Here is a 144179-nt window from a genome sequence, read left to right as displayed (position 1 = left end):
ATGCTGTGTCACTCAGACGACAGTACGCACGATTTCGGGGGATACTCCATGCATAAACCAGTTACGGAAGTTCCCCGAGATCTCAAAACAATTGCACACCCTGGCGCCACTGAAACACACCACAAAACATCACATTCATACCACACCAGGACCACCAGTCTATGCACATCCTCGGCGTCTAAGGCCGGAAAAAATAAAGGTCGTGTAGCAGGAATTCTGCAGCACGCTGACACAAGGCTTCCGTCGAGTTTGGAGTAGCAGTTGGGCAGCCCCGTTACAGGTGGTGCCAAAGAAGAATAATGGATGTTCTTTTGTGGCGGTATCCGGTGCCACACATAGAACATTTCGCTTTCAACATACACGGTAATACAGTATTATCTACTATTGAGTCAGTCCGAGCGTACTATCAGTTTCCTGTTGCACCACAGGACACACAAGATGACTGTTTGTAACAGCGCCCTTCAGTCTTTTGAGTTTTTGAGAATGCCTTTCGGATTGTGTAATGCGGCGCAGACATTTCAACGCTTTATGTATGAAGTCACAAGAGATCTGGATTTCTATCATGTCACCATAGATGCCATTTTAGTGATGTCTGCGTCAGAAGTGGAACATCTACAACATTTAAACACAATACTTGATCGTTTACGTTTGCGAGGCTTGGTTATTAACCTTCGAGGCAACAGAGGTTTAGTTTGCAGTATACAGGGTGATTATAATTAAAGTTAAACTTTCAAAACGCTGTAGAAATACACCACTGGTCTGAATGACGTCAAATTGCAACGGAATATTACCAGAGAAGGGGGGGGGGGGGGGGGCGACGCATGGCAGAAAAAAATAGTGTGAAAATTGATCAATAGATGGCGCTGTATGTGTCAGAATACGTAAATGAAAACACTTGTCATGTGCATGACCCATTGAAGTTGGTATCAACACGCCGGGTACACGGATTTTCCCCCTTTCGTGCCTGCGACCTTCGCCAGTGCAATGGCTCTGCTTGTAAAGCTGTATTACAAGACTGATGACTGTGCACACGTCGCTCTACACAAGGTCTGGACACTGAAGGGTTTGAAAAAAGGCGTTGCTCCGATGACTGCCTTGTCTTGAGTTTTGAGAAAATGATTCGGAAATTCAAAAAGACAGGTTCTTTTGGTGTGCAATCTGATAGAGGGAGGAAACGAATTGATTCGACGTCAGTGGAAGCAGTGGGGTGCAAATGTGTAGTGCACGAAGAATTACCCGAACATTGGAAATACCCGTGAGCACGGTGCGTAAATCCTACGAAACATCCTTCTTTGCTGTCCATTCAAAATTACCCATGTGCACGAGTTGCTTCCTGTTGACCTGCCAGCAAGAGAGACCTTTCCTTTAGAATTTCTTGCACACATGGAAGGGACAATGATTGGCCGTGGAAGATTTTGTGGACAGACGAAGTCCACTTCCATCTGACAGGATATGTCAATACAGAGAATTGTCGAATATGGGCAACTTAAAATCCGCACGCAAATCAACCTCTACCACTTCATCCTGAAAATGTCACTGTGTTGTGCGGGTATACGGCATCATTTATATAGGGCCATATTTTTTCGAAGAGACAGGTGCTTCCGGTCCTGTTACCTGTAACGCCACTTGTAAGTGCTATGAGTGGATGTGTAGATGGGATCATTTTGATGCAAGATGGTGCACCTCCGAACATTTCAAATCCAGGTAAGCAGCTGCTCAAGCGCCATTTCGGAAACGCTAGAATTATCAGCCGCCACTTCCCTGCAGCCTGGGCGTCCCTATCACCTGTGCAAACTTAGCTGCATTGAAGGCACGCATTGCGCTACACATTCTGAACGTGACCTTGGAAACACTTCGATCAGTTGTGGAACATGCTGTTTCTCGATTTCAAATTGTTGCAGAAAACGACGGACAGGATACTGAACGTGTTTTGCGCCAGTCACACGGAAATTAATAATCCGATTTGATTGTGATTGACGCTTTTTATGCGGTTTTTGACCTCAGGACAATTAAAAACTGATTTTTCCCGTCCGATGTGACGTGACCTTGCTGTGGTGGATGGGCTTACGTAACTAACAGTATCACACCTGTACACCCATGCTCACTGAGTAGTACAGTTTGTTTAACGTCAAACGTACACCTTAGGCGTATGATTCAGTTGTCGTTTGTAGTCGACCTATATTAAACTATGATGCATACAGCGCCATCTATTGCCACATTTTGTAACTATTTATTTTTCTTACGACTTTTTCGATAATATTGACGTCATTCTGACCAGTGGTGTTATTTCTAAATAGGTTTGAAAGATTAACTTTAATTATAATCTCCCTGTACAATTGATCTTATGCGCATTACAATAGATCAAGGACGCCAATTTGGGGCTTACCTATTCAGAGCGTTGACCAGCTTGTTGGGCTCTAAGCGCATTCGAATTACTGCTTACCATCCAGCAGCGAATGGAATAGCAGAACTCCTGCACCACCAACTCAAGTCAGCCCTTCGGTGTCGTGTCACTCCATATAAAATTGGATAGAGACATTACCGATAGTGCTCCTTGGTCTCCGTACATCATTTAAGAGCGACCTGAAAGCTACAGCAGCTGAATTAGTGTAAGGACAAACAGAGCGTCTACCATGGGAGGTCATGCATAATTTGACGAATGATGCAGTTGATGTGACAGATTTTGTAACCAAATTACGATTGCGCATCCGACAACTCCGGCCAGTGATACTTAGAGAGCCAAGTGGATGACATCTGTTCATATTCCAAGACCTCTCCAGCTGCAACCATGAATTCATACGGAAGGGCACGGTGCGCAGGTCACTGCAGGTGCCGTACGAAGGGCCACATGAAGTTCTCGGGAGAAGCAATAACACTTTTAAGACAGACATCACCGTATCTACCGAAAGACTCAAACTGCCTTTTACGATATACAAGATGCGACGAAGACGGCCGGCTCCGCGACCACCAAAGGTAAGGACGCAGTACCTGAAATTACACATGTTCAACAGGATGCCGACTAGATACGCCAGCCAACGGACGCTGTAACGAAGAAAGTGGCGCCGAGTGCAGTTCCCCCACGAAAAGCTGGTATCACCGAGTACAGTAATAAAACACCTGCTTTCTGTCATGTCCGATTCAAACTCAGTTACCGTTGCCGTTGACACTTGTGGAGAAATGGGGGGGAGTCATGTTGAGCATCACACCACGACGACAAGCACAGCGGCAGTGTATGTAAATATTCCATGACATGTGCAATTCTATGTATTGTGTTTTTCTTTGCTTTTCAATTTAGTTTAGTATTACATGCTTCATGTATTACGGAACCTGACGCAACTATACATGAGAGTGTTAATGTAATGTAATATGTGGGAATATCATTAACTCACGAAGCTAACCAAAGCATTTTCCGTCGTTTTATTGGCTTTATCAAGTTCATGCATGGCAATTCTAACTGTGGAGGTGCTATTCTCAATATCTATTTATTTTTCCCTTATGTTTTATTTAAATCATCCACATTTTTCAGTTAAGCAAGAGCTTAATTTTACAGTGGCCTCCAACCGTTTTGACTGGTTTAAGGGATGCCAAACACTATATGAGTGCAAACTGAAACGATTTCGCTATTTACCGTCATGCATCTCAGCTACGTCTCTATGTCAGAGGGTTTACCTGAAACAGAGAACGATATTTACATAACACAACATTAGATTACGTCCAGGAACATAATTTATGTCCAACCTACATATAGGGCGATGACCGTCTGAAACTATTGTTTGTCGTTACCATGGTGAGGTCTTCGTCTGCTACACACGAAATTAAATTGTCTACCTACGTAACAAATTGTTCAGTGCCACTCAGTATTTAATCAAATTATGTATTCACGCAGCGACCTTAGAATCCACAGCTAGTACAGCCATTGCTTCAGAAAAGTGCTCATATTACCACTACGCTCGCGAGTCAGTGCTGCGTTCCATCCTCTGTCATTGGCATATGACAGCTAAAAAACATAAATTGCAATGTAAAAGACGAGGATAGTTTGTTTTCTCCGTCTAACTACCTTTCTGGGCTCAAAACTATAAATCTAATATCCCTATGAAACACCTTACATGAAAATCATTCAGATTATCTAATGTAACTGACAAGAAAATATAAAGTGAATTTAGCAGAATAACGTTGTGACACTCCAGTAAGTAACTTGACAATCACAAAGTTGTCAAACATAAGAGGCGATGTTGTCAATTTTACTAGCCACAGGAATAATACGTTTACACAACCGATGGTTTCCCTGACTGGGCCTGGAAGTGCAGAATTCAGCCTCTGTCTCAAAGATGCACTGCCAAGTTTATAATGTTGTTGCTTTAATTTGTGGTGTAAGCGGAACTGATAGACAATAAAAGCGGGTTAAAAGCTGTGAGCTGTCTGGGGAAGTTAACCTTGCATTACTGCGCAACTGTTTTACCAGGTATCCAGTCTAGCTTACCAAATTCCCAATCAGACTAACATTAATTATAATCTTTTAATAGTCATACGACAACCGGTGATATATATATATATATATATATATATATATATAAGAGAATTTAAATAAAAAGAAATAAATCAGTTTATATTTGGAAATTTATTTCAACATTGATCATTTAAATTTCAGCATATTAAATTTGATTCATAACTAAACTGGTGCCTTATTTAGGATTGTGGAAAATGTTAGTTTGTTACCTTACGGAACACATCAAATATGGAGCCAAGATTGGGAGACTGCATACAACACTGCATTCATAAAATAATACACAAAGAACGTTGAAACATATGCAAGAGGAAATTGACCCCAACCAACCGCTTCAATTTTCACCCAAAGAAGTTACTTTCGTAGCGCAATCCTGTCCGTCATGAAATTACCACACACTGGTATAGTAAATTCATACTAACTCTCTGTGAAATCTTCCCGAAAAGAATAGCTGAGGGCTACTTTGATGCTTACACCACATGCTTCACGTGGTCAACTTGGTTTACACAAAGAGTGTAACTCCACAATAATTTTGATGATTAAAATAAATTAGATCGAAAAGCAATTTACAAAAGAAGAACCTCTAACTGGTTACTATCGTCTTACTATTAACCTGATGGGTCAAACAATTGTATAAGCACGTCGTACTGGTCTCCAAAGTACACTCAACGTGGGTTAAACATAAAGAAAAGTTACTATATTGAAAAATATTGTCAAGACGAGACGTTACAATCTCACGCACATTCGCATTTAACATTGATGAACTTAGTTAGAGTTACTGATCAACACGTGGTTCCACTTTACTCAAAAGTACTGACAAAGCAACTACCGGAAGACATTCTGAACTTCACACGCGAATTACACTGTGTTGCAATTTAAGATAACATGAGATATTTTAGAGCTAAACCTGAAATAAAGGTGATTAAATTTTCAGTTAGGCTGAACTTAAGAAATCCATTGTCCTACGGACTTAACAGACACGCGCTTAGCCGGAGATCTTACCACTTCAGACGCTCGCCACGGACAGACTGACTGGTCCCTTCCTGAGGGTGGCTCACAAATACAAACGGAAGTGGCCAGAGGGGCAGCTTCCTATACCAACATGACAAGGGACGGATAGGACCATACTACTGGATAGAAACCTCTTTGCTTTTAGAAAGCGTAGCTACCTGTTCCGACGTTGGTCCTATTGTTCTCTAGCAGACAGGCTTGTCTGCTACCCTCAAGCTTGCAACTAGAAATACATTTGCTCATTCATCCTCTCACACAGAAGGGAAGGGGGATGACAGTATCTTATCATATACAGTATATAAAAGAAAGCGGATGTAGGTTCCGCATGAGACTGTGTGACATGAATTACATATAAACCATGTTTTAAAGTGTAGTAGTGTGATAGATCGTTCTTGTTTATGTGTAAAATTAACACGTTCCACTACTCAGTCTCCTCCCAGATAGTCAGAAACGCCACAGTAAATTTAGAAGAGGAATTTATGCCGTAAATGACAACAGATTTAAGAAATCAAACATGAAAGGAATCCAACAGAGACCTTTCATAACCCCAACGCTCCGGGTAAAGACTGTGCAGGGAATTTTCTGGCCATGCTAGGACATTCGCAAGCAGGCTTCTCACACCCAACTTAAACCAAAAATGTAAAGAAAAGGCAAAAGGCCACCAGCTACTTGCTAAAACACAATAATTTCAACAAATCTTTAAATTCTACCAATTTCAAACAGAAAAAGAACACAATCTGTGACACCTATTTAAAAGATCGTGTAGACCTAATTCGGTCAGCAAGTAAAAACAATGGTCCCTGTGTCATTAATATGAAAACAATTTCTGGTTGTTACCCTTATGAAATTCACCAGTATTTGCTCATTGCAAGAGCCAACTGATCACAGGAAAATTTATGACTGTTTATTAACAAGTAAAATTTATGAAAATAGCAAATGTGGCACAGCAATTAAAAAAGAACATGAAAATAACATCAGTATTATAAAGCAGAACATTACAATGCACAATCCGCAAAAGAAAAAAAAAAGTGATAGAAGAAAAAAACATGTTTTACAAAGTGGTTATCACAAAAAAATTCTATATCTTATAAAACTAATAATTTGTAGAATTAAAATAACTTTGTGGCACTAATTTAATCACTCTACTATATTTCAGTTAGTTAGCAAACAATGATCACTGTGTCATTATACTGAAACTACAATTAATTATGTGATTGTTACCCTTAAGGGGTTCCTCACAATAAATATGCCCCATGCAAAAGCTAATCGATCACAGTCCAATGAGAATGAATAGCTATCTGACTGATAAACGAAGCAATGCCACTTGAATGAATTTATGAAACAAAATATCACAAATCTAATACATCACACAAGAACAAACATTGATCATTAAAACAGCTCTGAAAGTACAATAGTCAACATCTAAAAAAAAACACCAATAAATAAAACACCTGCAAAATACAAGAGTCAAAGTCTAAAAAAAACAATAAATAGAACACCTGCAAAATACAAGAGTCAGTCTAATACACACCAATAAATCGAACTCCTGCAAAACACATGAGTCAAAGTTTCTCTGAAAGAGCACATGTATATGCATTGGACTGATAACCGTATATTCGCTGCTCACTGGCACACTCAATAGTTCCACTGTTCCGAGGCAAAATATAGGAGGAGGGGAGGGGGGTGTTCGTCGCCGCAGCTGTCAGTAGGGATTTTCGTCCATCTGTTGCGTGCAATCCCGCCGTCTCTGCCCTCATGAAGTTTCTCTTGGTGGCCCGTGTCACGTACATCTCGATTTGGTTCCATGTTTGTGTTGTCAAATTCGTGCGGTATCATCGTTTGACACGCCATGTTGATATTCCTGGGCAAGGATGACACTTAATGGCTCTTCTTTGTGCCACCCTTAGCTACCAGAGAACATCGAACTATGATTTACTGTCGATTGATAGTGGGCATCCGCCAGGAAATGTTGATAGGCGTCGTTGAAATCTGCCAGTTTCTCTGGACAGATGTGTCAAGAGGCTCCAAGCCCCTTGTATTGTTATATTCTTGAGTTATCCTCAATTGGCTCGCCGGTTTGATATTCCTGGGCAAGGATGACACTTAGTGGCTCTTCTTTGTGCCACCCTTAGCACCCAGAGAACATCGAACTATGATTTACTGTCGCTTGACAGTGGGCATCCGTCAGGAAATGTTGATAGGCGTCGTTGAAGTCTGCCATTATCTCTGGACAGTACCTGTCAAAAGGCTCCACGCTCCTTTATCCCCTGTCTTTTGTCGTTTCACTGCGGCCGTCTCGTCATGGTCGCATGCTTGTGGTGCGTTGCCAGCAGATGGATTTCCGCGCGGTGGACCGCTCGCCCATCTCAGGTCATCGCCTCCAGGAAGGGTCGCATGGGGCAGCCACCCATTAGCTCCAGGTGCAAGGGAAAATGTTTGTCACGTGCCCTTCTTTTGTTGTCGACCGCGCTCCCGGAGTGGCCCGGTTGACAGCGTGTCCTGCTGGGAAACCCGCCAGTTTACAACTAGCCCTCCTCCTCGCTGCTCCCGCTGTCTCGTAAGAGTTTAGCCGGTTCGCTTTCACGTTCTCAACTGCATTCACAGAAATTGTTCCTCATAGTTATGTGATTACAAAATGTCATACATAATACCACTTAGTATTGTCTTTCACAATTTTTAAGAACGAAAGTGAGACTTAATTTTTTTTAAATAAAAAAGTTAGATGAATCGACAATATAAAAATAAAAGTTAAATGACTTGACAATATAAAAAATAAAATTGAAATGACTTGACAGTATAAAAATAAAAATTAAATGAACTGACAATATAATATCTAAATCCACATCACTACTGTGGTTCACTTGCGTTTTAATAAATCAAATGCTACTTATTAATTCACTAAAATGAATAGGATTATGCCTTGTGCAAGTATAGGTCAGGGCAGCATAGGGTTCACATGTTATTTACACACACACACACACACATGCACACCTGTTGTCTATACTACAAACTAACTACCCTTAAACATGTATTACTCAAAATTCTACTTCTATCCACTACTAGTTAATCCAACAAGCTACTTCAATGCTACTTCAACAAAGTGTTTACACCACTACAACACTGTTCTAATTCGTCCTCTTCCTGACGCTCGCCGCATATGTCTTGTCACATGATAAATATGGAGAAACTTTCCTTAAACATACACAGTAAAAAGAACAATGGTTATTTGCAAATCAAAACATTTATACCAGTTCACACACCTGATAAGAGACTCGCAATTATACATTAATCATACTCATATGTTTATACATAAAACAGTAAGACAATTTCATCTAAAATTACGTTATCACAAGAATTAATCACGCAGATGACTCTGAGAAGGGTAAAAATTTTTTATCCTAGAGGTTAGATTACATTTTCTTACCCATTTCGTTCCTTCTTTAAGTTACCTTTCGCTTCCAAATCAGTTATTTCGCCTGTGGTGGTTATTCTGGATTCATTTCTCATGAATGGAAAAATTGTGGTCTCCTCTATTCTGTAAAACAGTTTCATCTTAACATATTGAACTTACAACAGACACAAAAGATCCGAATCCTCCTGTAGTTTAAATGACAAATGTTTTGCTTCATCCTTATTACCTTAAACCAAGCTTTCCTTCAGTCCCATAATCAAAATTATTTAATCTACCTCTACCTTCAAGAGGGAAATTTCCTCAGTACAAGTCATATAGGCTGCAGTGCATCCCGCACCAGCGAAAACAGTAAGCTATAATGCTCACAGCATCAGCAAAACACATAAACGTCGCTCTTCTAGGACAAGTATTAACGCAGCATAATTTTTCAGGCTTTGGCTCAACATCAATCAAGACTACAAAAAGGATCCATATTTCCGTTCCATTCTCCATTTGCTGGAAAACTGCTCGTCATTTGACTGCCATAATACTATTTCAAGCCACGTAAATTACACAAACCACAACTCTTCTTTCACCTTGAAGGGAATCAATCTACTTAGGAAATCCACAGACAACACTTTACGTACTCAGCTATAATGAACAAAAAAAAAACGTATATCATCAATATTAACATATCATCGCATCTTGGGAAGCCAATGGTTAAACTATCGTATTACTCATTCCTTTCTCAGAGTTCTCCTATCTTAAAATATTCATACAGCACGCATACTATAGTAAGAGATCCTCATTTATACTGACAGATATAGAATAGCAATAGATAGATAGTAGCACTGAAAGCAGAAAATCGGAAACAAGGCTACTAACAGCTGGGGACCTGGGTTTGCCAGTCCCATAATACCCAAGGATCGGATATTCCCCTGAGTTTTGCATTAATTCAACACAGATCTTGCTTCCCTCAGGAGCGACTCGTTTCAATTTACACACACAAAGAAAAAAACATAAACAGCATTTCACTCGTTCGCAAAGAAACCTTATATGTTCACATTTGAACCAACCTAAATCCTAATTGCACAAGGAAAGAAAAAAAATTTAAAAACATCACTTCAATCAATTACATAGAAACATCTTTATCATTATTTTTACCAACATATTATTCAAAATGCATACGTCACAAATTTAAACTAATCAATTCTTTTTCCTCACGTTCCTCTCTACTTCTCACTGTCCTTTCTACTCATTTGCCATGTCGCTCATTTGTTCCGATTGGGCGCCTTCTGCGCTGATCGTTTGTCATTGCCAGTTTTGTTCATTTCCATTTGCTGGATTATGTCTAGGGTTAGCTGGCCGAATTTCAACATCATGAGGTGCTCCGCCTATAGTCCTATTCCCACCGTGTTCACCGTAGTATCGATTCTCGTTGCCGTAACTGTTGCGTTCACGATTCTGTCCACGTCCTCGATCATTTCCGTTGTTCCACCTGTGTTCGCGACTGTTACCCCAGTTTCTATACGGCCGGTCCCGATTATTGTTCCGTTCGCGTCGCGACGACCATTCACGCCGTTGATTAGTACTACGGCCACGTTGCGATCGCGCTGCTGTGCCCCGTAATAACTTTGTGCCTGATTAGGCGGGCATTCTCCTGTATTGTATTCCAACTCTTGGAGAAGTGTCTTAAACGTTTCCACGTCCTCTTTGCATCGTCCCGCAAGAATGACGTGGCGCAAGTGCATCGGCAATTTGGTGATGCATATCCTAATTAGTTCCGCAGGCCCGTATGGGTCGTATAAAAATTGATTTGCCTGCAGCATGTGGTCGAATAGGCGTGCTGGGCTGCCGAAACCAGACTGGTTCAAATTTGGCAGCATAATTATGCCATCTTTGACCCTATCTTGTGCCGCTTCCGACCAATAGGCGGACAGAAAGGCTTGTCGAAACTCCCGAGTGGAGTTGCAGTGACGCGCTGCCGACCTCATGCGAATCGCCGGTTCGCCTTCCAAATAGCCACACATATATTCTATCTTATGTGAACTTGCCCAGTCGGGGAGGGGGGGGGGAAGAGAAAACTCAAATTCAAATTGCTCGAGCCATGCTCGTGGATGTATTTCTTTTTGCGAATTTCGAAATATCTCAAACTTTCTCACCATAAGGAAATGTTTGAAATCAAATCCCCGCATTTCCTCCCAGCGAGGCCCTTGAATGTTTCTATTTTTCTCATGTCTGCCCCTCAAAATACATTCTTCCCTGTCGTCAAAATCTCCCTCGTGGCCGGAGTCCCTCTCTGCACTGTCCGTACGGCTATTTTTAGTGCTATTGGCGAGTTCGTAATCACACGCCATGCGGTTTTCCAGATGCGCCACGCGTTCTTGTAATTCACCTGTTACAGCTTTGTGCCGCCTGTTCACTTCGAACTGTCCCTTCTGAAATCTAAGAAGCGAACGCACTTCTTCGATCTCTGTGGCCGATACCGGTGTAGTATTGTTCTCGCTTTCCGTCACCTTCATCGTGCCTACCATGTCCGCTAATGCCGCAATCTTATCATGTGTTTGTCTGTTGTCCTCCGCCCCAGTCTGCTTCAATTGTTCTACTTGCTGTTCGAGTGCGTGAATCGCTTGACTGTTGTCCGCTACTGTGTTGTTAATGGACGCTGGACAATGCGTTTGCGCCTCCTGGACCCTCGAGAGTACCTGCTGGTGTTCTCTTTGGCATTCTTCTCTCAGCGCTTGGAAATTCCTAAGTAGCTGTTCTTCGCTCTCTTTCGTTTCCGCATCGTGACTCCGTTTGCCCTGTTCTAAGGCTTGCAGACGATCATCGATTTGTTCAAATGTACGGCCAAATTCTTTCATAATATCACTTTTTATTTCACTTGCCAGATTGTTTATTCTTTGTGAGATATCATCGGACACTCTCTGCATCGACTTGTCAACTTTATTTGTCTGCTGGATTAGTTTTTCGTCTAATTGTTCGCCTAGCTCTCGGATCGATTTTTCTGATTTCTGCGTCATTTGTTCGCCTAGCTCGCGGATCGATTTTTCAGATTTCTCTGCGTTTTCTTTATTTTGTTGCAATAAGGCTTACACGAGTTCTGCCAAATCAATTTGGTTAGTTGGAGGCCAACTAATTTCTGGCTCTGATGTGAGCCCATTCGTCCTGTTTTGCATTTCCTCTGAAGTATTCCCCATTGCGTTTTCGGAACCGTCCGGCGTGTTAATATTCGAAATCAAATTATCCCCATGGTCCATGTTGCTTAAGTTGTAGGACCACCTACTTTTAGCTTGGTTACGAGTCTGCATTAGCTCAATTTATGCCCGGTACGCAACACACTAATCAGAATAAATGTATCCCGCAAAAATTACGACAGTCACACGAAAGGTACCCAACTTAGTACGCACTTTTTCACACGCACATCAAATTTATATCTTTGATCGAAGTCAGTGCAATTTACAAGCGAGAAAAAAACCACATACATATAAAACACACAAATATAGAAAACAAAACAAGACAAACAACACAACGCCGCTCAACAACGCCGTGAATCTTTTGAAAGTCTGCTCAGAAACAACGCAGAAGCTGTTTGAGCGCTGCAGGGAAAAAAATTAAGATTATACAACTCTAGCAATCTAACGTTTCAGAGATTCCAGAGTCTAGTGGAATCACAGAACAGTGTCGCCATGTATAACGTTGTTGCTTTAATTTGTGGTATAAGCGGCACTGACAGACAATAAAAGCGGGTTAAAAGCTGTGAGCTGTCTGGGGAAGTTAACCTTGCATTACTGCGCAACTGTTTCACCAGGTATCCAGTCTAGCTTATCAAACTCCCAACCAGACTAACATTAATTATAATCTTTTAATAGTCATACGACAACCGGTGATATATATATATATATATATATATATATATATATATATATAAAAAAGAGAATTTAAATAAAAAGAAATAAATCAGTTTATATTTGGAAATTTATTTTAACATTGATCATTTAAATTACAGCATATTAAATTTGATTCATAACTAAACTGGTGCCTTATTTAGGATTGTGGAAAATGTGAGTTTGTAATCTTACGGAACACATCAAATATGGAGCCAAGATTGGGAGACTGCATACAACACTGCATTCATAAAATAATACACAAAGAACGTTGAAACATATGCAAGAGGAAATTGACCCCAACCAACCGCTTCAATTTTCACCCAAAGAAGTTACTTTCGTAGCGCAATCCTGTCTGTCATGAAATTACCACACACTGGTATAGTAAATTCATACTAACTCTCTGTGAAATCTTCCCGAAAAGAATAGCTGAGGGCTACTTTGATGCTTACACCACATGATTCACGTGGTCAACTTGGTTTACACAAAGAGAGTAACTCCACAATAATTTTTATAATTAAAATAAATTAGATCGAAAAGCAATTTACAAAAGAAGAACCTCTAACTGGTTACTATCGTCTTACTATTAACCTGATGGGTCAAACAATTGTATAAGCATGTCGTACTGGTCTCACAAAGTACACCCCACGTGGGTTGAACATAAAGAAAAGTTGCTATATTGAAAAATATTGTCAAGACGAGACGTTATAATCTCACGCACATTCGCATTTAGCAGCCTTTTCAGTAGTTGCAGGGGCAACAGTCTGGATGATTGACTGATCTGGCCTTGTAACATTAACCAAAACGGCCTTGCTGTGCTGGTACTGCGAACGGCTGAAAGCAAGGGGAAACTACAGCCGTAATTTTTCCCGAGGACATGCAGCTCTACTGTATGATTAATTGATGATGGCGTCCTCTTGGGTAAAATATTCCGGAGGTAAAATAGTCCCCCATTCGGATCTCCGGGCGGGGACTACTCAAGAGGACGTCGTTATCAGGAGAAAGAAAACTGGCGTTCTACGGATCGGAGCGTGGAATGTCAGATCACTTAATTGGGCAGGTAGGTTAGAAAATTTAAAAAGGGAGATGGATAGGTTAAAGTTAGATATAGTCGGAATTAGTGAAGTTCGGTGGCAGGAGGAACAAGACTTTTGGTCAGGTGATTACAGGGTTATAAATACAAAATCAAATAGGGGTAATGCAGGAGTAGGTTTAATAATGAATAAAAAATAGGAGTGCGAGTTAGCTACTACAAACAGCATAGTGAACGCATTATTGTGGCCAAGATAGACACAAAGCCCATGCCTACTACAGTAGTACAAGTTTATATGCCAACTAGCTCTGCAGATGATGAAGAAATTGATGAAATGTATGACGAGATAAAAGAAATTATTCAGGTAGTGAAGGGAGACGAAAATTTAATAGTCATGGGTGACTGGAATTCGTCAGTAGGAAAAGGGAGAGAAGGAAACATAGTAGGTGAATATGGATTGGGGGGAAGGAATGAAAGAGGAAGCCGCCTTGTAGAATTTTGCACAGAGCATAACTTAATCATAGCTAACACTTGGTTCAAGAATCATGAAAGGAGGCTGTATACATGGAAGAAGCCTGGAGATACTGACAGGTTTCAGATAGATTATATAATGGTAAGACAGAGATTTAGGAACCAGGTTTTAAACTGTAAGACATTTCCTGCAGCAGATGTAGATTCTGACCACAATCTATTGGTTATGAACTGCAGATTGAAACTGAAGAAACTGCAAAAAGGTGGGAATTTAAGGAGATGGGACCTGGATAAACTGAAAGAACCAGAGGTTGTAGAGAGTTTCAGGGAGAGCATTAGGGAACAATTGACAGGAATGGGGGAAAGAAATACAGTAGAAGAAGAATGGGTAGCTCTGAGGGATGAAGTGGTGAAGGCAGCAGAGGATCAAGTAGGTAAAAAGACGAGGGCTAGTAGAAATCCATGGGTAACAGAAGAAATATTGAATTTAATTGATGAAAGGAGAAAATATAAAAATGCAGTAAATGAAGCAGGCAAAAATGAATACAAACGTCTCAAAAATGAAATCGACAGGAAGTGCAAAATGGCTAAGCAGGGATGGCTAGAGGACAAATGTAAGGATGTAGAGGCTTGTCTCACTAGGGGTAAGATAGATACTGCCTACAGGAAAATTAAAGAGACCTTTGGAGAGAATAGAACCACTTGTATGAATATCAAGAGCTCAGATGGCAACCCAGTTCTAAGCAAAGAAGGGAAAGCAGAAAGGTGGAAGAAGTATATAGAGGGATTATACAAGGGCAATGTACTTGAGGACAATATTATGGAAATGGAAGAGGATGTAGATGAAGATGAAATGGGAGATAAGATACTGCGTGAAGAGTTTGACAGAGCACTGAAAGACATGAGTCAAAACAAGGCCCCGGGAGTAGACAACATTCCATTAGAACTACTGATGGCCTCGGGAGAGCCAGTCATGACAAAACTCTACCATCTGGTGAGCACGATGTATGAGACAGGCGAAATACCCTCAGACTTTAAGAAGAATATAATAATTCCAATCCCAAAGAAAGCAGGTGTTGACAGATGTGAAAGTTACCGAACTATCAGTTTAATAAGTCACAGCTGCAAAATACTAACGCGAATTCTTTACAGACGAATGGAAAAACTGGTAGAAGCCGACCTTGGGGAAGATCAGTTTGGATTCCGTAGAAATGTTGGAACACGTGAGGCAATACTGACCTTGCGACTTATCTTGGAAGAAAGATTAAGAAAAGGCAAACCTACGTTTCTAGCATTTGTAGACTTAGAGAAAGCTTTTGACAATGTTGACTGGAATACTCTCTTTCAAATTCTGAAGGTGGCAGGGGTAAAATACAGGGAGCGAAAGGCTATTTACAATTTGTACAGAAACCAGATGGCAGTTATAAGAGTCGAGGGGCATGAAAGGGAAGCAGTGGTTGGGAAAGGAGTGAGACAGGGTTGTAGCCTCTCCCCGATGTTATTCAATCTGTATATTGAGCAAGCAGTAAAGGAAACAAAAGAAAAATTCGGAGTAGGTATTAAAATTCATGGAGAAGAAGTAAAAACTTTGAGGTTCGCCGATGACATTGTAATTCTGTCAGAGACAGCAAAGGACTTGGAAGAGCAGTTGAACGGAATGGACAGTGTCTTGATAGGAGGATATAAGATGAACATCAACAAAAGCAAAACGAGGATAATGGAATGTAGTCAAATTAAGTCGGGTGATGCTGAGGGAATTAGATTAGGAAATGAGACACTTAAAGTAGTAAAGGAGTTTTGCTATTTAGGGAGTAAAATAACCGATGATGGTCGAAGTAGAGAGGATATAAAATGTAGACTGGCAATGGCAAGGAAAGCGTTTCTCAAGAAGAGAAATTTGTTAACATCGAATATAGATTTAGGTGTCAGGAAGTCGTTTCTGAAAGTATTTGTATGGAGTGTAGCCATGTATGGAAGTGAGACATGGACGATAACTAGTTTGGACAAGAAGAGAATAGAAGCTTTCGAAATGTGGTGCTACAGAAGAATGCTGAAGATAAGGTGGGTAGATCACGTAACTAATGAGGAGGTATTGAATAGGATTGGGGAGAAGAGAAGTTTGTGGCACAACTTGACTAGAAGAAGGGATCGGTTGGTAGGACATGTTCTGAGGCATCGAGGGATCACAAATTTAGCATTGGAGGGCAGCGTGGAGGGTAAAAATCGTAGAGGGAGACCAAGAGATCAATACACTAAGCAGATTCAGAAGGATGTAGGTTGCAGTAGGTACTGGGAGATGAAGAAGCTTGCACAGGATAGAGTAGCATGGAGAGCTGCATCAAACCAGTCTCAGGACTGAAGACCACAACAACAACAAGTTAGAGTTACTGATCAACACGTGGTTCCACTTTACTCACAAAGTACTGACAAAGCAACTACTGGAAGATATTCTGAACTTCACACGCGAATTACACTGCGTTGCAATTTAAGATAACATGAGATATTTTAGAGCTAAACCTGAAATAAAGGTGATTAAATTTTCAGTTAGGCTGAACTTAAGAAATCCATTGTCCTACGGACTTAGCAGACACGCGCTTAGCCGGAGATCTTACCACTTCAGACACTCGCCACGGACATACTGACTGGTCCCTTCCTGAGGGTGGCTCACAAATACAAACGGAAGTGGCCAGAGGGGCAGCTTCCTATACCAACATGACAAGGGACGGATAGGACCATACTACTGGATAGAAACCTCTTTGCTTTTAGAAAGCGTAGTTACCTGTTCCGACATTGGTCCTATTGTTCTCTAGCAGACAGGCTTGTCTGCTATCCTCAAGCACGCAACTAGAAATACATTTGCTCATTCATCCTCTCACACAGAAGGGAAGGGGGATGACAGTATCTTATCATATACAGTATATAAAAGAAAGCGGATGTAGGTTCCGTATGGGACTGTGTGACATGAATTACATATAAACTGTGTTTTAAAGTGTAGTAGTGTGACAGATCGTTCTTGTTTATGTGTAAAAGTAACACGTTCCACTACTCAGTCTCCTCCCAGATAGTCAGAAACACCACAGTAAATTTAGAAGAGGAATGTATGCCGTAAATGACAACAGATTTAAGAAATCAAACATGAAAGGAATCCAACAGAGACCTTTCAAGTTGACCAAGGGCCGAAATACCAACAGCATTAACCAATAGCTCTTGTTCTCATTGTAACTAAGCGTAGGGGCCACAGCGTTGATACTAATAACTCTCACACGCGCTGACTGCAAGCTGAAAATCATAAATCAATAACGGTCAGAGTTAGTATTGTTTTACATTCTTAGCAGACTGCGAACTGGAATGATCATTCCAAAGACGTGATTCACTGTTTTAGGGCGTCTACGGTGGTTGTACTGCAACCGTTATGCCTACTTACACAACTTCTGATCTTGACAGACTTAAAAAAATATTTCTTCAGGATTTTCTTTAGTACTACCCCGAAAACAGAGGAACGCAAATGAGAATACAAGGATATGGCATTGATTGCAAAACGCGAATATACAAAAAGAAACTAAACTATAAGTAATTTAAAGCCTCACATCATTCAAGTGAACTGTCCAAAAAGAATACGCAATTTTCACAATTACCGAAAAGGCGCGCTGCAAAGGCATACAGAAATAAAAGTAGGAATTGTAAAAAGGAACACAATACGCTGTCAGCACAGTTTTTAATATCTCAGTCTAATGTAAAACTGTCATTCAGTCTATAATGATGAGAAGAATGGAAAGTAACTTCTGCCCATGATGATTACAAAACAGTCATTGCTGGTGCTGTGTTCATAAAAGTGAAAATGTTCATGTGAATAAACTGTTCCGTTTGTAGTGGCCTTACAACGGAAAGAAACGGAAACAGCAATAAGAGGTTTATCTAGTTGAGTATGGGGCACATTTGCAAAGTAATCCTCACAGCCAGTGCATTTTTTTCAGTTATTGCCTCATGGTTTGATACTAAGTTCTCTAGGCCATCACAATATTTGCATGAGAATCAGCGAAGAGCAATTGCTTGAATAGACTACTATATTATGTGGCAGTTTGCGAAATAAGGCAGCACTCATTGTTCGATCTCAATCCTTGAAGCTATCAGCATGTCCCAAAACAGTCATAAGGCCTGTAGACTATTGTATGGGTTTAATAACACCTTTAGCGTATTTAGTTGCTGGAGAAGCAGCTAACCAGCTAATATTTTAACTGAAAATTTCGGGTAGGCAACTAGTACAAATCAAGATCGACCAACAGGTATCAAAAATAGAGATTTCCCAAGTGATCTCAGGAAGGAAAAACATGAAAACGTCACTGGAAACTCGTAAAATTAAATTTAAATATACATCACTTAACCTCCAACATTCTGCAATGTCACCAGAAACTTCAGCAAAATAAAAAAGCAAGCCAAACCAGATAATATGGTTTGTTCCCAGTTTAACGTGCCTAATAACGGCCATAAACTCCAATGGCTAGTTACTTGCTCTACAAGGCTGCCTTCGCTTAGTTACACCATCTTCTTCTTTATCCATATTATAAAGAACAAAACTGTTGATCTCCTATCAACCATGGAAGCTCCTTCAATCGAGTCAAGCGCTAAATGACAATACCCGCCTTCAGATATCGGATACTGGTGATGAAACTCGATGCACATACACAGAAACACAACTTACTCTTGTAGTCTTTCCAAATCCAAAATGAACTTGACCAATCCTTGTGGATCGGAAATGCCACGATCGACAAACTGATAAACCACCGAGTAAATCTGCGTCCGTTTTGCTGCTGAGGTCTCTCTTCTGTTCCCGACGTTCTGCCCCAGGTTCCCAGCCGTCCCTGAAATTTTTAAGATCCATGCATTTTCGGTAATCAGTTTATTTGGCATCTTGTCACACATACGGACCTATAGACTTGACTAGCCTCCTCTGTTCCTAAAAGAACATCGCGCTGCATTCTGACCGAAACTCAAGTAACTCTCTCACCGTAAACATCAGAAAATTTCTCAAGACGTCACGAGAAACTTTCACATCAAGACCAGGACTGCCGATAAAAGTGGATTCCCACCATTAATGACTACGTACAAACGGAGGCATCCAGCTTGCCTATCAATCTCAGCCCGTAATACGTTAGAGAATAGAGTTGGGAGGGTAAATTAAAGATGAAGAAAGACTAGAAGAAATCTTTCACATATTTTTGGAAGGTCACAATAGAGGGCAAGAGACAGATGAACTTGAAAGAACAAAAAATTGCCTTAAGAAGTCCGTCGTAATTTATTCCTTTTTAAGTTTGAAGGCGGAGAGCAAATGAAAGAGAAATTTAACAATTAAAAATCATACATAAAAGAAACTTCTTTCAATTAAAAAAGTAACTTTAAGGAAAGCTAAGTTGTATTTTATTATCAAGGGTTCTATTCTTTTCTGTCACCAGGTGATATTCCACCCGGTACCACTGACAGAAATTTGAGCAAAAGAACAAGTAAAGGGAACAAAATTTTTTCTGTAATCTCGTATCTTGTCCAGAATTCCACATTATTTCTGACCTCAATCGTGCGTCTAGGCATGGAGTATATAGGAGTCGGACGTACTTGCCAGAAGAGACAGCTACCTCCCAGGCTTCAAGAGCATAGTCTGAAAGAGCGTCAGATGTAGCTAGTTGGTTTCGCGACCAGTTATCTGACAGTCTTCGTGGTATCTCAGCTCATATATTCTCCACTGGGTTCATATCAGCAGCCCGTGGCCGTCAGTCTTTGAGGTTGATGCCCATATTGGACGGTTGCTGCTGAACGAAAGCGGAATAATGCAAAGGGGAATGATTGTCCTGTAACGTTAATTCTCCATCATTGTGTCTGCAGCTCGTCTCGATCACGGGGACCCGGGTTCGATTCCTGGCCGCGTCGAGGATTTTCTCCGCTCGGGACTGTGTGTTGTGTATGTATGTGTGCGTGTGTGTGTGTGTGTGTGTGTGTGTGTGTGTGAGTGTGTGTGTGTTGCCCCCATAATCGTCACCCAATTCGCTAAAGTGGCGTCAAATAAAACCACTTGTACCAGGCGGGCGAGCACCCCAGGTGGAACCTCTCTATCAATCATTCCATACACATATTTAGATTTTTTTTCAATGTATAGCATTCGGGCTGAAGGAAGCTTCACATTTTTCACCATGTGGTTATAATGCCTGCTTCAGGAGTTCCTCCACTTCTGTGAAGTACTGCGGGCCGAAGTGGCCGTGCGGTTAAAGGCGCTGCAGTCTGGAACCGCAAGACCGCTACGGTCGCAGGTTCGAATCCTGCCTCGGGCATGGATGTTTGTGATGTCCTTAGGTTAGTTAGGTTTAACTAGTTCTAAGTTCTAGGGGACTAATGACCTCAGCAGTTGAGTCACATAGTGCTCAGAGCCATTTGTGAAGTACTCGTGTTTCTCTCGCAGAAATTCAACTGCAGCAGGAAACCGATAGCCACCAACTACATTTTATTCGTCACGGTATGTTGTACCTCGCGTTCTTTAAATCATTCTTGGAACACCATTGTTCGTGAAAAACATCTTCTCGTCAGTGAAAATTACCTTTTTTTCCACACCGCGTTCAGATGGAGCTCCACAAATGCCAGCTGGTATAAAATATTTTCCTCTTTGAGTTCCTGCTTCACAGCGGATCTTCGTGCACGCAGTCCAGTTTCCCACAGCGTCCGGCGAACTGTGTCACTGCAGCCGAGGAAGTCGGTCTCTCACCGCAACTGCTTCGCTTCTAGGAAGAGAAGCTGTCAGGCTCTCTGTCCTCGTGCTTTCTCAGTCTCTCTGGTGGTAGAGCCTCTTTAATGTAATTCCTCCAACGTCTCTTTGCAGTGGTACGTGCCACATGATGCCTCCTGCTAGAATCTCTTGCTGAAAACCTGCCTTTTTCAGTCAGTTCTTCTCGAACTGAATGCTCTGAGTGAGCAGTTGCTAGTGACTGCCCTATATGTGATTTCTGCATGCTGTTATTATATTGTTGCCTGGGGAGGAAGTAAACATATTTCTGTCAAAAGGAGGGGTAGTTGTGTCAGACTGAGGAAGACCTTGGCAAATATTCTCGCTGATTTAGGTTTGAACTTAAACAAATGTGGCTGCGTCTACTGGAGGACGAACGGGCCAAGATGCTAAGACGCTTTTTCCGAGATCAGGGATTCAAATCCCGCCCGCGAGACTGATGATTTTGTCTTGAGTTTGTGATCGTCCATGTGCAACTGAGTGAGTCCTGTATTTTTGAACTAACTCATAAGAAACTTGTTAGAACTTTTATCAAATAATTGATGGCTGCAGTAAATTGCTAAATGCCGGCAGTTAGGGATGGGTCCGAGGCCATCTTTTTTTATATACATGTCTAAGTAAAGAGAAAAAGTCAGCCTGACTGACCTCCTGTTAGAGATGGAACTAAGGCGGTAATACAGAGACCGCTGGTTAATGTATTCCAAGGCCTGTTGATTTTCGCACGGTGTTTGTGTTGTGCTTTTGCGTACTCAGTAAGTAATAGCTATGACGATGAATCACAGTGAACGGTTCTTTGTCCTGATTGTCGAAGGCCAATTCCGAGAATATGAACCACTAGAAGGCATATGTGCCCAACGTCGAAATCCTAAACAAAAGGAAAAATTTGCAGCTTACATATGGAATATATGTCGCACATGTTTGTTCTGAAAACATTCATTTATGCGTCGCGAGTTCGAGACTAGGAACACACCACTGACATGCAGAGGTTCCAGCCATCGCGCAGGTGGACATATAACCCACAGTTCCCAATACGCAGGTAACTTCCACTCCCATGGTCATCCTTGAGGTGAACTAGTTAGGCCTTCGACAATAAATGCTATTGAAAGTTAATGGCTGTCGTGTTGTTTGCTAAATTTCGTGCGGTTACAGCCAGGCTCACATTGAAGGACAGGCCGTTTGGGCGAAGAAAACTGCTTTAAATACCTCCACAATCGTCAACATGACGACAAAAATAAATATCGGTTGAATATTCTACCTCTTCCGTAAGTCATAAATCCCTTTGATAACACATCCGTTATTCATCCATCCACAACCAGCACCATGGACGTAATACAGTTAACTGGATGATGATGTTTGGTTGCTGGGGCGCCCAACTGAGCGGTCATCAGCGCCCGTACACTTTCCCAATCTGAACACAGTCCAATCTCGCCACTGATCATGAATGGTGATTGAATGATAAGGACAACACAAACACCCAGTCCCTGGGTGGAGGAAATCCCCAGCCCGGCCGGAAATCGAACCCGGGACCACGTGATGCAGAGGTAGCAATGCTAGCCGCTAGACCACTAGCTGCGGACAGTTAACTGCAGGTAAAAGGTTGGAGTTCAACCCAGGACATGAGTAACACATCCAGTGGTGCGTTAAGTTGCTCTGTGTTTATTTGTTGTGTTTCTTATTAGCAGTTAGTGTCCTGCGAATGTTCAAAGACCCCTCCCAACTTTGTCCACCGCTCTGTGTCCCGTGCTGTTGTTGGCATAGTGGTTCATCACATGATTGGCACTCATCTCGCCATCTTCTTCCTTGTCTTGCCCTTCTAGTTTTTTCCCTTTAGGGGCGGTTAGCATATTGTCACTTTTTCTGTAAATAATCGCAGGGGCATCCGCACGATATACAGTGTTCCAGAATTCGCGACCGAGGCATCAACTGTACATGACGAAAAACTGAATAATATTACAAACCCCATGAAGAAATTTCAGACTCTTTTGACACGGAATTGTTTGTGGAACTGAAGTTCACAGCGTCGACACTGCATTGGGTCCTAGTCATGGGAATGGAAATTCAAATACTTGTTCGGACGAATAAAATTTGTAGATACGCTATGTGATCAAAAGCATCCAGACATCTGGCTGAAAATGATTTACAAGTTCGTGGCATCCTCCATTGGTAATGCTGGAATTCACTATGCTGTTGGCTCACCCTTAGCCTGGACGACAGCTTCCACTCTCGCAGGCATGCGTTCAGTCAGGTGCTGGAAGGTTTCTTGGGGAATGGCAGTCAATTCTTCAAGGAGTGCTGCAAAAAAATGATTCAAATGGCTCTAAGCACTATGGGACTTAACATATGAGGTCATCAGTCCCCTAGACTTCGAACTACTTAAACGTAACCAACCTAAGGACATCACAGACATCCATCCCCGAGGCAGGATTCGAACCAGCGAACGTAGCTGCCGCGTGGTTCCGGACTGAAGCGCCTAGAACCGCTCGACCACAGTGGCTGGCTGCAGTACTGCACTGACGAGAGGAATCGATGTCAGTCGGTGAGGTTTGGCACGAAGTCGGCGTTCCAAAACATTCCAAAAGTGTTCTATAGGGTTCAGGTCAGGACTCTGTGCAGACCAGTCCGTTACAGGGATGTTAGTGTCGTGAAACTACTCCGCCATGACCGTGCATTATGAACAGATGCTCGGTCGTGTTGAAAGATGCAATCGCTATTCCCGAACTGCTCTTCAACAGCGGGAAGCAAGAAGGTGCTTAAAACATCAGTGTAGGCCTATGCTGTGATAGTGGCACGCAAAACAACAAGGGGTGCAAGCCCCTACCTTGAAAAACACGACCACACCATAACACCACCGCCTCCGAATTTTACTATTGGCACTATACACGCTGGCAGACGACGTTCACCGGGCATGCCCCATACGCACACCCCGCCATCGGATCGCCACATTGTGCACCATGATTCGTCACTCCCCACAACGTTTTTCCACAGTTCGATCGTCCAATGCTTACGCTCCTTACAACAAGCAACGCGTCGTTTGGCATTTACCGGCGTGATGTGTGGCTTATGAGCAGTCGCTCGACCATAAAATCCAAGTTTTCTCACCTCTCGGCCAACTGTTGCAGTGGATCCTGATGCAGTTTGGAATTCCTGTGTGATGATCTGGATAGATGTCTGCTTATTACACATTATGACCCTTTTCAACTGTCGGCTGTCTCTGTCAGTCAAAAGACGAGATCGACCTATACACTTTTGTGCTGTACGTGTCCAATCATGTTTCCACTTCACTATCACATCGGAAACAGCGGACCTAGGGATGTTTAGGAGTGTGGAAATTTCGCGTACAGACGTATGACACAAGTGACACCCAATCGCCTGACCACGTTCGAAGTCCGTGAGTTCCGCAGAGCGCCCCATTCTGCTTTCACGATGTCTGATGACTACTGAGGTCGCTGATGTGAAGTATCTGGCAGTAGATGGCAGCACAACGCACCTAATATGAAAAAGTATGTTTTTGGGAGTCCGGATACTTTTTATCACATGGTGCATTGAGATGCAACGTTTTGCTTAACTAGACGAGCTACAGGTAGGTACATAGATTTACGACTTTTACCGTTTTCATTCTTTTACCAAGTTGTTTGGTTTGTATTTATCTAAGTATACCGAACTGAAAGCCCATTAACTGCACTTACCTCATTACTCGATATGCGAACAATTGAGTTCAAACTCTTCTGTAAAACTTCCAATTGTGGGCATAATTTATTTCTAGAAGTCGGTAACAAACATCGTATATTACAGTTAATATTTTCTGACAAGTAGATGATCCAATAATTTTACGTAACTAATTTGATAAAACTGCTCCATAATGGGAGTGTTAATGGCCGTTTATAGGCGCACTTGTTCGCTGTTGTCCGATGTATTCTATCGTTAATGTATTGGGAAAACGTAACCACTGCTTCTAAACACTTAGGGATTACAACTATTAGGTGTAGCTGTACGAATTTGCAACATTTCTTGCGCTGAACTTGTAATGATTGCACGTTTGGTTCTATCTTTTGAGAATAGCTCTCCAAAAATTGCTTCTGTGTTTGGATATTTTCTCTGACATAGGCATCACAGCGAAGCCAATATGCAGTTACGCCAGCTATTTATTTCACTCGATTCATAGTTTGGGTAAATATTGCCCGAATGCAGTAAATTCGTACGAACAATAAAAAAATTGGAAAACTGTAGCTTTGAAATCTGCGCCTTCAGATTACCACTGCACTGTTGTGACCACGACACCATGAGAGACAGACGCCGGAACACTCTCCATAGAGTCCATATGCTCGTCGAAGGTAACTTTGTGGCTGTTATCTTTATTCCAGAACGTGCAAAGGCATCATTTCAACTTGCAAAAGACAAATACAGGCGATTCCAGAAAAAAATTCCTTGATGATGAAACAGGGCTTTCATTCTTAGGTAACCCTGACCGGAATATAGTGAGCCATTATAAGCACATTCTTAAAACTTTTATAGTCTCTGTGCCTCATATCTGCTGCTATCGCTGTCATTTGAACATTCAGTCTGGTCCATAAACTCTGTCGTAAAGTAAGCAATCCTAAGCACAAGGAGCATCGATGAATAAGTGAACGTCGGACACCTCGCATTTCCTTAATCAATGACCCACGCAACTGTCTGACGTCACGCCGTGGCCTGGTTTTTGAGCTGTTCTCTCCAAATTCTCTGATTATTCCACTGTTTTGTCTACACTGCCGTAGGATTTTTGCTGTTGCGAGTAGGCCCTACTTATGTATGTACGATCCACATCTCCTTCTTAGCCACTGGACCGATTTCAACGAAACGTGGTGCACATTATCACTTACTATGTGGTCAGAAGTGATGTAGGGGTAAGAGGTGGGGTCTCCCGTACGGATAGGAGTGGAGGTTAAACTTTCTGGAACAGTTCCAACCAAATTTTGCGTATCTACATTTACACACATACTGCGACAACACCATATGGTGCATGTCGGAGGGAATCTTGTACCACTACTTGTCATTCCCTTACCTGTTTCACTCGCAAACGAGCCATAATTTCTCTATCTTACTCTCGTGGTTCTTACGTAAAATGACGTTAGCGGCAGTAGAATAATGCTGCAGTCAACTTCAAATGCCGGTTCTCTAAATTTGCTCAATAGTGTTTTGCGAGAAGAACGTCTCCTTCCCTCCAGGAACTCCGATTTGAGTTTACGATTTACGAAGCACTCCGTAACACTCGCTTGTTAACCGGACCTAACGATATCAAATCTGGCAGCCTGCCCCTGAACTGCTTCGATGTCTTCCTTCAAACCGACGTGATGTGGATCTCAAACAGCCGAGCAGTACTCAAGAATGGGTCGCATTAGAGTTTTACGCTCGGTACCCTTTAAGGATAAACCATACTTTCCTAAAATTATCCCAATAAACCGAAGTTGACCATTGGGCCTCCCTATTATCGTTCTTATGTGCTCGTTCCATTTCACTCCGCTTTACATTATGCTCAGATATCTGATCGACATGACGTTGTTAAGCAGTACACTACTAATGCTATATTCGAACATTACGGTATTGTTTTTCCCACTCATGTGTATTAACTTACATTTAGAGCAACTTGCCATTAGTTACACCAACTAAACTTGGAACCTGATCCGTATGCGCCTACCTTCGTTAACAGTATGGAGTGGGATACCGTGTCAAACGCCTTCAGGAAATCTGACATTTGCCTGTTGCTCGACATCCATGATTTGCAGGATATAGTCGAGAGAAGGGCAAGCTCAGTTTCGCACGTGCGATGCTTCTTAAATGCGTGATGATTTGGGTACAGATACTCTGCCGTCTCAAGGAAATTTATTATATTCGAATTGAGAATACGTCCAAGAATTCTGCAGCAAACCGATGTTAAGAACATTGGTCTGCAATTTTACGGATCAGTCTTTTACCCTTCTAATACAGGAGTCGCCAGCGATTTCTTCCAGTCACTTGGGACGTTGCGCTGGGCAAGAGATTCCCGATAAATGCAAGTTAAGGAGCCAGTGCCGTAGAGTGAAAACCGAATTGGGATTCCATTGGGATCTGGCGACTTACTGATTTCAACTCTTTCAGTTCCGCCTATTACGAGTACTATGCCCTCCATAAGGGATTCGGTGAGACGCTGAAACGACGGTATGTTTGTAGTTTCCTCCTGCACGAATGAGTCCCTAAAAGTGAAATTTAAGACTTTTTTACAGAATTCTATTGTCACAACAGATTGGTCAACGAGTGGCTGGCAGAAGCCTTCGACCCCCTTAACGACTTTAAGTGGGACCAGAATTTTCTCGCGTTCTCGGCAAGATCTTTTCCTACATGACTCATTATTTGTATTATTTGCATAAAAAATTCTGTGGAATAATGTACCCCTACCAACTTTAAGGGGTGAGGCTAAGACGCTGTGACGTATAAAAATATTAGACGACGGCCCATATTGGTATCAAATCCACAGCTTTCAGGGTCGTTAAGCTCAGTAATGACAGTCTCGGTGATGTTTCAATCCTAGGGAGTGGAAAGGGAGAAGCAAAGACATAGACGTATCTCTGAGATGCCTGAAGCAATTTCTATCAAACTCGGAGCAGTGATCATTGTTATCTGGAAAAATATCTATGAAAGTAAGCACTCAGAAATGCCTGGAGCAGTTTCAGCACAGTTTGGTAAACACATGATGCCTCATTATTTGCTTTAATTTGTAATGTGTTGCGACACAAAAAAGGAGCCTGTGTCCACTGGAGAGAGTGCGACAAGTTATCGCAAAATCACAACACACACGTATGTCATACTAACATGTAAATCCGTCTGATGATGGCCTTCGCCGGCCAGAGTGGCCGAGCGGTTCTAGGCGCTACAGTCTGGAACCGCGCGACCGCTGATGTTTTATTCATGCCATCGCATTTGTTCTACACTTAGGCTGTCCGCATCCGTAACGCAGCGGTAGTGTTACCGCCTACCACGCAAGGGGCCTGGGTTTAATTCCGGGCAGGGGACTGGGTGTTGTGGTGTTGCGTTTTCGTCATCATTGACACGCAAGTCGCCGAAGTGGTGGCAACTGAAAAGACTTGCAATACGGCGGCCGAACCCCCAAGGGGATATACCATACCAAACATTTTATTTTATTTTATTTTATTTTTTACACTTTGGGTAAGAATCGTCACAGTCTACACAAAGTCTTGACTGTTATAAATTTTAGTGGTGTAGGATGACCAGCGGTTTAGCTATCTCTGACGTACTGTAATGAAAATGGCCGATAGGAGTAATTTTGGAAGTATAGGAAAACGATTTTTATGGTTCAAATTAATTTTATACACTCTAGACGTTTATTTATTGAAACAAGTACTCGGTACTTTATTGTCTTCTACAAAACGTATAGATCACAGTCAGTGGAAACACTTTTGCTAATGTAGTGTTTGTTGAAATAAATTAAGACGAGTCTGTAAGTATTTTATTTGTTCTCAGTGCAGTTCAGTAAATATACATTAAATACAAAAATCTCAGGACAATATATGACAAATAACATTTCTGCATAACTGAAACGAAATAAATGCTTAACAGGCAATCAACTTATTCTGCGGTGAAAATATGGAACTTCTTCAAGAAAGAATGAATCGTCCCTCTTGTGTTGTATAGTAATTTATTGAAAACTTTCTCGAGTGTCCATGGCACTTAGAAAAGAGAATAAAAGAAAAGAAAGAATGTGTGACACACGGTCATAAATTGTTGTCATTAACGAATCTGAATATGAGAGGAGGATAAAAGTGAACACTAAGAAAGTACAGTGAACGTAATGTTAACCTAAATAGTCCCGTTTCGTGTGGAGAGATTCGTAACGAAACGCTGTGAGCTAAAGGAAAAATGTTAAGGCCTCGTACTAGCTACGCCCTGCAGGCAGGGATGCAGAGGCCAGTGGGAGGTGGTGTGTTCAGTGCTTGGCGTGTCGGCGGGACCTGAGGAAGGAGAAGGCGCCGATGCCGGCGGCGAGCCCGAGCAGGGCGGCGGCCGTGGGCAGCGCGAACGCGGGCCTCAGCGCGCCGTGTCCGCCCGCCTGCCTGGCCGAGCGCCTCTCGCGCCGCCCGGCGGGTCCGCGCGCGGGCGGCGTCAGCTCGCAGCCCGCCTCGCGCACGAAGCGCGCCCACGTGCGCTCGTTGCTCAGCTCGCGGTGGCGGATGCGGCTGGCGGCGCGCGGCCGCTGCTTGCCCGGCTCGTAGTGGCACAGCAGACCCTTGCGCCGCGGCTTCGTCTCCGGCGGCACCGTGAACCCTTCCAGGATCGCCAGGTTGCCCTTGCCCACGTTCGCCCAGTTCCACATGTCGGCGATGTAGCAGTCGCACTTCCACGGGTTGCCCGTGAGGCGCAGGGTCGAGAGGTTGGGGCTGTGGGCAAAAGTGCGCGGAGATATTTTGGACAAGTTGCAGTAACTCACATCCAAAACTTCGAGGCTCGGTAGGGTTTCCAGGAAGTCGGCCTTCAGTTCGCCGCCGCTGCGGGAGCCTAGCAAGTTACCTCGGAGGATGAGCGTCGTCAGGTTCGGTGTCGACACGAAGAGATCGCGCGGCAACTGAGTTATATTGCAGCGGCTGATGTCTAGGACTCGTAGGCCGGAGAACTGTCGGGGTAACAGAGGCTCTCCCTCCTCCACAATTAGTGGATTGCCAGCCAATCGCAGTTCTTGCAGATTCGTGTAAGACTGGTCATTCGAAAACACTTGTGCGTCGGGTGGATGCTGCAAGCCGCAGTCGTTGAGCTCAAGTACCTCGAGTTTGGTCAAATTCTGGAAGAGGCCGTATTCCAGATCAGTAAGTGGGTTGTTAGACAGGACTAGGCGCTTCAGATGCGTCATTTTGGAGAAAGTATTGGCCGAAATATGGGACAGATTACTGTTCGCCATGTTGAGCACCTCCAACGACTCGAGTGGTGAGAGAATCCCCGTAAAGGCGTCATTCAGAGGGTTGGAAGATATGTCCAGTTCGTGAAGCGAAGTTAGGTTGTCGAAAGTATTTTGTGGGAGCTGTGTGAGGCTACAATTACTGAGATAGAGACGTTGAAGTCTGGTTAGCGGCTCGAGCGCCTGTCCGAGTACTTCTGATGACAGGTGGTTCCCTGACAGCATTAGAGTACGCAGCTTCGTCGCGTTAGTAAACGGATTTTCGGCGAGCGGCCCGTGCAGATGGCAATTCGTCAGATCTAGAGTGTCGAGATAGAGTAAACTGTGCCCGAGGGTGGTCCCAACGTCCAGGTCGCGCAACTCGTTTTCCCCCAGTATAAGATTTCGTAAGTATGTGTTGTTGGCAAAGGCGTCTGCAGGCAAGTAAGTGATGGCGGAGCGCCGGAGGATTAGCGTTTCCAGCAGCCGCATCGGCCCCAGCACCAGCGTCCAGTCGACAAGAGTCAGACGGTTGTAGGACATGTCCAGCGTCTTGAGGTGCGCGAGCTGGGCGAAGGCCGTGTCGGACAGGTGAGACAGGTTGCAGTTGCTGAGGTAGAGCGTCTCCAGCACAGTGAGAGGGTCCAGGATGCCAGGAAGCAGCGTGCCCAGCGGGTTCCCGGACAGGTCGAGGCGGCTCAGCGACGTCAGGTTTGTGAAGAACTGCGGCGACAGTCGAGTCAGGCCGCACTCGCTCAGGTCGAGCGTCATCAGTGTGCGTGACACCAGGAACGGAGAGTCCACCGGCTGCAGCCTGTTTCTACGCAGGTCCAATGTGATGAAGCCGGGACTGTCCCTGTTGGCAGAAGCATTGCAGTGTAATTAACTCTCGCAACTATCTACGGCACTACGTATGTTAACTGCAGTTAGTTGCGCTTAATATGCTTTATACAACTTTATTACACAATCTTTACGTTTTCAACATTTAGGTCTAGATATCCCTCACGGTGAATTACAGTTAACAACAGCTCTCACAGGTGGATACATATACATGGCAGAGATTACTTTTCCTTGGACCTTCAGATAAGGTTTCTGTCAGTTTCTTTAATGTACAGACCCCGCCGTCGGAGGTTCGAGTCCTTCGTCCTCCCTCGGGCATGGGTGTGTGTGTCGTCCTTAGCGTAACTTAGATTAAGTTAGATTAACTAATGTGTAAGCTTAGGGACCGATGACCTCAGCAGTTTGGTCCCATAAGACCTTACCACAAATTTCTAATTTTTAATGTACAGAGCATATGATGAATGAATAATTATATATTACAAATTTTAATGGTCTTGATGGAAATAAAATGCAATTACAAATAGAAAGTTACCAGCTGGGGTAGCTAACAACCTTGCTCATTGTAAGGAAACAAACAGAAAAACTGCCTTACAGTTAACGTGAACACTTAGCAATATTTTAAAAAATACACATTTCTTTATAAAAATGTTAGAGCATTAAACTGAATCTTCTCTTTACTTGCTAAAAACATTCAAAAACCTAGATCGCATAAATACTTCTTTATTTAAGACAACCAGTTTCGACAGACATTTCTGTTAAAGTCAGGTCCTAAAAAATATTTTTGTTATGAAACGTTTTCATTTTAGGCTGTACTTCAAGCCAAGTTGTCATTTGTATAAAAATCAGCACATTATAAAAGGCCTGTAATAAGTGAAACATTTGAAAACATAAAGGACCTTGTGAAAAAAAGTCCATGTCCACATATTTGTTACATCGCAAAAACACAGTACACAGTAGCACTTCTCTTTACAAAAGCTGGATATGACCTAAACAGTGAAAATCCACTTTAAACACCATATACGGTACAACTGACTCAGTTGACTGGGTCGGTTGTATCTTATGCGCCGATTGAAGTTGACTGAGTCAGTTGTATCTTACACGCCGCATAAAGTGGATTTTCGCTGTTTAGATCATGTCCAGCTTATGTAAACACATCTGCGACTGTGTCCTGTGTTTTTCTGACGTAAAAAAACATCTATGAGCGGCTGCACAAGGTGATTTATGTTTTCAAATATTTTAGTTAAGACAGACTTTATAATGTGCTGATTTTTATCCAAATGACGACAAGGCGTCAGGTCCAACGTTAAATGAAAACGTTTTATAGCAAAAAGATTTTTTAAAACGTGAATATGTCATCAAGACTGTCAAAAACAGTTGTCTTAATGAAAGAAGTATGTAGAAGAACTAGGCTTTTGATTGTTTTGCAAACATTAATAATCGGAAGAAACCTACCATTCTCGTACTGTAAGCGGTATGTAAGTACAGCGTTAACGACAACAACATCTTTTTTAAGTGTATGTTGTCAACATTAAAAGGCTGGACAAAGCATAACCATGATGGCCATTTACAACTGACAGGTGGCGCACAAGGACACACAGAAACTAGAAGGACTAACGATATCATGACACTTTTAACTTATTGAGACAAATACAAATACGTACAGGTAACTAGTAACTACAACCTAGAAATGAAATTCACTGAAACTGTTTCAGAATTAAATAATATCACAATTTATCAGAGAGTAGCAATCAAAACAAAAGGTAAACCAAGAATTATAATTTCTATAATTGGACTAAATGTAAGGACAGTGCTGTAATACCAACATTGTTGTTAGTACACGATAAATCAGTCTAATCTAAAAGCCGTAAATTCTACTAAATACCTAGGTACTACAATTACGAACAACTTAAATTGGAAGGAACACATAGAAAATGTTGTGGGGAAGGCTAAACAAAGACTGCGTTTTGTTGGCAGGACACCTGGAAAATGTAACAAATCTACTAAGGAGACTGCCTACACTACGCTTGTCCGTCCTCTCTTAGAATACTGCTGCGCTGTCCGTCCTCTTTTAGAATACTGCTGCGCTGTGTGGGATCCTTACCAGATAGGACTGACGGAGTACATCGAAAAAGTTCAAAGAAAGGCAGTAGGTTTTGTATTATCGCGAAATATGGGAGAGAGTGTCGCAGAAATGATACAGGATTTGGGCTGGAAATCGTTAAAAGAAAGGCGTTTCTCGTTGCAACGGAATCTTCTCATGAAATTCCGATCACCAGCCTTCTCCTCCGAATGCGAAAATATTTTGTTGACACCGACCTACATAGGGAGAAACGATCACCGCGATAAAATAAGGGAAATCAAAGCTCGTACGGAAAGATATAGGTGTCCGTTCTTTCCGTGCGCTATACGAGATTGGAATAATAGAGAATTGTGAAGGTGGTTCGATGAACCCTCTGCCAGGCACTTAAATGTGATTTGCAGAGTATCCATGTAGATGTAAATGTAGTCTACAATGATCCGTGATTGAGGCACCACCCTCATGTATGCTACCGTAGTACAGCCGATCTCGAAGCACGAGTACAGTGAGCCACAGGGAAGACAGTGAGTCTGTGTTGGCAGTCTTCCTTGCATAAGACATTCAAGAATTCAAGATTTAAAGTTTCCTACCTACAGACAAATGAATGATATTAAAATATTAAATTTGCACTATCTGAAGTAGGTCATCGAAAATACTAAATAAATAGTTATGAACGGGCGTTGCATATTGAGTATTTGTTCAGAAGAATTTTTGTTGTAACTATACAGGGTGAGTCACCTAACATTACCGCTGGATATATTTAGTAAACCACATCAAATACTGACGAATCGATTCCACAGACCGAACGTGAGGAGAGGGGCTAGTGTAACTGGTTAATACAAACCATAAAAAAATGCACGGAATTATGTTTTTTAACACAAACCTACGTTTTTTTAAATGGAACCACGTTAGTTTTGTTAGCACATCTGAACATATAAACAAATACGTAATCAATGCCGTTTGTTGCATTGTAAAATGTTAATTACATTCGGAGATATTGTAACCTAAAGTTGACGCTTGAGTACCACTCCTCCGCTGTTCGATCGTGTGTATCGGAGAGCACCGAATTACGTAGGGATCCAAAGGGAACGGTGATGGACCTTAGGTACAGAAGAGACTGGAATAGCACATTACGTTCACATGCTAACACCTTTGTATTGGTCTTTTTCACTGGCGCAAATGTACATTACCATGAGGGGAGAGGTACACGTATACACGTGGTTTCCGTTTTCAATTACGGAGTGGAATAGAGTGTGTCCCGACATGTCAGGACAATAAATGTTCAATGTGCACACAATTGCACACAATTGCAATCTCTGGCGTAATGAATGTCGTACACGCCGCTGTACATCTGGTGTAATGTCGCCGCAGGCTGCCACAATACGTTGTTTCATATCCTCTGGGGTTATAGGCACATCACGGTACACATTCTCCTTTAACGTACCCCACAGAAAGAAGTCCAGAGGTGTAAGATCAGGAGAACGGGCTGGCCAATTTATGCGTCCTCCACGTCCTATGAAGCGCCCGTCGAACATCCTGTCAAGGGTCAGCCTAGTGTTAATTGCGGAATGTGCAGGTGCACCATCATGCTGATACCACATACGTCGACGCGTTTCCAGTGGCACATTTTCGAGCAACGTTGGCAGATCATTCTGTAGAAACGCGATGTATGTTGCGGCTGTTTGGGCACCTGCAATGAAGCGAGGACCAATGAGGTGGTCGCCAATGATTCCGCACCATACATTTACAGTCCACGGTCGCTGTCGCTCTACCTGTCTGAGCCAGCGAGGATTGTCCACGGACCAGTAATGCATGTTCCGTAGATTCACTGCCCCGTGGTTTGTGAAACCCGCTTCCTCGGTAAACAGGTAAAACTGCAACGCATTCTCTGTTAATGCCCATTGACAGAAATGCACTCGATGATTAAAGTCATCACCATGTAATTGCTAATGTAGCGACACATGAAACGGGTGAAAGCGGTGACGATGCAGTATGCGCATGACACTACTATGACTCAGTCCACCGGCTCTCGCAATGTCCCGTGTACTCATGTGTGGGTTCATGGCAACAGCAGCTAACACACCAACTGCACCCGCTTCTCCCGTGACGGGCCTGTTACGGACCCGTTTGCGTGCTACGACCATACCTGTTGCATACAGTTGGCGGTAGATGTTTTGCAATGTGCGGCACGTTGTATGCTCTCTGTCCGGGTACCGTTCTGCATACACCCTGCAGGCTTCATCTGCATTTCGTCGACACTCGCCATAGATGAGTATCATCTCCGCCTTTTCAGAGTTCGAATACACCATGGTCACAGTTCCTACAACACTACACTATCACAGACGTCTGGTAACACGGTGTACTGCAGTTGGTCTGCGTGCGGAGACGAATGCAGAAAAACAATAGCAGCAAGCGCTACATGCGGACACTGCGACAGCTAGACCAAACCACAACAGTGCACTACAGCCACACTCGTAAACACGGTCGTCATCGTAAACATGTCCCTGCAGATGCTGCTCGCCGACCGTGGCCCGTGTTTGTTACAACACGCAACTGAACGTCGGAGGTTTCAAGCGTCAACTTTAGGTTACAATATCTCCGGATGTAATTAACATTTTACAATGCAACAAACGGCACTGTTTACGTATTTGTTTATATGTTCAGATATGCTAACAAAACTAACGTGGTTCCATTTAAAAAACGTAGGTTTGTGTTAAAAAACATACTTCCGTGCATTTTTGTATGGTTTGTATTAAACAATTACACTAGCCCCTCTCCTCACGTTCGGTCTGTGGAATCGGTTCGTCAGTATTTGATGTGGTTTACGAAATATATCCAGCGGAAACGTTAGGTGACTCACCCTGTAATTTCAATTTCTTCCAGTAGATCGAACATCCTTCCCTTTGGTGTTGGGTGCGGCACTTTCGTATTATGGTTAATACCATGCAGCAACGAGAGTTCAATCAGAAATATTATTTTAATTTTTTCGATCACATAGTGCAAATTTGGTGTTTTAAAATCATTAACGTGCCAACAGACAGGAAAGTCTAAATCTTGATTGGGAGACTGCCAACACAGACTCGCTGTCTTCCCCATGACCAACTGTACTCGTGTTTCAACATTGGCTCTGCTACGTAAGCTTGCACGAAAGTGGCGCTTCAATCGCGATTGGCCATTAACAACAATTTTAATTTTATTATTAGATTAAATCACTGACTTTATCAATTTTCGTTTACTACAAATATAGAAATTACACTTCTTCGTTTACCATTTATTTTAGTAGCTTCCGTTTGACAAATTATGTTCATCATCTTGATATAACCTTTCTTAATTTCATATTTATGTTGGGATTACCAGTTTCATGTACGTCTTTGTGCTTGTATCAGTAATTTTATGTTATCGTGATATCGGTACTTTTGCCTCTCGAAACTGTGACTGTGTGTCCTTGCGCGCCATCGGTCAGTTGCAACTGGCACACCAATGTGGTCGTGGCCAAGCACCCACACCGATTAATCGTCTACTGGTTTTATACGCTAACGGTTACGCCTTAAGCAGCGTTTTAGTATTGACAAGTATTGGTGCTTGGCTTGCCTGTGTGACGCTATTACTGCGCCTAAATTGTATTGACCGAGCGCTAATAGGAATTTAGTAGTATAGTATTAGGTTACCGATTATATATCGAACCGTCAAAATTTTAGAAAACACAATAGAGATAACAGGGAAACATTCTACAGCTATAACGATGACGCCTTAAAAATGGGAAAAGAATGGCTATAATGACCCATTTGATGAATTGCAGAAATTGAAGCTCCAATAAACTGCAAAACAGGTAATTCACAGACTAAACTACGAGAAGCCCATAATGACGTAAAATGAATTAAAGGAATAAAAGATTTCTCTGTTATACAGAGAAATTCCAAGCACACTGGCATTTGTTTCCAGAGCAGTAAATCACATTTCCATTGTAAATGAATACATCATCCGTTACCTAGAAAAGAATGAGATGGTGTTGCCTTATCACGCAGAGATGAAAGTTTCCGGGTTAGGAAATGAGTTCAAGTTACTGCGACGATCACAAGTAATGAATATCATTTGCGATCAGCATTGAAGATAGATAATTCAACAGTTTCATTGTAACAATTTAGATGTTGGAGCATTACTGACTTAATAAGTGGATAGTTTAACATGTTACCGCGCCCACAAAATAACTAGTGTCGCAGGGAATCTCGAAATATACTCCACAGGACAATGTACAGTGCATAGTGGAGATTACTTTGCATTTATTTCAGTCATTCTTTGCCATGTTACACTCGTATGTGGACTAGAGGAGAAACTGTTGTATATGTGCCACTTATGGGTCCTAATCTCTCATATACAATTCTCACCATCACTAGGAAAGGTATATACTATGGAGGAAGTAGAATTTTAAATCTACATCGCGTATGGGTTCCTCGAAATTACGCATGACTGGTCCATGAGACGATTTCTTTCTTGCAACGATTACCATTAAAGTCCCTCGAATATCTCTTCTACATTTGCGCGTATGGGCTATGCGACCTGCTGCGATTCTAACAGTGGTTGTGAATTCATTCGATGTCTGCTGTAATATCTGCTTTGGAGACTCCAAACGTAGGAGTTATACTCGAGAATAGATAACACTTGCGTCTAATGTGGTTTGACCTACAGAGAACTGCACTTCCACAGAATCCTCTCAATAAATCTAAATTTTCCGTTCGCTCTCCCTATTACGATTGTTATCCAAATTACTTACTGTAATCTCACACTAATTACAAATATATGTTTATAGCGAGTTTTAAACGCATATACCTTCCTATGATCAAAGCAAGTATGTGGCAGGAAAAACAATGTAGCTGTCTGCCTGATAAAGCGTATTCAGAAAAGAGAAATAAGTTACATTTTAATAATACGAGGAACTACAATTCCTTGAAATATTTGTTGGAAAACAGTTCTTTCAGAAAAGTAGGTTACATAAGATGAGATACTTTGCACCTAGAGAATACAGAGCTGAAATTAATTGTTTTGAAACATTATGCTATGTAACTGCAATCTTGCACTGTAATAAAAACCTACTTAAGTTATCGCCTATACTTGTACATATTTGCGTCTTCATTTGACATATCGCTCACTTTCGAATATGACGTACGTTATGCAATATTGACATGTAATTCACCATAACAGAACGATAGGATTTTAGGGTTTACTTGCCATTTTCTTCCTAAGGCGTTCAGAAAAGGAGGGCACTACAAAATACTACTTACCGGTTATCTCTGTGGAAAAGCTAGTACACTACTGGCCATTAAAACTGCAACACCAAGAAGAAATGCAGATGATAAACGGGTATTCATTGGACAAATATATTATACTAGAACTGACATGTGATTACATTTTCACTCAATTTGGGTGCATAGATCCTGAGAAATCAGTACCCAGAACAACCACCTTTGGCTGTAATAACGGCCTTGATACGCCTGGGCATTGAGTCAAACAGAGCTTGGATGGCGTGTACACGTACAGCTGCCTATGCAGCTTCAACACGATACCACAGTTCAATCAAGAGTAGTGAGTGGCGTATTGTGACGAGCCAGTTGCTCGGCCACCATTGACCAGACGTTTTCAATTGGTGAGAGATCTGGAGAATGTGCTGGCCAGGGCAGCGCTCGAACATTTTCTGTATCCAAAAAGCCCGTACAGGACCTGCAACATGCGGTTGTGCATTATCCTGCTGGGTTTCGCAGGGATCGAATGGAGGGTAGAGCCACGGGTCGTAAAACATCTTAAATGTAACGTCCACTGTTCACAGTGCCGACAATGCGAACAAGAGGTGAATCAAGACGTGTAACCAATGGCACCCCATACCATCACGCCTGGTGATACGCCAGTATGGCGATGACGAATACACGCTTCCAATGTGCGTTCACCGCGATGTCGCCAAACACGGATGCGACCATCATGATACTGTAAACAGAACCTGGATTCATCCGAAAAAAAATGACGTTTTTCCATTCGTGCGCCCAGGTTCGTCGTTGAGTACACCATCGCAGGAGCTCCTGTCTGTGATACAGCGTCAAGGGTAACCGCAGCCATGGTCTCCGAGCTGGTAGTCCATAATGCTGCAAACGTCGTCGAACTGTTCGTGCAGATGGTTGTTGTCTTGCAAACGTCCCCATCTGTTGACTCAGGGATCCAGACGTGGGTGCACGATCCGTTACAGCCATGCGGATAAGATGCATGTCATCTCGACTGCTAGTGATACGAGGCCGTTGGGATCCAGCACGGCGTTCCGTATTACCCTACTGAACCCACCGATTCCATATTCTGCTAACAGTCATTGAATCTCGACCAACGCGAGCAGCAATGTCGCGATACGATAAACCGCAATCGCGATAGGCTACAATCCGGCCTTTATCAAAGTCGAAAACGTGATGGTACGCATTTCTCCTCCTTACACGAGGCATCACAACAACGTTTCACCAGGCAACGCCGGTCTACTGCTGTTTGTGTATGAGAAATCGGCTGGCAACTTTCCTCATGTCAGCACGTTGTAGGTGTCGCCACTGGCGCCAACCTTGTGTGAATGCTCTGAAAAGCTAACCATTTGCATATCACAGCATCTTCTTCCAGTCGGTTAAATTTCACGTCGGGTCTGTAGTACGTCATCTTCGTGGTGTAGCAATTTTAATGGCCAGTAGTGTATTCAGCAGATGAAAAGAATTTTCAGTGTAACGTAAGACGCACTTGTAAATCTGGCGCATAAAAAAGACAGATCTCAACAAAGTGCATGTACCACCCGATAACTGTGACATACAAATCGAACGACTTGTGCGGCTCAGCTTAAATCATATTAGAATATCCAGCTGAGCCTATCAACAGCCCTCCTAGTACACATGAACAGGGCATGAAACACATATATATTTTCCAGTTCAGTCACCAGAACTGGTAATCGCCTCCAACAAAAATCACTAGAAGACCATTCGACTGGATGTGTACTACCCACTCATGTTGGAAAGCGACGGGTGGGAGACCTACACGTTTCAATCACATTCAAGCGATCACCGCCTGTTTTCTACGTCAACGTGCATTAACGACTCACAGACGGCATGTGGCAGCACTAGCAGTGGAGGGTATATAAAAAGTGTAGGGGTGAAGCGGTCAACTGAGCAGTCGTCGTAATGCGGAAACGGAGCGATTTATCTGAAGTCCAAAAGGGCATGATAATTGGCTTTCGGGCCAGAGGTCGAAGCATTTACGAAGTTTGTAATCTGTTCGCTTGTAGCATGGTTCAAGTGTACCGTGCATGGCGAAATGGCGCTATCCACAACCAGTACCGAGACAACTGCGGTGTGGAGTGGAAGACAGCTGCGGAGATGTGCACGGGAGAACAGAAATGCAGCTATGGAGCAACTGACTGCCCAGTTGAACTAAGGGGCTACCAGCAGCGTGACCTCAACGATCGTTCAGCGATCGCTGCAGCGTACGGACCTTCGCAGCAAGCGCCTGACTTCTGTTCATCGGCGACAAAGGCTGGAATTTGCGCGCCAATACCGCAACTGGACGTCCAATAGTGGCAACAAGTGGCCTTTTCAGATGAATCGCGTTTTATGCTCCAACGGCGTGAAATGTCTGAAAGGAAACACCCTGCAACGATACTCGGAAGGGTCCAACACAGAGGAGGGAGCGTTATGGTCTGAGGAATTTTATCGTGACGTTGCATCTACATCTACATCTACATTTATACTCCGCAAGCCACCCAACGGCGTGTGGCGGAGGGCACTTAACATGCCACTGTCATTACCTCCCTTTCCTGCTCCAGTCGCCTACGGTTCGCGGGAAGAACGACTGCCGGAAAGCCTCCGTGCGCGCTCGAATCTCTCTAATTTTACATTCGTGATCTCCTCGGGAGGTATAAGTAGGGGGAACCAACATATTCGATACTTCAACCAGAAACGCACCCTCTCGAAACCTGGACAGCAAGCTACACCGCGATGCAGAGCGCCTCTCTTGCAGAGTCTGCCACTTGAGTTTTCTAAACATCTCCGTAACGCTATCACGCTTACCAAATAAACCTGTGACGAAACGCGCCTCTCTCCTTTGGATCTTCTCTATCTCCTCTGTCAACCTGACCTGGTACGGATCCCACACTGATGAGCAATACTCAAGTATAGGTCGAACGAGTGTTTTGTAAGCCACCTCCTTTGTTGATGGACTGCATTTTCTAAGGACTCTCCCAATGAATCTCAACCTTGCACCGCCTTACCAACAATTAATTTTATATGATCATTCCACTTCAAATCGTTCCGTACGCATACTCCCATATATTTTACAGAAGTAACTGCTACCAGTGTTTGTTCCGCTATCATATAATCATACGATGAAGGATCGGCGATCTCGTCATATCGGAGGCTGCAATGGATCAACACAAGTATACATCTATCCTTGGGGATCATATCCACCTCTATAGGCAATATGTTTTTCGTCCGCACGGTGGAATCTACTAGCACGACAATGTAACGTGCGACACCGTTTGCCGTGTACGTGAGTGATTCGAAGAGCATCAGACTCCGCAGCTGGCCACAGCACTGGAATCGGCATGGTTTCACATCCTTCTCGGTACCTTCCAGAACCTCACTAACTCTCTTCCAGCACGTCCGCGCTGCAAAAGATGGTTATTCAGGCTTTTGACAGATGGTCACATTACTGTGACTGGAAAATGTATAACTAAAAATCCATTTGTTTCTGTTAACTATCGAGGTCACCTTTTTACAGAAATCGTTATGAACGTAACACATATATATTATCTGGGTTAGAATATGGAGAAATTATCCAATTGAGGATGAATAACAATTTACGTACCGGAAAGCATCGGGATCGACTCTGGCGATCTTGTTGCTCGAAAAGTCTGCATCCAGCAGGTAGCCAAGCCCCTGGACGTATTCTCTCTTGAGCTCAGTGAGGTTGTTGCCAGCCATCTCGAGCGTGCGTAGCTTGATGCCGGGAGGGAAAGTCTGGACTTCGGACAAGTCGTTGTCGTTCATGTTGAGGATGTAGACATTGATGCTGAGGCCCTCTTCGAGCGTGGGCACGGCGGTGAGGTTGGAGCCGGAGCAGTCGGTAACCCAGTTGATGCGGAAGTAGTGGCAGTCGCACTCCTCGGGGCACTCCAGCTCTGGCAGCTCGCAGTGGCAGGGCACCGCCAACACCGCCAGCAGCGCCACCAACACGGCAGCCAGCGACCGCGAACTCCCACTCTGCGTCTTCATCGTCGCGTCAGGTCAAGAGTCCTACGGCAGACACGATGTGCTCATTCACGAGGGAAGCACTTTGGGTACTCTGAAGATAAATTTTGCAAAATCTCAGCATGCATAAAATACAGGGAGCGAAAGGTTATTTGCAACACATAGAGAAACCAGGCTGCACTTACACGAGTCGAAGAACATGAAAGGGAAATAGTTGAGACTGTGTGAAACAAAGTTGTAAGGTACCCACGATGTTATTCAGTCTATACAAAGGGCAAGCAGTAAACGACTACGAGGAGAAATTTGGAAAGAGAATTGCAGTTCAGTGAGAAGAAATGAAACATTAGCCATTTGCATATGACACTGCAACTTGTAATGGTACTTGAATTACGTAACCATTACGGCAGCTCACCTGGACCTCTCGATACCAGCAATATTCTACTGTGTTTTTGTAAAGTAGTTAACATGTTTCTGAGACAACATTCAGATTTGATTTCATTAATGTAGAGGTACTTTGATGCATCAATATGTTTATGTTGCAATGATATTATTCTTATGTGTATTCTTTCTTTTGTCACTATGATCTTTGACGTACTTGTAACTCTGATTTTTGGGCGCGTAAGCGATTATTAGTTAGTTAGAGAGTTATAGAATCGGATCTTGAGAAATTCAAGTCTTGGACGTCATGGTGGAAAGACGCATATTGTAGTCAGCTTATAAAATGTGAACTTTAACAGTGAGGAAGATGTTTTCAAGTATGTTTTATATTGTGAAGTGATGTTTTGTGTGTTACGTGATATTGTAACAAAAGCAATAAAAAGAAAGTATAACTTAAATTCGGAGTGCTGATTATATTTTTACATCACCATTGTGCTAACTTTCAAAGGTTTAATCTTCAAGATTGGTTAGTGAAACACATCTATAAAATTTTTGAATATAGCAGAATAAAACCTAGGCCTCTTTGCATCCGAGCTTGGAATCATCACCACCTAGATTCTCGACGACTGAGCCATGATTTTACAACGAGACCAGCGTGGGAAACACGAAAACATGAGTGCCTAGTTTATTCATTATTACATGAAATGACTTCATTAACTGTGCTCTAATGACACCTGCCACACAATAACTTTGTTGTTGCCCGAAAATGCAGTATTTAGCAGCGTGAGCAATACCACAATCATTATTAAATTTTGACTTCTGTTGTGGTAGGGTTGTTAGAAACTCTATCAGAGAAACAAATGACTTAAAAGAGCAGCTGAACGGAATGTATAGTGTCTTGAGACGAAGCTATGAGATGAACATCAACAGAAGTAAAATAAGGGTAATGGAATGTAGTCGAATTAAATCAGGAGATGCTGAGGGGATTAGCCTAGCAAATGCGTAAGCTATTTTAGCAGCAAAATAACTTATATTGGCTGAAGGAGAGAGGATATTAAATGCAGATGGAAACAGCAAGGAAAGCATTTCTGTAAAACGATATATTTGTTAAAACTGAAGGTAAATTTAAGTGCTAGAAAGTGTTTTCTGGAGATATTCGTTTGTAGTGTAGCCTTGCGCGGAAGTGAAATGTGGCCGAAACAGTTCAGACGAGATAGAATAGAAGCTTTTAAAATGTGGTGCTAGAGAAGAATATTGAACATTAGATGGGTAGATGATATAAGTGTTGAGAATGTAATTTATGATAAAATTTTCTAAAACAAAGGATTTGCTTGACAAGACATTTCAAGTAATCTAGTAATAGAAGTAAGTGTATGGCTAAAAACTGTGTAAGTCCAAGGCTGGAATACGCTAAGAACGTTCAAAAGCATTTAGATTGCAGTAGTTATACTGACATGGAGAAGCTTGCGTAGGATACACCAGAGTGGAGAGAGATATAAAACCGTTTCCGGACTTAAGCTCAAGACAGCAACAACTTATCGGCAAAGAAAACCAACGTCTACCGAACACTCTCTGAGTATAGAACGCGGGATGGACAGCAAATGTATCTAACAAGGGAGTGACTCCAGCGGTGGGATTGACTTTTTGAAACCATCTATACGGTGAGATCCCAGGTATCACATCTTGCAGCAATTTATCCTAGTCGGCCCTCGTTTGCGAGTAATCGACAAAAGTAATTTGGAATTTCGCGTGACCCTCAAGAATGTTTAAAAGGTATAGGTTTATGGAATGACTGCTTGTTGTAATGGACAGTGTAAAGCCTTCATTTACAGAAAGGTGTGGGTTCGAATCTCAATGAGTGCTTTCAAGTTTTTTATTTTTAATTCTTTATCAGTATTTTTATTCAATTAATTGGTGGACAGAAATAGAATAAAAATTACTTTTAAACAAATTAATTGGATAAAAATGATGATCAAACTCATTTCGATAAAAATTTAAATAATTAAAGTACTTGATTACAATTGACCCCACAACCTTCTGCACGTGGAGATCTTATCCTATCCATTACCACACAAAATCGGTAGTTACGATACTACATTTTAATGTTATTAAGCTTTACCCAACACTCCGAAATTGTTTTCGTCAATTACTCGCAAGCAAGGGCACAACAGGACGAAGAGCTGCAGGGTGTGATACCTGGAATCGTAGCCTACATCTGTCTCCAGTTTCTGTTACCGCCTCATCGATGAGACTGACAACGTCCACACGAGTGATACTTTAATAGAGACGCAGATTACAACTTCAGAATTCTCGGGGTCCCTTGTTGATCATGTCAAACTAACTACGATGGACTTAAAGTACAGCATGAAAAATAAAAATCGACCGCTAAGCTTCTTCGGTTGACCGGCCGACGGGCTATTTTCACTGTCTCTCAGTAGAGTACGCAATTATTATGGTTCCGGAGAAAAGATGGCTTCTAATTGCCTGTGCACTTATTTTCGCCACTTCAGTTACCACATTACTGGGGTCTGTCACCAACAGTCAACATGCCTGCCTAAAACTGACGAGCAAGGGCTCCATTGGAATATTGGGAAGTTTTGGCAATAATATCTGATACATCTGACGTAACACCATGGTCTCAAATGCCTATTTTATTGGTTCAAATGGCTCTGAGCACTATGGGATTTAACATCTGTGGTCATCAGTCCCCTAGAACTTAGAACTACTTAAACCTAACTAACCTAAGGACATCACACACATCCATGCCCGAGGCAGGATTCGAACCTGCGACCGTAGCAGTCGCGCGGTTCCGGACTGAGCGCCTAGAACCGCTAGACCACCGCAGCCTATTTTATTGTCAAAATAGCATCGCTAGGTAGTGCGCAGCAGGCATCTAGCGCACATTTCTGCACAATCGCAAATACTTAGACACCCCAGCAGTTCCCTCGGGCCGGCCGGGGTGGCCGAGCGGTTCTAGGCGCTACAGTCTGGAACCGCGCGACCGCAACGGTCGCTGGTTCGAATCCTTCCTCAGGCTTGGATGTGTGTGATGTCCTTAGGTTAGTTAGGTTTAAGTAGTTCTAAGTTCTAGGGGGCTGATAACCTCAGAAGTTAAGTCCCATAGTGCTCCGAGCCAATTCCCTCGGACGCTCGCAAGCCACATGTCTCCTGGAAACTTATGGTATTCGGCGATGTTAGAACAGGATTGGTACTCTTTGGACAGAGCATTGACACATTAGACAAGCTCCCAAAGAGAATTCAAGCAAAAAGGTTGTTGACATGATTAGATATGTCCTACTGGTTTCAGCACAACTCTTTCTTGAAAACTACTGAAATAATATATTCTGAGAAATAATATACGAGGTGTGTTCAGAAAGTATCGGGAACTTTCCATTTTTTTAAATAATTTTATTTATTCGGCTACATTAATGTTATCTCTTTCAAATTAGTCCCCGTTAGACATTATACACTTATGAAAACGCGTTTTCAAATCCCTGAAACAATTCTGGAACTATGTCTTAGAGATAGCATTTTCCTCTTTCAGCGATGCGATTTAATTCGCATCTGAACGTGTCACACGATGTCCCTTTACGATTCTCTTCATTTTTGTAAACAGAAAAAAGCCACAGGGGTCTCTATCTGGCGCGTATGGAGACATTAACATCATTACAGTGTTGTTTTTCTCCAAAAATTCACGAACAAGCACTGAAGTGTGAGCAGATACAATATCGTGAAGCACTGAAGTGTGAGCAGATACATTATCGTGGCGCAAAAGCCATGAATTGTTTCGCCATAAATCCCGACGTTTTTTTGGATTGCTCCTTACTGATCGTCTGACCTATTGGCAAGAAATCATGATGCACTATTCCGTTAAAATCGATGAAAACAGTGAGTAGAGCCTTGACATTCGACCACACCTGCGAGATTTTTTCGGTCTTTGCGATCCAGAACACCAGCACTGAAACGTTGGAGCCTTAGTTTTTACATCGTACCCGTACGTTCATTTTCCGTCACTTGTTATGGCACGTTTCAGAAGTTCTGCATCTCTGTTGACATCATTTAGTGAACCGCGGGACTGCTACGGTCGCAGGTTCGAATCCTGCCTCGGACATGGGTGTGTGTGATGTCCTTAGGTTAGTTAGGTTTAAGTAGTTCTAGGGGACTTATGACCTAAGATGTTGAGTCCCATAGTGCTCAGAGTCGACATCATTTAGTGACCCCTGACCAATTTCCATTCACCGCCGTTTTATCTCGAAATTCAATACCTTTGGCACAAATTTTGCTATGACGATTTCATGGAACGAGCCAATTGATACGCCAACATCATCAGCGACTTACCTGATTGTGATTCGGCGATGGTTCATAATCATTTTTTTCACATTTTTTCATCGATTGTTGATGTGCTGGTGTTCGTTGTCTTCAACTTCTTACACCAATCATAAACCCTTGTTTTACTCATAGCGGATTTCTAAAACTTTGTTGCATTTTATTCCATTTCATAGCAAAATTTAACGCAAATTCTCTGACCAGTTTTTAAAACGAATCAATAAGCGCCACACATAAGCAAAAATAAATGTAGCCTACATGACATCTGACGACAGACTGAACATTAATATGGCTACCAGGTTTCAATATGTTTGCCAACATAACGAGAAATCGCGTGAATCGGACTTATTCAACCCGCGAAATTGTCAAACTCCTTAAAGGCTTTTTTTTTAACACAGCGCTTATGTTCTTGAATGAAAAGAATAAAAAATTTTCTAAATGCTTTTAACAGAAATGAAATTCTAACTCTGCGTTATGAACTGAAGTTCCATCTGAACTAAAATTCCACATGGCGCTAACAATTATACAAAAATTATACGAGTTTTACAACGAGACTACTGCACATACGACATTCTTAAGACGAGTCAACAGAGTACAAATTTTAAGGATTCTGACCCTCTTCTGAAGAGACAAATAGTTACTCTGAAGCCGGCGCTAAAACGATCTTTTGAAGTTTATTCAGTCCACAATGTCAAAATTCTACAAAAGTGTCATTAATGCGACAGTATCCCGTGGAAGCGACAGCATAAAATTGTGTTTTCACGTATATTTAATTTTCCGATCCTCCGAACTACTTTCGTTTGGAGTTTCACTAGCGAATGTGAAAGCTATGTTCACAATCTAGTACGCAAAAATTGACATTGGGGATGAACGTACCACGCAATCGGGAAGGTGTACCTGGATAAAATTCCTACCGCAATGGTGGCAATGTATGCAGAACTCGCCAATCGTTTATCGCTGCTCTGACGGTCAGGTCTGCCCATTCGATTAGCACGCGCTGGCTGCTTCGCCTTCAAGGCTATCGAAGGTCGCGCTAAACAGCTGGTACCCTGCTGCACAGCTTGTCCGCGAGCTCAAATTCAAAATGGTGCAAATGTTTCTAAGGACTTTGGGACTTAACATCTGAGGTCATCAGTCCCCTAGACTTAGAACTATGTAAACCTAACTAACCTAAGGACATCAAATACATCCATGCCCGAGGCAGGATTCTAACCTGCGACCGTAGCAGCCGCGTGGTTCCGGACTGAAGCGCCTAGAACCGCTCGGCCACAGCGGCCGGCTTGTCCGCGAGCCAACTCGAGAAACATCTAACTCGATAGGACTAAATTATTTGTACATGCCACAATCACTGTCAGGCTTTGGTGGAGACCGCTGTGAAACTGATCTGTTATGGATAGTGCATGATTAGTGGTAATTGTTCATACCACTGCCCTAATGGATGCTTTGATGGCAAAAGATGTTCTGACTCTTGATCCTGTTCCATGTAGTATCTGTTGTATTAGGAATAGTAGAAAAAGCTGCACTACTGCCATGGTTCGCCAGTGTGTCCTCCGCAAGTGGAACTATAAGCGGGAGTTACGGTAAAAGTCAGAGTGTGACGTCTCGTCAATGTCAGCGTCATTATGGACGAAGCGTTAGCTGCTAGCTAACTATGCTAGATAAAATAGGTCGTGGTACTGAAGAAGCCATACTGGCATTCTTCTTAACGAAGTTACGGAAGATACTATTACAAATTTATCAGAAATTACGCTTTGGGTGATCATATTAAAAATCAGCTTGTTAAGTTAATAGAGAAGTTCCTGCTTTTAGACAGGTTTGTGAACTGGCGCTTAGCTAATGTTCCGTCGACAGCGAGGTCATTAGAGACGGGGTAGAAGCTAACACTGGGGAAGAAAACCGGCCGTGCCTTTCAAAGGCATCAGTTACTTGCGCAGTTTAGGGAAATCAGTGAAACTAAGTCTGGATGATTAGACGTGTATTTGAAACGACCTCCACCCGAACACAGGTCAAGGCAACTTTCGTGCACGGCGTACATCGAGAGTAACTTTCGTACACAAACTCCAACAAAGATGTTTTTGGGATGTAATCGACAGAGATAATGCTAAAGGTCTTCCACAGATGATATGCTTTTGTACGGAAAGTATTTATCGTCAATGAGTACTGCAGCTATCTGTAGCGTATGTTGTATTTTTGCTCTAATTTGCTTATATATATTTTCCAATGGTGCTTATTTCTATGCGCTACTATTTTATTTAAGTATACTGTCGAAACATTTGAAAAAAAAATCACTGGTTTATTTTCAAGTTTTTCGTTTAATATTAAAAATATAAAAATCATTATAAAGACTTTTAAGATAAATATCCCTTAAACAAAAGCATATCATACTCTGTAGAAGACCTAATACATTATCTCTGTCAAGTACATCTAAAAACATCTTTGTAACTGTTTATGTAAGTTACTCTCTACGTATATTGTACACGGAAAACTATGTGCGATGTTTAGGATGGTTGAAACTCTGCACAAATGGGCCACAAGAAAACTGTAAGTACGAGTCCTTCCAAATTTCGCCACTAGCTGTATGTAAAGATCGATAACGAACTAAAAATATCGAATTTTTATATACATTGCAGTTAAGTCAATAGGCCAAAGCAGAACATTGCACAACAAAAACATTAGGTAAAAATAGCATAGTAAACAGACAAAAACGCACTTGAAAATGGGAATCATTTCCCGAAACGTGTCATGTAAGATATAAATAAAATAAAATCGTGACTCGTAGTAGAAAAGTTATTTATAAACAAATCCATTGCTTTCACAGTCGCAGTCTTTCACAAACCATTTATAATGAATCGAATCAAATTGCTGCGCTCTGCTCGATGGTGTAGCTAAAAGTTCATTTAGTTGTACAGTTGCAATCTAAGTAACTGTAAGTCATGCAAATTTCTATGGAAAAATGGTCATCTTCATTGAACCGCATCGCTGTTGGTAAGCAATAGCTGTGGCAATATTTCTACGGGTAGCGGTGAGTGACTGTGGCGCAAGCTTTTTTGGCACCCACCTGAAGTGGTTCGTGTGGCGAAAATGTCTCTTCATGAAATTTTGTTTTGCAGGAAAGCGCAAGAGTGCAGATCTAAATCGAATCAGAAGATGAAGTACAATGGATTCCGTATTCCCATTTATAGCTTTCTTTATTAGTTAGTTTAAAACACAATCTTGCGCGGCCCCTCCCGCCGGAGGTTCGAGTCCTCCCTCGGGCGTGCGTGCGTGCGTGCGTGCGCGTGTGTGTGTATGTGTGTGTGTGTGTGTGTGTGTGTGTGTGTGTGTGTGTTGTTCTTGGAATAAGTTAGTTTAAGTAGCGTGTAAGTCTAGAGACCGATGAACTTAGCAGTTTGGTCCCTTAGGAACTCACACACATTTGAACATTTTTTTAAAACACAATCGCAAAAGTAAGATAATCGACGTCAACGGCTGAAATGAACGAATAAGCCACATCAAGCACGACGACCTACGGATGAAATTTGAATTATGTTGGCACTTTAGTCCTAACAACAATGAAAACAAAGGTACTGAACAATGGTATCGAAGAAAGTTTCTCGTTGGTGACGGCTAATGTTCTTTAACGTGTTTTTGTTTAATTTTTTTCGCAGTAAAATCTTGGCAGACTACTTAATAAAAAGAAGTAATTGGACTGGTTTAAGATTCTTTGTTAGAACTCCTGATGAAGTACTCGCTGAGAAACGACAAAGAACGGCTAATAAAAAAATGCTCTTTCGCCTGACATCGCATTGTTCATAGAGCGGCAACCATTGTCTTCCAAGTGCTTTCGTTGAGATTTGAATTGGTTCTTCGTTCACCTTATATCTCTGAGATACCTCTATGCGAGTTCTATTATTCCCCAACTCGAAAACAATGGCGAAAGAAATTTTGATCCAATGAGGAAATAATCACTTGTATACATTTAAGTATTTAACATACGTACCACAGCTCTAAGAATACAAGATCAACCAAGGAACGACGGAATCATATAACATGACGATATTTTACGGAGTATGACAGAACGTGTTATCCGAGGTAACAGATAAAGTGGATCCCCTTTACAGTTATGGAAGTAGAAATGAAGTGTCTTTTTAAGAAAATGGTTGTCTTGCTCTTTCCCCAGTCTTATCAAACTATTCTCACTATTAGAACAAAAAGTAGTCAAATTTTTTAAAATTCAGTTTTTTAATAGATAATTTTGTATTTACTAACACGTTCTAAAACTGTGTGTCTTCTTTATGCTTAACAGTATGAGGATATAAACGAACGCCATCGTAATATACAGGAACAACATCAAAGCGAAGCATCAAAACGTAACTAAGTGTATAGAGATACGCAATCCACTATTAGTGTTTCTTGTTAACTGATATGATGATTACTGAAAGTAATGAAGGAAAAAATTCATTTGCTTATGAATAATTTGTACTTATCGCCAAAGTGACGCATTTTGCAGTTACGGGTGTGTAGCGGAAAGCAAAACAAGAAACACGTAAATAATTTCTTTTTTTGTTCTTTCGTGGAATTGGCCACCGATTTCAAAATTCGATTTGGAACTGAAATAGATTTTTAATTCGCTGAGTTAAATTCGTTACGATTGATTCTAGATTGTTTATGAGGGAGTTGTCCAGTGTAATTTTATCCCTATCGTATCACTGGCGTCGTTCCCAATGTTCCTATTAACGCCGCTACATTGCCAATTCATGTGAGAGCAATGCCACGCAATGCATATTTAAATCTTTTCTAATGCACATTTCGATTGATTCTGTAATTCTATTAATCGACAATGATCGTAATGTTATTTCAAAACGGGATTTCATTAAACAGAGTGATTTGCTCGTCTGTATTGCACGAGAGTTGTGATTTTACTCACCTCTACGGAACAAAAAAACATTTTTTGTGTTATGGAGGCAATGGGTGAGTAAAGTAAATGAAGTATTATCAACAGTTTTATGAAATTCCTCCAGCTTACGTATATTGTGTTCGAGCGTCACTTCCGATACTTGCAACAGATCATAAGCTAACTAACCTAAGGACATCACACACATCCATGCCCGAGGCAGGATTCGAACCTGCGACCGTAGCGGTCGCGCGGTTCCAGACTGTAGCGCCTAGAACCGCTCTGACACCCCGGTCGGCCGCTGTGCAAGCCTCTTCACCTCCCAATATCTACTGCAACCTACATCCTTCTGAATCTGCTTAGTTTAATCATCTCTTGGTCTCCCTCTGCGATTTTTACCCTCCACGCTGCCCTCCAGAACTAAATTGGTGATCTCTTGATGCCTCAGAACTTGTCCTACCAACCGATCCCTTCTTCTAGTCAAGGTATGCTACAAATTTCTCTTCTCCCTAATTCTATTCAATACCTCCTCATTAGTTATGTGATCTACACATATAATCTTCAGCATTCTTCTGTAGCACCACACTTCGAAAGCTTTTATTCTCTTCTTGTCCAAACTATTTATCGTCCACGTTTCACTTCCATACATGGCAACACTCCATACAAATACTTCCAGAAACGACTTCCTGACACTTAAATCTATACTCGATGTTAACAAATTTTTCTTCTTCATAAACGCTTTCCTTGTCATTGCCAGTCTAAATTTTATATCCTCTCTACTTCGAGAACAATGTTAGGCAAGTGAATATCAATTCCAAACTGTAGTATAAATGAAACGATTTAAGCAGTGCACGCCAGATAAGTTCTCAAAAGACACGACTTAATCGACGAACATCATCAGAGGTTATCCAATTTGCACGAAATATTTATGAATTATACACACTAACACCGTATCAAAGTCCGTACTGTAGTTCCTGAGATTAGACAGAAGACGGCTACAGGGAACTTTAATGCGGATAGATTCAAGCGCGCATTATAGAGTTATCCGCAATGACGTCATTACACTTATAATTGTGCACTGAGAACCGCAAGGGCGAAATGTTTTCGGAAAAATAGGTGTCTGTTAAAATTAGATTTGTAGATAAAACACCAGTGTTACGGGTCTGAACTGTTTTTTAATCAAGTCTCACCTTCCCACAGTTCCTATCAAAGAGTAATGTACGACTTTATATTATGAAATATTAATTACTGTTTAGGATTATATTTATTATTAAGGCTAAGTCACTTAATTTCCATCTGTAGGCTAGCGACTATGGAGCCCTTTGTCAGTTGTAAAATTTGTAATTCAAATGGTTCAAATGGCTCTGAGCACTATGCGACTTAACTTCTGAGGTCATCAGTCGCCTAGAACTTAGAACTAATTAAACGTAACTAACCTAAGGACATCACACACATCCATGCCCGAGGCAGGATTCGAACCTGCGACCGTAGCGGTCGCTCGGCTCCAGACTGTAGCGCCTAGAACCGCACGGCCACTCCGGCCGGCGAAAATTTGTAATTAATGTGAAATTAGAATCAGAACATAAAGAACAGATACTAAATGCATCATATGCGCTGGCTGCTGTGGCAGAGCGGTTCTAGGCGCTTCAGTCCAGAACCACGCGTCTGCTACGTCCGCAGGTTCGAATCCTGCCTCGGGCATGGATGTGTATGATGTCCTTAGATTAGTTAGGTTTAAGTAGTTCCAAGTCTAGGGGACTGATGACCTCAGATGTTCCATAGTGCTTAGAGCCATTTGAACCATTTTTAGCCATCATATGCACAATTACGACATATTCCAACATTTCCTCGTCCTCGTCATCATTTTCATTAATCACGTTCTGTGGTTGAATGCTCAGATAAAACTACCGATATAACTACGATTACGAAGTACTATTACTACGTACGTGATATAGATACTAAATTATGTTGGCAATGCTAGGTAACAATTGAGCAGCAAGGAGCAACATAACTACGCTTTGTGCTTTGGGCCCATATGGAAATGAACGTCCAAGAAATCGGTGACGAAGCTTTTCGTGAATGTTTATATACACAATGTGGGCCTATAGATATAGACAAAGTTGGTTCACCAGAAGATCATTACATGTCAGGACCACGCATACATGCTGTAGTCTTAAGATTCCTGACGCTGTGGTTGAGGCCCTTGTGGTTCTTAGCGCCTCAATTATTCGTTGTCTTAGGTAGGCTGAAAGCATTTGGAGTGGTTTTCATCATCAGGGTATGAGAAACATAGCGTGGATTGTACCAAGCACATCTTATAAACTCCACTTTTTGACTCACACAATTGAATTTTAGTTAAGTTAAAGGGCAGTTCACCTCATTAACAGTCGTAAAGAATGGCAGCTCAGACAAATTATTTTACGTAAACCATGCGCATTTTAACACATGTAGCACCAGGGAGTTAATAGTACTGCAGTCTTTTACAGAAGACATTTCCCTCTTGCCCTGCGGTAATGTAGAATCATTCTGGAAACGTTTCTGGAAATTTTTGACCAGTTGCGCTATCACCTTTGCTTGATGACTGGAGCTGTCGTACAGTATTCGGCATGCTCCCAAAACTCTGACAGATGGGTTTCTCAAAAAAGCTTGACAAGCACAACTTACAAGAACATCATCTGTTATAAGTACGTCTGTACTTCAGTTGTGCTAAAGATGAACGTAATCGGTGATCTATTGAAGGTAGGCTTCCTCTGTTAGATACCTGTGACGTGTTAACAGTTGACTCACGACAGAAGTTCATTTCGGTATTTTCCAATGACTGCAGGTGACAGGATATGAGCCACCATCAAAAGCCGAAGGCCAACGAACGAGAAATCGTCGTCGATGCCCATCGCTGCCTGTCAGCAGATTCGATGAAGAACTGTCTCCTCAAACTCGGAAATTCAGAGACCTCGAGTGTGCGTGAGAGGAGAGAACAACAACAATCAGTCCGATTTCCTATGCTGATACTCCGTCCTGGACAAAGCGTCGTCATTTGAAGGCGGCGAACTAGTCGGCGTATCATTTATTCTAGTTTATCTTAGCAACTGAAAAAACTTTATTTAAAAACAAACTATGGTATATACCCAATTGCGAGTTTCTCTATTAAAAGAAAATACTTTGAAATTTCTAGTGTGTCCTACAAATTATGCACGTCCATATTCTGACTTACCGTTTTTCACCGAAATGAGACGGCAGTAGAAGTCAAAGTGCGTTCTTCGCAGCACTTTGGCTTCACATCCAGAACATCTTTGGGGAAAAGAAACAGGGAAGATTAGAATTTTACGTCCCAACGACATCGAAGTTATTAAAGACAGAGCACAAGCTCAGATTGACCAAGTATGGGAAAAGAAATCGGCTGTGCACTTTCAAAGAACCATCCCGGCATTTGCCTGGAAAAGTATAGGGGAATCACGGAAAAGTTCACTCTTGGATGGTCGGACGCGGATTGGAATCGTCGTCCTCCCGAATGTGAGTCCAGAGTGCTAACCACTGCACTATCTCGCTCTGTTTTGTATCGGACATCTGTTTGAAAAGGTTCACTGTGAACATTCATATGTGCTGTGTTACTGTACTCGGCTATTCACCAGCTGTCTTAGTTATGAATGCTAACTGTGCTGGACAATACGCAGCCTTATGCGTACTGTCACTTGCCGGAATCCTTGTCGTGAACCACATGTGAAACATTATGTGGGATACTTCGTGCATGAAGTTACTAAATTAATTTACTTTTTCTTTACTTATTGTGCCAAAAGTACTCTCTTGGTGTGTTCATTTCTGTACTTACATGAGAGCTACAGGTGTCACGGCAGTTACCTGAACGCTGGAAGACTGAACAACGAGGCGCAAAATGTTCAGTCGCCATATGTACGAAAACTAGCGACTTTCAATGTATACGGCAATAAAGCTGAAAGCAAGTCCAGTAATTCAGAATATTATTTCACCTTTGGGTAGTATAACAATGTGCGACACTTAGCAGCAGTTGTAATATGTTTTATGGTCAGTTGCAAGCAGCGTATTGCCAAGAATATGTCAGTAGTTAGGTACAGAAACTATATGTTGTAGTTCTCTCTGAGAAACAGTGTTTTGTGTAGGGCCCCCGCGAGCACGCATAACTACCGCAACACGACGTGGCATGAACTCGACTAATGTCTGAAAGAGTGCTGGAGGGTGTTAACACCATGAATCCTGCAGCGCTGTCCACAAGCCTGTAAGAGTACGAGGGAGTGGAGATCTATTAAGAACAGCAAGTTGCAAGACATCCCAGGTATGCTCAATAATGTTCATGTCTGGGGAGTTTGGTGGCGAAAGGAAGTGTTTAAACTGGAGCCACTCTATAGCAATTCTGGACGTGTGAGGTGTCGCATTGTCCTGCTGGAATTGTCCGTCTGAATGCACAAATTACATGAATGGATGCATGTGATCAGACAGGATGCTTACGTACGTGTCACCTGTCAGAGTCGTACCTAGACGTATCAGGGGTCCCATATCGCTCCAACTGCACAAGCCCCACACCATTGCAGACCCTCCTTGAATAGTCTATGCTGACATGCAGGATCCATGGATTCATGAGGTTGTCTCCATACCCGTCCATTCACTCGATACAACTTGAAACGAGATTCGACCGACCAGGCAACATGTTTCCAATCATCAACAGTCCAGTGTCGGTGTTGACGGGCCCAGGCTAGGCGTAAAGCTTTGTGTCGTGCAGTCATCAAGGGTACACGAGTGGGCCTTCGGCTCCGAAAGCCCATATCGGTTGGCACACTCACACTTGTTGATGGCCCAGCACCGAAATCTGCAGCAATTTGCGGGAGGGTTGCACTTCTGTCACGTTGAACGATTTCTTCAATCGTCGTTCCTCCCGTTCTTGCAGGATCTTTTCCCGGCCGCAGCGAAGTCGGGGAGTTGATGTTTTATCGGATTCCTGATATTCACGGTATACTCGTGAATTGGTCCTATGGGAAAATCCCCACTTCATCCCTACCTCGGAGATGCTGTGTCCCATAGCTCTTGAGCGGACTATAACAACACGTTCAAACTCAATTAAATCTTCATAACGTTCCAGCAGCAACGTGTAGCACCAGACACTTGTTGTCTTATATAGGCATTGCCGACCGCAGCGCCTTGTTCTGCCTGTTTACATATCTATGTATTTGGATACGCATACCTATACCAGTTTCTTTGGCGCTTCAGTGTACATTTCTCGCATAGAGACACCCATTTCCAAGGTTTCTCGATCAGTTTACAGGCGCAGATAATATGCAGATTTAGGACACCTGGTTTCCCATGACGTGACGTGACGTGACGTGACGTGACGTGATGTTTGTGTTTGTGTTTGTGTTTGTGTGTGTGTGTGCGTGTGTGTCTCAAATAAGAATCTATGCTGTCCGACATAAGCTAACGAACAAAAATATATTACGTTATACGAAAAAGCAAATTATGGATTACGTTCTGGAATTAAAACTAAATAATCATAATTAATAGCCACCAAGATAGTAACAACATCGTGAGAAACAACACTTCTTCAACATCATCTCCAGGAGGTTAACGCACCCTCGTCCACTCCTCCAATAGCGAAGAAGGCCCCTCTATTTCGGTATGAAGTAGCTATACATGCAGCCACTAGAATGCTTTGAAACCCTTGCAAAGTTCATGGAACGGTCTGTTACACACCATCTGACCATCCAGAAACACAGCATCTGACCATCCAGAAACATCCAAATGCGGTATCTTAAGAGTAATTTCTTATTCCCAATCTCATTCTATCGTCAGCACTGTCCGCTTGAATTTACTGTGTTCCAGAGGCATCGGTTCGGAGCGATCTGCTTTCACGAGGCACATTCATACAGCAATCACTTGTAAGGAAGGTGTTGAGTTTTAGGACGAATGAAGGCTCTAACCTGCGTGAGAGTATCCTCTTGGCAGTGCTAACGGAGCAGTCAGTATGAAACTGCAGTGACTGACTTACAGATTCCTTATGATTGACGCGTGTACTTTAATAGCTAGGATAAATAAAGTATGTTGTAAACTGACAACGGGACTGACGACACTCGAAACGCTAGCTCATGAGCTACTGCAATAACATTGATGCTCACTACATCTTCAGCCAAGGCGCAGAGGAATGTTTCCGACTAACATCGGAGAATTCCGAAAGGCGCCTAATAATGTATTGGAGATTTCTGATTTCTGAACATGGCTTGAGTGAGAAGGAAACACACCCAAGTGTGCGAACAAGAAGTAAAATCGGGGACGGCATGTTTACGCGGATGAATAGGCACAACGTGACATTCTGGGATAGAAGCAATCAAAGCAGTGAAAAGAAAGGTGAAGCGGTAGGGTCATCGCAATTGCAAGATTCTCATATAATTCAGGCGAATTCACAACGGTATTTTAAAAGGTACTGGTAGTCTTCTTGGACAGTAGACACTATTGCGAGCTCTGCTTCAGAAGATTACACTCACTGGCTACCGTGAGTGAATAATATATCTCTCCAAAAGAAAGCCGTCATCCATGTACCTCACCAGCCATCTTAAATTGAAGTCGCCTAATTTGTTAACTTGGACAGAAACTGCCAAGTGATAATCATTGCCCAGTGTGACAACGTGACTAATTAGTATTTTTATTTTTTTATCGACTTGCTGTCGATCTATTTCTTCGTTGTTTTTTCGCCAATTGTTCTTCGTGACTGCCGCATGACAACTTTCAAATTTCATCACTGAGAAATCACTGAGGTTTTTTTTATTTTTTTTTTATTTATTTATTTTTTTTTTATTACAGAGGGTGGCCCCATCACCGACGCACTGAGCTACCATGCCGGAAAATAGGCCTAACGAACAATGAGATGACATTAATTATACGTTGTCGGGGAAGCAAGTTAAGAATTCAACCTAAGTTTCGTAATCTATTCTATCACAGTACTTATGTGTATGTATGAATAGACAGGAAAGGGAAACCTTTAACGATGTTAGGGTTCCGCTACACCATTCCCCCTTCTCTGAAATACGAGGAAAATAAAACGCGCTACCATAATAAAACAGTATAAATTTTCTTGTATAATGTTCTTTTACATCACAGAATCAATGTCATTAAATAAAACTAGTCTATAGCTCAGTTGTCAGATGTTAACAAAACCTTTGTCTTTCGTTCACAGCGTATGACAACACTGAATATGTTAAATTACTAAACATAGCGCTAGTTTGTAGCGTCCAGGACCTAGAGTCAAAGGAAAGGAGGTTAAACCCTCCATATTATATCGACGTAGAGTTCGTTAAAGACTGGATTAGCTTAGTTTGAGAACAAGGGTTGGAAACGGCCTTGGTATTTTACGAATCTCTGCTTTTGTTAGCGGTGATATAGGAGAAACTCGGGAGATCAAAATCTGGATGGTCAGTGAGTAGGAAATTTTAACCAAAATTCTCCCAACACAGTCTTAAGTAATCTTCTCCTTGCTCGATACGCGTGTTACAGAAGAAGAAAACAGGTACGAGAAAGAAGAATGATTAAAAAGCTTAAATTCTAATATAATTCGTACTAATTTGTAGAGTTTAAATCATAACGACTCAGCCACTGCATGTTCTATACAGCCATGCCATGCATGCTAAAGATCTTTAATGTGTTGTGTAGTGGCCTCCATTTCGAAGATTGGTTTGATGGTGCTCTCCACGATAGTTTCTGTATAACTGCTGCAACCTTCGACCATGCGAACCTGCTTACTGTATTCATGCCTAGGTCTCATTCTACAATTTTTACCCACACACTTCCCTCCAAACTGACTATCCTTGAAGCCTTAAGAAGTTTCGTAACAAACATGGCCTTATTTTAGAAGCGCCACAAATTTATTCGTTTCCAAATTCGAATCAATAGATTCTTCCTTATTAGTTATTAAATCTACCCAGCTAATCTTCAGTATTCCTCTGTAGCACCATGTTTCCAAAGCTTCTATCCTCTTTTTCTCTGAGCTACTTATCCTCCACGTTCACTTCCACGCAAGGCTACACTACAGAATATCTTCAGAAAAGACTTCTTAATGTATAAATTTATATTCGACGTTAACACGTTTCTCTTTTTCATTAACGCTTTTCTTGCTATTGCCAGTCTGCATTTTATATATCCTGTCTATTGCGGCCTTCTTCATTATTGTGGTGCCCAAATAGCAGAACTCATCAGCTACATTTAGTGTCTCCTTTTCTAATCTTTACTTAAGAGGTATCAAAAGCAGCAGCGTTAGTGACTAGCTTTTGAAGCCCATGCTGGTGAACTGTTTGTTAGGATATACAAATTAGGCTACAACTGAGTGGAAGAATTACTTAAGTTTCGTTGTAGGTTTGAGCGCAAGGTAGATATTAAGTTCGAACGCGAGATGATGTTTATATATGAGCAGGCTGCAGAAGCATTGAAGGTCGGAGATGATTTACACCGCGAAACTAACTAGCAGGTAGGTCGCTGTAGGCGGCGTTGGGATCCTTGACCAAGGCGAGATAATCCCACAAGTTGGCTGCGCGTAACGAGCGCTGAGATGGGCGCAGGTGCCGCGTTGCAGCCCCCACAATGGAGGTCAACCCTCGCAGATAAGCCGGCCGTGATCTGTGCCCCGGACACTTCCCTTCACGGCTTCCCGGCCGCTCCTCGCACTTGCCGCCGATATACTACGATGCTGCACTCAGGCTCTGCTTCCTCCGAAGCCGTCGTCCAAAGCTAGACCTCAATCTCCCGCTACTCTTGTAGTAGACCCCGTTGTCGGCCTTGCTGCGTCGTGTTTCGTTGTTCGCCATTTAATCTCATTTACCTTTCATACTGGTTTTCTCGCCCTTTTTGATTTACAGCGTCAGTGCAAAATGAGAGAATTCTTGTACCTACAGACATAAAATCAATACTGTAAGCAAGAAACGGACGAGAAAACCTTCATCTTTCAGAGCCATTTAACTGAATATGCCTAAACGAGTGACGTGACGAAGAAATGCGTTTCAGCGGTTTGGTTCAAATGGTTCAAATGGCTCTGAGCACTATGGGACTTAACATCTGTGGTCATCAGTCCCCTAGAACTTACAACTACTTAAACCTAACGAACCTAAGGACAACACACACATCCATGCCCGAGGCAGGATTCGAACCTGCGACCGTAGCGGTCACGCGGTTCCAGACTGAAGCGCCTAGAACCGCACGGCCATCAGCGGTTTCACGCATCGTACCAACATTAATAAACTGTTTCCCCAGCAGCTGTCGATACCATGGCCACACAAATCATGAACATGCCCAATATTATTCGGAAATATCAGTAATCAACCACGCAATGTTGATATAATTGCATTAAAATGATTCTACAACGGCGCATACAATTCTGCTCTAGACTACGGCAAAATGCAAGCCAGATTCGCTGGCGCATATCTGTTGTGCACATTCTTCTCAGCACCGGTGAGTATTTAATATCTGTAGTCATAGAAAATACAGAAGTCCAGGTAACAGCTAGTTCGAGAAAAGTAACACGCAGTTCAGTGTAGCCTGATAATGGAAAGCACCAAGAAATGAGATTTTGTAGTTAAGAACATTGGGGTCTTTAGTACTTGACGTACACCTAACTTTTGTTTCTTGTTGTTTTAGTTAAATTACCTCGCGTGGATGATCAACACGAAACTCTAATACGCCTCTGTGCTGTGATGGAATTACTCTAGAAATCCAGTTATAACTGCGCAACATCAGTTCACAGTGAACTGTTTCCTGCTTGCGGAATCAACACAAACACTCTGAGTAACGTATTTTAATGTCTTTAGAGGATTCGGCGTGGTGACTGGCATCCAAGGTCAACCACGTTCAAGATGACTGTCCATCCACTGATCAGTGTGGAAGAGCCATTACCAAAGAATGATATTACTTGTCCTTGGTCAGTTTAAAGCGTAACACGTATGAAGAGGTTCAGTTACATGAAATGCGCACAGGGTACAGCGGGGCTATTCCGCTCACGGGGCTAATTCTTCAGAAGTAGAGGTGTTGCAACAGTGCGCTAGTTCCTCACAGAGTCAAAGTCGTTTTGCGTTCAGTGTGTGATAGTATTTCTCTGCCGCCGCATGTCGTTTCAGTAAAGGTGTTTTTTGTGATGTTAGTGACAGGACAGGAAAACAAACTCTAGAGGTAAGCGAATTGTGACGGCTTATTGCCATAGTTAAATGGCTCTGAGCACTATGGGACTTAACTTCTGAGGTCATCCAGTCCCTTAGAACTTAGAACTACTTAAACCTAACTAACCTAAGGACCGTACCGTAGCGGTCGCGCGGTTCCAGACTGTAGCGCCTAGAACCGCTCGGCCACTCCCGCCGGCCATAATTAAATGATTCAACCCAACAAATTAAGGTATGCCATGCAGAATAACGTGAAATTTTAAATTCTTGTTGTTGGTTGTATAAGAACAAAGGTTATGCAGTGTGTTTATCAACATATATTGCTGGCTTTTAACACAAAGGTCTGATTTGCAGTGTCTTTCGAAATGTCTGCACATGAAGTGTTTTTCGCCCCGTACAAAATTGGCTATTTCCGCTCAGTCAAATTATTATTTTAATTGGTATTTTACTGCGAAATTCTAGAGAACACGTCGTCGTGGTTTCGTTTCAGATGGTCAAGCGCTTTGTAGTCCGCAGTTCGTGGTCTAGTGGTTAGCGTTGCTACCTCTGGATCACAGGGTCCCGGGTTTGATTCCCGACCGGTTTGGGGATTTTTTCTGACCGGGGACTGGGTGTTTGTGTTGTCCTCATCATTCATCATCATCATCATCATCATCATCATCATCATCATTCGTGACAAGTGGCTCGATCGGACTGTGTAAAAATTGGACTGAGAAAAAATTCGGACTTTTTACGGGCGCTGATGACTGTGCATTTGGGCGCCACAAAAACCAAACATCATTATCATCATCATCATCATCATCATCATCATCATCACCACGGTCCGAGAAGATTTGAAAACAAGCAGTAACAAGTGTTACAGGCAGCTCCTCTGGATGAAGTGCCAATACTATGCTACGTTGTTTCAGGAAGTGTCTCGCTGCAAAAGGGCGAAAAATGTTTACATTTGATGAATGCTTGTGATTTGGACGCTGAAATACTCTGGGAGGAATAGCCTCTTGACTGGATGGAATAGGCCCTCCGCTTTTTATACATTGTGGTTTCTACCTTATCCAAACTTTTTAAATGTAAACGAATTTCGACCTTTTGTGTATTGGAATGTATTCGCAATTAAAGTACTATAACCGTATCGCATTGAGAGATTTTTCGAAAGTTTCATGTTACTTTATGTAGGTTAGAACTGAAATGAGCGGAATAGCTCTGCTGTACCTTAAAGAGGTGTCAACATGAGGCGGGATCACATGGTGTACATACTTCAGTTGAGAAGTTAGGTCAATTATGGTAACAGTGGGATCACACGCTCCACACACTGTCGGGTTTGAGCGACTGAAATCTCATAGTTCTAGTGTGGAAATGTGCTGACTGTATGTTGAATAAGCGATACAATGACCAGACTCTAAGGGTTTACGAAAGCACAGTCATGTCATGGAAATAAAAATGTTGCAGTGCAATTAATCAGGTGGATTCTGTACGGTGTGATAGTTCCTTATAGCCAAAAAATGCTTCTATCAACTAAACTCCATTTTCCTAATAGTTATTATTACCGAACTACTGTACTTTTCGACCTAGCTTTGTGCAACTGTGTCCTGTACGCAGCTCATAACATTCGAGTGAGTCTCGTCGACCCTTAGAACAGATTTTTTCTTTGTTTCTGCCCGAAGACAAATAGCTTACGTCTCCGCGGTTTAATGGTGCCTACAGTAGTCAATAAGTTACACTTAATGTAGATTTGGATGCAAAATTAAGTATTATTTCGCAACTAATCATGATTTCTAGTGAGGAAAGGCACTTTATATATGGGGGTACACATTAAATAAATTGGAAATACGCTCTCTGTGATTTTCATTCTGATGTATGTGAAGAACATTGGCAGTAACGGCCTTCAAAACCACGCTGGTCTGCGCCAAGTGTGCTTTGACTGACAAAAGGCTCCAGGTGGCCGTTGCATGCCGGTATCATGGACGGATATCTCAGCAGCGGACCGAGATTCGCCAAGGTTAGTCAGTTTTTCAACAGCAGCTAAAAAGCAGTATGAGCGTTGCGCGTTCCGAAACAGTCTTGCCCGGGGCCGCTAACACTAATCATCCTTCCCACGGGACAACGAGCCCAGGGCAAAGATATCAGGGCCGAGGAGCTTGATGAATCAATCATTCGCGTCTCCACAAGGACAGCAGAATAGTGAAAGCAAATGTTCACAACCGAGACGAATATGTACACTGCGTGACCAATACTGCTACACTTTGATGTGGATCTTGTGGCTAGGCAAACAATGTGTAATAACCAAAATTATAATTCCGTCGTATTTGATTACTTGCCCACCATTCCTGTACCCGCCATGAAAGTGAGATGCCTTACTACAATTAAAAACAGATGCACCCATCAGTATTCCCGTGATGGTCAGTCGTCTCTAATCATGGAATTAAGCTACAGACACTACCACATTGCTTGCCAATAACTGACACTTGCTAAGGAACAACTGCCAGTTGCTGCGGAACAAGTAACATTGCTACGGGGCACCAGAGCAATGACAGTAAAAAGAAATGAAGAGGGCGGGACGTGTAAACAGCAGTGAAGCCTGTGCACGAGCGCTCAGTGGGAATCCGACAGTTCATGCAGGACGGTGTCTGACAACGGTTGTTCTGGAATCGATTAGTGCGATATTGCTTGTGGTACGGGAAAATGTCTATAAGTCATCATATGACTTCTTACGATCGTGGACGAGCAGATAGACGGCCTTGAAGACGGTCAAAGAGTCACTACTGTGGCCGCGGTAATGGGTGTGTTCAAAAATTTCATCGGGATATTTAAAAAGGCCAATAAAGATAGTGGTTCTAGACGGACCATCACACCGCAAGAGAGTCGATATGTGGCCCTAGTGGCGAAAAGGAACAGACATTTCATTCCTAGGCAAATCGCAGCAGAACTTGCCACCGCTACCGGTTTTCATGTCTCTGCTAGTACTATTTCGCGGCGATTAGAACAGGCTGGTTTATATGCTCGTAAGCCTATTAAACGCATACCACTTCAGTTACGCCATCGACGAGAAAGATTTCATTGGTTTGGAGCAGCAAGAGGGGCCCAGAGTGATGTTCTTCGGCGAATCCCGCCTCATTGTGGCAAGTGGTTCTGGCCACCAGTTGGTGTGGAGAGAGAGAGAGAAAGAGAGAGAGGAATGCGAAACACATCACAGAATGCTCATCAACGTTATCGATATGGCCTAGGCTTTATGGCGTGGGCAGGCATTATGCACAATAGGCGAACACCGCTACGTACCTTTGCCGGAGGTATCGTCACAGCACAGCAATACTGCAGGGAGATTGTTCTGGATTCCATCCGTTTAGGAATGCGGTACTTCCCGATTTTCTTTTAATGGACTACAAGGACCGCCGACTCAGAACAACTGAGGTATCGGACACACTGCAAAGTGAAAACATCGAATATATGGAATGGCCTGTTTATTCTCCGAACCTAAACTCTATGGAGCATGCCTGGGATGGCCTTGACAGAAGTGTTCCTCAGCAAACTTGCCCCTCCCCGAACCGTGCAAGAAGGGAGAAGTGCCTTGAGAGAGGAGTGGGACGAATCCCTCAAGGATTCCTTAACAATTTGGTAGCCAGCATGGATAACAGGTGCAAAATGTGCATTAATGACCTGGGGGTGGGGGATATTCCTTACTGAGATTCAGATATCAACCTTTATGTTGGGAGCCTCAGCTGTGCAAACACCAACGTTATTTATTTCTGTTATCCTACTTTCTTAATGGATTTAATCAGTATTATTTTCGTTATAAATCTATCACTCAATCTCTATAACGTACATACAGTGTTTCATTTCGTCCAACATTGTGTGTAATTATTCCTGTCCAACAATGTCTCTGTTCCTTAGCAATTGTCAAGCAGTGTACACTGCACTGCGAAGCTTTTTAAGTAAACGCTATGACCTTATGGGTAAATGTATCTAAAAGAAATGTTAGAGGCATGTGGAAAAGTCGATCTGCAGCTATCAGACAAGTCGAACGGCCCTGGCATTATCCAGCCGATGAGGTTCCCAGATGTCGACCATGTGTACCTTATACAGGATGTTTTGAAAAGATTCCTCCTGTTTCACAATACTGTATCTTCTCTAAATGAAAGAAGGTAGAGACTTGGGCTGGAGTTAAACTTGAGCATCGAAACTAAAGGTTCACTTGGGCACCAGTTGTTAATTCGCTGGTTCATGCGTTTGAGGCTGGCCGCCTCCGTGATGGAGCTAGTCCACGGGATGTTTGCGTAATTTGCAGTACATTCACACCATTCCTATCCTCGTCCCGACCTGTCCCAATAGCTAGTGGCTCATTTGTTCGTTCATAACCCAGTGTGCGTCGACCAAGATGGGGATAACAAGGCCACATATCATAGACGAGCACAGGATGGACTCCAAAAATTCGTGTTTTGTGCTGTATTCCGAGGAAAGATTTACGACACATTGTTTTTTGCGGATAAGACGGTTACAGGAATCATGTACTTGGATACTTCGGAGATTTGGTTTTTCTGTAACTGCAAGAACATGCCTAAAATTTCGCTTTAACTCAGGGCGGAGCATCACAACACTAGCATCTGCACGAAGGAGCATTTCTTGACAAAGAGATGCGTCAGCGATGGATCGGCCATAAGAGTTGTATGGATCTCGCGTCGTGCCACTGGCTTTCATTGTCGCACGGTCTCACAGCGTACGATTTATTTGATTAAGGTTTGTAAAAAACATATACTTGTCTGCTCTTCCAATAACTTTCCGTGAATTGCGAGGGTGCATAGCAACAGTTGTTTGGAGGAGGAGACCGAACAGCGCGGTCGTCGGTCTCATCGGATTAGGGAAGGAAGTCGGCTGTGCCCTTTCAAAGGAACCATCCCGGCATTTGCCTGGATCGATTTAGGGAAATCACGGAAAACCTAAATCAGGATGGCCGGACTCTCGATTGAACCGTCGTCCTCCCGAATGCGAGTCCAGTGTGCTAGCCACTGCTCCACCTCGCCCGGTCCGCAGAAATGTTCACAAAATTATGGAACGAGTTTTACAGTCGTCTGTATGTTTGCCGGGCGTCCGGTAGAGGGTTCATTCAACTTTTCTGAAACGGTAATCAAAACACTGATCTTAAATATAATTGTAAAAACGTACCCCAAGGTAGTACATGCCTGCAAGGAAAAAAATATATTCTTGTTAATTAAAAATTTTGAAAAGGACTTTTTAGTCTTGTGTGTGATTTAAAAGTCACCCTAGGTTTCTATCTTTATTCATAGGGAATGCAATAACTTGTGAAATCGTATAAATCTTTTTGAAAAACCCAGTGCTTTGACTGCCTGCTAACACATCACCTTGAAGTCGCAAGACTGGTCCTTACGAACAGAGATCAAATGAATAACTTCATTTCCTCCGAGACGGAAGGCGGTTTTAGCCATGACCTACAAGTTATGGCATAGGAGGAACAGAAAGATTATAATGACTTCCGTTAGAATTGTAACTGTCTGTAGTCCTCACAAAGACAAACTTTTTCAGAATATACATGGTCCAGTCACACTAACGTGACCAAGGTATATGTTCAGCGTCAAGGGCAATAACCCCTCACAGACATCAGGTGGCAGCACTAACAGTGGAGCGGGAAATAGTACAGCCTAGTCGTAATGAGGAAAACGCAGCGATTTATCTGAAGTTCGAAACGGCATGATGATTGGATTTTGGGCCAAGAGTGGCAGAATTCCCGAAACGGTTAAGTTTGTACACCGTTCACATGCCACTGTGGTTAAAGTACATGGTGCATGCCAAAATGGCGCTATCTAAAACCGGAGCTGAGGCAACTATGGTGCACCAAGGGCTACATATTGTAGTGTCGCGGAATAGTAAAGAGTTGGAAACGTGGAATATTGTCAAAGTGTCGTTGCCTATGCCGAGAGCCAGAGGCAGTAGGTTAGCCAAGAGGTAAGAGGATTGCACATGTATCGGAATGTGTCGTCACGCAGGGGCAGTGGCCTGGTTACACACAACAGGCGAGAGAGAATTGCTTAGCACGGGGGTTTGTGTTAGACGGAGACTTTCGTTGTAAGACAGAGGTATAGCGTCAGCTGTACTGCATTTCATAACTTCGCGTAAGTCTGCTGTAACAACACGTAACTCTGTCACAAGAACACCTAAGGGGCGAGTACGACAGATAAATCAGCAGTATAAGTGGAACGACTGCATTCATTACAAACGAGCACGCCGTCAGGACGTCGCTCGTGCTTCCTTTAAATACGCCAGCTTTGATAGCAACAAGGCACTCGCAGTTAGACTTGCAGTAAGATGTGTACTGAGAGGCTGTTTAGCGCTCAGCTCGGTGATCGACATGTTAATCTTTATTAAGGAGTTTTTGCAGTAAGGGCGTCCCATCCAGCAGCAGACGTGAGGGGACAATACCAGCTCTGGAATGAAATTTTCACTCTACAGCGGAGTGTGAGCTGATATGAAACTTCTCGGTCCGGCACACAGTTTTAATCCGCCAGGAAGTTTTAGTACCAGCTCTGGTCCTCTCTGCTGCCACTGTCAACCGTCAACCCAGGATTAGCAGACATCGCGGCAGACTCGCTCGCCGCCAATGCTGACCACATCAGTGAACCGTCGTCGAGATTGTGCAGGGCGTAGGCCCTGTGCATCCGCCGTCACAACCGGGTGAGCCGACTACGCTGGGGGATTGCAGCCCGTTCCGCCCGTCCACCACGGACGAACCACCAGGAGGAGCAGGGAAGAAGACGGGATGGGATAGAGTACACTCTGCACTACGAGAACGCCTCTCATGCCGATAGCGTCAGGACTCCAACCCGGAGCCTCCTACGCGCAGCGGCCTGCTGTCCACCGCCGAGCCAGCCGGCCAGCCGGGCGCCGCCAGCCACGCGCGGCCGAAGTAAGGGCATTCCACTGCTACGTCACAGTACGCAGCGCTGCGCTAGCAAGACTGGTGCGACCCAGAGCTGGTGTCATCGCTGCGAGTCAGCGAGGACTCGGGGAAGGTCGTTGATATCACCAAGCTCAGCTAGCCTGTGTTATGCGGGCCACATTGTACTCGGCAGGAATAAAGGTGTCATGAACTAATAACGTTTCTTTGGCGTTTCTGACTCGTCCACAGTCATTTCCTAGCATCCTGACAAATGGAGAGGTCACCGCTCGGCTTCCAGTCCACCATAGGCGACCGGGACCACCGGGGCGCCTACAATATGATAGGCGTGAACAATGGCTGCGGAAATGTGTGCAACTGACTGCTCATTTAAACCAAGGGTTCACAAACAATGTCTGCTCCACAACCGTTCAGTGCGCATTGCTGCGTACGGGACTCTGCAGTAGGCGCCTGGAGATCTGTACTTCCGAATAGAAGTGCAACTGTTGGACAACTGACCGCCCAGATGAGTCAAGGGTTCACAAACAGTGTCTACTCAACAAACGTTCAGTGCACATTGCTGCGTATGGGCCTCTGCAGTAGGCGTCTGGTTCGTGCACCCATGCCGACTGTTGTTCATCAGCGACGATTGCTGGAGTTTGCACACGAGTACGGCGACTTGATTTCGAGTGAGCGGCGACAGGCTGGCTTTTCAGACGAATCACGCTTTCTACTCCATCGGACAGATGACTACTGTCGTGCACGGTGTTAACGTCTGAAAGAAAACATCCTGCAACGTTATGGTCTGGAGTACGTTTTTGTGGCAATTCGTGAGTGATCTCGTCATTCTGGAAGGCACAATGGATCAACACAGGTAAGCAACCATTCTTGGGGACCATGTCCACCCCTAGATGCAGTGTATGTGCGAGTTTCGAAGAGCACCAGTATGAGTTTACCATAATCCCCTGGCCACTAAACTTTCAGGATTAACATCTAATGGAAATTCTGTAGAACCACCATCTTGATTGGGTTCTGTGCGCCATGGCTTCTCACCAGAGAAACCCAGTGCAACTGGCCACAACATTCGTCAATACCTTCCAGAACCTCGTTCACACTCTTCCTGTAATCTCGTACCGGTCCGCAGTGCAAATGGTCTTTATTCAAGCTTTCGACAGGTGGTCACATTAATGTGACTTGACAGTGTGGATTCTGTTCAGCGTTAACATGTTGACCGCCAAGAGGCAACCGAGCGCCGTGGTCAGGTCTGGCGGTGAACGTTCATCAATGTGTGTGTGGCAGTCAACTGTGTTACCTACAAAATTATTAATCTGAACAACTATTCCCTTCTCATATTTTATTGTCAAATGAAAATCCATAATACACTTCCTTAAAAATTAATTCTTAGCTAAGTGCCATGATCAGCTGATTTTCTAGCAACCAGAAACAAGTCATTGCACGATCCAACTTTATCTAGCAAGTGTGTCTATAGTGTATAACATTTTCTTGTGTATAATATTTTCTTGTCTGCTGACACGAGTGTGTACCCGAGCAATTTTATTTCACCTTTCTTACATTATGCTGATGACAATTGTTACTTCTGGGATTTGCATTATAACCGTCTTCGTAATCTTTGTCGTCTTCCCGTGATACCTGTATTACGTTAAACATTGCCTTTGGGGGACATCTAAATTCTGGGCCTAGTCGCTAAATTATTGGCTTTAGCTTGTGGTTTCCGATACATAAATTTTGCAGCTGGGCAATTGGACAACTCAAAAAACCACGGATCTGGCCCCCGTGCAGCTGTTCGGCATGTGAAAAAATATAGTAGGCGGTGGAATTGAAACGGTTCAAGTAGGCCGAGCGTGCCACTTGGGACATTCGATCGAGTCGCAGAATCTTTATGATCCAAGTGCGATAAAGAAAGCTTAACATGAAAGTACCTCAAGACAGTATTATTCTTCCAGTGAGCCCAGTCTTACTCAAAAAGGAGGATCTAAAAATGACAAAGACTACTCCACAAACACTAAGCGAAACCTACAAAAGAAACGAATATATGAATTGACAACCCAATCGTTCATTCAATAAAAAATTTAAAAAAAAAAACAAGTTCGAGGGATGTAGAAGAGATACAGAGAGATGCAAGTATCATTAACGCTCACTACTGCTGCAAACTGTGATTGTTTCCAGCAGTTAGTCACCTCATAAAAGCTGTAAAGAGTTCTGAAACTTCGTTATCGCATTTCTGGGGCGATATCAGCGCATTTCATTGCTGGCAGCGATTTAGTGCCCGATGCAATGGTCGTTCAATCTCTGAGGTCGTGCAGGCACTGGGCTTAACACCTGCCACCATGGGTATTATTTATTTTTTATTTATTCTTCATAATTACAGCCTATTATCTGAAAAGCTAAAATATGTCATACAAATAACATTTCCTTGGATAGCAATAAATTATGTATGAACTATTTATTTCTGATAATTTAGAAAAAGAAGAAAAAGAAAGAGAAAAAATGAGTAGTGCGAATGCCTCGTTTTGTGGAAACTACAGTCACTATTACTGTCAACTTGTCATTTGCAACAACGCATTGCTGAGAGAAGTCCCTGTCAACTAAAATGGATTGCAACAGCACACGACTACGCTATAGTTCAGAGAATCATTTACCAACTGACTACTGGACAACGACAGCTAGTCAGCAGCCACGCCACCTCGCAGTAGAGTATAGAAGCCACAACCCCAGAAGAGAACCTCGCCTCAAAGCACTTCACAAGACAAAGAGAATAACACGGCTGCAGGAACGTTCATTGGAAGCTCAAAGCAAAGCAACAAGTCAATTTGACTGATTAGTCACGGTGTACGTTGGTACATGGCATTGGCAGGATTTGTGTATAATATTTGATCAAAAGTATCCTGACACCTACTAGTTGGCATTAATATGGGATGTGTCCATCCCTCGCCTTTCTGACGATTTGAACTCTGTTGCGGACACTTTCAGTGACGTGTCTGAATGTCTGGAGGAGTGGCAGCCCATTCCTCCTCAAAAGCCGAAGTCAGAGAAGGTATGATGGACTTTGGGGTCTGGACCAAAGTCGACGCTCTAAAGCGTGCCAACTATACTACTGGCCACTAAAATTGCTACACCAAGAAAATGACGTCCTACAGACGCGAAATTTAACCGACGGAAGAAGATGCTGAGATATACAAATGATTAGATTTTCAGAGCATTGACACAAGGATGGCGCCGGTGGCGACACCTACAACGTGTTGACATGAGGAAAGTTTCCAACCGATTTCTCATACACAAACAGCAGTTGACCGGCGTTACCTGGTGAAACGTTGTTGTGATGCCTCGTATAAGGAAGAAAAATGGATACCATCACGCTTCTGACTTTGATAAAGATCAGAGTGTAGCTTATCGCGATTGCGGTTTATCGTATCGCGACATTGCTGCTCGCTATGTCGAGATCCAATGACTGTTAGTAGAATATGGAATCGGTGGGTTCAGGAGGGTAATACGGAACGCCGTGCTGCATCCTAAGGGCCTCGTATCACTAGCAGTCGAGATGACAGGCATCTTATTCGTATGGCTGTAACGGATCGTGCAGCCACGTCTCGATCCCTGAGTCAACACATGGGGACGTTTGCAAGACAACAACCATCTGCACGAACAGTTCGACGACGTTTGCAGCAGCATGGACTATAAGCTCGGAGACGATGGTTGCGGTTACGCTTGACGCTGCATCACAGACAGGAGCGCAGCAATGGTGTACTCAACGACGAACCTGGGTGCACGAATGGCAAAACGTCATTTTTTTGGATGAATCCAGGTTCTGTTTACGGCATCATGATGGGCGCATCCGTGTTTGGCGACATCGTGGTGAACGCACATTGGAAGCGTGTATTCGTCATCGCCATACTGGCGTATCACCCGGCGTGATGGTATGGGGTGCCGTTGGTTACACGTCTCGGTCACCTCTTGTTCGCATTGACGGCACTTTGAACAGTGGACGTTACATTTCAGATGTGTTACGACCCGTGGCTCGACCCTTCATTCGACCCCTGCGAAACCCTACATTTCAGCAGGATAATGCACGCATGTTGTAGGTCCTGTACGGGCCTTTCTGGATACAGAAATTTTTCGACTGCTGCCCTGGCCAGCACATTCTCCAGATCTCTCACCAATTGAAAACGTCTGGTCAATGGTGACCGAGCACCTGGCTCGTCACAATACGCCAGTGACTACTCTTGATGAACTGTGGTATGGTGTTGAAGCTGCATGGGCAGCTGTACCTGTACACGCCATCCAAGCTCTGTTTGACTCAATTCCCAGGCGTATCAAGGCCGTTATTACGGCCAGAGGTGGTTGTTCTGGGTACTGATTTCTCAGGATCTATGGACCCAAATTACGTGAAAATCTAATCACATGTCAGTTCTAGTATATTTGTCCAATGAATACCCGTTTATCATCTGCATTTCTTCTTGGTGTAGCAATTTTAATGGCCAGTAGTGTATGATCCACTGTGTTCAGGTTGGAAATCTTGGCAGGCTACATACAGTAGTAGTGCTAACCAGACTGCTTGCACCGGTCTGGAACGCACGAGTGATTCCTTCCGCTGATGTTTCGCTATTTTTTATAGCTATGCTCCGCAATGCTGAACAGTTACTGTCCTTTAGTACGTGAGGTCCATCTGGTATTTGTTTAGCTGCGACTGTTCCTTCGCGTTTCCATTTCTCAGTCACATCACCAACAGTCGACTTCGGCAGATTTGAAAGGGTTTAAATGGCTCTGATGGATTTGTTTGTCAGGTGACATAAATAACTAGACCACGTTAGTCATTTAGCTGTTTTGATCGACTTATTCTACTGTTACTGCTTCTCTGCCAGACAAGACAGTATTTCGCGTCTCCTTCTATACTGGCAGGTCAGCTTCTCGTGAGATTTAGTGGTCAATTTCGCGCCACACAGGGGATGTCCGCATACTTTTATTATGCAGTCCTCTTGCTATAAAGGCATCTTCAGACTAGTGATGGAATTCTTCTTGTGTTAGTGATGCTCACATCGGATGAAATGAGGCCTCTGTCACCCTCTGTGTCATCCACAAACGACACAGAACAAACGTACTTTCCAAACGTGGGCACCCGTTCGTTCGGTACAGCATCCCAAAGATGACGCGTACTTCAAAAATACAGTACACTATCCCTTTGCTTCAAAACTGTCAGACAGATGTGAAGAAAATTCTATGAACGGTCTGTTTACAGATCACTATGCTTCAGTTATGAGACAGGCGAAATACCCTCAGACTTCAAGAAGAATATAATAATTCCAATCCCAAACAAAGCAGGTGTTGACAGATGTGAAAATTACCGAACTATCAGTTTAATAAGTCACAGCTGCAAAATACTAACGCGAATTCTTTACAGACGAATGGAAAAACTGATAGAAGTCGAACGCGGGAAAGATCAGTTTGGATTCCGTAGAAATGTTGGAACTCGTGAGGCAATACTGACCCTACGACTTATCTTAGAAGAAAGATTAAGGAAAGGCAAACCTACGTTTCTAGCATTTGTAGACGTAGAGAAAGCTTTTGACAATGTTGATTGGAACACTCTTTCAAATTCTGAAGCTGGCAGGGGTAAAATACAGGGAGCGAAAGGCTATTTACAATTTGTACAGAAACCAGATGGCAGTTATAAGAGTCGAGGGGTATGAAAGGGAAGCAGTGGTTGGGAAGGGAGTGAGACAAGGTTGTAGCCTATCCCCCATGTTATTCAATCTGTATATCGACCAAGCAATAAAGGAAACAAAAGAAAAATTTGGAGTAGGTATTAAAATCCATGGAGAAGAAATAAAAACTTTGAGGTTCGCCGATGACATTGTAATTCTGTCAGAGACAGGAAAGGACTTGGAAGAGCAGTTGAACGGAATGGACAGTGTCTTGAAAGGAGGGTATAAGATGAACATCAACAAAAGCAAAACGAGGATAATGGAATGTAGTCGAATTAAATCGGTGATGCTGAGGGAATTAGATTAGGAAATGAGACACTTAAAGTAGTAAAGGAGTTTTGCTATTTGGGGAGCAAAATAACTGATGATGGTCGAATTGCCTGGCAATGGCAAGGAAATCGTTTATGAAGAAGAGAAATTTGTTAACATCGAGTATAGATTTAAATGTCCGGAAGACGTTTCTGAAAGTATTTGTATGGAGTGTAGCCATGTATGGAAGTGAAACGTGGACTATAAATAGTTTAGACAAGAAGAGAATAGAAGCTTTCGAAATGTGGTGCTACAGAAGAATGCTGAAGATTAGATGGGTAGATCACATAACTAATGAGGAGATATTGAATAGAATTGGGGAGAAAGGAGCTTGGGGCACAACTTGACTAGAAGAAGGGATCGGTTGGTAGGACTTGTTCTGAGACATCGAGGGATCACCAATTTAGTAATGGAGGGCAGCGTGGAGGGTAAAAATCGTAGAGGGAGACCAAGAGATGAATACACTAAGCAGATTCAGAAGGATGTAGGCTGCAGTAGGTACTGGGAGATGAAGCTTGCACAGGATAGAGTAGCATGGAGAGCTGCTTCAAACCAGTCTCGGGACTGAAGAGCACAACCACAACAACAACAACAACATGCTTCAGTTATACTGAGCACATTCGGAACACCACTGAAGAGAAGTATGAACCTTGTAACCATGAATCAACAAATTCGCATAATGTTTTTTGGGCAGCATTTGATTGGTCATGGAACAGGATCGCCCCCTCCTCCCTTCCACTCTGCCCGTTTCCCTTCCCTACAATGCTTTAGGTGGTTCATTGATTCCATGCCACAATGTGCCGCTGCTGCCATAAGAGCAAAAGTGAGTATTGCATGCTAGATGTAGAGTTGGTTATGTAAATGCATTTCAGTAAGACAATGTTGAACTACACTGCTGCTTTATAGGATAACAGAGAAGTTTATTCCTTACACTCAGCCGGCCGGTGTGGCCGAGCGGTTCTATGCGCTACAGTCTGGAGCCGCGCGACCGCTACGGTCGCAGGTTGGAATCCAGCCTCGGGCATGTATGTGTGTGATGTCCTTAGGTTAGTTAGGTTTAAGTAGTTCTAAGTTCTAGGCGCCTGATGACATGTTCAGAACCATTTGAGCCCTTACATTCACCATGTAAATGGTCCTGCCGCGCATGTAAATAAATACCAATTAGCTGTGTAGCTTGATAGAAGCATCATTACAGACAATAAGAAACATTTATATTGATGTGTGGTGTCTGTTCTTTTGCATATAACTGATTCGTCCCAATGGAATATGAATCCACAAACTGCAGTGCAGATGCACATTTACATTCGCCGTGCAGTGGGAATCCAAAATTAACGAGCGTGGATGACACTGACGGGGACTGCGGATAAGTGGCGCAAGGTGGAAGTGAGAGCCGACCAGGGAGCGTGCCGAGTCTGACTGCCCATTTGTGATGACTGTGTCCAGGTGGCTCAGTGGTTACAGCCGGCACGGTAGCTCAGCGTGTTCGGTCAGAGAGCCGGTTGGCCTCTGTAATAAAAAACTGAGTGGAAGGATCAAGCACCGAACTTGAACAGGATGTCTTGCGACGTCAGCAACGGCCCAACACAACGATCAATAACGGAAAAAAAGTAAGCAGGAGATCCTGTGTTCGAGTCCCAGCCCGACAAACATTTTCACTCATTGTCACTGCTTCCGTGTAAAGTCCTTATGCAGCTGATATCATACAGGTCCAGTGATTGTGCATATTTTTTAGTTTTAGGCGGAATAATTTGTAAAACTACATTGTTCTCGCCGGACTTCCCATAGTACTTCTTGATCCTTATGGACAGGGCAGCAGTCACAAAGTACTAGTGACTTTGTCACCAAATGTCGACTGAAAACTGACAGAAAAAAATTCTTTAGATGTTCTTTCATCATCTTCCTGCTTAAACTTGCATCTACGAAGACATTTTTAGGGCACTGTCTTTCTGTTTGTTTTGCCACAAGGGTTTCCTGATTCAGTTCTCTGAAGTATATATATTGAGTTTGCCTGTCAGTTGTCCATCCATTGTTGTAGCAACATCGATTTTGTAGATGTATGCTGCACCATCAAATGATTGCAACACTGAAAGTGTTTCTCTCCCCTTTCATGGATAACATTCATTCAGAGGAAAACTCATACCTGAGCTGACTCTGATCACAGTTTTGTACAGAACCCATTTGGATGTTTTCTGTTGTGTTATGCACAACAACTTTAGCAACAAATCTTCCAGCTCTTTGAGTCATCTCTTCTTTGCTGTCCTTATACTTTCGACCTTGCACCATAGTTATAAAGCGTGATGTTATCATATTCTTCTTTTACAAATCAGTAATAAATTCGAGTGATGCTGTATAAGTAGATGGGAAAGGCCACTTCTGCCCCAGGCCTTCTCTTTCCTTTCCTTTATCCCCATCCACCATCAATTTACATAATAACAAACATATCAAGTGTCTCATTAATTCCGTTATAGTCCTTCCTAAGGCCACGAAACTTTCACAAAATGCTTGCTTGTTTATTTTACGTATGTGTCAGTGAGTATGCCTTCATACCAAGAACAATTTCGGTGAATTGCCTATCCGATGTGGCAGACGTGTGCCTGAATGATAACAGTTAACTATTATCACTGCGTGTTAAGTGCAGCGTTATGTATGTGTTGTTGACAATGAAAGAGCGTCACACTTATCCCTTTCTTGTTGGAACAACACCTACAGGGGATTCGGCAGTTCAGTTCAAGTTTTAATGCTTACATAAATCTTTATTGGACGCAACTTAATCATGTAGATACTGATAGCTCTCGGTATCAAGACGCTTCAGGAGTATGATGTGCGTTTCCTATCCTCAAGCAGCACTATCCCAAGCAAGTTCGTCTGCCCCCATACTGTTCGGTTTTTACTGCGGAAGCGATAGCCATTTGAGCTGTTCTCAGATTAAGAGCGGCTCCAGAATCTGCTGATAGTGTGGGTATTAAACTGAAAATTTGTATTGAAATCTACTGAAAACCCAATGTGAAGCTATAAAATAGGTATTCAAATACTGGAAATTATACGAGAAATATGGGACTCTCGTTTCCATGGGCCCCAGTTGATGTACGATTGGTTTACAATGACAGGGCCAATCAATCAACGAAGGAGGCAAATGTCTCTGGCCACGTAATGAACGTCATTCTATTATCGATCGATTTCAAGTTATGTATAAGACAACTAGCCTTGGAAGAATGGGCAGAGAATTTGCACCTTTCCGTCTGCCGTAAAGATCAACCAGTTGCCCCTGGTTTCGAAAATTTCAGGTGGGAGAGGAGCTGATAATGGACTTGGTACGTATGCACACAAACCACGACTCAACTCCTTCCCGCTTAGAAGGTGTGGTGTCACCGCCAGACACCACACTTGCTAGGTGGTAGCCTTCAAATCGGCCGCGGTCCGGTAGTATACGTCGGACCCGCGTGTCGCCACTATCAGTGATTGCAGACCGAGCGCCGCCACACGGCAGGTCTAGAGAGAATTCCTAGCACTCGTCCCAGTTGTACAGCCGACTTTGCTAGAGACGGTTCACTGACAAATTACGCTCTCATCTGCCGAGACGATAGTTAGCATAGCCTTCAGCTACGTCATTTGCTACGACCTAGCAAGGCGCCATTATCATTTGCTATTTATCTTTTGATGCATGTACCGTCAGACCGATGTTCACCAATTATGGATTAAAGTTAAGTATTCCAACAGCTACGACCTTTTTTGCTAAAGTCTAACTTCCTTAAATGTTCCAGACCTCACGCCAGCCTGCGTGAGCTTAACGCGTGCCTTTCGGCTACCAATCATAGTGGCTTGGCTGTCTTGCCAAGTCACAACAGAAAGGATACGCATCGGTCTAATCTTTACTATGACTGTCAGAAGAAAGAAGGAGATGTACACCACTTGCTGCTTGCCAGTGGCTTTTTCAAAGAACAGCAAAACCGTTTACTACAAAATCTTGTAAAACTGACGGTACCCCTTTCAACAAGAGCTCTTGTTTTATTGTGTCATAAAAACCCTGAAATATAAAAAGCGTTTTTTTTTATACGAGATGTATATATGAAACATGATGTATTAGTTGTAGATGTACGAACACTCTAATCTCCAGGTATTTGTTCCCAAAGACTGCTGAGTTCCTTTTATACTGTATTTTGTGTATAGTGATATGTCACGATTCCTTAGCTATAAGTATTGTACCAATTTAGGCAATGTAAAACAATACTAAATCATTGTTTAAAATATCGGGACTTTTCTATATATTCGAGCTTATATTTGTAATGAGTTGTTGACATGATTTAAAAAACCTCATCGGAAGAAAAGTGACCTCAGATCTTAAAGTTCCCATTGAGCTAACAGATCATCATAAAAAGTGTCACGTGTTCCCACTTCATGAGATATTGTACAGAGATTAATCTGCTATCTGTTCTCCTCTTAATGTCTCAGTGCGGGCACAGAAACTTTCTTTTGTCGGCAGGATTCAAATTTGTGTTCTCTCCACCACGCATCCGCAACCTTGGGTACAAAAGAGACGGGGTAAGAAAATATCGTTTATGTAGTAATGTGGTTGTTATTTATAGCATCAGTTTGATTTCTCTTAACAGTTCCTCTACAGAGGTATTTTAGCACCCCCCATACTTTAGTATCAAGATGGATGCAGATGAGCTGGCGTGGGTATCACAGCAGAGTTGTGCAGAACGCTGTCGTGCATGTGTGAGGCGTTGTGAGAACCACCGATCCAAGTGTCTATTTGTCTGCGGCAATAGGCCTCGCCCAGTTCTTTTGCAGACAAACTATGTGTCATCTGGCCTTCGCCTCACATCGTGTTCTGTTTTCTATGTGCTTAATCACTCATTTGCCCAAAATAAGCGCATTGAGTTTGCTTCATGCTCGTCTCTATGTGGAGTTTGGACACTCTGCATGTCTAGTTTTTTCCCTCTTCCCAAGTTCAGGTCCCCAAGATTGTAGTACGGTAATATTTTGTGTTGACAGTGATGCTATCATAGTACTGTTATGGCTGTGCAAATATAAAAATGGCAATGAGGACGGGACGGCCCAAGTGGTGTGGTGCATGTCTGTTATGCTTTGGGGCTCAACGGTGTCCAGGGATCATGCTAGCCATGTTGGAACAAAACTGTCGAGTAGCCATCCCTCCAGCATTGCATCCTCGTACACTACAGTTGCTAAAGATTTTGTTGCAGTGTCAAGTGTACTAGCCAGCGATTGATTGCAATATTCAACACCTTCTGCAGGCTTGTGCAACCTGTGCACAGAACCAGGCTGCACCGTTGCATCAGTTGCCCCTCGTCCAGGTCTAGAGCACCTACTGGTCATGGTATACATCGACTTTGTGAGCCCTTTTTTTTGAGAAATACGTGAGTGATGGTGGTTGATTCATTGTCAAATTTCCAGTATGTGGCCAAACTGTCCCCCATAATGTGAGTGCAGCTGTTCACTTGCTGTTAACCAGTTTTGCTGTTGACGGCACTTCCTGCACCCTACAGTAACTGGTGTTAAGGGTATAAACAGATTTACTTTTTCATTCATAATGGTGTCCAGTATTTGACTAAACCCTGGTGAAGCCTGAATCTAACTCAGAGGTTGAGCGATTCACGCAAACGGTTAAACAGAAATAAAAAAGTCCATGTCTACCTTGTCACGTGATGGTGTACTGTCTAGTTTTCTTGCCACATACTGGGCAATGTTGGCTAACACGTGCAGGCCAGCGGGATGTTTGCGGTGAGTGCCACCCAAGGAGTGTTTCAGATCCATTGCACCCCAAGTCGAATCTTCTGGACTATCATGGACCATCTGGGTTTCTCTAACAGGGCTGCCATTCGGAATGGTCTTTCGGCAGGGGTGCTGCTGGATGTCAATGAGCCACAAAGGTCGGCGTTCGTTTGCGGTAGATGTTGGCTGGAGGCACCTGACCTATTGTTCCATTCATTTGCGTATGCGACATGCTGGACCTTTGGCGCTGCTCTCTCCAAGCTAACTGGGTGATGGGGCTCGTCACAGCATTGTTCCAGTGAGAGGTTCCCAATTGCAGCAATGTGCTCACCTGCTGCCGTTCCCACCGCGCTGTCTGCCGTCCTATCTTTCCACAGAATGCGGCACAGGGAGGGATAGCTCCCACAACAACACTGTGCAGCCCATGTAATTCAAACTGGGGCCATCATTTCCCCACTCACCACTACACGAGACCTCATCCCCGCCAATGCCAGCAGAACAAGTGCTACCCCAGTCTCTGCAATTTCTACTCCTCCAGCGGAGCCAGCTGCATCGGCGTTGTCTCCCTCGATGTTCGATCGTCTACTGGGTAATCTCACGCCCTCTCAGATTTTGCGCCAGAGGTCGCATAACAAACCTAAATTTTTTGTTCTTACGTGGCCTCTTCAGGGGGAAGGTATTTAGTTTTCCTACCAGCGGATAACGACATGGGTGCATATGAGCTGGCATGGATATCACAGTGGAATAGTGCAGAATGCTGCCATGGAGGGAATGAGTGAGGCGTTGCATGGGCAGGGCCACTGATCCAGGTGTTTACCTGCTGGTGGCTATAGGCTTAGCCCAGAAGTTCTTAGACATCAATTACCTCGGACGTGGCTTTTGCCTCGTGCTCTGTTTTCCGTCTGCTTACTTATTCGATTATGCTGGTCACATTGTTTTTGCTCCGTGTTCGTGTCTGTGCTCCCCAACAGATTGTCTCGCATATAGAGATTCGTTTTCTCTTCGCAGGTCCTGCTCCCTGGGCTTGTGGTTAAGCCGCCCGCTGTCGGCTCGTAAGGTAGTATGGCTATCACTGTTCAAAACCATCAGAAAACTCTTGTAATGTGTGATATTTTCTCATGGTTTTACTTGGCGATCTCTGTCACCCCACGATGTCAGGTCTTACAAAAAGTACCATTTCCTCTTCACTTTTGTTCGGTGGTATCAACAGGCGACAATATCTATGAAATTGATTGCCACGTACCACATTTTACCTCTGGCATAAAGTCAGACTGCAATCTTAGTAACTACGGTAACTGACAGGTCAAGATTATTAAATCTGTCGTCTAGACTCGAAGATACTCCAGCATTATAATTTTTATTGGAGCAAACCTTAAAATAGCCCTCAACGACTGTATTATCTAATTTTCATAAGTGAATGGAAATGTATACTTGACAATTTGTAACAACAATCTGGACATGTATGAAGATGCGCGAAGATTACTTTCTCTTTGCTTTATTCGTCGCTGGTATTAGACAGCGGAATGATTTCAAGTAGTGTCAGCGATACATGGTATATTGATTAACAGAATAAACGTACTGAAGGTTTGAACCAACGCATTTCGCTTGTAGTTATCACCGATCTAATCGCGTCTAACGGATTGCGCATAATTTATTATCACGCCGAATGAACATTTTGATGGGCACTAGAAGTGGAAGTCATAGAATAGGACGCAAAATGGTAGAGTTGCTACACAGAAATGCCGTCGGTAGGAATCAGTTCCGAATGCAGTCGGGACCCAACAAAGAGTTGCGTAACGCAGTTCGCACGTTCTAAAATGGCGCGCCGGCTTGCTTCCGCTGTGGCCAGCAAGTTGGCGTACGTTTATTCGCGTTGTCTTCTGGAGCGACCTCCAGTGACTCTCGAGGTCGACGGCAAATGTAAGCAGAACAGATAGAGGCCGCAGGATCGAATCTATCACAGTACTTACATGCCTTCTAATCCGCCTTGCGGTGAAATGCACATGGTAAATGACAATATTTTCAATAACAGAATCCTTAACAAATCACTGTTCGTTACGTAATCCTTACTACATCCTAAGATGGGACATACAGCAAAACTTGTAGAACGTTACGGTAACAACTTCACCAACCATAAAAAATTTTCTTTCTCAGACGTCTTAATTCCAAGTTGACCAGGATTTTTTTTCTGTTATAAAGTAATTAGCGATTTTCTTGACGTAATTTACTTCGGTAAGACTTAAAAACACTGCAATTATTTGCCGTTGTAAATTCGAAATTATAACTTACTGCATCCTCGATTAGATTTTTACTATCTCTCGTCTCATTATGTTAGATTTATCGTAATATATCATATAGAAAGTGTTATCATGCTAATTCCATATGTTTAATACAATTCATATTGTCATACACAGCACAAACAGTTGAGCTATATGAGTGACTTTCCAGGATTATCGATAAAGAAAAGTGAGATGACGAAATGAGAAAGTGCCACTTTCACATTACGTAGTACAATGTAAGAAGCAGTTTCACATTTTCAGGCCTTGTTCGGCTACAGCTGTAATTTGACTGCTTGTTTTGAAGAAAGCGTGCATTAACTACCTCACCATACAAAGAGGTAACGAGCAAGGTGACGTAATGGTTGGTACTGGAATCGCGCTCAAGAGAAACGGGGTTCAAATTCTCATCCACCCATCCTGATTCAGCTTTTCAGTGGGCTCCTTAAAACGATTAAGTTGAGTGCTTGGAAGATTCCACTACAAAGTCTCCTGGCGTTTTTCGTTCGCCATCCACACCAATCCGTTGTGCTCTGTCCCTAACGACCTCGACCGACGAAGGTGGCAGAGTAATTATGACACTGGTGTCACATTCGGGAGAAGACACATTCAATTCCTCCGTCACTCATTCAGATGTAAGTTTTCTCAGGTATACTTTAGGCAAATGCCAGAATGATACCTTCAGATAAGACACGGCTGATTTCCGTACCCATCCTTACCCAGTACGAGCTTGTGCTTAGTCTCAAATAAATCCATCGTCGAGAAAACGTTAACCACTAATCTTTTCTTCTTTTTCTAATGACGTCGTTTTCTACATGATATTAAGCCCTAATTTTTCTACCATTTTACTGCAGAGGTCAAGCCAGCCTTTTATGTGGCGATTATTTTACCTATTAGCTACCAGCGTCTTCTGTGTGAACAGACGACAAAACTACCAAAGCCTTGCATAAACATCACTTCGAACGATTGTTGTAATGCGTACACTGCAAGATGTTACGTGTACACGTAAACGTTGTGAATATTACGAAACAATCGACGCTGCCTTAATGAAACGTACAATTTCAACCGTCAGAACTGTATTTGCATGCATGTAATGAAGTGGAACTGGGTGCCCGATGTGCAGCATAAAGAGGCAGGTGACCTTCAGCTTCCGCCAGCGCCGCGCAAACATGGGAACCAATTGTTGATCTCCTGCGTAAACAAGTACGATAATATTTGTAGGGTCACCGGTTGCAGTGTGCTGTAACAGTGATAACCTAAAGATTATGTTGGTAATTTACTCGTCGTAAGGCAGTCGTAATAATGAGTAAGAAATGAATTCAGCTTAATATTGTGCAGTGGGTTTAGTCTGCACAATACACTGCAAAACCATGTCTCTTTCAGAAGAATTACAATTGCTCAATAAACGGACTTTGGGACAGAAGTTGCTTTTTGTCGAAGAAAGGTGATGCACAGAAAGTTAATTTTTCAGTAGTACAGACAAATATTTCGGAGCCTTGGGCAGCAGTGTTATTTTGGTTTGCTCCTTGTTTGTAAACTACAAGCACAACAAGTCGATGTGTTGCGAAATATGTCAATATGTGACGAACTCAGTAGATCAAGACAGGTATTACAAGTGATTCTACGGCTACATCCTGACCATTTATCTAAGAACCTCTTGTCGCTATTAGTAAACGACTGTTGTTCAAATAACTTGGCAGAGCCTCTTCGCAGGTATTAAAATTATAATTTCGACATTCGAGCCACTTTCTGTTCCTGACAAATAGGTAACTTTCCGAAATAAGAAGTAATACGAGCACAGAAATAGAAGTTATACTTCAAAATACTGAGATCTAACCGTAAGACTTAGTGTGGCGTTTTCAACTATAAGCACATAGATAATCGCTGAACAGACAGACATTATTTCACCGCTAGAGACTACTATGTGGTAGCACTTATTTGTTAAACACATATCTCCAATAATTGCATCTCTACACACGTTCGAGAACTGAAATCTACGCCTATATTACTTTGAAAACATACATTTGAGATTAGGTTTAAATTAGTCCTGTAAGATAGTGCCAAAAGTTATACACTGTAACCAAAGTTTACGCAATAAATTCGTACAGTGAGTTTCAGGGTTTAATATTTCATCTTCAGGTATATGTCTTCTTTATTTGGTTCTAGCATTGTTCAAAAATAAACCAAATTTGAAAATATTGTAGACATGTGCCCAAGGACTGGGTACTGAAACTCCAAATGTTTTATACGAGTTACTGATTATGTCGGGACTAAGACCGTTGTACAGTTTTGTTTCTAGGCTACCTCCACATTTGTAGAAATTATTGCTTCTTTTCTAAAATGCAATGGTTCATTTGACGGCAACAGATCAGCTAACAACTTATTGACCGTGAATAAGGTTTTTCGTGACACTCGTTATCTGGCTCGCCTTGAGCAACGAAAGACTGAGAACACTTTCTCACTGACCTCTGTCTGCCACTATTGACGAATACTATATGCCTGTCTAGATTAACAGCTAACACCCAGATAGTCCGAAAGGCAGCTGCTACTTACGGTCAGTAGAATACCAGCAAAGAGTCTCAGATAAGTAGCGTAGTGCACTGTAGCGCGAAGTTCACCTGGTAGTGTACTCCGGACAAACTGCAGTTCATCGCACAGCTTAGGGCAAGTCCGTCCTACATGGCAACACCGTGCTGCAACGTACCTAAGTAGGTAGTGGCTCCGCTCCCTGCAGTTCTCGTCCTTCCCTCTTCCCGTTCCTTTTCGCTGGCGGCGGAGCTTCTTCGATACCCGGCTTTCAGTCCACAGCACTCATACTGACACTTTCTCTCGACTGAGATCACAAACAGCTTCGGCACTGGATGTCCCGTTTGGAGCGACGGGGGTACGGCACAGTGAGGCTGGAAATCAGCTGGAATTGTCGGTAGCAGCGGCTGCGGCCGCGACCGTCGCTATGCGTTCGCAGCGCCAACTGGTTCGCCGTGAGAGGCGGGCGGCGGCGTCGCGGACATGACTCGTACCACGTGACACCACGCGGTGAGCTGGCGGCCGACGTCACGGCGGCGTGGCTGCCTCCAGCCTTCCCACACTGGCGCTCGAGGCTCGCTCTTCAGCTAAAGCTGGACAAAACAGTCCGAACGTTCTTCTAATTTTGACAGCCAAGACCGCCTGAATCCTCTGCAGCTTATTTACCTACACAGAGTGAAAATATATTGTGTTCCAACATTATAATATAAACGAAGAAGAAGTATAACACTGGCTCAGAAAATATCGTTCTTGTGAAATACACAACTGGCTCTTTATTCGTACGAAATAATTAATGTCATCGACAGGGGACGTGAAGCTAATTTCGTGTTTCTAGATTTCCGAGAGGCTTTTCACACCGTCCCTCAGAAGCGGCTTCAGATCAAACTGAGTGCCTGTGGAGTATCGTTTCGGTTGTGCTGCTGCATTCGTGATTCCCTGTCAAGGAGGTTGCAGTTCGTAGTAACTGACTGGAAATCATCCAGTAAAATTTAACGTTATATCAACGATTCCCCAAGGTAGCCTTATAGGTCCTCTGCAATTCTTAATGTGAACGATTAAGGGGACAATCTGTGCAGGTATCTTAGATTGTTCTTAAATTTGTTTCCACAAGCAGTTACTCCATACTTCTTGCCCCTTGCAGTATTTCAAATGGTTCAAATGGCTCTGAGCACTATGGAACTTAGCAGCTGAGGTCATCAGTCCCCTAGAACTTAGAACTATTTAAACCTAACTAACTTAAGGACATCACACACATCCATGCCCGAGGGCAGAATTCGAACCTGCGACCGTAGCGGTCGCGCGGTTCCAGACTGAAGCACCTAGAACCGCTCGCCCACCCCGGCCAGCCCTTGCAGTAGCAATCCTTCATATTTGTATTCATCTCGTCTGGAAGAAGATTGGCAATTGCTGCTCTAGCTATCAGCATTTTGTTTATGTGGTTCCCTTGCAATGTTTTCGTTGCTGCAAAGTTCCCTATACATACTACTGGCCTTCAGTAATTAGGCAACGCACTTTTTTTCTCGGCTAATTTCGGTTGAAAAAAATGCGGAATTTTTTGTGTGAGACTGTGTAATGTTCCTGCTTCAGTCTATGTAGTTGCATGAAGTTATGACAGGTGATGGCGCTATACGTAGCCTTCAAAATGGCGTCTGTAACGGATATACATTCCAAGCAGAGAGCTGTCATTGAGTCTCTTTTAGCGGGAAACTAGGGCATCGCAGACAATCATAGGCGCTTTGAAAGACTACGGAAACCTGGCACTGAACAAAAGCACGGTGAGTCGTTGGGCGAGACGTCTGTCATCACCGCAACAAGGTCGAGCTAACCTGTCCGATCTCCCGCGTGCCGGTCGGCCGCACCCAGCTGTCACTCCTGCAATATTGGAACGTGTGGACACTCTCATTCGAAGTGCCACAAAAATGAAAACAAACTTCTCCATGACAAAACATGGTTTCATACAAATCTGCGCACTCGAGAGGAGCTCACAAAACTTCTTTGAACTGTTCTTGCCCATCCGCCCTACAGCCCGGATCTCGCATCTTCCTACTTCCAACTGTTTGACTCAATGGAGGATGCACTCCAGGGGAATCAGTAGGTGGATGATGAGGAGGTTATTGATGCAGCAAGACGTTGGCTCTGATGTCGACCAGTAGAGTGGTATTATGAGGGCATGCAGCCCCTCCTAAGAAAGTGGCGTACGGCCGTCGTATTGAACGGAGATTATGTTGAAAAATAGGGTTTTGTAGTCAAAAGAGTGGAGAATAATACGTTATATTGGACTTCTGAATAAAACCACCGTGCTTTCAGAAAAAAGTGTGCATTACTCACTGAGAGACCCTCGTATGTTACTCTCAGCCAGGCACATTTGCAGCAGTGTTCTTCTTACTAGAGGGAAAATTCTTTTTTAATACCCTCCCTATGTCTAGCACTAAGTTGATTGTTCTTTGACTATAGTTTTTATCTCTGAGCTCTTTGTATCGTAGCGAGCAGGATGCTATAGACAATGGACTCGTAATCAGAAGAACTGCAGTTGAAACCCTTTGTTAAGGATACGGACGACTTCCTTCCCATTTCTGTCGACTCTAAGCATACGCTCCGTCTCTAAGGACCGCCTCTTCGACGCTCCGTAACATACTGATCACCCCTCCACAATTTTACAGTCTTCAGTGGCGATTATGCTTACCGTAGAACACGTTATCTCCATAGACATCTTCTCTGCCCTTGGACTGGGTGTTCGTGTTGTCCTCATCATTTCACCATCATTCTTGAAAGTGGCTAGATTGGTCTGTGTAAATATTGGGACTTTGTACGGGCGCTGAGGACCGCACAGTTGAGCACCCCACAAACCAACCATCATCATCCAGACATGGAGCGCCCCTATCCAGAAATTATGGTCATGAAATTCTTGTGCCTCATTCGTGGATGTGGACGGCTCCTCCCCTCCCCCTCTCTACTAGCTGCGAACTTCTCAGTTAAATAGATTTTCGATCTCGGTTGTATTATGTGACGCTGTTTTACTGTTATTTACCACCCATTCCTAATATTAGCGAGGTTGCTATTTGGTTCACGAGATCACACTGCTGTATACGTAACAGACGCTCTAGCTAAAAGCGTACAAAAAATTGTCCTATTTGCCACAACAATTTCTTACAAGCCGCTTAAGGTCTGTTGCACACAGAAACTCTAAATACAGTGTCGCAATGAATGGTAATCGTCTAAGAAGCACAGTGTTTCCATTCCTTTTTCCGTCCTCGCAGAACTTAATTAGCGCTTCCGAGGCAACTACTACGTCCGTTTGCCAACAGAGAGCTGTCACATCAGCGCGGAAAAGTTACATCCTGGAATCAGCTGGTGCGCAGAATCTGCACGTTCGTCACCGCGTTGAGTAACACCAGGCAAACCCCACCGCGAGTGCCTACGTAATCGTCAGATACAGTTGCGTTTGCGTGCCGTCGCGTACCGAGTGATGAGTCACAGTGGAGAGACACAATAGACAGTTAAGTAATTTTTTCTGAGCGTTCGTCACGCAATGAATCAACAAGGCAATTTCCTAGACTGGATGTAACAACCAGAAGGCCTGCAGCTATATGAGCTCCTGTTGCAGCTGTGCTGAGTCGCATTTCGTAACACCGGCTTGAGAAAAGAAAGAGGAAACGATAAAAATGTCCAACATAATTTGTAAAAACATAAAAACCATTCACGGGTTAGGCCATAGGCCTGATCCGACTGACCGACTGCTGCTTAGAAGGCAGTACGAGGAGCGATCTGTGATCGTAGGACATGTGATCAGCATGTCGCCAGTCCCTCCTGCTGTTACTGCCAGTAGATAAATCTTGATCATGCCGCTGCTTTTTATTCGAGCAGTTCCTCATTTGGTCTCATAAGGGCTGAGTCACTCCGAAAAAAGTATCTGTTTCACGATAACTCACAGCTGCAAATACTTCAAAATAAGGCTACAAAAGCACACATCGAAAATTTTTCAAGAGGATTCCAGTGAAGAAAATATGTCTGAGCTCCTTTATAGCACACTATCATATTACTTCTGTTGTCATAAACTTGTTCGTGGCTTTCACTGATAGGAACTGAGTGTTTTGGTGGTATTAAATGTGCGAATCTACGAATTCCAAAAGCCGTCAATTTGCTTTATATCAAACAATTTCGTTACTGAAGTAGATATAATGTAGGATATATGCTGTCTGTCGTAGATTATTTGAATCCTAAGTTGCTTGAACAATAATTGCAAGTGATCAAGTCTTCTCATTTTCTCTCCGTACCAAGACGGCTGTAAGTAGGCTGTTTCGGTTTTTATGTTGGTAACGCCACGTAGCGCTCTGTATGAAAATCACTGACTGTGCTGTGTGCAGTCTGTGGCTGGTTGGCATTGTTGGAATATTTGCTATTGTAGTAAACGTATTGGGCTGTTGGATATGAACAGCGCGTAGCGTTGCGCAGTTGGAGGTGAGCAGTGTTGCCAATTTAGCGACTTTGTCGCTAGAAATGGCGACTTTTGCCTTCGTCTTAGCGACAAAAAACTTTTTAGCGACAAAAATTATTTAGCGACTTATCTGGCGACTTTTGGAGTAGTGACGACTTTTGAAGTACAAATCAAAACTATTTTGGGTCAGTATTTTCATTAACAAAACTAAGATTTTAACTATAGAATGGATACTATACTGACTTTGTTCTAGATTTACTAAGTTAAATAAGTTCTTAGCAGATCATGTAACATTGTTCAGCATTTAGCAAACCTGAACGTGGGAATTGCCTACAGAGTAAGAAAACCTTGACTATAGAATAATTCATTATTCATTACCCACTAGCCTGTTATCGTCGATAGCGCATCGATCTATAATTCTTCAATTTATGAACTCCCTTTATTTTTCGAATTGACAAAAACATACTTAATAATAAAATACATTTCTGTCCAGCAACCTCTAATTTTTCGAAATGTTATCTCGCAGTCAAATTACTACCACATGCACAGTGGTAACGCAAGAACAATTCGGTGGGGGCATCTCAGACATTATTACGTTTTAAACAATGAACAATAGGACTGATATCGAGTTACCGAGTGAGTAGATCGTTTCATGACCTGTAGTTTGCCTGAGTTTTACTGTATTTTCAGTGATTATAAATTGATGAAATTGTTGTGGTGGCTTACATAATGGATTTACAGCAGAAGAAGAAGCAGTACGCTCAAAAATATCGGGATGCGTGGGAAGCAGAACCTGAATTCAATCGGTGGCTGAAACCAGTCGTTGGAGACTTATCCAAGGCAAGATGTAAAGTGTGTGCAACAGAGTTTTATGCTAAGTTGTGTGATATTAGAAAGCATTCAAAAACTATTAAGCATAAACAAAAAATTGATTAAAAAAACACAAACCACCTTACCTGTGAAAATTGTTGCGAAAACTACAGTTAGAATAGCAAGCAGAGCGGAAGGCGCCCTTTCTTTATTTATTGGTGAACATTGTTCTATTTTAGCTGTAGATCATTTAAGAATACTGCGCAAGAAGGTGTTTTCCGGTGATGAGGGCGCTAAAGACATGCAATTACGTCGTACAAAGTGCACTAACATTATAACTGAAGTTTTGGCTCCATATTTTACACAATCATTGGTTGAAGATATGTGTAACCAAAAATACAGTGCACTAATAAATGAATCCACAGATGTATCAATATCTAAAATGCTAGGTACCGTTATACGGTACTATAGTGTAAACAACCAAACCATTAGATTGGCATTTCTCAAACTCGCTGTAGTAGAAACTACAGATGCAAGAAATCTGGCTGCTGTTCTTGTGAATTCTTTGAAAGATCTCAAACTTCCAGTCGCTAATATGGCAGGAATTGGCACAGATAATGCTTCTGCAATTGTTGGAATAAACAATGGGCTTTTCAAACAACTCAAGAGAGAATATGGTTTGAAGCATTTGGTATTGATCCGTTGCATTTGTCACTCTATTCAGCATTCAGCTTGCAGTTTCGCATGCCTCAGTGAATACCACACCTAGAAACATAGAGTTTCTTGTACGGGAAACCTACAATTGGTTCTCCATTTCACCCAAAAGACAAGAGGAATGTAGAAAGGTTTATGAGACAATAAATTGTGGAAAACAGCCACTAAAAATTTTGGAGGTCTGTGCAACACGTTGGCTTTCAATTGAACCAGCAATACGAAGAATTCTGGAGCAGTGGGAAGAACTAGAGCTACATTTTTCACTTGCCATGGTTCAAGACAATTGTTACTTTTATTTATTTATTTATTTATTTACACTGCCGATCTTTTGTACAAGATGTATTGTGACGACTCAAATCATCTTTACATGTTTTACCTTAAACATGCTTAAAAGACGTACAAATAGCAATAAAAACTTTTGAAGGAGAAGACAATGACCCCACTAAATTACAAGATACACTTGTATTTCTCATGCAGTCACTCGGACAAAACATAGTTTTTCCAACTGTTGATTTGTTGACAACACCAGTTCCAAGCGAATGTATGTACGCAAATCCGAATCTTGGCTTTATGTTTGAACAGAAATTGTCTGAATCAAGATTGTCTGAAGAAAATAAAGTTTATTTGAAGAAGAGATGCATTCAGTTTAGTCTGAAACTCATAAAAGAAATTCAACAAAAACTGCCAAGTAACGTTACGATCCTGAAAAAAATGTCAATGCTAAATGTTGAAGAAACACTTAAAATGAATAAAAATAATGCTGTAGCGGATGTAGCCAAAGAATTGGGTTTTAGTGGCTGCAAGAATGGCATAATATCATCTTCATTAGGTGGAATAACACTACTAATACTGTTCGATTTTGGAGTGAGGTTTTGCAGTATAAAAATGCAGCAGGAGAGAATCCTTTTTCTTTGATTTCACAGCTAGCAATGACTGTTCTATGCCTACCGCATTCAAATGCAGAAGTGGAAAGAATATTCAGTTCTATGAACATTATAAAAACTAAACAACGTAACAGATTATCGTTAAAGACAATTAATGCTTTGATCATATTGAGAGACCAGCTGAAGAAACATAATAAAGATTTTGCATCTTTTTACATACCGTCAGACGTATTGAAGGTTATTGGAACGAACAAAAGTTACTCTTCTGTGATAAAACCAGTCAAACTGCAACATCATCTTTTGAGCGACGTTCAACCCTCTACATCAACTACAGTTCTGTCAGAGCATGAAACAGAGGAGTTATTCGATCTTCGGAGTGACGACGATGAATAGCTCACATACTGGTATGTATACATTTTGTAGCGTAATTTGAGTCCTTGCTTTCTTTTGTTACAAATATAGTTGTATATTTCTATTATATTTTACTACTGTGATTGAAAGAACAATTTATGCAAGCAATGCGTCATTTAATTGAGACAATATAGCAATTACATATGAGACAATTTTTATTAATATTTTACTCCCCCCCCCCCCCCCCCCACTGGCTTGCTGCACCATTCACAGCACGAAATTATCAGTACACACCTAGTAAAATCAGTTTTAGCGACTTTCTAGCGTCTTTTGATATTGAATTTAGCGACTCGGGTTTTTTAGCGTTGGCAACACTGGAGGTGAGCCGCCAGCAGAAGTTGTTGTGGGGAGAGAGATGGCAAAATTTTGAGAGCGGACAATCTGGACGTGTGTCCATCAGAAAGAGTACATTTGTAATACTGGATATCATGAACTGATATATATATTTTATGACTTTTGAACATTATTAAAGTAAATACGTTGTTTGTTCTCTATCAAAATCTTTCATTTGCTAACTATGCCTATCAGTAGTTAGTGCCTTCAGTAGTTCGAATCTTTTATTTAGCTGGCAGTATTGGTGCTCGCTGTATTGCAGTAGTTCGAGTAACGAAGATTTTTGTGAGGTAAGTGATTCATGAAAGGTATAGGTTATTGTTAGTCAGGGCCATTCTTTTGTAGGGATTATTGAAAGTCAGATTGCGTTGCGCTAAAAATATTGTGTCAGTTTAGTGTTGATCAGAATAAGTAAAGACACAAATGTTAAGCACGTTCAGTTTTGCTCAGCTGTTTGAAAATCAAATAACGTAAGAGGTTTATCAGCATAGTAATTCATAAATTTTTCCAAGGGGACGTTTCACGGCGTTCCTCACATAATGGGTTCAACTAGGAATAAATTCATTCTGAGTATCAGTTGACAGATTATGCACTTGTAAATGTTTTCCGGCTTCTTGAGCGTCCCTGACCTTGCTAATGTGTTTTGCGAGAACTGGATCTTAATAACGCAAAACCTCTAATATTCCGAGACAGTTTCCATTACTTAGATCTCCATTTTTCTGACATGAACATTCGAAGGCCAGGCCTCTTTGACCAAGAAATAATGTACGTATGTAATATGAGAGGTCCTATGTAAGTTGGCTATTCTACGGACGAACAAAAGAAGAGCATTACCTCCGTGCTTCCGAGCATCAGCATGGCCAATGTACCACTATTGTGTCATTTTATTTCTCCACTTTAACGATCCTTCCAGGCAATTACATACAAATAGATACGATTTTTTTTTGTCTTTGCTCTTGAATGTAAAATATTTTCTATATAATTCGCGTAAAATCATCTTGTGATGGAATCAGAAGTGCCGTGTTTCAGCGTTGTTGGCAAACATAGCAAATTATAATAAGTTTCACAGCTGTTGCCGTGCACATTTGTTGGAGAAAAGTTTTCGTAGGATTTCAAAACGTTTTTAAAGAAAGCGCAGTTTCGACTCGATCACAAGGTGATTTTAGCGCACGATGCCTAAAGAAAATATTGTGCATTCAAAATTAAACAGGAAATATAATTGTATGCAACTGTCCTATAAGTATCATAAAAATGAAGAACTGAAGGGGGCCGGACGGAGCGGCCGTAGGGTTCTAGGCGCTAAGTCTGGAACCGCGCGACCGCTCCGGTCGCAGGTTCGAATCCTGCCTCGGGCATGGATGTGTGTGATGTCTTTAGGTTAGTTAGGTTTAAGCAGTTCTAAGTTCTCGGGGACTGATGACCTCAGATGTTAAGTCCCATAGTGCTCAGAGCCATTTGAACCATTTTTGAACTGAAGGGGAAAGCAAGAGCTAGACTGGCTATTCAGATGCTGAGGTAATGTTCTTTTGTTTATTCTATGATGCAAAATTTATTTTACAATCCAAGCCATTGAGAAACCTGGGCCCGTCATGATGCTTAGCCTACGAGGATTTGTGCCCCCTCCCTCTCCCTTCTCGTTAGACATGTCCAGGCGTGGGCACCCAACAGACAGGAAGCAAACACGTCCAAAGTGTCTCCCGGCCAGACCACTGCTCTGGTCGACCGAGGTAATGTCTGATCCCTCATCTGTGGTTGGCAAGAGGTCATTTCAAGGTGTGGCAGTCAGCGGAAGACTATGGGACCGACCGAAAGGCCTCCCTGGTTCGTGTGACAAACAAGTTTGAGGCGCTGTCTGTGGCTTATAAGGGTCCTGAGGCAGGTACAGTAGTTTATTCTGTAGCAGAGGATGCTTACTGACCAGCAAGGTCTGGGAATTCACAGTGGGTGGGACTACTGGTAGCTCCAAAGTCAGGTGCATGACAGACGCTCGTAGGGATATGGCTGCCAAAGAGAGGAAGAGATCCCCTGTGCACTCTGTGTGTCTACTAGAAGGAGTTATACCAGATGTAGAACGGGTCCTGTGGGCGGTGGCTCATTTCGGTACTAACAATGTGTGTCGTTTTGGATAGCAAGAGATTTTCTCTGGTTTCTGGTGGCTACCTGAAGTTAAAAGAACAGCCAGTCTTCCTTGCAAGATGAAGATGGAGCTCACTATCTGTAGTATAGTTGGATACTTGACCGGACTGATTATGGAGCTACAGTACAGAACCAAGTAAAGGGTTCGAATCAGATTTAGACGGCTCTGAGACCGTCTAGGCTGCAAATTCTTGTATTTTCGTCACAGGATGAAGAGGTATTGGAATCTGTTTAATAGATCAGTGGTGTATTACACGCAGTAGGGATTCAGGTAGCGGCGGCTGTGTGGAGTGGGCTGGAGGGTCTTTCAGGTTAGAGAGTCACGGGGATTAAAAATAACGGATTCAGTCTCAAACGGTGCACATCAATCACAGGACGAGGGTGGATTTAGGAAATATCGGTGTTCTAGTTGTAAATTGCCATAGCTGTGTTGGGTAAGAAAGGAGCTCGAAGAGCTCATAGAAAGCACTAAATCAGAAATCATTACATGTGTCGAAAAATGAGTAAACCTGGAGCTAAGTTAAGCCGAACTTTGACCAAGGACTTTATGTCCGAAAGAACAGACACACAAAGGAATTAAAGGCATTAACCGCCAGTGGGCATTGATTTATATCAATGGGACAAGTTGAAAATATGGGTCAGACCAGGATTCGAACCTGGGTCTCCTGCTTTTCTAGGCAGATGTACTGACCACCACGACATCCGGATACAGTGGTCACCACAATCATACGGACTACCACAGAAGGCCCTCCACCGGACCCAATTTCTCAACATATACCACAAAGTATCGATGTAGTGCCCTGGTCATTAGCCTCGTAACTCGCGGCATCTCGTTGATTCCTATAAGAGTTCGAGCTTGGTGTGCATTTGCACCGAAGGGATTGTTGACCCTCACCGCCCTAATTATATGGTGTCTGTTCTCTCGGACATGTCTTTAATTCCTTTGTGTCTAGATCAAATTCACTTGATGGTGCATGTTTGTTGCTGTTGGAAGTAGTGACATTGAAATAGACAGTTGCTGCGAGTTAGTATGGGTAGAGGTAACACTAGACAATAGGAAAAAAATAATGACAGGTTCCTTGTATCAATTCCTCGACTCAGGTTCAACCACAATTTGAATCTAATTTCTAATAGGTACTTGACTCTTACAATTTCAGTTGGTGATGACTTCAGTCTTCCCATGCCATGTTGCAAAAAAACTTTTTTAAAGTCGATCATAGGTATAAAATATCATCCAAAATTGTACTAAAAGTTTTCTCTGAAAGTTAGTTTGAGTAATTTGTTAAGGAGACAACTCGAAGTGTAAATGGTTGCGGAAACATGCTAGAAGTCCTGAGTAAACAGAGATCCATGAATAACTAAACACAAAGTGGTTCTAGTGAGACTAAGTACCGTAACATCCAAATCCACCAAAAATAGACACAAAATAAATGTATCAAAAAAATGCAGGTAAAAATTTGTTTGACGCCTTCCTAAGAGACCGTCTCCACTTCTTCCAAACTAACCATATAAGCGTCGACCAAAGCAATAATTGAGGCTTTCATACCAAGTAAACTAATAAGAAGCGGAAAGATCAGCCATGGTACACAAAACAGGTGAGGCCAGTGTTGCAGAAGCAAGCGAAAAGCGTGCCATAGCTAAAAGACCATAAAATTTTCAGTAATGAAGACGTTTTACAGAAGCTCGAACCTTAGCATCGACTTAACTGTGCGAAATGAGTTTAACAGTTTTCACAACGAAATTCTGTCTACTAACCTGGCAAAATAAAATATTATAAGAAATTTTTATCGTATACAAAGTGTATGAGAGGTAAGAACCCATCAATACGGTCACTGCGAGATGGCAATGGTAATGTTACTGACGACAGGGCCACTAAAGCGAAATTACTAAACATTGTTCCGAAACTCTTTCACCAAAAAAGATGCAATAAATATTTGAGAATTTGAATCAAGAACAGTTGCTAACACGTGCAATTTAAAAGTAGATATCCTCAATGTAGTGAAGCAGCTTCAATCACTTAATTAAAGGCAAGATCTCTGGTCCAGTTTGTATACCAGTTACGTTTCTTTCGGTTTATTCCGATGAAATAGTTCCATTTATTAGCAGTCATACATAACCTCTCACTCTGTGAATGATCCGTACCTAAAAAGCGGAAAGTTGCACAGATCACACCACTATACAATGAAGGAAACAGAAGTAATCTGCTCAATTACAGACCCATATCCTTGACATCGATATGCAGTAGCGTTTTGGTAAATATATTCTATTCGAACATTATGAAAAACGTAGAAGAAAACATTTAATGACCCATAATCAGCAAGGATACAGAAAATACCGCTCTTGTACGACACAACTCTCGCTTTATTCATACAGAGTGAAGGGTACCATCGAAGGGGGATTTAAAGTTGATTCCATATTTGTAAAATTCCTCAAAGTTTTTGACATCGTTCCTCACAAACGGCTTCTAATAAAAATTGCGTACCTGCGAAATATCCCTCAGACGTGCTAATAGATTCGTGGATTCATGTCAGAAATGTCACTGTTCGTAGTAATTGAAGGGAAGTCATCGAGTGAAACAAATGTGAAATGTTATAGGCTCTTTGCTGTACCTAGTCTATATAGACGTTTTAGGAGACACTCTGAGCAGCACCTTAAATGGTTTGCAGGTGATGCTGTCGTTTATCCTGTAATGCAGTCATCATAAGACCAAATGAATTACAAAAAGCTTTGGACAAGGTTTCTGCATTCTGTGACTGTGGTGGTAGGGAATACAGCAGTAGTCTCTTGCTCTGGAAGGGCCAGGTTGAATCCTGGATAAAAGCGGGTATTTTTCATCGTTCCAGTCCTTCGAGGACGGCCCCAGGTCCGCTCAGCCTGATATCAGTTGAGTACTGGGGATAAAAGGTTGCTGGGGTGGTGAGCCCGCCACGCACCCCTTCCCAGTGTCGCGGCCAAGATAATCTGCACTCCACCTGCAGTCAGATCAATAGTCCTGTCACGGGCTTTCGCCACGAACATTACCTTTTTTATGCCTATGGTGTGAGAAGTGACAATTGATCCTAACAATAAAAAGTGTGAGGTCCTCTACGTGAGTGCTAAAAAAATCTGAAGTATTTCTGTTGAAAGGGTACAGTACTGCCCGACACTGAAAATAGGTACAACATACTTCATTATTTTTGTTAGAACAACACATTTTTTTTTGTAAAATAACTCAATTTCAATTAATACAGCGAAGCCGGATACCAGTGTAGGAATGAATGACAATTTATTTATTTAATTTATCATATGTGCACTCCCACAAAATAAATCCCTACATCCAGTTTGGTGAGATCTTTTGAAATGAATGAATGTATGGTCGTCTGCTAACCACAGATAGAGAATGTGAATATATGATCATCTTTGAGTTGATCCTTTGGCCACCTTTGGTGGGACCAAAGACATGAAATTTACCAGAGCTTTGAGCGCCTGAAATGTGGCTGACCAATAAGGTAGCAAGGTGCTTCTCCCACTTCGACAGAGGTGCGAGAGAACCTGAATACGGCCATGTTTCAGCACTCTGCCGCTGGATCTTGTGCTGTGATGACCTGTTTTAGTTGTGCTCCGAAATGAGGAAAGAGTGGAGACATGGTATGCATGTGGAATATTTAAGAGTAGTTTGAAATAATAATTTCTCTATTTCAGGAACTTTTGTGGGGAGAATTAAATGTCAGGCAGGTAATATTAATGGGATTGTAGTAATCTTCGGAAGTGACCAACGGTCACAAAGAAACCACGTGTAGCAATAAGTTGAAATACTTCCGTGTGCTTAAGCTACGCTGAATTACTAGCGTGTGTACAATAAGTTGAAATATTTAAGAAATAGCGTGTGTACCATAAGTTGAAATATTTAAGAAATGGCGTGTGCAGGACTTGAAATTAGAGACGAGTACTTCCACGTGGTGAGTACTGTGTGAGTCTCAGTCTGTGTATGAGACAAAGGATAAAGAGAAGTACTCGTCCATGGTATCAGTTGAGGACTCGCGTGTGTGATGAATACATTAATATTACTTTGCGTGTGACGCTAGATTCAAACTCTGAGAGAGAAGCAAGGTGAGTCGGCTGTCTATCCAGCAACGCCACATGGCTTGCATTGCACAGGAAGACGTGCATATATCTCCAGAGTTCATAGTAGGAAAGTAGAATTACAAAGTGGGGCAGTGTCGTGTGAAACTGGGATAAATATTAATTGAAGTGGGAAAGCTGAAAGTGATAATGTTGTGACTATTCACTGTCTTGTATTTCATATTGTAGTGTGGTGTATGTCATGTAATTTGGGTATGTGTGGTTTGCATGGGAGTGCAGCGAGGTAGTTTCAAAAGATTAGTGGGTTATGCTTGTTCCTTCTGTACCGCTCGGTCTGGAGGAAAGTTTCGTGATGATGATTGTGAGAGTCGAAGGGTGAGAAATAATAAAAGATCCACCATCCTATCCAGAAATTGCACTGTAGCGTTAAAATAATTACGAGACCATAATATAGAGATTCACCAATGTAAAGTCATGCCCACTGGGCGGAATTTCTCATGTGTTATTGTTGTAGGTTATAGAATTTGTGTGTTTAGGTTAGTGAATTTATCGGAATAAATAAGAGAGTGAAAAGAAAAAGATTGGTGGACTTTTCCATTGAATTGTATGTTGTCATAATGTCCCGAATTTATAAAGTGTGCGCCATTCATATTCAGTGCGGTGGCCACGTGTAGACAAAAAGAAAATGTGGTATTGCCAGTGCGTAGTGTACAGTCAGAGTTCTGTAAATTACTGAGAGTCAGATGCGTGTTTCCGTTGCGTAGTAATCATATAGGAGGATAACGTGTAACTTAAGTGTGAGTACTAGAGCTCATATTACTCGATAACTAAGAATGAATCCACTCGCTTGGCATACCACTCATCTTGCAGGCCTGACTGCTTGATGCCACAGTATGAGCAAGGCATGTGGGTGCCTCTCACTGTTACATGATAAATGACACAAATTTAAAAGTTTTCGATTCAACAAAAGTCCGCTTTCGTAGTTCACAAGTGGAAGGCTTCAGACACGGCCAATCCATTCGGCTCATATTTGGTAGGCCGCTTGTGTACAAACTATGAAAGAATCTAAAATATTTTGGTTCAGCACCACTCTGTTTTTGATAAAACCACCCCTAAAGATCACGACACGTAATCATGTCACAATTGACGGGATCGGAAGATAATTGAAATCTGAACATTTTTCATCACCATATACGGGGGGCACAAACGCATATTTTCCTAGAAATCGCCAAAAATCTATTACGACAGTCGCTCACGTACCATAAGATACACGCTCTCGAATGAAAGTGCCGCTGGCGTAGCGACCAAGGCTCTGGCAATGTAGAAAAGAAACTATGCTTGATTCTCAGATGTATTAAGCAGCTTTTTTTCTGTTTGTATTTTTCACGCATCGAAATTAGTTATATTAGGAGTGTTAATAAAGTAATTATATAAATAAGGAACAATGACAAAGCAGACAAATAAATTTCTCGAACAACTTGGATTAGCAAAGAATTAAAATTTTCAGCCTTGTGTGAAACTGCTGCGAAGACAAACACTCTATGCGCGTTATCGTATAACGGAGAAAAAAGAACACTTCTCACAGTAGGTACTATACATAAAATAACACATTCGTAAATGGCACAATATTCCATCACGGCGTCTGTGCTTATATGAAATTAATGACTAATTTGGTCCTCGCCATACAGAAGATGTCAACCGTATAACTGACGCGTTAAACAATGTTTGCTTCACTTGTTCCAAATATTTGAAGTGGACAAATTCAGTTTACAAAACATACCGTGAGAACATTTTAAAACCATAGCTTGCTGATAACAAATTTTGTCTATTAATGGATTACTGGGTGGAACAATCTAATACTGTCACGTATGCTAGCTTGTTTATAGATGACTAGAGCCAACAGATGTTATCGTATGCGTGGTACGCATAAAATTCGAATGAACCTGACGATAACAGTGTTAGTAAAAGAGCCATTGTAAACTGACCAGGACTACATTTTTAATTATTTACTAGTGCAAGTCAGGGAAAGTCAGGAACACAGAAATACAAGTCACTGATGAACAAAATAAATATGAAGTGTAGGAAAGCTAAGATGAAAGGGTTGCATAAGCAATGTGAAGAAATCGAAAAAGAAATGAATGTCGGAAGGACTGACTCAGCATATGGAAGAATCAAAACAACGTTCAGTGAAATTAAAAGCAAGAATAGTAACATCAAGAGTGCAGCGGGAATTCCACAGTTTAAATACAGAGGAGAGAGCGAACAGGTGGAAGGAGTACAATAAAGGCCTCTATGAGGGGAAAGATTGGTCTAATGTGATAGAAAAAGAAATACGAATCAATTTAGGATCGATAGAGATAGGGAATCCAGTCCTAGAACCAGAATTTAAAAGAGCTTTGGAAGACTTAAGATCAAACAAGGCAGAAGGGTTGGATAATATTCTATCAGAATTTCTAGTAGCAACAAAACGACTGTTCACGTAGCTGTGTAGAATATATGAGTCTGGCGATATACCATCTGACTTTCGCAAAAACATCATGCACACAGTTCCGAAGACTGTAAGAGCATTATCGCACAATCAGGTTAATGACTCAGGCATCCAAGTTGCTGACAAGGATAATATACACAATAACTGAACAGAAAATTAAGGATATGTTAGATGACGATCATTCCTTTAAAAAACACTGCCACGGATCTCCTACGTCAATTTTTGGCGGTATTGATGCCGTGTGTTTAGAGATAAATCCTGCATTCTGGTTTTTACTATTAGAATGACGCTGAATGCATATGAATGCGCTACGAGGGAGGATCGGAAAGTAACACACAATAATTTTTTTCTCTCCTCGTATTGCAGCTGGAATGTTGAAATTTCACGACGATATAGTTTAAAGTTTGCGCTACAGAGGGTATTTTCTTTTCATGTGTAGCTCTAGTGAGAGAAGTCTGAACTATGAACCGAAAATGGCGCGCATGTTACTGTCGTTAATTTGTGAAGATCAGAGAAGTGTAGTTCCATATTTATGGGCCAAAGGGTATGAACCAATTGAAATTCTTAGGGACACGTGGCCTGTATGGGCACGACTGTATGGACCGTAGCTATGACTCCATGCGGCGTGCATTCTTCTAAGGGGACCTTGTGACCCTTAGTGATTCGCCGTGCTCCGGGCGGCAGGTCAACAGTTGCAATCTCGCAGAATGTCGAAGCTATTGAGGCAGCAATTTTGAACGAGCGGCATGTGCGGCTGCGAACCTTATTGCAGCAGTTCAGTATTTCCTATGGTGCGGTGTACTATATTGTTTACGACACGCTGAAATTTCCTCAAGTTAGTGCTCTTTGGGCCTAAGAACCTGACAGACAACCACAAGGGCCTGCGATTAATGACAGGCTTGGTTTACTTAACGCGTTACGCCGTAGAATGGCATGACTTTCTGAAAGGAATCATCATTGGTGATGAGTTGTAGGCGCATCACTACACGCCCGTAGAAACATGCTACTTACCCAGTACGAAAAAATTCAAAGTGACTCAATCTGCTAGAAAAGTACTTGTGACTGTGTTCTGCGAGATGTATGTTGTGTTGGTGGACTTTGCTGTATGCGGGATCACTGTGAATGTTGCAGTCTACATTAAAACCTCGATTAAGTTGCCCGCCCATCGTGACAGACGCCACACTTCTTCGTGACAATGCTCGCTCCTATGTTGCTGCTCCTGTTCGTGATAACATCGCCATATTTGGGTGGGAGATGCTCCAACATCCGCCATACAGTCCGGCGTTTGCACAGTCGGACTTTCATCTGTCTGGTACCATGAAGAAATTCCTGGCTGTCCAACGCTTTGCGACAGATGCGGAAGTGAAATCAGCAGTCCGCAGATGGCTACACTCCAACCAAACGGACTTCTACGAACAGGGAATATCGAAACTGGCACTACGAGGGGAAAAATGGGTCGAGAACGTTGGTGACTATGTAGAAAAGCAGTTAAAACATCCAAGTTCGTTTGTATTTTTTGTTTTTTATCTATTAAACTTTTTGGTAATAAAATTATTGTGCGTTATTTTCCAGTCTTCCCTCGTACTTCTTTCGGCAGTAGAACGTGGCGAATAGCACACATTGTTTCCTCACTTACTGCAACAAACAGTCAAGTTTTGCGAATACATGAGAATGAAGAAAGAAATGTTCTATTCCATGCTCAAGATGAATCGTGGTGACACTGAAATGGAATTCAACTACAGAAAATGTGTTTCAGCGATAGCGCAGCTGGTCATAGCCATATGATAACTGCTTTCGTTCATTCTACTCAACAACGCGTACAAAAAAATTGGGTTGTTCTATATTTGTTACTGATTCCCACACTACTAGAATACTTCTCAGCAGATCATCTTACAATAACCCTGGTGAGGTAATGTGATGAGCAAGATATAGTTTTTTAACTGAATCTGTTCAGCAAACGGTCTGCATCACTCAATTTATGGATTCAGTTAACTGTCAGCAAATAACTATAATTCACATATGCTTAACATGTGTTTAACAGGTAATAAAGAAATAAAGTTGCAGATTAGAAATAAAGTTACAGAATAGAAATGTGAATGCAATGAGAACAATTTTATTGCATATAATCTCACAATGTGGAAGAAAGAAATTCGGCCAAATCCAAGAAATATGTTACATCATGTGAGCCCCAATTTTCAACTTGTTCCAGTAAGGTAGCTACTTCAGACCATAGCTTTGGACATAAATCCTTGTTATGTTAATTGTTATCTTCAGGATGCCACAATCGCTTTACTTACAGAAAACTTACACGTTTCTTACTGTATATACGAGCATTTTGCCAGTGGGAATGTTGCCCGATTCTATCGTAAAAAACTTATTTAAATTTCTTCGAGCGTCGTTCGAAGTCAGCATGTACGGACGTTGAGATTGGATGCACACAGAACGCACACACACAGATGTTCCGATTTGAAAAGGTCGACTGTCTGCGGCGGGGCTGGTTGCTCTCTCACTATCGTTTAAACAATCTGTCTATATACCTGGATAGGCTTAAGATTGTCTGCCCCTTCACTCGACAATGGTTGATGGAAAGTCAGCTAAATACCTACCACGCAAAGACCACATAATTCCAGTCCATGGGCTTCATCTGAAAGTTAGTTAAACTATCGAGCGTTCGGGCTTCTTGCACGACTCGTTTGAAAAATGTCTAAATTTTACTGTAAACTGGTTTACGAAAATGGCTATCAAGTCCTTATTTAATGTCCCGACATTACGCATGTTACTTACTGCCTCTGTAACAAATTCACACCCAAAAGCAGCCAGAAGATATTTAGTCCGACACGATATTTTAAACGTTCTAAACATTCATTGACCCACGACTACTTGCGAGTTAACACAGTCAGTCGGTCAGTAGTCCTCTTGTTGTGACCCACACGTTCTCGTGAAATGCCGATTGTGCTTGTAATTTCTCTCTGAGTGATACGACGATCGTCCTGAATCATTCTGTCAACATTTTGCTTGTGAAGCTCGGTGGTTGCTGTCACAGGACGTCCAGCTCTTTGTCACGCAGCTCAGATGTTCCCGCCTCAACATCTTTAAACTTACTCGCCCAACGACGCACAGTACTCACATCAACACAATCACCATAAACTGCTTTCATTCTCTGATGAATCTCCTTTCGGGTGACACCTTCTCCTGTGAAGAATTCAATGACTGCACGTAACTTACAGCACATTGACCAACCGTCTGCACAGGGTTCCATACTTCGGACTATAACAACACAACCGTTCAACGCTAAGGCTCCCGCCAACTGCAGCTGTAGAGAAGACGCTACGGAACAAGCCAGTATCTGCCGCATACCAATGATGCCAACTGTAGAAGATTGAGAAGGTGGAAGCATTACTTTTCAGTCAACCATCGTAAGACTAGTCTTCCAACTGTGCAAAAAACTAGTGTTACTGGATCATCAGATGATGACAAAAGATATCAAATGCTTTGTGTGCGTAAAGAAAAGTGAGAGATGCCCAAACAGACTTGCAGTATCAGCAAGTCAACGTGATCATACTATTTTTCTACTGGTTCAGAGACGTCTTTCACAAATACTGGTTCACAGAGACCACTACCATCAATTTCTGATGGATACTCAACCCACATTTCAAGTAAATTGGTTCGGAAAGCTCAGGAACACAATGAAACTGTCATGAAGCTCCCACTTGACACTAACCATGTGTTACAATCCCTCGATGTTTCATTCCTACATACAAGCACCTGCAATACAACGCCTCTGACAGTTATAATGTAGCTCTTGCAGTAAGTGTGATATTTCCGTAGATAGCCACAATAGAAACAACATAACTTACATGGAGTATAGACTGGCTGCGTCCAGTTACTCCAAAAAATACTGAAGCAACTGGGACCATGTGAAGAGAATGCTTTTTTTATAATTTTTCTTACTGTGAGACATTTAGACATTTTTGGGAGTTTTTCAAACAGAGCATTTAAATGAAAAAATTTCGTTCTATAATAAAATACCACATTAAATATTATCTTGAATAACATATACGAACAAGAAGGCTTTAAATAAAAAGGTTTAAATTCATGTTTTAAAACAACGACACATTTACCACAAGCTTTATTCTATTGCACATATACATAATATTAATGACATCTTTGCTTACTTGTAGTAAGACACATGAAGCACACGAACAACCGCGACACCATAATTTGACACACCTTTACATTCTAAAGATTCGTCAATTGCTAAGATAATTCATACATTTTACTTCTAAGATAACAATATATACACTAAGAATACAAGCATAGTTAATTTGTGGTACATGTAATATAGTGTGATTATTCAGTATGTAAATTTATTCAGCTTTTTTAAAGAAGCTATCTATCGGTAAACTCTTTTGGTAGTACTGGATAATCATTTCTTAGATTTCGTTACTATAAATGGAACAAGCCTGGAAGAATGGGAGCCGGCCGATGTGGCCGACGGGTTCTAGGCGCTTCAGTTTGGAACCGCGCGACCGCTACGGTCGCAGGTTAGAATCCTGCCTCGGGCATGGATGTGTGTGATGTCCTTAGGTTAGTTAGGTTTAAGTAGTTCTAAGTTCTAGGGGACTGATGACCTCCCATAGTGCTCAGAGCCATTTGAACCATTTTTTTTTAAGAATGGAATTTTTTGTAAAAAAATTTACGTTATTAGTTTCTAACCACTCACTGAGCAACTTTTAACCATGTACTGTGCCACTGATGAAAATTTAAATTCTTTATGTAATTCAATTTGATGCCTCATGCCAACAGTAAAAATACAGTGCAAGTTGATGTGGTGGATAGAGAAAGTCATACATGTAAATGGATCCTGTGCCTGACATGTTAATTAATCAGCCTCTAAAATAGCGAATCAGCAATCCATTGATTGCTAAATGAGACATGAGTCACAGTCAATTCAACTTATTCTGTTAAAGATACTCATTAGACAACTGACAAATAATAGCAACATATTAAAAGCTTGGCCCATCTGACAAATAAATCAGGAGGAAAGATTATGATAATCATAACCGCATTTGCGAACTTGCACTGTGATTGTCATAATGATATTTGAAAAGACAGATAGTACTACAGAAGGGATTACTCTCAGGTTTTATCGTCATGAATGATTAGCAATGAGCTTTTGAGTGTTCAGCCGAGATGTTGTTTGCATTTTCTGCATAATATTTTGACGACAGTGAGGTGCCAGAGTTTTGCTATTATGTGTAGCCGAAGGAAGGGGAAGGTGATGAAGCGGGTAACATTAACACGGTATTTCTCTGACGCATTCATGGATAGCATCACTTCTCCATGCAGTTGCAGAGACTCAGGCGATGAGTTACGAAGTTCACCGAATGGGATTTCGGGACTGATTGTTCAGCGAGCAGTAGCAACAAAGTTCTGTTTTAATTACGTGAATTTGTAATTTTTCTATTTCGCAGCGCAAGGAATTAGTGGAGTATTGTAATTTTTTACGCTCTTCCATAAACTATACTCAGAATGCAACTCTTAATTTAAAGATCAATATATGGTGCATTTAGTTGACGATAAACTAGGATAATAATAAACGAGATCAAAACGGCGTGGGATAAGATAACGAATGGGAGGTGGGGGGAGGGGTCACAATAGGATAAGTTCGCTAGTTCGTCATGTTACCCGACATATTTTGGAGATGCCGTTTTTTATTGATAGCCTTTGTCGTTATTTAATAATTGATTCTGAAAGTGAACTGTAGATGCAGTTTTTTTTTTAATTTTAAATTCTAATGTATGGTTGTTCATCTCTTAATGTTTTAAATTTTGTAAAAATAATGCCAAGAAATTTTACCAGGAAAACGGACGGGAAAATGGGATAAAGAGGCAATGAATGCAACTATTGCTGAAGTAAGAGATAAAACCTGTAGTGTAAATGCAGCAGCAAAGAAACATAACGAGCCAAAGCTAATTTTGCGGAAATAGTTGAAACAGAGATGTGGCCACAATGGGGAAGTTGTACGTGGGCTACTGTCGTAAATTTTTTAAAATAAATGCCTTAAAAATAATGCATATTTAGAAATTTACGGATAAAACTTTCATTTGTTTTAGGAGTATCCTCGAAACTTATCAACATTTAAGTAAATATTTACGGACCATCAAATAGAATAGATGAGACGATAAGTGATTGATTTGGACAAAAGAGCAACGGTTCAATAATGATAAGAAATCCGCTGGAAAGGACTTCCTAAAGTATTTTCAAATTATCTGCAAAATAACTCTGAGAAAGCCAGTGGCAACGTCAGTAGCTCGACTCCTTAGCTTCAGTCGAATTGGCATAGAGAAATTTTATGAAACACTTAAAGAACTTAAACTGAATTATTTGTTCAAAGCCCGAATATCTACAACATCGATGAAACGGGATTTTCTACAGTGTCACCGAAATCTCCTAAAGTGACCTCACCCGTTGGTTCCTGCCATGTGATTAAAGTTTTTTTCTACTGAACGAGGAGTAACAGTCACGGCTCTATGTTGTATGAATGCTACTGGGACTTAAATTTCACCTTTTCTCGTTTCTTCCAGGGTAAGAATGAATTCTTATTTTTGAAATGGGGCACCCCCAGGCACAATTGGAATGGCTCATGAATCAGGGTGAATGACTGGGTTCTAATTTCACGTGTCTCTCTGGGGATCATTAACTTCTGTAGGAATAATGCGCTATGCCTACTAGGATTTCCAGCTCTACAAATCACAAGTTGCAGCTGCTCGATATGTCTTTCTATGGACCACTGAAGATCGCCTATTGTCAAGTTTGCGAAGATTATTTAGTGTCTAACCCAGGACTCTCTGATTACAACCCGAGAGGTAATAGGAATACTTCGCAAAGTATACCTAAGAGTGAGTAGTGTACAGATTGCTGTCAACGGGTTCACAACTACTGGCATTGATCCGAGATAGCAGCATTTTTACAAATGAAGACTTTCAAGCCTCATACGACACTGACATTTTTGAAAACAATCAATACGTTACTCCTGCCTCTGGTAAGCAGCTCATTCCTTCAACCCTTCCTCCAGACCCCACGGTGTCAGCAACCCCATCTCCGCAGCCTACCATTTCTTCACTGCTCCTCCACGCTATCAAATTCCTCCGCAGAGCACCAATTGCTCAGCTCTTCTTCCACTTCCGACTGTCAGAAAAAAAGAAGAGAACAGAAAGAAACGAAAGAAAGTGCCTTCTGGAAATTCTTTAAGACAAGAAGGAAGAATAATAACTGCAGGAAGGAAATAGCCAGAAAGATTGAAAAGAAAATCTGAAACATTAGCTTCAAAGAAATCCAAGTTTTCCAAAGCACGAAAACACCTAAAAAAGTAAGGAAAACTAAAAAGTATCAACTGGACTACTCATCACCTGATGAGTCATCGCAAGATGTTCCTTACATAGATGACGACCAATCTGATACTGAAACAATATCGGAAGAAGATGAAGGGGACTGCATCATTTGCGGAGAACACGGAAAGGATATTTCACACTTGAGTTCCATTTTGAGCAATCGGTTAATGTATCTTTTGTGTTTCATCTTTGACTTTGTTGTATAAACAAGTCATATACATTGTTTCTCTGAATTTTTAGAATAAAACTTTTCTCTCCTAATGCAAACGTTTATATACTGGTCATGTTACTCACCCCCATTCGTCGTCTTACCCCTTATGTGGGGGTAAGATCACGAAAATTACACTTTTTGTTGGAAAAATATTTTTCATAATTCGAGAAGTGATAGCAGCATTTAAATATTTTTACTGGACGTAAGAGGTTAAAATAATTGCCCCTTTAAATTTAAGATTTTTAAATTACTTTCTTAACTGTGGGAGAAATTCTGCAGCTTACGTCCGTCATCTTACCACGTCTCACTCTACTCGCTGCCTGGACTCCACCCAGACTGTGAGCTATTGTTTCTTTTACTCCATTATTTATGGCGACTTTCGATTCCCGATGTCCAGTGCACCCTTTGATGCTCTTTTATGTTACAGAGCGTGCACTGATACTCTGTAAAACTCATTAAAATTCCGCCACCGTCGCATCCATCAGAGCTGAAAAATGCTGAGAGAGTTTATGTATAGCTTAGTATCAGTGCGTGCTCTGTAAAACAAAAGATCATCAAAGGCCGCGGTAGATGTTGGGAATTGAACACGGCTATGCATAGCGGTGTGAGACCAGCAATAGCTCATAGTATGGTTTAAATCCAGGCAGCGAGCACACATAATAGCAAACTCGCAGCACCTGAAGAAGACAGCTCAGTCAGTCATGAAAACTCTGTGCGGGAAATGGAAACAACCCACCTGAACACCTGGCAGCTCAGTATTAATTAGGAGGGAATACACCCATGATCAGAACTGTCAGTAGACTGTTCATTGAATCTAAATGGTTGTCTTCAAAGAACACTAGAAAATGACTTTAATGTCCCTACACATCATCTCACGGTTGCAGCTTAGTCTCACCATAGTAAATTGGAGGTGTAGGCTCAAATGGCTGCAGAATCATTCATTAGGGCTCCAACGACCCTCGCCAACGGCAAAGTGCAAATCGGCCCTCAGTACATCAACTCTGGCAACGGGAGGCCATCGGAGGCTGCAGCAGAAACATCTAATGGCAGAGGCTCCCGAGTCTCTCGAAGATCACGTAATTTTTCATCGAATGTTTACTAAAAAGAAACCTTGCAGCGCCACGTTTTGTCTCTCGTACTGTAGGTTGTTTGGCTGGGCTTCAGGACTTCCAAGCGCCAACCGGTAAAAATGTTCCTTAGATAATGCTAGTCCCCTTCTCTGTGCTATCCTCTAGTCGTTTAATTTGTAACCAGTAACTATCTCTCTCGGTGACCAATGTCAGATCCTCGTCGGCATGATGGAGCTTCTCTATCTAACTTCTAGTTTATAGATGACAGTCAACACCTTCAATTCTTATGTTGCGTAAACATTTAGTTTTTGTGAAGTCAAATGCCCAAAAAAAAAAAAATCCCGTAACAACAGGAAGATCATTTTTTTATATCAGGGGAATAGTATCTAGTGTCTTTAACGTAGATGGCTATTGCTGATTTAGAATAATTATTCATATGATAGGCAGTTATTTGTTTACTGTATCTTTTGTGAAAGTCTCTCAAAGTTTGGCATACATAGGGGGCTTTCCATATAACTGCAAACTATTTTGTACATAACTGATTGTGTATGACTATCTGTCCGCTTGTACAGGGTGTTTCAAAAATGACCGGTATATTTGAAACGGCAATAAAAACTAAACGAGCAGCGATAGAAATACACCGTTTGTTGCAATATGCTTGGGACAACAGTACATTTTCAGGCGGACAAACTTTCGAAATTACAGTAGTTACAATTTTCAACAACAGATGGCGCTGCAAGTGATGTGAAAGATATAGAAGACAACGCAGTCTGTGTGTGCGCCATTCTGTACGTTGTCTTTCTGCTGTAAGCGTGTGCTGTTCACAACGTGCAAGTGTGCTGTAGACAACATGGTTTATTCCTTAGAACAGAGGATTTTTCTGGTGTTGGAATTCCACCGCCTAGAACACAGTGTTGTTGCAACAAGACGAGGTTTTCAACGGAGGTTTAATGTAACCAAAGGACCGAAAAGCGATACAATAAAGGGTCTGTTTGAAAAATTTCAACGGACTGGGAACGTGACGGATGAACGTGCTGGAAAGGTAGGGCGACCGCGTACGGCAACCACAGAGGGCAACGCGCAGCTAGTGCAGCAGGTGATCCAACAGCGGCCTCGGGTTTCCGTTCGCCGTGTTGCAGCTGCGGTCCAAATGACGCCAACGTCCACGTAACGTCTCATGCGCCAGAGTTTACACCTCTATCCATACAAAATTCAAACGCGGCAACCCCTCAGCGCCACTACCATTGCTGCACGAGAAACATTCGCTAACGATATAGTGCACAGGATTGATGACGGCGATATGCATGTGGGCAGCATTTGGTTTACTGACGAAGCTTATTTTTACCTGGACGGCTTCGTCAATAATCAGAACTGGCGCACATGGGGAACCGAAAAGCCCCATGTTGCAGTCCCATCGTCCCTGCATCCTCAAAAAGTACTGGTCTGGGCCGCCATTTCTTCCAAAGGAATCATTGGCCCATTTTTCAGATCCGAAACGATTACTGCATCACGCTATCTGGATATTCTTCGTGAATTTGTGGCGGTGCCTTAGACGACACTGCGAACACCTCGTGGTTTATGCAAGATGGTGCCCGGCCACATCGCACGGCCGACGTCTTTAATTTCCTGAATGAATATTTCGATGATCGTGTGATTGCTTTGGGCTATCCGAAACATACAGGAGGCGGCGTGGATTGACCTCCATATTCGCCAGACATGAACCCCTGTGACTTCTTTCTGTGGGGACACGTGAAAGACCAGGTGTACCGCCAGAATCCAGAAACAATTGAACAGCTGAAGCAGTACATCTCATCTGCATGTGAAGCCATTCCGCCAGACACGTTGTCAAAGGTTTCGGGTAATTTCATTCAGAGACTACGCCATATTATTGCTACGCATGGTGGATATGTGGAAAATATCGTACTATAGTGTTTCCCAGACCGCAGCGCCATCTGTTGTTGAAAATTGTAACTACTGTAATTTCGAAAGTTTGTCTGCCTGAAAATGTACTGTTGTCCCAAGCATATTGCAACAAACGGTGTATTTCTATCACTGCTCGTTTAGTTTTTATTGCCGTTTCAAATATACCGGTCATTTTTGAAACACCCTGTATATGTTGCGCTTGAGTGTGTGTTGTAGTTTGTTTTGAGAGACTTTCAAGAAAGGTAGAGTGAACACAGAAATGTTTACCCACAAATAATTATTCTACCTCAGCAGTAGCCATCCACATTGAAGACCCAGAAAACTCGTTCCTTGATGTAAAAGACGATCATATAAAACATAAAATAAACAAGAGACATCGAATAGAATTACATGTAGAATTTCAAATTTCCACTAACGAAACAGTACGTTGTAACAGACTGCCCAATGACTGATTAGAAGCTAATAATGTAAATTGCTTTAAAAATTTTCCGTTATTGAATGCCTGTTCCATTCATGCTTATCGAGTACTAGCAAAAGCAAAAACTGGCAGTTAGTTCCAGTAATAAAATGCTGCACGATACTGAATAAGTAAACAAATGCGTACTATAACATGTGCCGTGACGTAAATATGCTCCCATAAAAATTTCCTCGTTCTCAAAAGCTAAAAGTACGTATTGTCTGAGGAGGTGAAAAATCTTTGACATTTGAACAGCTGTGTGAAGTGATGGTGTTGTGTTTGTTAGTGCACTTTGTGTTCCAGATAAGGGTATATTGCCACAACATGTGATTTCAATGAGATTAGTGAAATATACCAAATACTGCACACTAAAATAAACTATTCTCTCTGGACATTCGGAATATAAAATCATGGCGCAAACGGCAAAAAGTCTTATCATCACTACATACGCACTAGCAATTAATAATTGAAATGCCTTTGATCATTTCGTGCCTCCAAAACTGAATAGTGTAATGTTCATCTCCGTAATTTATTTTATGTTTGCTTATTGCAGCGCAACTTGTTTCGTTCTAAATTAACATTTTCAAGCGATTTGCAGGTCAGAAACGTAGATTAGGCTTAAATGTACACATAGTCTATGATACGCCATGCACATTAGAAACTGAACAGCCTTTTAAGTAACTAATTATCACAAAGTGGCAGAAAAGTGTCGGTGATGACTTGATATTTTTCAATCATGACACCAGCATGTTTCTACCGCTTTGTTTGAACTGGTTATGAAGACTGTGAATTTTCGACGTACATATCATATATTTGGTGCATGTTTTGTTAGCTTTCAGCCTAATCTATGGCTTGTTGAAATGCAGGTCAACTGAATACGTTCACTTACTGGATTCGCATTTTGGAGCACAAGATTCAAACCTGTATCCAGCAATACAATTTCAGGTTTTCCGTGATTTCCCTAAATCGCTGCAGGCACACGCCGGATGATATCTTTGAAAGGGCGCAGCTGATTTCCTTCCCTATTCTTGAAATAATTCGAGCTTTTGCCCTATCCCTAAAGACAATGATGTCCATGGGACGTTAAATTCTAATCTTCCTTTCTTCCTTTTTTAGTACTCACCGATTTCGTTCCAAACGAAATCGGTTGTGGCGTAATGAACCACTCTAAAAGACAACTGCGGTGATTTTTAGTGCATTAATTAGTAACAAAATTTTATTAATGTTGATTAATAATAAACTAACATTTCGATAATTGAGATGATTTTTCAGGTTTTCTCGGCATGATCGATTGCTAGTGAGCTTCTGGGTGTCCAGCCGATTTGTTGTTTCTATTTTCTGCACAATATTTCGACGATTAACCGTGCCCTCTTCTTCAGAAGCTGCGAGTTCTGCTGTTATGGGTAGTCGCTGCCTGACTCCAACCAGACCGTGAGCTAATGTTGGTCTCACGCCGTTATTCATTCTGTTAGGACTTAGAAGTCGACCTTTATTTTGGTGGACCTTATTCAACTTGTGTTGTACGTTTTGCAACATCTTCCCGCCATTCAGTGAAGTGATATTATCTCTCAAGTTTTCTCAGTGTAGATAATTAATAGTGAGCTTCCGCATATTCAGCTGAGTTCTGCACACAGTAGCAAAACTCGGAGCAGCTGAAGAAGATTGTTGAGTCGGCCGTCGAAAAATTGTGCAGGAAATTGGAAACAATACCTCGCTGAACACCCGGGAGCTCATTTTTAATGTTGAGGCACCTGATGATGACAGGATGCTGTCGAAACAAGTCGACAATGAACCTTTCTGCTCGAAACCAGTAATGGCGCCAACTGTTCTTAACAAATAGCATTATTAACATTGACTGGTTGAGAGTGAACGTGAAGAATACGTTCATCGCGATGTCAACCGACTAACGCCATATTCTTACTGGAGTGATAATGTAGCTAGAAAAGTTTCGTGATGAGAACACCATTCCTGACAGACCTGTCGAGAAAGTAAAAACGATGACAACTCTCTAGAGTCCTGTCTTTTCCGTCCCACACTCTCAGGTACTTTCTACGCAGCCTGTTGGCATGCGTTTTGAGCTTGGCAGTACACAAGAGGCTGTAAAGCACAGTTCGTGGCACGCACATAGGGAATATGGCTGGCTGCATCACCACATGAATGATTTATGACTTCTGGGGGAACCGCACGAGCAAATGACAGGGTGGCGCGAACTGGGGCAATGAGGCGCAACGGTCTGACAGGCCAAGCCACGAACAGCAGTGCATATCCTGCCAGGACCACATTGTAATGAGGAAAGGCGGCGTGAAAAGCGGGCACTTACTTCTTCTCTCAGCAAGCTATTGTTACGCTACAACAGCGACGATTTTCTGCACCGATCTCGTGTCACTCGAAGCGGAAATGTACTTCACTACAATACTGTCAGGTGGTATTATTTTAACCATCTAGAAAATGCGACTGCGGGAACTCACTATGTATTTTCACGAGAAGTGTAAGGGCAAAGGGATGATGAGCTGTCTGTGCGCATTTTTTACTGTCCTGGAAGAGGAGCTTTAATTATGTTGGCTTAAGATGGGCGCAAGGGTGGTGATTATTTCAGAAACGGCTGAGTGGTGAACCGGTTATTGTCTCTGCATAAAAGCACTTTGCGACTAATGGTATTATTTAGGAAAAGTGACGTGTAAACTGGGGAGGCTGCGTCGATGTACGAGGGGACAATTCACCACGACAGTATGCGAAAGCCAAATGTGCTTCATTGAAACAACTCAATGTCCAAACCACTTGCCAACAAGATCCGTGGCTGCAAAATTGGCCAGCGTTATGGGACTCGGAAATAAAAGAGTGGTGTCTGTTTTCATGCTAATGACAATACATCAGGAATGAAGCTATGAATTTGGTCGACAGCGACGAAATTGGATTTGTGTTGCGTGAATGTGCTGCTTTCACCATGGTCATCATCAGGCACTAAACGCAAAGCTTTAGTTGATGTAGCCAACGTTTGCTGTTTCTCGCTACGTTTACTATTTGATTGTTGTTGGTGCAGTTCATTCCACTGACAAACTGTATAACAAGAATGTTCTGGGGCTGCTTCCCTATCTTTTCCCAGAAGTTTTCCTTCTGAGATGCTTTTATGAAGCTGTTGTGTCGAATTAGGCGTGCAGTTAATTTAGTCTCTCTTCTCTGCATCATGGTTCAAATGGCTCTGAGCACTATGGGACTTAACATCTATGGTCATCAGTCCCCTAGAACTTAGAACTACTTAAACCTAACTAACCTAAGGACAGCACACAACACCCAGCCATCACGAGGCAGAGAAAATCCCTGACCCCGCCGCGAATCGAACCCAGGAACCCGAGCGTGGGAAGCGAGAACGCTACCGCACGACCACGAGATGCGGGCTTTCTGCATCATGTTAATCAAAATCCTTATCTCTCTAATTTCTTTTAGTACTTGTTCACTAGATTTCCTTTCTGTCCAGGATGTTTTTGTGGCTCTTATCCATCACTTCTAAGTTTGTATTTCCTTGTTTCCCGACAGTCCACCCTCCACAAACATATATTTTTTTTCTTTCTTGGTTCTGTATTAAGGTGTCAGTATATTAAATTACTCTTATTTCTTAAGGCTTGATTAGTCATTGCAGTTCCTCTTTTAATGTCCGTTCTACTTGTTATGTGTTATTTTACTTCCTATGTATCAATATTCATTTACTTGTGTTGACTTTTTATTTCCTATCTTAATGTTTTCCCTTACTTGTACGTTTGAGCGTTATTTTAGCAATTTTTTTTTGTTGATTATCGGTTAGTGATCGTGCAAGGCAACAGCCAAATTTTTAAATGTAATCCACGTCCTTTCTGAATATGCTAGTAATTCCACACCGTAAGTAAACCGTCATCATCATCATCATCAGTGTTCTGCCAAAAGGCAGATTTTCATGTGGTAGTTCTCCAGGCTGTCCGGTCTTCTGCCATCCTCTTCAGTTCTGCATAATTTCCTCTTCCCTTTATGCCGTCCATCACCTTGTATCCCCTTCTTCCTCTCAGTCTTCTCCCACAAACCAGCCCTTCCATAGCATCTGCTAGCAAGCACTCCCTTCTCAATGAATGTCCCAACCAGTTCATTTTCTTTTCTCTTATAATCTTCAGCAGACATCTTTTCTCACCAATCCTTTCCAATACTTTTTCATTACTCACTCTTTGCATCCAGCTTATTCTCTCCATTCTCCTTCACATCCACACCTCAAATGCTTCAAACCCTTTTTCATCCTCTCGTCTCAGCGACTCTGCCCCATATAGTGACACACCCCAGACAAAACATTTGCCAAGCCTTTTCCTTAGACCTTTATCTAATTTGCCACATAATAGTCTCCTATTTCTGTGAATGCCTCCTTCGCTATGGCAGTTCGAGTTTTCACCTCCTGGTGATATCTCAAGTCTTCTGTTATTGTGCGTCCAAGACATTTAAATTCACTTACTTGACTAGTGGTAGAGCATCTTGTACTGTTGATCATATTCCTTGTTTTTGTTGCATTTATTTGCATCCCATATTACACACAAGCTTCGTTCCGATCTTTTAGCATGTTATTCACTGTCCGCTCACTTTCTGCCACTAATACCGTGTCATCAGCAAATCGTATACATTCTATTCTCTTTCCACCAATACATATTCCTCATTTCCCATCGAAGCCTATCGCAAAATCTCTTCAAGGTATGCGTTAAACAACAGTGGGGAAAGGCAACAACCTTGTCTAACACCTCGTCCAATGCTGCTTCCTTTTGACATTTCATTTCCAATCCTTATCCTTACTTTCTGATGTAAATATAGATTCTGTATCAGTCGTCTCTCTTTCCAATCTACTCATTTCCTCTTCAAAATATTCATCAGCTTGTTCCACTGAACTCTGTCAGAAGCCTTTTCTAAATCTATAAAAACAGCCAAGATTTCTCTACCTTTCTCCATATATCTTCCCCCTATAGTTCTTAACAGGCTAGTAGCATCTCTTGTTCTTTATCCTCTTCTAAATCCTAACTACTCCTCTGCAATTCCTCTATCCAGCTTGCCATTTAGCCTTCCATTTAACACTCTCAGCAACACTTTAGCTGATTAAGAAATTAGACCGACGGTCCTATGCTCTTCACAATTTTTAGTGTTTCTCTTTTTCTCTGTTGGTATGGTAACTGTTGCAAAGAAGTCCTCAGTCCATTCCCCTTTGTCATATATCTCATTACAGAGGTAGACTATTTCTTTTCTTGCCTTGTTTCCCAAACTCTTCAACAGTTCTGCTGGCAAATCATTAATTACACATGCCTTCCTATTCTTCATCTCCTTCAGTGCCTTTTCTACTTGTGCATCCAAGATAGTGAATTCCTTTCCATCTTCCGGCACATATTGCTCCTCTTCCACCTTAATTTCGCATTGTCTTTCATCCTCCTTGTACAGACATTCAATATATTTTAGCCATCTGTTCAAAATCTCCTATGGTTCTTCTGATAGAGTACCATCCGCACTTTCTATTTCCTTGTTATTCCTCTTTCTTTTACGTTCAAAAACTATCTCACTAGCCGGTCTATACATCATTTCATACTTTCCCTCTTTCTCCATTTTCTCTATTTCGTCGCATTTCTGTTTCATCTATTTTCCCCTTGCTTTTTCAGTTTCTCTTCTTAATTCATTATTCAGTTTCCTATACCTCTTTTTGCCTTCTTCAGTTTCTCCATTTTTCCACTTTCTCCGCTCTTCCATCTTCTTCAACATGTTTTCTGTTATCCATCCTTTCCTGTTACTTTGGGATACTCTAATTCCTAGTACTTCCTAGGCAGAGTCCATGAGTCCTTCCCTCGTTTTTATCCATTTGCCATTAACACTTTCATATACATTTCCTCTTTCCCATTTCTCCATAAATCTGTTTTCCAAATTTGATGCCTTTCCTACCTCTTTGAGTCTTTCCGTCTTTCTTTTGCTTTACCTCTCAGGACTTTTTTCAGCTTCACTTGTATTTCTCCTACTACTAGGTTGTGGTCTGAATTTATATCCGCTACTGGATAATCTTTGGCATTCTTCAAACAGTCCGTAAACCTTTTTTGTATCAGGATGTTGTCCAACTGATTCTTTCCCTATTAAACGTCTCCTTTTGAGGTGTTCAAATAATGTGTTACCCACTACTAAGAATTTTCGTCACAGAAACTAATTAGTCGTTCACCTCACTCATTTCTTATTCCTAATTCAGATTTTCCTACTGTATCTTCATCTCTTCCTTCACCCACCACTGCATTCCAGTCCCCCATGATGATAATGCTCTATGTGCACCACTGGTAACGTGTTGTGAGCTCGAAACCAACTAAAACAGATTGGACTCAGAGTGCCTCGCGAGAATTGCTTCAGAAGAAAAATTCTGCAAGCAGTGCTGAAAAAATGCAAAAGTCCGGTGACTGCTTTTTAAAAGAACCACTCCGGAATTCGCTCTTAGTGATTTAAGGAAATCATTGAAAATCTATGTCCTGTTGAGCTGTCGGTGCTCGAAGTTTCCTCCTGTCAAATGCGCGTCCAATTTCTTCATCATTGACGGTGATCTGGCTCATTACTATCGACGGGAGGATAAAAGGATGTCGGGACGGCATTACGATCTGGGAATATTCTCGCCGAATTTTCTAGAATCATTAACGCATGTGTAAGGCGTCCTTGGGAGCTACAGCTTCGAATCCTTCCTTGGAGACCGCGCTCATGTGAAAACGATGACTATTTATCCCAGGGAGGACGGGATTAACCAGCAAGATAATTTTCCTTGTTACCCTGATAAAAATATCAAAAAATAGCTTGAACAGCACAGCCAACATCCTTTTCTTATAAATTAACAGCATACTGACCCAGCTCCAGTTCGATTTATTCGTTCATCCTATGATCCTGAGAGCTTACTTCCATCCGATCTTTCCCCTGTCTGAACATCTAATATAGACTGCCGATGATTTGGAACCCTAATCATTTTTACACACGCAGTGAAAGGGAGTCTCAGAATACAGTGGAGTGTACGAGAAACGACATCAAGCAACCGCCAAACGCTGCTGTAATGTTTACTTACTCACAGACAACCAGTTTAGTTTAAGCGGTCAACTTCAAGTCTCGGATTAACACTATATCAAGTTAGAGGAGGGTTCCTTGTGGTAAAATGTGTGCTTGCTTTCAGCCGTAGCATTTATCACATGTACGTACATCTTTTATCTTGTACATTTTTCATCAGTCGCCAAAGGCAAAAATCGACAGCCCACTGTAGTGTTCATCATATTGCCTAGCCAATGTCTGGCTGGTGGACTTTGGAACACTTATTCAGTCAGATTCATCAACACTTTTACTTTTTCATCTGCGTTCAAGCTGTGGCCACCAGATTACGCATGTGGTGTTCTGCCCAACTTGGGGACAAATGGGTGAAGAAATTTTGAACACCAGCAACTGCTCAGCAGAGGACAGATTGTGACATGCAATACATGCCCCAGGAAAGGAGAATTAGAGTACGGAAACTGAAGCAAAAGGAAGTCAAGGAGGAGTACAAGGGGACTGCAAGGAAAATGTTACCAAAGCAATAACCAAAAACAGGAGAAGACTAATGAGGACAACTTAAAAGTTCTATGGTAGAAGCTGCGGCAGCTGTATGCAGAAAGACAAATCGCAGAAAACGGCGGAAGATCACACCATGATGGAATGAAAGAATCAAGGAAGACATGGAAAGAAATGGAAGTGGCACTGGACAAGACGAAAGGCACCGTGTGTGGACAAAGTTAAGAGTCGAAATGGTAAAGGAAGCAGGGGAGGTTGGGAAACAGCGACTGTATCGTGTGATGAGGGTGGTGTGGAATGAGAAGAAGGTTCTAGGAGATTGGAACAGGGCACGAATCATACCTACATTCAAGAAAGGGAGTAGCAAGGAGTGTAAAAACTACAGGGGACTCACACAGATACCGCACTTTGCCACGGTGTATGAAGAGATCCTCGAGAGGAGAATACGAACAAGGGTCGAAAACAAATTGAGGGAGTAACTGCATGACTTCAGATCATGGAGAGGTCAACGGCTGACCTCACATTTGCCGCGAGGCTGCTCCAGGAGCACCTCCATGAATTCGGGGAAGACCTTGTGACGACCTTCCTCGATGTAGAAAAGGCATTTGATTGTGTCTGTAGAAGAGAGATAGGAGAATCACTAGAAAGGATGGAAGTGGAAAAAGATACAACAATCAGAATGGAGGGGATGTACTGTGGAAGTCTGAGTTCTGTGGAAAAGAAAAATGAATGGAGCGGTTGGCTTCAGCACACAATTGGTGTGAAATGGGGCAGTGTATTGTCACCTCTCCTCTTTATTGTGGGCTTGTATACCATAATGACTAATTTGGTAGGCAAAACTGGAGGAGACAAGATGAAAGCAATTGTATTCGTGGATGGTCTGGAGAAACAGAGGAGATCAGGAAAAGCGAAATTTTTGGGAAGAAACTGTGAGACAAACTGTAATGAAATTTAATATAACAAATGAGGGATCCTGGTTACGACTTGAAAGAAAAATAGACCAACTAGCGGAATAAGGATTGGGGCTGAACAATTACAGAAGGTGAAATGTGTCAAATACTTGGTAAGTGTGAAATAGGAAAATGGAAGAAATGAGAAAGAGATCCGTGGCCTACAGACAGAAGCATTCCTTCGAAGTCTGAGGAGCCTGGTTTGGAACACGTTCCAAAGAAAAGCGTAGAAGTAATACATAATAGTTACTACACCCCTTTACTTATCCATGCACCTGAAACAATGGTTTTGAAGAAAATAGCTGTAATCAGATTACACGCATGTGAAATAAAGTTCCTCAGAAGCAGGATAGGAGTAACAAACAGGGATAGGATGAGGAATCAAAGCGCAAAGGAAATAGTTCAAGACGAATCCTTACAGAGCAGGATAGAAACATCACAGCTAAATGGTTCAAATGGCTCTGAGCACTATGGGACTTAAACATCTTAGGTCATCAGTCCCCTAGAACTTAGAACTACTTAAACCTAACTAACCAAAGAACATCACACACATCCATGCCCAAAGCTAGATTCGAACCTGTGACCGTAGTGGTCGCGTGGTTCCAGACTGAAGCACCTAGAACCGCTCGGCCACCAACGGCCAGCAAACATCACGGCTAAAATGGTATTGGCAGTTAAAGAGAATGAAAAACAAGAGGATTCCCAAGAAGATACGTGGAATGGAGATGCGAAAGAAACGACCAGGAGGAAGACCAAGGGACAGAGGGATGAAAGGTGTGGAGGAATGTGATGAAAAATAGACGAGGACTGGACTAGAGTTAAAATAGAAAGGTGGTCGGAAAACAGTATTAGATTGCGAGGCTTATGTTCTAAACAGACCCATCCTGAGGCTAGAAACTGTTCAAGATGATGAAGAAGAAGTACACGATCATAAGGATTTGCATATTGTCCTGTGCCAAATACTAAATTTCTCCATTGTGTCAAATGAAGAAAGGTCACCAGACTTCGTTGATGATGATCATTTCGTCACATGGGGAAGTTAAGTTCATTTAGTCCTTTGCCGGGATGTTAAGTTCATTTAGTCCTTTGCCGATGGCTGTGTTTTGGAACCGGCTTCAATTATTATTTTGTTTTCAATCATCATTAGCCAACGCAGTCATATATGTGATACAGTAGTACAACTGCCCCATTACGTAGAGGAAGGGAGATAAATCTTGCCTCAGAGCTATAGCAGAGCTATACTGGAAATAATGTTCTATGACTCATAAAATTACTGATTATCAAAAAGTCATACCATAAAGAGAATATATGCAAAACTTGTAGCCGGGTTGGTATTCCTTTCCGTAACGTCTCCAGACACGTTTTCTCTGGTCATCGGGGCTTGGTTCGAAGAGACTCATCACTGAAGGCAATTCTGCTCCAGTCAATGAGATTCCAGGCCGAAGAGGTGTCTAGACAAGTCCCGGACAGCAGTGGTATACCAACATGACTGTGGCCCGCCATAAGGCAGGACAGCTGAGAGTGATGATCTGGAGTGTCATTTCTTTTCATAGTAGGATCCCTTGGGTATTCATCCGTGAACCCTGACAAGCACAACGGTACATCGACGATATTCTACGCCCCATTTTGTTCCCCTTCATGGTAAAGCTGTCTTGGGCTTACATTTCAGCAAGATATTGTCCGCCCACACACGGTGAGAGTTTCTACTGCTTGTCTTCGTGCTTTCCAAACCCTACCTAATCATTTGTTTGTCTGTACAACACATCTACCGGTTTCCATTCCATTCGGATAACTCCTTTGTGGCGCGTCTTTGTTTTTTTATCTTAGACTGTATTTATGAATTTCATTTACATCTACATCATACTCCGCAAGCCACCTAATGGTATGTGGCGTAGGGTACTTTCGGAACCACTATCTGATCCCTGCAACCCTGTTCCACTTGCGAATAGTGCAGGTGAAGAATGATTGTCGGTAAGCCTCTGTATTGGCTCTAATTTCTAGAATTTTCCCCTCGTGGTCAATATGCGAAATGTATGTGGGGGAAAGTAATATGTAGTGGGACTCCTCCTGAAAATTGCTGTCCCGAAGTTTCAATAGTAAATCTCTCCGTGATGCACAATGCCTCTCTTGTCTGCCAGTGGAGCTTGTTTAGCGTCTCCGTAACGCTCTCTCACCAGTTAAAACGATCCCGTGACGAAACGCGCCGCTCTTCGTTGGTTCGTTGGATCTTCTCTATCTCTTCTATCAGTCCTACCTGACTACCTGATAGGCATCCAATATAGGTGAAAAAAACTCAAGAATCGGGCGAACAAGCGCCTTGTAAGCCGCTTCTTTCGTGGATGTGTTACATTTCCTTAAGGTGACTCTGAGTCTGGTGTCTGCTTTTTCCACTACCTGTTTTATATGGTCATTCCACTTAAGGTCACTCTGGATAATTACGCCTAGATATTTTACGGCAGACTCTGTGGCTCTGAGCACTATGGTACTTAACATCTGAGGTCATCAGTCCTCTAGAACTTCGAACTGCTTTAACCTAACTAACCTAAGAACATCACACACATCCATGCCCGAGGCAGGATTCGAACCTACGACCACAGCAGTCGCGCGGTTCCGGACTGAAGCACCTACAACCCGCTCGGCCACCGCTGCCGGCGGCAGACGCTGTCTCCAGCTGTTTGTCATCAATAGTGTACTGTACAGTAGTGGATTTCTTTTCCTGCCCATAAGCTTTTGCATAGTGAATAAATAGCATAGTTTGCATCCACTGTAGTCGTGGCTGAATATTCTTTGTTCTGCCACTACTTCTGAACTGTAATATGTTATATTTATGGTCTCATACATGTCCAAAAGGGCATGACCATTGGGTTTCGGGCCAAGCATCAAAGCATTTCCGTAACGGCTAAGTTTCTAAACTATTCGCGTGCCACCATGGATAAGTATATCGTGAACGGCAAAATGGCACTATTCGAAACCGGTGTCGAGACAACTGCGGAGCATTGCAGGCCATAGATGACAGGGGTAAACGACGGCTGTGGAGACATGTAAAGCTTACTGTTGAGTAACTGAACGTAAAGATGAACCAAAGGCTACCAACAGTGTCTCACCAATGACCGTTCAGCGAACGTTGGTGGGTGCATGTGGGCCTCTGCAGGAGGCGCCTGGTTCATGCACCCATGTTGACCGCTATCCATCAGCGACGAAAGCTGGTATTTGCACGCCAATACTGCAACTGGACGACAGGTGACCATTACAGATGAATCACGTTTTATGCTACATCTGACAGAAGATCTTCGGCGTGTACGCCCTGGAACCATCTTCGGAAGGGTCCTGACCAGAGGAGGGAGCGTTATGGTCTGAAGAATGTTTTCGTGGCGTTCCCTGGGTGAATTCGTCATTCTGGAAGGCACAATGGATGAACACAAGAATGCATCTATTCTTGGGGACAGTATCAACCCCTACATGGAGTTTGTTTTTCGTTGGCACGATGGCATCTACCAGCAGGGCAATGTAACATGTCACACAGCTTGATGTGTGAGCACCCAGATGAGTTTATCGCACTCCCCTGGTCACAAAACTTCCTGGATTCAAATCCAGTTGAGAATCTGTAGACCACCTCGATAGGGCTGTTCGCGCCGTGGATCTCAAACCAAGAAACCTAGTACTGTTGGCCACAGAATTGGAGTCGGCATGGCTGCAATCCCTGTCAGCACCTTCTAGAACCTCACCGACTCTTTTCCTGCACGTTTCGCAGCTATTCGTGCAGCGATAGGTGGTTTTTCAGGCTTTTGACAGGGGCCACATTAGTGTGATTGGATAATGTATGTCAAACAAGTGCTCCATGCAGGATGTTACTGCTGAAGCGTTGTGGAGCACAAGCTCTGTTCACGCTTTGGAAGGAACTTTGTGTTTACGAATTCAGACACAGGCTATCTACCGAGTGTAACCTATGAGTGTGATATACTAACTAACCTAGCCATACTTCGCAATTCTGAGTATGTATGGGAAATAGATACACATTCTAATCTAGGTATCACTGAGAATTTCGTCTCCTCGTTTCGAGACCATCTACTTTGAAGGATATGGAAATCGAAATTATAGTAAATCATATAGATTATGAATGCACAAGGTCCCTTTGTTTTCGTTCATGTTGTTTTTAAGTTTTATTAATTTTTTTATATTCAATACAATTACAAAACCGAAGAATATACATTTTTCAATTTTTGGATAGTGTGTGGTAGGAGTATGAACTGATTCTCTGTGCCACCAGTCCATGAAAGGGTAACATACAACTGACCTTGCAAAAAAGTTCTCATAATGCCCTGCTATTTTCGCTAAAACCGACCGTGAAAAAAAAAAAAACAAAACAGCACATTTTCACAGCACATCTGTTATATACACTCCTGGAAATTGAAATAAGAACACCGTGAATTCATTGTCCCAGGAAGGGGAAACTTTATTGACACATTCCTGGGGTCAGATACATCACATGATCACACTGACAGAACCACAGGCACATAGACACAGGCAACAGAGCATGCACAATGTCGGCACTAGTACAGTGTATATCCACCTTTCGCAGCAATGCAGGCTGCTATTCTCCCATGGAGACGATCGTAGAGATGCTGGATGTAGTCCTGTGGAACGGCTTGCCATGCCATTTCCACCTGGCGCCTCAGTTGGACCAGCGTTCGTGCTGGACGTGCAGACCGCGCGAGACGACGCTTCATCCAGTCCCAAACATGCTCAATGGGGGACAGATCCGGAGATCTTGCTGGCCAGGGTAGTTCACTTACACCTTCTAGAGCACGTTGGGTGGCACGGGATACATGCGGACGTGCATTGTCCTGTTGGAACAGCAAGTTCCCTTGCCGGTCTAGGAATGGTAGAACGATGGGTTCGATGACGGTTTGGATGTACCGTGCACTATTCAGTGTCCCCTCGACGATCACCAGTGGTGTACGGCCAGTGTAGGAGATCGCTCCCCACACCATGATGCCGGGTGTTGGCCCTGTGTGCCTCGGTCGTATGCAGTCCTGATTGTGGCGCTCACCTGCACAGCGCCAAACACGCATACGACCATCATTGGCACCAAGGCAGAAGCGACTCTCATCGCTGAAGACGACACGTCTCCATTCGTCCCTCCATTCACGCCTGTCGCGACACCACTGGAGGCGGGCTGCACGATGTTGGGGCGTGAGCGGAAGACGGCCTAACGGTGTGCGGGACCGTAGCCCAGCTTCATGGAGACGGTTGCGAATGGTCCTCGCCGATACCCCAGGAGCAACAGTGTCCCTAATTTGCTGGGAAGTGGCGGTGCGGTCCCCTACGGCACTGCGTAGGATCCTACGGTCTTGGCGTGCATCCGTGCGTCGCTGCGGTCCGGTCCCAGGTCGACGGGCACGTGCACCTTCCGCCGACCACTGGCGACAACGTCGATGTACTGTGGAGACCTCACGCCCCACGTGTTGAGCAATTCGGCGGTACGTCCACCCGGCCTCCCGCATGCCCACTATACGCCCTCGCTCAAAGTCCGTCAACTGCACATACGGTTCACGTCCACGCTGTCGCGGCATGCTACCAGTGTTAAAGACTGCGATGGAGCTCCGTATGCCACGGCAAACTGGCTGACACTGACGGCGGCGGTGCACAAATGCTGCGCAGCTAGCGCCATTCGACGGCCAACACCGCGGTTCCTGGTGTGTCCGCTGTGCCGTGCGTGTGATCATTGCTTGTACAGCCCTCTCGCAGTGTCCGGAGCAAGTATGGTGGGTCTGACACACCGGTGTCAATGTGTTCTTTTTTCCATTTCCAGGAGTGTATGTTGTTGTGTATATAACAATTGTTCAAAAAATATATAGCCTACGTTCTAACAGCAAACAGTAGATATTTTAGATTTTAGTTTACTGTGTGGTAAGAGTTTGTGAAAGGACACACGCAACTGACCATGGTGAAAACACTCTGATCGTAAATCAATTACAACGAACTGAATGTCCCACCTTGAGCATTCTTTATGCTACTGTAAACGAAACCCTCTTTAGCTTAAACTGAACTGGCAAATCAGTTGGGATCATTGGTAAACGAGGTATAAAAGAGATCTCTCCAGCTGAATCTGTGAAGATAGTAGCTTCAATAAAATTATTTTATTCATGGCTATAATTTTCACCAACTGTAGTATTATTTTTCAGGATAAAATTCAATCATCAGTTGCACACAAAAATTTTATTATGCTTGCCGGTATCGACACATTATTTTATCATCTTCAGAAGATTAGTATTGATTTACCAGATGTCAATATCTTCTTCAACAAGCGTAATGCCACGGACTATGCCCAGAAATGACATCTGCTAAACCAATACGAAACTGAATCAAGTACTGTAAATTGTCAGTTAGTGTTGAAAATATTCAGATACAATGTATACATTATACTTCTACGAAGAGGTAATGATATCTGCTACATGAGTACTAAGTTTTCGAAGATGACAATTAATTTGTCGAAGCCTCTAAAGCGTTATAGAATTTATGTGCAATTAGTGACTGTAAGTGTCTGTATTTAGTACTAAAAAAGCTTCAATGACATTATTTCGCATAGCTTTAATCCGCGAAAAAGTGGGTTTCGCACGGTTCTGATTGCGATAAGTCATAAATACAACTTTCCTATAGTAGAGGCTTTCTGTTAAAAGAGATTGCGATGAAGAAATCAAAACAGCACATTGTTGTGTAAAGAATTTTTGTTTAAAATTTTACATATGGAGACACAATATACTATATGGGAGAAACAAAGTGCCTAATGGCTTACATGTTCTGGTACTGTCGTTAAAACCTTCTGTGAGCAAGAAAACGAAATCGCAACGTTTCACAGCACAGGAGAGCATTTTCTTTCTTGCAGACAGTTGTGGCAGAAAACATGTACATTGTTGTTTGAAATATATATGTGGTCTGTGTTCGTTCGAAGGTTTATCGCAGTATCGTGTAAAAATCTGAAGCAAAGAACTTTTGGAAACAATATCTTATATTAGTGCACAGATGCGGTCCTACCCATCGGTGCAAGGAGTGCTCCGCATCCAGCCGCCGACCCCAGGGGGCACTAAAGGCTGAGTGCACCATCCATCACTAAGCTAATTATTAATTTGTTCTCAGACCTATTATATTACTATTTTATTACTGATAAAAACTTATAACAGAATTGTTTTATACGCCTTCTAAACACTTTTAACTCACTTGTTTAATTAGGGCATGAGGGCCTCCTGGTAGTGCTCGCACCGCAGCAAATCATTTTATTGAATATTCTTTAATGTGATTCAGCAGTGATACGCGAACGGCGTAATTGTTTTATCATCAGAAATTCCGAAAGGTAACAAAACGGAATTCCCCGAGAAGCAATAAAACAGAAAAGGTCTGAGAAAAGTCACAGTACCATCTAACACTAATGCTAGTATGCAGATATTTAATTACGAAACCGGTGTTTTGAATGGACGACGTAATCAGTGATGTTCTTCATTTCTCTGTTCTTGGCACTGCATCGCAACAGTACATTGAAAAATGCCGTTCAGTGAAAGAGATTCAGTGTCGCAATAGACGTGGATGGTGCTCAACGAGCGTAGATCACTGGCTGCTCAACGTGCTCTTCCGGAAATGTTTTAAAAAACTGCATTCTTACTTAAAACACGGGAAGAAAGGAGAAAATGCGTTGAGTTTGTAGTCCGAGTATCAGAAAATAACAGCGAGGGGAAGACGCAGTGACCTAACTGATGAAAATAACCCAGAAGTTACCCAAATCAACTTAAGAAGATATAAAATATGACGTCCGAAAAGGAAATTGCATTATTTTCACTGAAAAGTGAAGCAGTCATCAACCTGAAAATCAGGACTACAGTGTTTTTCTGAGAATGGTTCTACTGGAGGAGATATGCTCTTAGTTTCCCCGTGTGAAGTGGACGCACTCATCCAGATACGAGAATGTGGGCGGATTGCACCATCGTAATTCTGACTGACTTCAGGTGTGGGCAAGACAATGAGTCTTCCAAAGCGTCTGTGGAAGCTGAAAGTTAGATTCTATTATCACTGGGTTTCACGTCTCATTGTAAGGGTTTACGAGATTTACGAATTAGCAGAGATTGCAGTTAATAAAACTGGAATATTTTCAATCCACCAGCAATTCATTTTCTGACGAAATGACTGTGAATGGCTACGGAAGTGAAGTTAATTTGTGTCTGAATCGAATTTTTAGATTACTGAGCTTCATTAACGAAATGTATATTTTATTCACATTCAGCTCGAATACTTTGCATACTCTTACAACTTGTCACGCCGCTGCTGGATACTGTTTATCGGGAATCGATATTTAACATGCCAACCCGATTCGCAGTGCGTGATCCGTAGTATGATTTCGTTTTTGTCATACTGCACACAGACGAGAAATACGCATGGCGTAACATATAATTATCAGAACACTCGGGCGAGAAGCAATCGTGAATGCGACAAGCAACGACATAGTAATTACTATGCTACACGAGCCAAGCGGGTGGTAATTCGCAAACGTCTAGACTTTTGCGTGAATACTGTGGTGACGCGTGAAATCGCAGGTCATCAACATATAGTAATTGCTTTAAGATTTGCGTGTTACTAGAGGAGGGTGTTTATCTATCTTTTGTGCCTACAGGTACTATTAAAATTTTTCTGACAATAATAACAAACTTTCAAAACAAAAGTTGAGGTAAAAAGAATGAAGACAGTTTCAGATGAAATATCTGTCTCGTGAACAGTACTTAGCAAATAACTGAGACATCAAAAAACGAATAATTGAGTGTGGTGACTTTACATTATAATACAAAATTACACAGGCAATACTTTTCTTTCAACATCAAAAGCATAATATGTATATGTCATGATCAAATTTATTTATTCAGTCGAACAGTGCTGTTTCTTTATCTAGTCTGGAAACTGAAAGGAAAGTCACTGATCTGAGATATCATTTACTGAGAGAGTCAAACGAAGAGGTACTACAGTATTTAGAATCGTGGATGCAAACAAGGAGTTAATTTGGAATTTATCCGTGACAGTGTAAATGCATAGCACAGTCACGACGAAAGCAATCTCTCTCTCTCTCTCTCTCTCTCTCTCTCTCTCGCTGTCAAGTAGGAAACGGTTTTCCGGATTTGACAACAGGATTAGGTCATCTTATGTACACGAATAGCTCTTGTACGCAAACACTCGTAACTATTTTTCTCTCATGAGGCACTGTGTCCAGTTGACGTGATGTTATAACGGATTTATCTTTTGTGCCTGCACGGAATTACTGACACAATGTCATAAGTTGGAAAATGTTCTGTTCGTTTTCGTATCTTAAGAATTATGTCACACACGTCGTAGGCCAATTCGAAAAACCAACTCTTCTACTATACTATTAGGCTAATAAGATCGTCGGTCACCCCATGAGCTAGTTGCATGTTACCTATATCTAACGGCTTTCAGAGCTAACAAAACTGAGCGAATTTAAAAATCTGAAAAGTTGTCATAATTACTCATTAAGCGGTAAGGTTTAACACAACAAGTACTGAAGTTAGAAGCTGTATATATGTACTAAGGCTGTGTAATTCACTGTGCGAAAACTATTCATACTATAATAATTATATTAATGGTTGTTCCACAGATCATGAATACGACATTGGCTATCTATCAGACTCTTAACGCTATAAAAATATGATAGCATTTGAAAGCAACGAATGAAAATAGGTATAGTAGACTAATTTACTGGTATGCTTGTCACCAAAATTTGCAATAACCCTAATAGCATAAGCAGCGGAATGTAAATATTTCAAGAGGTCATCGTTGCATTTCTCTAGTTCAGTTTCTCATCAATACATACACCCCAATTTTGATTATTCTGCATTAGCAACAGACTTCTGTTCAAAGTCAAATCAATGGTGTTATGTCATTGAGCAGAACTGCTTTTTATCAAAATTTAGTGAGAGTTCTACTTGCAGAGAAGCACTTGATTATTTTCCAAAAGGCATTGTTTACAATTTCCTCAGCTAATTCTTGTTGGTTAGGTGTGATTATTATACTTGCATCATCATAAAAAAACTAGCTTTGCATCTTCATGAATATTGAGTGGCAAGTGATTAATATATATTAAGAACAATAAAGAACCCAAGACTGAACCCTGTTAGACACTGTTCTTGATACCTCCCCAGTTAGAGGACTCTGCTGCTTTTTGGGAACTATCTGTACTGTTAATTTCAAACTTCTGCATTCTTCCAGTTATATATGAATTAAATCATTGGCACACTGTCTAACTCATAGCACAATACTTAGCTTATCTAAAGAAATTTCATGATTCACACAGTCAAAAGCCTTTGAGAGATCCCAGAATATCCCAATGGGTGATGTTCAGTTATTCAGAGCATTTAATATTTGATCAATTCTTAGGAAGTGGCTGTGTGCCCTACAAATCGCAGTCTAGAGATCTATCGTCGTAATTCTTTAAAACTTAATGGGAATCAGGAAGGAGAAGGATGAGGATTCTCAATATCTATTACGTATTCGCATAACCGAAGGGTACCACAAATTCGCTATGAAACGACATTACAACATAATGCAAATAGAATTTAAGTATTTATTTGCCGGCGAAAGCGGTGAAAATTACAACGATCGACAGATGATTTGTACGGGATTCATTGTTTTGTACATCAAGAAGCACGTATGGAACAAGAGATGGAATTGGTGGTGAGAACAACACTCTTTCTTACAAAGTCACTTGCAAGAGTTTTTGATGGAATTGAACTTAAAGTGTATAGAGACATTAAATATTACTGCAAAGTATGTTGATTAAGTCAAAAGAGATGCATGAAAATAGTTTTCGATTTAAGACTCGCTACTGTTGAATTTCTGAAGGAAAAGGTAAAGCAAGAATGAAAATTATAAAATCCAGAATAGATTGGAGACCTTGAAATTTAAACAGAATTGACTGCAGGCTGCTCGCAGAAAGACACTGAAAGGTGAGAAGCAGCTTATTTCTGATTTCATGGTGGAACTGGATGCATGTCAAAAGAAAATCTCATTGTGGAAGGCACGACTTCTGACAAGGTTCACAGTTCATTTCCCTAAGCTCACTGGCGTTAAACATAACACAAATTTTGAACAATCCATTATGGCGCTGAAAGAATCACAGGAATAGCTTTCTAAAAGTTTGAGGACACTGCCAATCTACTTGGTTTTACCGTCCGTCATTCACTTTCCATAGATGCTCACGCAAACAGAGAATCTGCTTTGCCCTCCCAAGATTGTCATTACCAGGCGCTGGGCCACAACAATTTATCCTTCGCCGAAGTCGCTTACGTCAGTGTGTTTTGCGACCCACATCGTACCTAAATAAACCCCATTCGTCTCTGCTCTGCTTATATGCTTTTCTTACCATGCCATGTGCCCACAGCATCACCAGGTGGGATTTGCTGTCGCAGAAGTCATAATGTTTTGGCTCAGTATTATATTTAAGGGGTCCAAAATGATACAGCCTTCACTTGTGTGGTGCGGATCCCTTCAGCTCTACCTCACTAAAATAATATTCTCGTAAAATGAATAATCTCTCATATGTACGACGTAGTGACAATTCAACTTCTTCGTTTTGTTGCCTTAGCTGTGTTGTACTGTTAATCACGTATTCTGTTATTCAATTTCGCACACAGTTCATGCTCTGTTTCTTTGCTACCTGTGTTCATGGATGATGATGATGATGTTTGGTTTGTGGGGCGCTCAGCGGACTGTTGTCAGCGCCCGTACAAATCCTCAGTCTCTTCAAAGTCCAGTCTCGCCATTTTCTCGAATGCGGATGAAATGATACGAACAACACAAACACCCAACGAACAACACAAACACCCAGTCCCCGGGCAGAGAAAATGCCCGACTCGGCAGGAAATGGAACCTGGGAGCCTGTGATCCAGAGGCAGCAACGCTAACTACTAGACTACGAGCTGTGGACTGTGACCATGGGCAAATGGACGTCTGTTTGTGTGCATCTAACTTGTATGATTAATCTGGTAATCACTCTTTTTATTAGGGACAGTTTTACAGTATGGGGTATTATTAGCTTTGCTGTTGTAATTTGCCTTTGGTCTGCAACCAGTGCATTACAGATGTACTAATCGTTCGCTTTTTTCACTGAGTAATATAGTATTATCATTTCTGTCTGACAATGCAGAATATCACTGAATCTGCACTTGGTGCGTTGAGTAAGCTCTATCTACTCCTAACATTGTCTGTCAAACTGATACGGAAATTAGAGAGTTTGTAAGTAAGGATGACGAAGGGCGCCTGGCTAGCCACGCAGTCTAGCGCGCTGCTTCCCGAGTGGGAAGGCGTGCCGATCCCTGGCATGAATCCGCCCAGTGGATTAGTGTCGAGGTCCGCGCTGCCAGGCAGCCTGTGGATGGTTTTTAAGCCCGTTTTCCATCTGCATCGGCGAATCCGGGCTGGTTTCCCTTATTCTGCATCAGCTACACTGTCAGCGATTGCTGCGCAAACACTGCCTCCACGTACAGGTACACCATAATTACTCTACCACGCAAACATTGGAGGTTACACTCGTCTGCTATGAGACGTTCCCTGGGGGGTCCACTGGGAGCCGAACCACACAGAAACTCTGGTTCGGAGTGGGGCGCGCGGGGGGGGGGGGGGGGGGTGGACTGCTGTGGCCTTTTGTGGGGTTGTGAATCACTGAGGCCTCTCCATCGTTTCTAGGTCTCCCGTTCAATACATAATACACAAGAATGAGGAAGCTAACTGCGAAGGCAAGATATGGCTGAATCTGTACTGGGTGCTTTCTGTGAGTTCTACCTACTTCTTAGACTTCTACCAAACAGTCAGGATCCACCTCAGTGACTTTTTGAGTTTGGTTTCTCCTAGCAGCTTGATAAAACCGTGGAAGTAGCTTTCCAGTTATTGTTTTCTTAATCTTCTTTGTGCTGCAAGTAAACGCTACACTGTATAACCCTTTCGTAACTTATTAATGTCTGAAATAACAACAATAAGAGCCCGCAGGTAAAACTGAATGTCAGTGTCATATTTACTATTAAGGATTGTTGCATGTTTACGGTTGAAGTCAACAAGCTAATACCGTAATTACTTGATTCTGATTACTGCTGCATTTCCTCATTGGATACATTATTTAATTTTAACATTATTTAGTTAATATATCAGTTACGATAAGTTGACTCATTAGTCACACTTTGATCAATAAGAACAACAGACACTGTATAAATTAGTCACTGTTTGACTGACTGTAGTCTGCTCAAAGAGACGATTGGTAAACAATCAATTATAATGGAATGTTCCTCTTAGTGAAAATACGTGTCATTTTAACATTGTTCCGTCATGCTACACAGTTTATAAGATAATGTTTAATAACCATGGGAGCTGACAGACACTTTCCTGAAGTTTCTGCTCAAAACAAATCAGTGGTAGATTTTGCCACTGATAATCATAATTCCAATAAAATATGAGATCTGCAATTACTCTCAGTTTTTGATACGACTGTCTTGCTGCTGGATCCTGAGTGCCTTGCTGCACTACTTATCCAATTCCTCTGTACTAATATTTGTTTGTTGTAAGTTTGTTTTCGCATTTATATTTAACTTTCAGCCACATACAATTAATTCTTCGACTGATTACTTTCACTTTGACAATTTTTCGATAGTCTAATCGATCCAGGTCGTGCAGTCGTAAGACACTGGTCTCCTATCCAGGAGGACACCGACTGAGATCCCTGCACACTCATGCAGGCTCATGTTTTGTTAAGTCATTTAAAGTAAATGCCGGGATGGTTACTTCATCATAACTTTCACCTTTCTTAATTTCGTTGTCAAGGACGAGACGCTAAATACTAGTCTTCCCTCCTTCGTTTTCTTGAGTCAAGCATTTCTACAACCAGATTAAACCTGTGTGGTTAACATAGCTCACTTTGGTATCTAACAGTTTACAGTTGGTTATGTTAATTAATTGCTTATAATTAGTGCGTTGAAGAACATACCATAAAGTTCACATTTTAAAGTAGAGAACTGACGTTTCGTGAAAAATTACTGAACATCCAACGACAGCGTTGTATGTGTGCTGTGGTCTTTCTAAACAACTTGTCGAACGCATAGTTGTTTCTTCAACAACACCAAGATATGTTTCTGTCCTCATGAATCAGTCTGAGATAGAGTTGCTCCTCTAATGTACCCAATGCAGACAGGGCTCTGTAATTTAACGACATAGATGTGCATTTTAACTGATCTATTCAAAAATTAATGGCTGACTATGATGTTTCTATTGAAACTACTGCTTTGACATCTTGTTACTCTGCAAAACATCTATACATACACTCCTGGAAATGGAAAAAAGAACACATTGACACCGATGTGTCAGACCCACCATACTTGCTCCGGACACTGCGAGAGGGCTGTACACGCAATGATCACACGCACGGCACAGCGGACACACCAGGAACCGCAGTGTTGGCCGTCGAATGGCGCTAGCTGCGCAGCATTTGTGCACCGCCGCCGTCAGTGTCAGCCAGTTTGCCGTGGCATACGGAGCTCCATCGCAGTCTTTAACACTGGTAGCATGCCGCGACAGCGTGGACGTGAACCGTATGTGCAGTTGACGGACTTTGAGCGAGGGCGTATAGTGGGCATGCGGGAGGCCGGGTGGGCGTACCGCCGAATTGCTCAACACGTGGGGCGTGTGGCCTCCACAGTACATCGATGTTGTCGCCAGTGGTCGGCGGAAGGTGCACGTGCCCGTCGACCTGGGACCGAACCGCAGCGACGCACGGATGCACGCCAAGACCGTAGGATCCTACGCAGTGCCGTAGGGGACCGCACCGCCACTTCCCAGCAAATTAGGGACACTGTTGCTCCTGGGGTATCGGCGAGGACCATTCGCAACCGTCTCCATGAAGCTGGGCTACGGTCCCGCACACCGTTAGGCCGTCTTCCGCTCACGCCCCAACATCGTGCAGCCCGCCTCCAGTGGTGTCGCGACAGGCGTGAATGGAGGGACGAATGGAGACGTGTCGTCTTCAGCGATGAGAGTCGCTTCTGCCTTGGTGCCAATGATGGTGGTATGCGTGTTTGGCGCCGTGCAGGTGAGCGCCACAATCAGGACTGCATACGACCGAGGCACACAGGGCCAACACCCGGCATCATGGTGTGGGGAGCGATCTCCTACACTGGCCGTACACCACTGGTGATCGTCGAGGGGACACTGAATAGTGCACGGTACATCCAAACCGTCATCGAACCCATCGTTCTACCATTCCTAGACCGGCAAGGGAACTTGCTGTTCCAACAGGACAATGCACGTCCGCATGTATCCCGTGCCACCCAACGTGCTCTAGAAGGTGTAAGTCAATTACCCTGGCCAGCAAGATCTCCGGATCTGTCCCCCATTGAGCATGTTTGGGACTGGATGAAGCGTCGTCTCACGCGGTCTGCACGTCCAGCACGAACGCTGGTCCAACTGAGGCGCCAGGTGGAAATGGCATGGCAAGCCGTTCCACAGGACTACATCCAGCATCTCTACGATCGTCTCCATGGGAGAATAGCAGCCTGCATTGCTGCGAAAGGTGGATATACACTGTACTAGTGCCGACATTGTGCATGCTCTGTTGCCTGTGTCTATGTGCCTGTGGTTCTGTCAGTGTGATCATGTGATGTATCTGACCCCAGGAATGTGTCAATAAAGTTTCCCCTTCCTGGGACAATGAATTCACGGTGTTCTTATTTCAATTTCCAGGAGTGTATTATAAAGTGACCTGCCATAGTCTTCTGTCTGCATGTGAAGGCTAATCTCAGTGACTACTGTGTGATTCTGATACGGATTTCACCAATAGATAAACCGATTCAGAGGACGTTTTGTGTATATAATTACCGCTACGTCAGGTAAGTCGTTCGGCTGTAGGTACTTAGTACTATGTGTGCGAAGACGGCGCGGTGCTCTAGTATTACTTAATTAATAATGCAAGTGCATTCATAACATCTACATAGCTCACAAGCGCAACAAAACGGTGAAACTTTTGACTGTTTTAAACTATACGAAGCGTGTTGAGTGATTAAACCTTAATTATTACATTATTTTATTGATTCTTCAAGAAAATGGAGCAAGGTCCAGACTGAACTGTCTGGTAGGTCCTTCATAGTTGAAAGAGGTATCACTGTATCACTTTCTTATTTTTCATAACTTATCTTCCTGAAACTAAATTGTTTAATATGGTAAGTATGGGAACAGCATCAATCGTCGGCAGTCTTAACCTGAGATTTTTCTGGTGACATTAATCTCTTCCATATATCTGTTCAAAGCTTCACATACTGTTGGATAATAATAACACTGGTTAATATTGAAGATATCCGTTATCAGTCGTAACTGATTTGTTACCAGTCATAACTGAAGCTGGTTTATTTAAAACACGATCGGTTTCGGGAATACGACCGTCTTCAGGTGATTACGTTTACTTTCGTCTTCACACATTCAATGTCGGGATTTAAAACAGGTCAAGTATCATAATGGTAATTGCATACTCGACTCCAAAGTAGTCATTTGAAGCACCATATCCCTATATTCACACACTAATTCGACTGAAAATGTTACAAACTCTGGACTAAGCATGAACTCATAGAATCCAACTAATTTACATTCAAATGCAGAAATTAATAAACACGTTGGATCCTTGCAAGAATTGACTACAACAAACTGTTTCCCCTTCTACGCGGGACTTACGAGGTAGGGGAAATACCCCCAGACTTCAAGAAGATCTCAGTGCTCTGCTAAGAGAGGCAGATGATGACATGTGTGTATTACGAAACAATCAGTTTAAGTCATGGTCGTATAACACTAACATGAATTATTTATAGAAGAATGGAATGTGGCTGGAGCCGACCTGGTGGAAGATCAGTTTGAATTCTGGGGAGTCAGTACTGACGCTACGACTTACAGTAGAAGAAAGACTGAAAGATACAAATTACACTTATAGCGTTTGTAGATGTAGATAATAGTTTCGAATGTATTGACTGGAATGCACTCTTTGAAATTTTGAAGCTATTAACGATGAAATACAATAAAAATACATAAAAACTGTAAGGGAGGGAAATGACCTGGAGGACGCTCTGAACGGAATACTACCTTGAAAAGTGGTTGAAAGATAAATATCAGCAAAACTGAGCCTAGAGTAACGGAATGTAGTAGAATGAAATCAGGCTATGCTGAGGAAATTAAATTAGGAAGTGAGATGCTAAAAGTAGTAGATGAGATTTGCTATTTCGGCAGCAAAATAAATGACAATGGCCGAAGCAATGAGGATACAAGAGGGCTATTCGGAAAGTAAGGTTCGGTCGGTCGCGAAATGGAATTGACAGTCAGAATGAAAAATGTTTTATTTACATCAGCTAGGTCCAAATTTCATCAACTTCTCTATACAGTTGCCGCTCCGACAGAGACATTTAACGTAGTTTTGTACCAGTTTTCCGATACCCTCGTCATATAACGCAACCACTTGTGCTTTCTGCCAATTCTCTACTCTGATCTGCAGCTTTTTGTCTGCATAAAATATTGTCTTCACAGTCAGTAGCTCATATGAACGGAGATGAAAATCAGAGGGGGTCAAGTCCAGGGGAGTATGGTAGGTGATCAAACACTTCCCATCGGAAACACTGCAGGAGTTTCCTCATTGCCCCTCAGCGTGCGGCCAAGAATTGTCATGAAGAAGGAAATGAATGGCAGCTGCATGGGCTGCGAGAAATCAAGCAGAATCTCTTACAGGCACTCCCACTTGGCGGGAGACACTACTCTCTAGGCATCTTTACGTTTCAATGTGCTCTCAGAACTGAAAAGAGCAATGTGAAGCGATCGACGGGCGTACTAGAAACACTGTTCAACACATCTGTGCTCAGTTTCAACGGATTTTCACTGTGGTTTGCATTTCACGATCGATAGGACCTTACTGTCCGAATAGTCATCGTAAAACACAGACTGGCAATAGCAAGAAACACTATACCCAAAAAGAGAAATTTGATAATGTGGAATATAAATTTTAGTGTCCTGAAAACATTCGTCTGGCGAATAGGGCTGCACACGAGTGAAACGTGGGCGATAAACAGCTCAGACAAGATAATAGATGCTTTTGAAATGTGCTTTTACAGAAGTAGATTAGATGGAATGATCAATAACTAGTGAAGAGGTGCGGAATCGAACTGGGGAATAAAGGGCTTTGCGGTTTAACTTGACTAAAAGATGAGATGGGTTGATAGGATACAACTTGAATCATCAAGGAACTGTTCATTTGGTAACGTAGGAAAATAAGGCGGGTAAAATTATAATGAGAGACCGAAGTTTGGCGACAGTAAGCAGGTTCAAATGCATGTAGGTTGCAGTAATTATGCAGATACGGAGACACTTGCACAGTACAGGCACAGCAGGCCGAGCTGCACTGAAGACCACAACACATGTCTACAGTTGACTATCTCGTAAATTGCAAACTAAGTGTTAGAGGACTCATAAACCGTTCGTCCGAACAGGCCTCGGACGGCCCAACTGTACCGACCGATCGCGCGTTCATCCTCAGCCGATAGGCGTCATTGGATGCGGATAAGGAGGGGCACTGGGTCAGCACATCGCTCTCCGTGGCATTGTCAGTTTCCGAGACCAGAGCCGATACTTTTCAATCAGGTAGCTCCTCAATTGGCATCAGAAGGGCTGAGTGTACCCCCACTCGCCTACAGCACTCGGCAGACCCGGATGGTCACCAGTGTCAGCCAAGTTCGAGAGAGCTTAAACAGCGCTTAACTTCGCTGATCTGACGGGAACCGATGGCAAGGCCGCTGGCGGAAGACTAATAGTCTTCTCTTATCATTATTATTACATGATGTTTGTAAACCCAGTGAACCTTTTAAAGTTTATAATACAAGCTATAGCAATGTATGATATCATATTACTTTTCAAGATCATACAGTTGCGTTACATGCTTGCTATAAAACCTGCTTCGGAAGCGTTGTACGGGAGGTTGTAATCGATACTAGAGGCAGGCAGCGGCACAATGAGCGGCTTACCGGAGCGGCGAGTGTTGAAGCCTGGCCCGCAGCCAGCGGCGCACTGCGTGCTGCGCCGCGCCGCGCCGCCCACACCGTGCTCCCTAATGAGGATGGTACGCCCTCGCTCCCCACACCACGGGTCCCCTGCTAACCACTGCTCCCGCTGCGCTCTCTGCCTCCCTTTCAACGTGCGTGCTTGCTACAGCAAATCCACACTCGTAATAAATATCAGCGGTCTATAATTTGGGTTGTTTCGAAATACGCCTTATGCAAAACACTATTTATCTCTTTTCATTCACACAAACATGCCTGCTGGTGGACGAAACATATGTGACGTAATATAATATGTTCACACTCACACACACACACACACACACACACACACACACACAGTGATAAGCCATAACATTATGACCACCGCCCAATGTGACGTTGGATGCCGCCTGGTGGTTTTACACGTGACGCGGTGACAAAACTATGTGAGCAGAGGAGACACGGGCAAGGGATTACCATAGCGAAGATATGGTCTGCAAATACGGAAATCCGTTGAGATAAGTGACTTTGACAAAGGGCAGATTATTATTACGCAGAGCCTGTGAACGAATATCTCGAAAACGGCAAAGCTGATCGAAAGTTCACGTGCTTGTGTCTTGAGCATCTACTGAAAAAGGTAGAAGGACAATGAAACTACCAGTAGGTGCCGGTTGGTTCACAGAATGTGAGGTTCTGAGGCTTGTCTGTTCTGTGGAGTAGGTGATCCGTGGCATCTCTGCCGAAAGAGCACAATGCTGCTGCATGCACAACTATTCCGGACCATACCGTTCATCGTACATTGTTGAATACGGAGCTCCGCAGCAGATTACCCCTGCGTATTCACATGTTGACTCAACGATATCATCAATTCGATTGCAGTGGGCCCGGGACCATCGGGATTCGGCCGTCAATCAATTGAAACGAGTCGGGTCTTTGGATGAATCACAATTCTTATACAGTACGTCGATAGTCGACTCCGCAAATGCCATCACGAAGTGAACATCGGCTCGACACGTCCACCGAATCACGGACGCAGGCTGGTGGGAACGTACACTCCTGGAAATGGAAAAAAGAACACATTGACACCGGTGTGTCAGATCCACCATACTTGCTCCGGACACTGCGAGAGGGCTGTACAAGCAATGATCACACGCACGGCACAGCGGACACACCAGGAACCGCGGTGTTGGCCGTCGAATGGCGCTAGCTGCGCAGCATTTGTGCACCGCCGCCGTCAGTGTCAGCCAGTTTGCCGTGGCATACGGAGCTCCATCGCAGTCTTTAACACTGGTAGCATGCCGCGACAGCGTGGACGTGAACCGTATGTGCAGTTGACGGACTTTGAGCGAGGGCGTATAGTGGGCATGCGGGAGGCCGGGTGGACGTACCGCCGAATTGCTCAACACGTGGGGCGTGAGGTCTCCACAGTACATCGATGTTGTCGCCAGTGGTCGGCGGAAGGTGCACGTGCCCGTCGACCTGGGACCGGACCGCAGCGACGCACGGATGCACGCCAAGACCGTAGGATCCTACGCAGTGCCGTAGGGGACCGCACCGCCACTTCCCAGCAAATTAGGGACACTGTTGCTCCTGGGGTATCGGCGAGGACCATTCGCAACCGTCTCCATGAAGCTGGGCTACGGTCCCGCACACCGTTAGGCCGTCTTCCGCTCACGCCCCAACATCGTGCAGCCCGCCTCCAGTGGTGTCGCGACAGGCGTGAATGGAGGGACGAATGGAGACGTGTCATCTTCAGCGATGAGAGTCGCTTCTGCCTTGGTGCCAATGATGGTCGTATGCGTGTTTGGCGCCGTGCAGGTGAGCGCCACAATCAGGACTGCATACGACCGAGGCACACAGGGCCAACACCCGGCATCATGGTGTGGGGAGCGATCTCCTACACTGGCCGTACACCACTGGTGATCGTCGAGGGGACACTGAATAGTGCACGGTACATCCAAACCGTCATCGAACCCATCGTTCTACCATTCCTAGACCGGCAAGGGAACTTGCTGTTCCAACAGGACAATGCACGTCCGCATGTATCCCGTGCCACCCAACGTGCTCTAGAAGGTGTAAGTCAACTACCCTGGCCAGCAAGATCTCCGGATCTGTCCCCCATTGAGCATGTTTGGGACTGGATGAAGCGTCGTCTCACGCGGTCTGCACGTCCAGCACGAACGCTGGTCCAACTGAGGCGCCAGGTGGAAATGGCATGGCAAGCCGTTCCACAGGACTACATCCAGCATCTCTACGATCGTCTCCATGAGAGAATAGCAGCCTGCATTGCTGCGAAAGGTGGATATACACTGTACTAGTGCCGACATTGTGCATGCTCTGTTGCCTGTGTCTATGTGCCTGTGGTTCTGTCAGTGTGATCATGTGATGTATCTGACCCCAGGAATGTGTCAATAAAGTTTCCCCTTCCTGGGACAATGAATTCACGGTGTTCTTATTTCAATTTCCAGGAGTGTATAATGCTATGGGAAACATTATCCTGTGCCTGCGTGGGACCTGTGGTAGCAACAGAAGACACGCCGACAGCCGCATCCCTTCATGCTTGATGTCTTCCCGGATGGCGATGTCATCTTTCAACAGTGTAGCTGTCCGTGTCTCGGAGCCAGAACCGTGCTACAGTGGTTTGAGAAGCATTATAGTGAACTCACATTGATGTCTCGGCGAAAAATTCGCCTATTTTAAATCCTATGGAACCAGTCTGAGTCGCTATCGGGTGCTGTCACCGTATACGAAAGTCATTGGCCCGTTATTTAAGCAAATTACATGACCTGTGCTTAGACATCTAGTGGCTCATACCTTCAAAAACCTACTAAGAAACTGTCGGATATCTGGCACACAGAATCAGTTATGCATTTCGGCTCATCAGCCTCTGTAAAAAAGTCACATCACCCCCCTCTCCCCCTCCGCCGCCAAGCATACAGAACGATAGTTCTCACGAAGCATTCAAAAGTAGCGTCACATTAAACACAAGGCAAACGATGAAAAAGTGAGCAGCGATAACATAGCACCTTTCAATGCGTATGGAGACAGAAGTGTCTGCTCAAATTACGTTTTGTCACGTTGTGTGGAAAATACGTGTGAAGTAAAGTGAGCGAAAATTCTTATAAATAACTGTGAAAACAGTTTACTCAACAGCAACAGAAAGAGATATCCACCAGAGGTACACATCTGGACTTAAAATGTCAGTACAGCAACATAGTAAGCTCTACACATAAAATAGTACTTCAGAAATATACAAAAATTTTATTCATAGCTACTTTACAGATGACGTGTTGCCAAAATGACGAAAAGGGCACAAAAACCCACAATTTCATTACCAATGTAACTTTCAGGTGAGCAAACGAAACAAACCAAAAAAAGCATATGTTATAATTTCTAGGCTTACAAAAGATACATGATTTTAAACTTTATATTATACTTTGCAGAAATAAATTTGACACACAGATGACGACAAATAGGTGTCGGATCATGTCTGGGTGAATAAAAAAAATAAATAAATAGCGTTCTACATAAGGTGAATTTAAAAACAACCCAAATTTTTAAATCGTGAGAAACGTCAAGAGAAGCTTCAAACCAGAGAAAGATGTTATCAGTTATCTAGTATTGATTTTTTTATGTAGAAATAGGTTGTGTAAATACCCTTTCAACAAAAATGCTAAATGGCTTTCTTTCTTTTTCTCACCCAAGAGTGTCACTATACTTATGTGTAATCTTCTGTGGCCCTCACAAATGTTACTTATGTCTTTAATTTACGAGATGGCCCCCTTGATAGAGGGTATAGAGTGCCATCGTATCACCTTACATTATCATAATAATCCAAAATTATGGTAGTAAGCAAATCAGAAATTAGGTCACATCACTTTCAAAGTGAAAGGAATAAAACAGAAACAACTGAAAATTTGGTTATTTAAGCACCTTACATGAAGAAGACAACAGATGTAGCCT

The 144179-nt window shown here is 42.6% G+C and overlaps 1 protein-coding gene across 4 annotated transcripts; it reads right to left on the bottom strand.

Annotated features, from left to right (window-relative positions):
* Window positions 1-28522: 28522 nt before the first annotated feature.
* Window positions 28523-140278, bottom strand: LOC126176770 (leucine-rich repeat-containing protein 15-like). 4 transcript variants are annotated; one of them, XM_049923949.1, is made up of 3 exons: window positions 140202-140278; window positions 41748-42175; window positions 28523-30815 (listed from the first exon to the last, which is right to left on the bottom strand). In XM_049923949.1, exons 2-3 carry the CDS (start codon window positions 42152-42154, stop codon window positions 29018-29020), a joined length of 2205 nt encoding a protein of 734 aa, XP_049779906.1. In that variant the 5' UTR covers window positions 42155-42175; window positions 140202-140278; the 3' UTR covers window positions 28523-29017. The 4 variants fall into 4 exon arrangements, with proteins under 4 accessions (XP_049779906.1, XP_049779921.1, XP_049779900.1 ...); XM_049923964.1 differs by lacking the exon at window positions 140202-140278 and adding an exon at window positions 85398-85775; XM_049923943.1 differs by lacking the exon at window positions 140202-140278 and adding an exon at window positions 85484-85775.
* Between the last annotated feature and the right edge of the window lie 3901 nt (window positions 140279-144179).

The sequence above is a fragment of the Schistocerca cancellata genome, chromosome 1 (genome assembly GCF_023864275.1).
Source record: "Schistocerca cancellata isolate TAMUIC-IGC-003103 chromosome 1, iqSchCanc2.1, whole genome shotgun sequence".
NCBI classification, from domain to species: Eukaryota; Metazoa; Arthropoda; class Insecta; order Orthoptera; family Acrididae; genus Schistocerca; species Schistocerca cancellata.
This window is presented reverse-complemented; position numbering and strand designations above follow the sequence as displayed.

Excerpts from the sequence above, each read along its gene's own strand:
- LOC126176770 (XM_049923949.1), bottom strand. The coding sequence starts at position 42,154 with ATGAAGACGCAGAGTGGGAGTTCGCGGTCGCTGGCTGCCGTGTTGGTG. Across the intron at positions 30,816-41,747 it reads GTCGATCCCGATGCTTTCCG|GGACAGTCCCGGCTTCATCA; the intron begins GTACGTAAATTG and ends TTCTGCCAACAG.